Source organism: Mchenga conophoros, linkage group LG11 (genome assembly GCF_057382185.1).
Source record: "Mchenga conophoros isolate Kocher_MC1m ecotype Shallow Benthic linkage group LG11, M_conophoros_male_GT1.1, whole genome shotgun sequence".
NCBI lineage: Eukaryota > Metazoa > Chordata > Actinopteri > Cichliformes > Cichlidae > Mchenga > Mchenga conophoros.
In genome coordinates this window covers 34,085,667-34,221,874 of record NC_140536.1, presented here as the reverse complement: position 1 = coordinate 34,221,874, position 136,208 = coordinate 34,085,667, and the positions used below count along the sequence as shown (strand labels likewise).

Genomic DNA, 136,208 nt, shown 5'->3' with positions numbered 1-136,208 from the left:
CATGTCTGACCTCTGACATCCACAAGATATTTTCACCCAGAGAACTAACGCACACTGAATATTTTCTCTTTTTTGGGCCATTTTCTGTAAACCCTAGAGATGGTATGCATGGGAAAATCCCAGTAGATCAACATTTTCTGAAATCCTCAGATGAGCCGTCTGGCACCAGAAACTATGCCACTCTAAAAGTCCCTTAAATCACATTTCTACCCCCATCTGATGCCTAGGTTAAACTTGAGCAAGTCTACAGGCCTAAAGGCATTGAATTACTGCCATGTGATTGGCTGATTAGATATCTGCGTCACTAAGCTGTTGAACAGGTGCACCTACTAAAGTGACCGGTGAGTTCAAATGTAGTCTACTGAGGTCAACAGCTTGTTTTGTACACACATATTAAATTTCACACCTCCAATTTGTCACACTTGAGCTTTGAGTTTTGGTCTACACCCATCCATTCGCACCACCATCCAACCGAATTTTCTCACTTGAGCTCACTTCTTGTCACTTCCAGGCCCGTGCTTCAGTATATATTCCCATCTTCAGCCCCTTCTCTCAGCATCTTGCTCGATGACATCCTGACACTTCAACAATCTCTATCCTTAAAGTCCACATAGATGAGTCATGTGAACTCTCAGCCTGATCACGTTTGGATAGGACTCAAATTACAGTTCTTAAAACCTTATTAACAGCTTGTTCATCAAGTTCTGCCCACACACTGCAGAGGCACGGAGCGGCAGATAGAGAGAAGAGTGGTAAGGCTGTATAATACAGGGATAAATATCCAATTAAATTGGAGGCTAAAGTGGCAAAAAACCTCTTGGAGAACTTGATGATGCTCCTCAACTTGACAGCGCTGTGATAAGAGGTTGATTGCACAAAATTACAAATCATTCCCTATTGGTACAAAGTCAGTCATTTAAAGATTTCAACTTTCACTACAACATCATGGAGAAAGAGTTTGCTCACAGTATTTCTATAAAGTCTTGTCAGTCCACTGAACTGTCAGACGTTCTCAGAAGCACTGTTTCTCCAATTGTAGTAAAATTTGAAACAATGTATATTTTAAGATACTCCTGCAGGAGGTAGAACAAAGCACAGCCACATTTTTGCATATCCTCAAAGGTGTCTGAAGGAATTTTAAGCAAATTGTCATTTAAAAATATTTTACTGTACAATCAGTTGCATCAACAGATATTAAAAGAAAAGAAAAGAATAATAGATAAATACATAAGTACAAAATAGTGCCAAGCTGTTATGATGTGCTCTGTCTGAACTCATGTTAAAAATGTGGATAAACCAAATGATTCACACTACTTATGTCATTTCTAGCATACTAATTATACACTAGTTATGTATTTTACTTCATGTAGTAAATTATTTACTCAACTAATGTATAAGATAAGTAAGAGGTGGTTCATCTTTCGATTGGCTTTCAGAAGATGGGCAAGAAAGTGACTTGTCCATAGTGTTGGCAGCAGAATTGAGTCCAACAGCGTGGAAAAGTAGAACTTAAAGAATAGACTAGAATCCCAAATACAAAAAAGACATGCAGGCAGACAAGTGGAGGATGCCATCCTGTACCTCCTACATAGAGCCCACTCACACCTGGACAAGGGAAAAGGCACAGTCAGGATCCTGTTTCTTGAATTTTCAAGTGCCTTTAATACCATCCGGCCCTGTCTGCTTCGGGAAAAACTAAACAGGATGCAGGTGGACCCCTGCCTGGTCGCTTGGATCTCAAACTACCTCACCGACAGACCACAGTACGTCAGGCTGTGGTCAGCAGCACAGGAGCACCACAGGGAACTGTGCTGTCCCCTCTTCACCCTGTACACCTCTGACTTCTGCTACAACTCTGAATTATGCCATATTCAGAAGTTTGCAGACGACACAGCCATCATGGGGTGTATCTGGGATGATCAAGAAGAGGAGTACAGGAGTCTGGTGAGGAACTTTGTCACATGGAGTCACACCAACCACCTGCAACTCAACACCTCAAAGACCAAGGAACTGGTTGTGGACTTCGGGAGGTCCAGAGCAGGTCCACTGCCAGTTCAGATAGAGGAAGAGGAGGTGGAGGTGGTCAACACGTACGAGTACCACGGGCTGTGGGTGGACAACAAACTGGACTGGTCATGCAACAGGCGTATTGTCTACATCTATCAATAAATCCGTTTATGCGGTGAAATATTTTTATTCAAGAATACATTTCATAGTTGTTATAAGTTGAAAACTGCATCCGTAAAAAAACAAAATTATGTTCTTTTTTTCTGCTTCTTTTGGGCTTTCTCTTCATTTCTAGAGTCAGTGCGCGGCACTAAACCTTATTTACCTCACTGAAATGCTTCAACTCAAGTATTGATTTAGAAAAAGAAAACAAAAATGATTTTTTAATTTTGCATCCTCATCAGCCAACGGAAAGTGGTTGTCTATAAATCTATGACAACTGGAGGAACTCCGTCTGCTGATGAAGTCTGATTGTTTATTCGATCAATGTCTGTATAACTGCTATTGAAGGGACTTGGTAGTGAAATTGCAGTTTCCACTGGCACAAATTCACTTGAACAAAACTGTCGATATAGATAAATACAATTTAAGAAATTACTTTTTTTTTACAACACATATATTTTAAAGCTTCTTATATTTTAAAGCTTAACCTTCTAATAATCTTTGAGTGTTATTCTCATCATTAGAAATTATTGACGTTTTCTGTTTCTTGTCATGTTTAAAAACACCATTACCGACAAAGATGAGTGGCATTCTGCTCTTGTCGCAGTGAAGCCTCGAGCTTTGCCAGAAAATCTTCAAACAAACGTTGGGCCAGAATGTGAGTCACCATGTCACATTCTGCTTCACTGGAAAAGCTGTCGATACACTTCATCCAGAAAGTTAAAGCCGAGCCCTTTGATAAAAAGTTCAAACATAAAATGAATATTGACCACAGTTTGTGATTGCAATCTTTCCACTGGGAGATTCTCACTCCTGACCTTCCACTGTCAATCAAGCCCACCAGATGATTCTGGAAATTTTATTTATGTCCAGGGAAATAACTTGAATCATCCTATGGAAGGAAGTGTCTCCCTCTCTGACCGAATTAACACGGACTTGTTACTGGTTCTCTGAGCTCTCCCTTTGAACAGGCCTTTTTAAGTGGGCCAGAATCTCTCTGGTGGTTTTCTTAGGAGAGGAAGTTTTGAAAAACTGGTCCAGAACTAATACTGTCACTTCGCTTGGAATGGAAGTCATAGCAGAGGGCCTTCCTTAGTATTTAGTATTTAGTATTTATTTATTTATTGTCATTGTCAAGAACAATGAAATTGCGTTTGGGGCTTCCATACAACCCAAAAAAAAGAAGAAAATAATAAATACCCCTTAAAACCCAAGTGTACATATTTAACCCAGTGTGACTCCAATGCAATAAGACAATCCTTAGCAATAATGTTCGTAGAAATTCAGACAAAGACCTGAGAAACAGTGTGTTACATCTTCAGTGAACCAAAGGGTTGTTTTGGTTTCAGTTTTCAGTCTAAAAAAGCAGCAGTTTTCACTCAAAAGCTGAGCAGCAACCCCCAGGGCTGAAAAATGAAGCCAACAGAGAAAACTGCAGTACCTCAAATGGCCACGTGAGGCTCACTCTAAACAACACGATTAAAGACTTACAAAAAGAGTTTTGGCTACTTGAAGAGAAGCACACGTTCTTTCCTTTTTAGTTACCAACGGGCAGCAGGATGAACTACAAAAAGAATTCTAGTTGTATAGAAGTCTATACTCACTCTCAGTACTTACTTTCATGATGAGTACATCGTGTCAGTCGTTAGTTTCAAGCATGGCGTTCCCCTAAAGAACAGCAGGGTTTAGGGGACAGCTACTTTGTGATTGATGGTGATCATCGGATGTCTTCTGAGTTAGAGCCATGTCTCGCGCCTCACATCAGGTTTGTAAACACAGAGATGGCGACAGCCAAAATGTGGAACTCGTAGATTCTCATAGAAGTTCTTTTTTGAATCTGCATTCCTGTCTAAATACTGAAAAATCACTCCACGTCATGCCTGACTTGATTCCCTGGATCCAGTCCATATTAGCCTGTGATGTTTTCTCAAGAACTTATTTTTATTTCATGTATATTTGTGAAGATATGATAGAAAATATCAAGTTTTGTATCATGTATTGATAAAGAAGTCTTCCAAAACTTGTGCATTCAGATCCAGAACAAGCTCAAATGTCAATTGTTATCGTTACATTTTCATGCAAATCAGTCCTTCAAAAACAACTTTTTTAAACGAACCACTATCAATATTGTAGCAGATGAAACGTGAAGGTGATGTCGGGACTGGTTTTTGTATCTACAGATATAATGCTCACTTCTCTGGCTTCAGTGAGGTACATTTCTTTTTGCCTAAAGACGCCAAAGTTTTTGATTGATTGATTGATTGATTGATTGAATCTTTATTTTGAACATGTTGAAAAAGTACAACAAAATAAAATTAAAAGAGACAAATGAACAAAGCAAAACAAAAGGAAAATGAGCAACCACAACTCCAAATAACTTTCATGTTCAAAAAGGAGCAGGAAGAAGCACAAGCTTATTTAATCCCACCCCTTTCCCACTATCTAGTATCAATAGACTACAGAAATACCTCCTTGCAATTACATTATATGTCATGTGTATTTTTTTTTAATATATATATACATGTATGTTTCTGTCTATCCATACATACGTATATACACATACGCACATATACACATTTTCAATAACCCCATTAACACCTCAAGGATACACAACCTACAAATATATATATATATATACCCATACCAACATACCCGTGCACCCGCACACACATGAAAATATTAGACAAGAACACCCTATCAAATCTCTACCTTTTCCCTGTACCCTGTAAAAACCATATCCTTAAACCGCTTTTTAAACTGCGCCATGCTTGGACATTGCTTCATATCTTTACTTAGTCTGTTCCACAGCTTCACTCCACACACAGAGATGCAAAAACCTTTTAATGTTGTACGGATACGAGGATGTTTTAAATTTAATTCCCCCCTCAAATTGTATCCCCGTTCCCTTTTAGAAAACATTTTTAGAATATTGTCAGGAAGCAGGTTATTTATTGCTTTATATATAATTTGTGCAGTGAGAAAATGAACCAGATCTGTGAATTTTAGAATTTTTGATTTTAAGAATAGTGGATTTGTATGATCTCTGTAACCAGTTTTATGGATTATCCTTATGGCCCTTTTTTGTAATATAAAGATTGATGATAGCGAACATTTGTAAGTATTGCCCCAAACCTCTGCACAGTAATTCAAATACGGTGCAATCAGGGAACAATAGAGAATGTGGAGTGGATTTGTGGTCCAGAATGTGTTTCACTTTACTCAAGATTGAGACACTTCTTGAAATTTTGTTATGTATATGATTTATATGAGACTTCCAGTTTAATTTATCATCTATAATCACACCAAGAAACTTATGTTCAAGTACTCTTTCAATTTCCACACCATCTAAATGAATCTGCACTTGTGCATTTCTAAGGGAATTCCCAAATAAGATTATTTTTTGTTTTACTTAGATTTAGCGATAGTTTGTTCCTGTTAAACCATTTTTTAAATTTTGCACATTTCTGAAGTAATTGTATCCAGCAGCTCCTTTAGATTCCCCCCAAAACAAAAAATATTTGTGTCATCTGCAAATAATACAAATTTTAATATATCAGATGCCTTACAAATATCATTTATATAAATAATAAATAATTTTGGACCCAGTACAGAGCCTTGTGGAACACCACAAGCAATGTCCAAGCATGATGAGGAATGGACAACCAGCTTCACAAATTGTTTCCTGTCACTTAAATAATTTTTCACCCATTGCAGTACAACCCCCCTGATCCCGTACCGTTCCAGTTTATTAATTAATATGTCATGATTGATTGTGTCGAATGCTTTCATGAGATCCAGAAATACTCCAGCTGCATACTGTTTCTGATCAATAGCATTCGTAATCTCTCAATTGATTCGATTAATGCCAGAGTTTTTAAAACTGAATTTAGCTGTCAACCTTTCCACAGTTACCCGGCAGCAAAAATCACTTTGTGAACCATGCAGGATGTGACCATCTGCAGATTTCCAAAGCAGAAAATAAAGAAGAAGTAAAATCTTGGCCACAAACCTAAACAACATGTATTAAAGACTCTGTAACTCCACTGGCCCAACAGACGTACTAGTTTTTAGTGCTATTTGTAAGAATGTGAACTGATTGCGAATGATAGAAATCTGGCCCGTCATATTCTTTGGCGCTGCTCCCAAGGTAGAAATGGAAACTGGAAAACAGCTTCTTCTTATTTATTGAGTGATGGGTACTGGAAATCAAACTCAATTTGAGTGTAAACGTTTAATTCACAAGTGCAATAAACTATGTCAACAAAGAAAATTTGTCTTTAAAGAAAACAAAAAAATGCACATCTAATTTTACGTTGTTCACCAATTAAATTTTTAGACTTTGAAATGGAAAGCAGCAAAATGATTTTTTCTGAGAAATGCATTTAATAAAAAAAAGATCAATAATCAGTGCAAACTTTGCTCCACAATATCTTAATGTTTAACTTTCCTCAGTTAAACATCACCAGTTAAATTTAAACAGAAGTGTCACATAAAACAGGCAAAAAAGCCAAGCGATCTTGTATCAGAAGGATGGATGCGGGATTAAAAAAAATCTTGCTGGTTTAAAAACAGATCGATCCCCACACCAAACGGCTTCTATATAAGCTTTTTATTTGGTGTCTAACATTTAGAGCACAAGGCCCACCCTTAGACGTCTCTGAAGTCTGAACCTTTGCCATTTCATGAAGGGAAAAAAACACTTCAGAGAGGCCAATTTCAGGACCATATCTGGTAATCACCGCAAAGATCCAGGAAACAGAAAACTCCACAGCTCTCATAGGTATGTCCATCCCACACAAAGGATCCTGTAAATGATTGAACCTGTTATGGTCATTTTCAGCTCCATCTATTTTTATTTTTCCTCTCTAATAGAGTAGCTTTGGATGATTCTTCTTTAACCATACTGAAAAAAAAGTAAATTTTAGCTCCCTTTTAACTTCCCTGCCAGAGATGATTATATTTAGGTATAGTTGACTTGCAATCATCTCTATGCATATGCATATCTTATTATTTTAAACCATGTTTATTATTCTGACAGATACCAAGAACAACAAAATATCAGGAAGAAGAAACATGAGAAGCTCAAGAAGTACCAAGGGCTGAGAGAGGAGCTAGAGAAGATGTGGAGTGTGAGCAACAGTGGTCCCCATGGTAATCGGAGCACTCGGGGCAGACCCCCAAACTAGGTGAAAGGCTTCAAGGTCAAAGATTCCCTTCAGGGCCAATGGGGAATTATATAGGTCTGCAAAATGTATTTAGCACACAGTATTAATACATCAACTCGTTTTGTTCTCATTCAGTTAGACACACGCAATTCATCCTTTACCACTTTCATCCAGTACTGTCTTTCATGCTGGTGACCATGTGGGGGCAGCAATGCACTGTATTTATCTGCCATTATCCTCAGTCCACACATCCAAAAGGAATGTTTGACAATAAATACATTTACTGCATTGATATTCACTTCAGAGGCAATCTGTTTTAGGATACATTACGTCTGCAGTTTTTAAGTAGAGTAATTTACCGGAGCAATCGCGTTAGAAAGTCAGCAAGTACCTGCAACGAGAGAAACGTTCATTATTCACAAGACCTCTGAATTTATCAATAAGTGAAAAGACAGTATGTTCATATTGGGAAATTGCACATAAGTCCACTGGACATGAGTGCAGCATATCCTGGCTGCACTCATGGAGCAGGACGGTTTTGTCTACTATGTGTAGGTAAAGAACAAAAAACGATATGAAGTCTATTTGGTGCTGAGCCCAAGAGAAATCAGCCATTAAATTAGTCAGTGAGTTTGTTTATATAAGCCATAACATGAAACCGGTTTAGCAGCAACTTTGATTGACTTTGATTATTAACTATGTATCAAATATCACTTTGGTGCTATTGGTGTTGCCAGAAATATTAGTTTTCCCAGGGAAAATGTTTAGAAATGCAAAAGCTTCATGCTCTGACGGCAAAAATGTTTTCATTAAACCGGTCACTGCAGTGAACAGCAAAAGAGAAATATGAAAATGTTATGAAATATAATAGCAACCTTTTCCACCTTTTCCTGCCAATTAACAGAAATGTCATCAGACAGGAAACATCAACGTGTTGTTTTCTTGCCCGCATTTCATATGCTGAGGCAGAGCACAAGGTGAGACCTCCTGAAAGTCACGGCTGTTGCCTGCTGTGATCTCCATAGCCGACGGCATGCGTCACCTGTCCTGGCTGTCACCGGTAACCCCGGGATGTCGCCACGGTGACAGCCTCATTACAGTGATAACTGTGCTGACTGAAAATATTTCCGTTATGTTCCTGGTGATGTTGTGATGTGCAGTGTTCCAGTGATGGCCCGGGAGGGGCACTTCTGCAAACTTTTAACCTCGGCTACAGGCTGTGAGATATTTCATCCACGTACAACCTGCAGGCTAAAGAGGGTGCAGAGGAAACTGTTACCACAGCGACAAACCACAGCAGCCCCGGCTCATAAGCGCCTGTGGTTTATCACTATGTGGATAGCGCTTATCTAACCCACCCAGCTCTCCAGTGTCTCCCACCTTGGTTACACACGGGCCACATGGTGACATATTTCCATGCCAAAAAAAAAAAAAAAGTGTTTCATAATGAGACTGATTTGTTCTACCTGAGATAGAGTTTGCAAAATGTGTGCTGTCATAAGCTGAGATGGGTTTGGACAGAGTTAAGGGTTTGAGAGATGGAGAAAATGTATATATTATAAAGTACTTTTGAGAGATACGTTTTTTGGTTTCTGCTTTAATTTAAAAGTTGGCAACTGAGAGAGAAACTGTCATGATCCTGGGATTTTAGATGCTGTTGAAGTTTAGATTTTCCTGTTTTGGTAAGCTGAGTTATGGGTTCCTGTTTTGATGCCTTATCATTCTATTACTCTTCAACTTAAGTTAAGCTTAAGTTTGGTTTTTTCCTCTAATTTCTGCTCGTCACTTCTCCTGTTTCCAATCACCAGTTAGTCCTTGGTGTATAACTAGCCCTGCCCTCCCCTTTTGTCTTTGTCAGACCTATCATCGTGTTTCTGATCGTGGTTCTGTTTCTCATGGTTATTGTGTTTTTAGGAACTTTATGTTTCAAACTAAACAAACATGTACTAGAGTCTTCTTCACATCACTTCATAACAGAAGCAGGAATATGGTTACAAAGGTTATGTCGCTTTATGGACATGGCATGACTTATTGCACCCATGCACAATAACCTGTGATTTGGTCAAGACGGAGATCACATCAGCACCACAATAATGATAATAACACTGACTCAGTTTGCTATTATTTTGAAATTTAATGGAGTCAAGCTGCCAAAGATATCAGATTTTAACTTAGTAATTATTGGTGTCAACCATTTTTACAGTGATACAGGACATATCTACAGGACTTAGGAAAAACAAATGGCTAGCTAACCAAAGCTAACCATATTAAATACTTTAAAACATAAAACATACTTTTCTTATAAAAAAAAATCAACATACCTTGGAGCTAAGGAGAGCTGTGGTTATTCAACCAGACCAGCTACAACCTGCAGAAGCCTGAGATTACAGACACAACTCACAGTTGCTCTCTTTAACAGAGCAGCTAACCTTAGCTCGAAGAGTAGAGGCAGCAAGCTGACCACAAATGGGTTATTAAATTAGCAATTAAGTTCTCAACAGTTCACTCAACTTCAGTGCTTCTTTCAACAAGCTTAACTGCAGCTCTGTCACTCAGTCAGGTTTAGTGAGTTTGCTGTGGGAAATGAGTCTCTCCTGCTGTGTGAGAAAAGTTGCTGCAGCAACAGAAAAGTGGTAATCGCTTTACTTTAGTCAACCAGAAAGTGTGCAGAGAAGCTGAGGGTGCACTAAAGTCTCCACTGAAAGAGAAACAGACAAACTAGGAAGATGAGAATTGTTGACATGTGTTTATTAAAATTCTTTAATTATCACAGTTATCATTAATACAGATGTATTATAACAAAGCACTGTTTGTTTGTTCGTTCATCAGAATTTTTAAGTTAAGATAAGATAAGATAAGATAAGATAGAACTTTATTAATCCCTCGGGTGGGTTCCTCTGGGAAATTCGATTTCCAAAAAAGCACAGCACCGACAGAAGTTACAGAGTTATACACACACACATATATATATAAATACAGAGACAATATAAATAAAATATACGAAGGGGATAAATAGAATAAATAGGAATAAAAATAAAAATACAAGTGAATTGCACATTTCAAGTATTGAGTCTATTGCACCGTTGACTATTTACAAAAGTATTGCACAAAAGGTATTGCACAGTGAGGTGAAGAGGCACTACAGCTTAGTTGTTCCCCCCTCCTTTGTCCTCCTGTTTCCCCTCCCTCTCCCCTCCAGAGAGGAGTTAAACAGTCTGATGGCGTGTGGGACAAAGGAGTTTTTAAGTCTGTTAGTTCTTGTCTTTGGGAGAAGCAACCTGTCACTGAACAGACTCTTCTGGTTGTTTATGGCCGTGTGCAGAGGATGCCCGGCATTGTCCATAATGTCCATCAGTTTCTTTAATGTCCTTTTCTCTGCCACTGTCACCAGAGTGTCCAGCTTCATGCCGACCACAGAGCTAGCCCTCCTGATCAGTTTCTCCAGCCTGGATGAGTCCTTCTTTGCTGTGCTGCTCCCCCAGCACACCACAGCATAGAAAAGTTAAGAGACACTGAACGTTTTAGTGTAAAGTAGGTGCTAGCATCTCTGTAAAACTGTATAACTGTTACAAGTTAATGTCCACTTTCATCCAAAACTCCACAAATTTGAAAGATGAGCACTCACTGTAGTACTAGTTGGTCCAGGAGGAATAAAAGCCTGAACTCTGAGAGCTTTAGTCCATCTCTCCACCAACTGACCTGACTGAAATAAGCTCCATAAGCCTTACCAGAAGATAAAATCACTCTCTAAGCTGAGCTGTTTTCACTCTGCAGGAAGGTTGTATTAAGAGATTGTGATCTCCCCGCCACCGCCCACCACTGCCACCTTGCATAGTACCAGTAGATCTTTCATCAAGTATTCCCAGCTCCTTAACAGATACTTTCCCTCCATATGGGCCAAATTAAATCTGCTAATGTCTTCTACCTGGGTACTTATTTGGTTCCTTGAGGTGAAATGGAGCAGTGTAAGTATCTATACCCATCCTACAGGCTGATGTATGAGTCAGTCATTGTCATGAAAGCTCTCCTTTTACTAGTTCCCTGTCCTTGAAATTTATAGCACCTTGCAAATGTGTTCATACACGACTGCTCATGGTCGGACGGTCAGACACACTCGCCGTGTGTTTATAGCTCTGTGTTATTCATCAGGGTCAAAGTATTCGTCTCGCTTGACTGACATCTGTTTGAGCCAAATATTAATTGCTTGATAATTGATGTGCACATCATATAGGCAGGGATATTACTGAGGGGCTTAGGTCACTCAGTAATGCACGTTAATGGTTACCAAATAACCTCTGCAGTACTTGATACTGAATGCTCAGGCATCCCAGAAATGATGACTGCTTCATGTTGAATGGAATAAAATAGCATTTTATTGTCATTGTACATGTGCAATGGAATTGTTGATTCAATAAATCATTGAATCATGTCGAATAATAACTCTTTATGTTCAACACTGAAAGCCATGAAGGACTAAAAGTGATAGGCTTGACTTTCACTCATTTGTGATCATTTACTTTGAGTACTCACGCCATAAATGCAGTGTACCACAGATAACTCCAACTATAAACACTTCATTTACTAAATTCCTTCGTTTTAAAACAGTTTCATTTGATATTTTTCCTACTGCTTGTGATTGTGTCCGTGATCCAGAATATCCATATTTAGATGAAAGGTTGGGATGCGAAGCTGCCGCTAACAAGCTTAGTGAGCAAAGTGTTTTTTTAAACTGACGGTGCACATACACCATCTTACTGCGTCCTACTGCTGGTGCTAAGTCTAATAAAATAACCGAATTTTGAGCACTTTCTCCTCCAGTCCACATGTGTCCTCTGGCATGATACTGAAATATCCAAGCTGCATCCATTAGAGTGTGTGTGTGGATAATTAAGGTAGAATATGCTTGGGTAGAAAAGTGCTTTAGAAGTGCTTGTGTATTTACCTATAGAGAGTAAAATTGTGAACCTGTGCGTTTAACGAATGAAGCTGGGGATTGGTCTGGTGTTGTTACTCCAAAATATTACATATTCTTACTTTTTAGAAAATTTATGCATTGCATTCATTAAATAATCCCTGGAGACATCAATTCACTACATGTGACATGACTTTAGCATTAGAGTGTTACACAGCCTAAAATATATTGTTAATTTTTAGTTAGCAATATAAACCCCTCTTCTAAATGTGGGAATGGCAGATCTTCAGTCCTCACTGGATCCTTGTCTCGCAACAGTTAGTGCAACCTGGCTTGAGTTTATGTTTCCGCTTCCCTGTGAGAGAGATCCGTACCTGTTACTTGAGCTTTTGAAAACTGTGGAGAGCCACAGGCGAGTCTGGGAGTGTCACAGCTGCTCTGATCATTTGGAAACTTTTGTTATTCGCTGTAAATAAACACACTACACTATGATTCAGAGCGCTGTGTGTGAGTCCTACCTGTGTCCAATCCATGATAACAACACTGACTCCAGATCACTGTTTCCTGCTGAAGATCAGGTTCTGGCTGTTTAGCAGGGTTCAACATACAGTGAGCTTTAACATCACTCTGGGTTCTTTGCTAACTTTGTACAGTGGAACACCGGCTTATGAAGACCCCATTTAACGAAAAATTCAAGTTACAAAGGCACTTAACGGCAATATGCCTGTGTAATGAAATCCGCTGGCTCTGATTGGCTGAGCCCAGAATGCCCAGAATGCCTTCTGAATCATGTGATAACCCCTTGGCTTTCGTACTTGCATTTCACTGTTCCACGTGAAAGACGTATTGTTGTTGCAGTTAGCAATTAGCCTATCGTGCATTAACGTAAATGTTCATTTTAGTTTTAACGTTTAGAATTAAATTGCATAATGTTATGTACATGTACGCGTATGTATGTATGCATACGTATGCTTTCTTCAGCCTCCACCACCTCTGCCACCTCCTCCTCCACCAAGAACTTCGTCTTCAGCCAGCATCGCCTCACTCAAAAGGCGATGGAAAAAGGTGCTTCGACTTATGAAAATTTTGACTTACGAACGAATTAATTTTGTAAGTCGGGGTTCCACTGTGTGTATATATATATATATATATATATATATATATATATATACTGTATGTAGTTACTTTAATGTGGTGACGTCCAGTAAAAACAAAACTAATGCCTCAAGTCTTCGAAAGTTGTAGATTGCTCCTCCTCCCAGTGAGCTGATTGTATGTGCACGGATTTTTGTTTCTATCCACCCATCCTGCAGATAATTAAGTCAACTTTGCAACACAGGTAATAATCTAGCCTTGTAACCGTGATGTGATTACTGATTTTAGCACAATAATGGGTTACATTACTGTGTTGTAGCAGTGGAGCTGAAGTTGCCTGTTAGAGAAGATGATCATCTGCTTGTCCAGTCAGGGGATAACAGTTTGTTTAATGACCTCCTCTCCACCACAGCTTCATAATTGTCCTGATTGAAGCCAATCGCAAAGCCCAATCAGTAAGGGTGTTCCAATCACCAGCTTTGTTACATTGCATTGTGTGGCACTCCCTACTGAGGGACCTCATCTGGACTACTTAGGTCCACTTTTCGGGGTGACCGTGGCTCAGGGGGTTGGGAAGCGTATCTGTAACTGGAAGGTCGCCGGTTCGATCCCCGGGCTCTCTGTCCTGGTCGTTGTGTCCTTGGGCAAGACACTTTACCCTATCGCCTACTGGTGTTGGCCAGAGGGGCCGATGGCGCGATATGGCAGCCTCGCTTCTGTCAGTCTGCCCCAGGGCAGCTGTGGCTACAACCGTAGCTTGCCTCCACCAGTGTGTGAATGTGAGAGTGAATGAATAGTGGCATTGTAAAGCGCTTTGGGTGCCTTGAAAAGCGCTATATAAATCCAATCCATTATTATTATTATTACTCTCATTAGCTACAAAGTTACCATACCTGACATACATGTGAAATGAAATCCAAGGTAACATTTCATGAATAAATAAAGTTTCTTTAGATGGTCCAGTCATGTTTTTTTAATAGTCACAAAAAAAATCAAACAACCATCAGTTTTAAGTTCTTGCACTGGGTTTCTGTATGCCTTTGGTTCACCCTCAGTAATGATAAATTCTGAGGGTCTGAATTGATCAACAACCTCTGGATCCTACAATTCCCTCAATTTCAGCCCAGGTTCGAGTTTTGTTAAAGCCTCTTTCCTGGTCACTATTTTTCAGCTCCACATTATATCCTGTTCTTTCTGTTAAAATTCGATGAGTCCAAGTTGAGATTTCTCAGCGGAGTCATTCAAGTTAGGCATCAACGGGTAAAACATTTCCCTGTCATAACGTTCGATTGGGGGAATCGGTGCCCTGTCTTTAGATTTTTCTCAGTAACCAGAGCAGCTTAGAAATAAAATCTTATGGTTTTCCTCACACGGATGCATTAGCTCTGGGGGAGCTGGCTCATTCATTTTCCATTTTGTAAAGATCATATGCTTCTCAGTTTTATTTCGTTCCTTTTCCAGCTGGATGCCATTGTAAAGTCATTACTAAGAACTTCCATTCAAAGTCAGGAAGAATTCAACAGCAGCATTTGGAGCTGTTAGAGGACTTCTCATTCACTGCCCTCAGCAGGGTCTATGCAGCTCTTTTAGGCACCTTCAACATTGATTCACAGAAGAGCACAAAGCTTTCTTTACACTGCCGTGTGAAAAAGGTCTCATATGTGCTATGCGGCCATCATTGGTTGATTCTGTGCTATTATGAATGTACAGTTTGTGGGCTGCAAACACCACCAGAGTCAAAGGGAGGAACGTGGTTACACGTGTCAGTCACAGTTACGAGAGCAGGCAATGCTGTCTATATTCATGAGCACTGTGATAACATAGCTGTCAGACTAGGCCTTGAAACTTTTTTGATTGCACTCGTAGTGTTCATGTAGCTGCGTTGTCAGCAGAGATTTTTCAAGAGCCAGATGGAAGGTAATATCCAACAGGGAGACACTTCAGTACCTTTATGTTATTAAATTTAATCTGCAAGTCGGGTCTGTTTTTCAGTTTGGTTACTTTGACCAAAACACATTTAAGTTCATTTTAATTTATACTAAACAAAACAAAAACAAAACATTTACACATTCCTGAGAGCAAATTGATACAATAGTTTTACAATGGTGTTGATAGGGTTAAAAAATATATAATTTTGGGTCAAAATGTGTAATCTGTGATCATAAACATTTGTAATCTGACTGATTGTGACTGATGAAAAATACAATTGTGCACAGCTGACTTCTGCTTCTTTCTAAATTTATATTTTTCACATAAACATTTATGTTGTGCTTTGTGTTTGAGCGGTCGAAGTCACGAGAAGCCAAAAAATCGTAAATATCTCATTAGTTTTTAAGCTGATTGCTTCTGGTCATGAATTATTAAGTTTTCCTTTTACAAAGTTGAGCAAACCCTGTCAGTGGGTCATTCAAATGAACTCAAGCATCATTAACGCAGCCTATTTAAAGCAATCAGTGATACAACTTCCAGCCCTAGAAACAAATGTAAACACTTCTCTGTTTATAGAGTAAAACTGAGGCTTTGTCAGTGATGGAGAGGTTGGAAAGCCCCTGACCACACAAAAACAGCAACTACGCTGTTCATTGACAGCTTGGAGGCTCTCCTCTCCAAGGACATTTCCAGGACTTTTTTTTTAATGGCATGAAAAATGTTTTGTATTGAATATATTGGCAAAGTGGTGCAGCAAGTACAGTGTATGCAGGCCCTTTACTCATAACAGCACACAGGCTTTGGCACATCCATATACTTAAATGTACACCATTTCAAATGCAGGGATGAAAACAGTTCGAAATATTCCAAAATTACCTAAAACCGTAAACATAAAGAAGCAACAAACTCTGTCATTATGTTCAGGCTAACCACTCATGTTATTATTGTGCGACAAAGACATAAACGGAAGTTAACAGCTAATGCTGCTCTATAGTACAGTGAGTCATTTTATATTGATATTATAAAGTCAGTTTGTAGCTGTGTTTGCACTGCAGAATTTGTGCATATCACAGGTTTATTGTCCTTTTGCAGTAAATAGCAAACACCAGAAAGGCTATTGGGATAGTATTAACCCAATATCACCAAAGGTTGTGCCTGATTTGATTAAATATGTACGAGTGTAATAAACTTTTCTTATCCTATAGGCGTGGTGATCTGTACATGACACTGCTCCATTTTACAAGTTCTACGCCAAAAAAACTTTGACAGCAGTGGCCTAAATTAGCTTCTTGGTACCATGGGAATTTGTTTTCATGGAAGGTTGGTGAACCCAACTCAAAATGAATGTATATAGGATGTTCTTATTGCAAATCTACCATTGAATACTGCAGGTGCTGCTATTAAAAATCATTCCAGTGTGACTGTGTGTGGGTGGATATGGATGGGTACATGGTTAGTGTGTGTGTGTGTATGTGCATGTGTTGTGCATTTCTGTGTTTGTACAGTTTGAGTGTGCGTATATTAAGTCACCTACCGTTTGCACTGAGCCTATTTTGAGCTTTAGTGAGTCTCTTGAAAAAACTGCTCTGAGAGCAAACCTTTCAGCGACTCCTCTGCACACTTCCCCTCTTGTTAAATCTTTATCTTTTGTTACTGGAGCCTAAAAGCACTCATCAAAAACACACAGGACACTAAAACCAGGGCGCTTTTAATGCAGGTGTTATTTCAGATTCACAAGCAGGACTGTGTTTCAAGAGGATCGCTGGCCGGGAGCGAGTGTCTTTGTAAACCGTGAATGTCCAGATGAAGTAAAAATGTCAAAGCCTTAATGGACTTGAATGTTAATTGAGGCATTTATCACAATGTTGAATCAAAGCTCTTACAAGGACATGGAAATGGGCTGCCCGGACCTCCCTGGCCCTGCCTGGAGTCCTCGAGGGATTGTCAGTGTAGCTCATGTTGAGTATGTGTTACAACATCCTGAGTGCTGTGGCCTTTAGGGGTTCTCCTCTCGACCGGCTGCAAATGAAAAATGAAAAACAATTCGATACAACTAATGAAAAGTAATGAACTTCTTTCGTGTTGGAGTGACAGGAAAACACAAAGTGATGAATCTGACAGCGTAACCTGGCCAGCAAGCGCACTCCAACTGTGCCAAGCAGGTAGCCTGGCTATAAATCACTTCCCTGTAGAGAGAATTGAAATAAGAGCTGAAGACCACATGCAGCTGAAGATGAAATCATCAGTTTAACAATTCCAAAAACACTGAATGTTTAGTTTGAAATTTCACTGTGATTAGTACCACTGATGCGATTCAGTTTAACACTTTCCTTTCTCATTATTAACTTATATTTATTATTAACTTTGTGTTTTATTGCATTTCTTGCCCCTTCTGTATTCCTGCTGTTTTTGTGCCATGACATTTTCCATTTTATTTTGTGAATCCCTTTATGTGCACGTCTTTGGTTGTTTTCTTTCCTTTGTTTTCTGCTCCACCCTAATCGTTTCCTCGTGTATAAATAGTCCTCGATTTTTGTTTGCCTGCTATATGAACCTATTCTGTATATACAGGATGGACATAGCTAACATGACAACAGCCACTGGTTTGTGAAAAGACCATTTAAAGCAGGGGTGGGGAAACTCCAGGCCTTGAGGGATGGTGTCCAGCAGGTTTTAGAGGTGGCCTTGATCCAACACAGCTGATGAAAATGGCTAAATTACCTCCTCAACATGTCTTGTAGTTCTCCAGAGGCCTGGTAATGAACTAATCATTTGATTCAGGTGTGTTGACCCAGAGTGAGATCTAAAACCTGCAGGACACCGGGGCTTGAGGCCTGAAGTTCCCCACCCCTGATTTAAAGCCTCAGCTTTGTTGCTATGACCATCACCAGTTTGGACGATGATTGGCTGTTGGTACAATTAACATCAAAGTTACTGTAAAAATGTTATTCATCAGATATTTGCATTAAAATTCTCCAAAAGGGACAAACACAGTAGTGAGATCAACTTCAGTGCCTGCTGCTGGCTTATCTGTCTCCTTGTGTGCCGCATTTAGGTTGTCTTTAAAACATCTCTTTCTGCTAAGATTTGTGTGTAAAAATACTGGGCAACAGATAACTGGACAAGTTATCTGTTGCCCAGTATTTAAAAACCAGATGTCTACAAACTTCTAAAAGTTACTGCAGGCTTGTAAATTTGGCAACAGCCATAAATAACTGTGTGGTTATTATTTTTTATAGGCTGAGCAGTCAGTACTTGCTGTAATTCAGTCATAAGCAGATAACCAAGTCGATGAGCTGATTCTTTAACTCCATTGTTCTCTTTGTATGACACTGTGAATAAGGAAATGTCAAATCTATCAAGGATAGCACTCTTTTTTTAATCACAGGAGCTGAAAATGTCACATCATTATGACTCAAGAGCCATGACAACCTTGCTGGAAAAGAATCCTTTTTATATTGTTGGATCATAATGAGCTGTGTGTTTTGCCTACAGCTTCATCAGGCCTGATGATAATGACATACAGGTTTTGCCCATTAAAAACTAATGAAACAAAGCAGATTTTTCTGTGCCAGTTCAGTTTTTCCAGGTTTTTAAGCTATAAATGTTCTAACCATTCTTGTTTCTGTTACCAGCACCTTATGGCTGTTAATTTCTGCATCAACAAAAAGTGAAAAGTATACTTACCTCAACTAAATACCAGTCATATTTTTAAAAACTATTATTACAGCTGAGGTGGTTCGGGCATCTGACAAGGATGCCTCCTGGGTGCCTCCTGGGGTTGGTGTTCCTGGCATGTCCCACCGGGAGGAGGCCCCGGGGCAGACCCAGGACACGCTGGAGAGATTATATCTCTCGGCTGGTCTGGGAACGCCTTGGTGTTCCCCTGGATAAGCTGGAGGAGGTGGCAGGGGAGAGGGAGGTCTGGGGCTCTCTGCTTAGGCTGCTGCCCCCGCGACCCGGCCCCGGATAAAGCGGATGAAGATGGATGGATGGATGGATGGATGGATATTATTACAGTCAGATAATCAGAGCAAATTACCATTTTATTTCTCCCCAGTAGTGAACTGACACACAAAAATCAGCAGCAGCAGCTCAGAGGAATATAACAGTTTGTGTTTCTTTCTATTTGGTGACTTATTGCAGTGTTGCTTAAATTTAATCCCATTCACTTTGCTGTTTTTGTAGCATTTTTTGTTTCTTGACATTTTTGTGTGTAGAAGAGAAAAAAGATGTCCTCATTGTTAATGCTCCAAACAAAGCTCAGACTGTGCAGCACAAGCCCTGAGGGGCAAGTTCACAGGCAGGGTTTCCTTGTGTTAGCTGGCTTAATACAACCTAAAATCAGAAGTAATGGATATCATAGTTTGTGGTCGTTGCTAACCCAGGCTGTCTGTTCCAGGCTCTGTTTGCGGTCACACATAGCGACGCACAGTGCGCCCTGTGCTTCAGCTGAGAGGAACACGTCACACTATGAAAAATCCAAAACAATAATAACATGTCACAAATAAGGCAAGAAAGCAATATTTATTCATACTTCCCCCCTGAGTGCATGCTCAGTGCTGCTGTTCTAAAGCTGCCACGTTAAAAGCTCTGTGACTTTAAACTTGATACATTTGAATATGTTACTCCAGAAGCTCATTTAAGTCTGGCATTGTCCCAAAGTGCACCCAGAAAATAAAGTAAAATTAAAGTGAAATCAATTTTCTGCCCCCTGTTCTGTTTGCTGCAGTAAAAGCATTGTATTGTTATCAGGATGAAGCATAGAAATCGAAACAATACATGCATTTTCTGCATAGTTACTCAACACATGTGAATTCCTGCAGCAACCGTTTGTGCTGTTGTGCTGAAGTCACCAATCTGTGTGTAATATGGCAGACTGGTATCACCTGCAGTTGACTCCCATGTGTTTGCTGTGGGACATTGGCACTAATATGGCTGTGATTGGTTGGGTTGAATCAGAATCAGAAAGACTTTATTTATCCCAAAGGGGCAATTAATTGAAGGCACGTGCATTTAATTGTACTTATACTTTACTCTACTTATATTTCACACTTCAAACACTGCTGCTACATTTCCCTGTCTTTCTGCACAGGCCAGGGCCCATGCTGCCGCCTAAAGGTGGGATTGGCGGCCTACTCCGAATGGGGTCTGGGAAAACAACTGCTGTTCCCTGTTGCAGGTGTCAGCGTGTTATAGAACATAGCTGATCCTTGCCTTGGACTGTGCGTTTTGTTCTTTTTGGAAGTGGGACAGTGACGTGAACTGTTCTGCTTTCCAGTATCAAGGCAACTGTTTCCCCTTAAAGTCAGGTGTTCTCCTGAATGTTGGCCAGGACTAGAACCAGTGTGTTATCTGTGGCTCAGCTGGTTTTCTCATAAGTTAGTGCAGCTGCTAACAATCTATCCCACTCTATATAGGGGCCACTCTTAAAGCATATTAACAGGACGAGTATTAATGAAACGCTGGTGCTGATTTTAAACTCAAACAGCAGGTTAGGTGTTCAGCATGGGTTACACTGATGATTAGACTAGGTTAATAGAGAGACTTTGTGACATTCAAAACTGGCTTTAGGCTCAAAATACAAGTTGGGTCACCTGCCACTTTATTAGGTACATTTGTTCATCTGCTTATTTACTTAAATATCTGTTAATCTAGTAACGCAGTGCATGTAAACATGCAGGATGAAATTCAAACTGAGAATCAGAATGGGGAAGAAAAGTGATTTAAGTGACTTAGAACGTGGCATGACTGATGGTGCCAGATGGGCTGGTCTGAGCATTTCAGAAAGTGCTGAACTGCTGGGATTTTCCCACACAGCCATTACTGGGGTTTGCAGAGAAAGGTCCGAAATGGAGAAAATATCCAGTGAGCAGCAGTTCTCTGGGTAAAAATGCCTTATTGATGCCAGAGGTCAGAGGAGAATGGCCAGACTGTGTCGAGCTGATAGGAAGGCAATAGAAACTCAAGGAACCACTTTTTATAGTCAAGGTATGCAGAACAGCATCTCTGAATGCACAACACGGTGAATCTTGAGGCAGATGAGCTACAAAAGACCACACCAGGTGCTGCTCCTGTCAGCTAAGAACAGCAAACTGATGCTACAGTTCACACAGATTCATCAAAGTTGGACAATGTAAGACTTTGACCTTTTCCACTGAAACATTCAGAGTTTGGACAAATACCATTAAAGTATGGACCCATCCCAAGAATGGCACACTTTGGGCTCCTTATTTCTAGCTGAGCGTTGTTTAATGCCATGATGGCTTGGTAACCATGCAGATCCCTTTATGACCACAGTGCACCCATCTTCTGATGGTTGCTTTCAGCAGGATAATGCACCATGTCACAGAGCTCAGATCAAACGGGTTTCTTGAACATGGATTTAAATCTCTGAGGAATGTCTCCAGCACCTCGTTGCTGAAAAACACCATGAAGAATTGAGGCAGTTCTGAAGGCATGTACCTAAGGTGTACCCAACAAAGTGGTTATTGATCTTGTGGCTTCTTTTATTTTCAATAATTTGGTCTGTTTAAATTTGCCGACTATAAATTAAGTGCAAAAGTAAATAAAACACGTCTCCTGCAATAATTAGTGTAGAAAAGATCATTTGGGATACATTAAATGTAATGTTTGGTAAAAATGGAATTATTGGTAATGTATTGTTTTATTAAAGATAATATTTTATAGAAAGTTTAAAGGTAAGAAAACTGGAGAAACTGGTTGATTACTTAGTCCTCATTTTCTTTTCTGACATTGAACAACAAATAAAAACAATCCCGTTGCTGGGTTCACTTCCTCAGCCTGATGAGAAATGAAAATAAATAGATGCCGAGAGCTTAGATAAAAACAAATACCGAGGATGTTGTTTTACCATTTTCATGCTAATTATAGAGTGTGCAGTGAATTATTAAAAATTCATTTCATGTCACTGTTTGTTGCTCATTATTGAATTCATTGTCTTGAAACAAGCCTTAGATAAGGTTCACTTGGTTTCAATCTGGTCATCAGCTAGAGCAGATTTTCTCTTTTCTGAGTCGCACTCAGACCTAATCTACATTCCAGTGCTCGCTTGGTTGGACGGCCAGCTGTTCGCAGCATTTTCCCCGCTGACAGAGAAGGAGCCAGGCGCTGTTTTCTGCTGATAGCTCTCTTGAACAGCAGATAGAAAAGCTGAGCATCTCACTTACAGATGTTTGTGATCATCGCTCCAGTGAGATTAAATGCAAGCGAGACGGTGGCCAGAGATTCAACTCACAGAGCAGCAGCCTGGTCCTCGGGCGGCCTGCTGTATTGGTTTTGGAGGGCGAGCAGAGCTTTGGTGAAAAGAAGCTCCCTCGTCTGGGTAGAGAGCCAGTTTTCATGCGTCAGGGAGTTTGGGGCTAGATGTGCTACAAACGAGGGGTGAACGAATGAGCTTATGGTTCTATGGAAAAGTTCACACACTGAACAACTGACTTTAATACCTAGTGCAAGAGTTATGGTGTTGTCGTGAGTTGCAGTCTCTCCAAAATGTTAAAGCTCTCAGCCCTGCTTTGGCCAGTGATTTTGTTTCTTGGATGGAAGAAAGCCATCGGGGCTTTGAGATGTCAGACCTCATTGGTGTATTTATGGTGTGTGTGCATGCATGCCACGCTGTCTGTGAATTCTGCACGCTCACTTGTTAATGCTTGTCTGCCACGTATATGAGTTTTTATTAAAGGATGCATTCGTTTTTATCACGCTGTAAAATGTATTTGTCTTGTTTATTTTGACAGAACCGGATTAATGTTGGCAGAAAAATGTTAATGGCCAGTTACTGTGGCTTTTAAGAACGTCTTAGAGAATAAAGATGGAGAAGTCTTGTCCAAACGGAGAGATTTAGCTCAGTAAGCCACAGCATTGCACTGGCTGACATATTCCTTCATTACCATAAGCACGCACACTCGAGTTTATTTTGACTCATTCCCACATTTGCTGCCCTGCTGCCACTAATGGTTAGAGAGTACCAAATGTCTAATTATTCATGGCTGACAATAGTCCCTTAAGGTGTCTACACACAGTAAGACTTCAGAATTTTGTTTAGTTTACTGTGAGCTCTGTGTGGCATAGGTCTAATAAACTTGTACATGTAGGCTGTACAATGATCATTTCTACTGAATGCTAGACTACGATGACATCATACGAACATAGCTCCTGCTGCTACAACTCAACTTTTTTTTTTTTTTTTTTTTTAAACATCCAGTCTGTTTGGTGTTGTTTTGGGCTGTTTGTTCTCAAGACCATTACAAATGACATGGGCTCAAAATGGGCTCTGGCAGGTGGAGGAACCATAAGATCCTGGTAGCGGTTCAGTTTTCAGTGAGGAAAAAAATGAGTCATCTCAAAACTACCAAACTTGTGAGCTCCAATTCACCCAGACTCTGAACAGGCTGTAGTCAGCTGACCTGTGCTGATCCCATAGATTGGCTGATGGCTCTGAGGTTTAGTTCTCTTTGTGGATTTAGCCAAATACATTTCACGATATATAAGCAGATGTTGCATGAGCTATCGTGGCTACTTTCCGATTGGCAAGTACTTCTTGTGAGCATCATCAGTTTAAATTCAAACTGACGTCTGCCGCCCTTGAACTAACCCGGTATGAGCGAAACCAGGCTGTGATGGCTCTGACGGTCGAGCAGGTTGTGTGCTAATTGGACGGTTTGTGGTTTGATCCCTGAGTGTGACTTTTCACAGTGCATAGAACACATACATATGTGTCTGAACACGGCTTATTCTCACATAGCATGAAATTATTATCATTCAGTTTGCTGTGTATGTGTGAAATAACCAGATCATTTTAGCAAAACATATGCAGAGCTATGCAATATATGCTTGGCGATACTTACGGAGAGAAAAGTTGCGTGTTAAATTACTTTGTGCTTTTGCTCCTGTGCTCTACCTAGATGCTGAAGTGAGCACAACTTTATTGACAACTGAATGGACACAGATCAGGCATGAGAGGAAAAAACCAGATGTGTGTATAGCTTGCAGGTGGGACCATGAGATGAATTTACTTTCTGAGCTCTATGAGATCACTTAGAAGGACGTGTGGGTAGAAGCACATACAAAAGGAACTCAGTTTGTATCGTTATGTATTAAACTGCCTGATTTGATTTATTTGTTATTACTTCATTAATTGCTCCCTTTAACTCCAGACAGTGATCATTTTTACCCTCATTCACAGTATGATCGCAGCCAACAGCATCACCAAGATCCTTGGGCACCTCTGGACTAACCAAGAAATTGCATTGTGGATACTTTGCTTAACACGTCCTAAACTCACCAATGTTTCATTAGCATTTTATCTGGACTACAGTTTCAAAGTTTTAAAGTTTTCCATTTTAAATGACAAGAAATGACTCTGTGCCTGACTGGCTGGACTTTACATAACTACATTCAGCTAATTATCAAGATCATGAGCTTTGCTGTATTACTAGTCCAATTAATCATCTGTCAGTCACACCATAGCAGCCTGTTTGGGCAAATTTTTGCACTGAATTAATAAGTTTCATGTCACTTAAAAATAAATCAACTGTGCTCGCTAACCCTGGAAAAAAGCAACATTATATTTCTGATATTTCAGCAGAATGCAAATGTGCTGGTAGCATATTTACCCTCAGGATTATAGATATGTGTCTGCAGTAACACTCTATGCTACAAATAAGTTGAGCAAACATTCTTCAGAAACATATTTGGTTTTTGTGGGGATGGTGCTCTGCGATGAATTTCAATTCTATGTTTTCAGTTTGATTTTTGTATTCTGACTGTGTATGCATGTGCACTACTGTCGCTCTGTGTATCCAAACCTTGCAAAAACTAAACAATAATAGAGTGAATATCCTTCATTGCACCAGAGTATATATGTGGTGTTTGTTTTTTAGGTACAGTGATTTGGGATTTCCATTTACTCATTTTTGCTGTCTCTAGATCGTGTGTTCTGAACTTGACTTTTGCTCAGAATAGATTAAAATAAAGCGTAGAATTAGTTTAAAAAAGCCACAAAGTGAAGCTTAGCCCAAAATCCCAACAGATAGGTGATGACATTTATTTCCAACCCACATCAGCTCAAGGCTCAGGTAGAATATTTTTTGTTGGTAAATTTAATTCAAAGCATACTATTTAAGCTGTTTTACCGGGCCTACAGTTGCTGCGGCATCTGAAAGTCACTTTGCAATCCTGCTCATCTTCTTCATGATGTGTTTGGATCTTCTATGCTCTCCAAGCCTCGCACACTTTTCACATAGAATTCCACTGCAGCCAGACTGCTTGACACCATTTATCTCGCAAGCATCAGTCAGCTGCAAGATGGAACCAACTTAGCATCGCTGTTGAGTTTGACAACATGAAATAGTTGCATTTCCTACTTTGTTCCTTGAAAACTGTTCGCTGTTTTTCAGGTTTCTCCAACACCATCATAAATAACCTCTTTATGTCCCTGTAAATTTTAATATGTGCACTATACGGCAGTGGCTGTTCTGCCAGAGCCAGAATTACATTTTCCCCATTTTGTCACCTTGAAGTTTAGCATGATCTCCAACTCGAATATCCAATATTCTTGATCTTCAACGTGGGTGGGCGTGTTCTCGACACAGCAAGTCTCTTTCAGGACCACGCCCGCTGGCTCTAGCACCACCCATCTCACCCGCCTGCTTTTTATTAAAAATGAATTAAATGCTCGTGACACTTTCCATGTGAGAATCCCATTATGCTCGTATGCGTGTGGAAGGCCTGGAAGGTCTCAGAACAGAGCCATAGCAGCACATATAAATTATTGCACATGGAAATAATCTTCTTTTCACTTTAGTGGTGTTCTTTAGAAATGTTTGAAAACTGGATGAATATTATTGAAATTACACAGCTGTACACTGGTTGATCAAATATTGTTAAGAATTATTCAGAACTTGCTGATGTAACTCAATGTTGTAAGCTCATATGAATACTATGACTGTAACTGTGATTTTATCCAATGAATTGGTCATGGCCACCAGCATTAACAAATTAGGGCTCTTTTATTTTAAACTGTTCACCTTTTACACATTGACAGTTAACACAGACAAGCCTTTGTGGTCCCTCTGGCCCGAGACATGGTCAGTGACAATGTGTGCTGGATATCGACTGGGATGGCTTATGGTGGATGGAAAGCTTTCTCTCTCTCTCTCTCTCTCTCACACACACACGTGCGTGCGCGTGCACACACACACACACACACACACACACACACACACACACACACACACACACACACACACACACACTTATGCAAGAACGGATACAAAAAACACAGTACAACATATACTAACCATCTAACATAGTCTAACCATCTAATGTAGACATCAACGGAGGAGGGGCTTAAAGTGCATACAGGAACAGAGGAGGGCTTTGCTCACTCCTACAATTTGTAACAACCTTTTAAATTATGAGTGACAGTAATCCTCCACCAAAGCAGTGATCTAAGTGCCACGCTGCATCTTTACAGAAAGCATATCCCCACCATATTTTAGCTCAAACGGCGCCTCGCTTCATGAAATAATGACACTGCATAGTTCACGGGGTTAGTCTTATATATTATTGCGGTACAATGTAGGTTCAAGTCCGGGGTCTAGGCATGAGCCATGGGCAGCAGGATGGCACAGAAAGCATGTAAAGTCCAGTGAGATTAGAGAAATAAATCCAGCATGAGAAAGCACCCGATGCTCTGAATGGAGGTTAATCCACATGAGGAGAGGTGAGAAACAGTACAGGTCCGATAATGACACGATGATGTTCAGTATTCTGGATGCATAGAAGGAGTACGTTTGCCGAAAGCACTCCTGGTCTGGTCTGGGTGACCCGTATGGTCAGTTCCTTGAGCAGAGGCAGAGTAGCTCCAGCTAGGTCGAACGGGTCAATAAGGGGCAAATAGGACTTGTGGATGGGAGGTCCTGACAGGCCCGGGGGCTGGGCGGAGCAGTGCAGCAGGCAGGGTTTGTGTCTGAAAGAGCGCAGGGGTCGGGGTGTGATTAGTGGCGCTGTTCGTGCGGTGCGTGAAAGAGTTGCCGATGGCTGCGGCAGCTGCTGCCACTGCCGCCAGGTGAGCGGGTATGATCTGTGTGGTCAGAGGGTGACACTGGCGCTCCTTCCCCAAAATCAATTTTATCTGGTGGAGACAGGGGAAAAAACAGTTAATACAGCCTTATATGTGCACAGGATAGAGAGAGCAAGGGAACGGTACAATCAAGACATCTCTGCAAAGCTGTCACACAAAGTAAACGTATACTCTAAACCAGGCAGGATACAATTCCTAGTATGTTACGTTTTCACAGCGATACAAGAATGTAATATTCTTTCATTTTAAAAAAAACAAGATGGCTTTTGGTTATTGAATGTGATCTAAAGTTAGAGCAAATAGTTTCCAGGACAGGAGCATAAATCTAAATTAAACTGCTAAAATCAAGACAAGTTTTGCTGTTTGTAAATTAGACAAACTACCAATCCTGCTCGGTCTGCTTGGACCCACATTTTACAACGTTCAAACATTTTATTCAACTGCTGGATAATTAAAATAGGTCCTGCATACCACATCAGAAACTCTTTGTATTTGCTCACTGAACATATTAAATTTACTTTTTCCTGCTTAAGTTTCTGTTTACAGGTTGGTTGTGAGACCAGAGGCCTTTATTATGAAACAGGATTTTATCTTCTCCAGGTAACTTCAGGGTTAACGTGAGATTTCCTGTAATAGAAGGGGGTTCCAGCCCCAAGTCACATTCCAGATTAGTGATCAATAGATATGAAATCATGACCTATTGACTATCAGTTCTCCAGAAAATAGCATCAATTCTCAGAGCTCTGCATGGATAGTGGACGTTTTTTTTCCCAGATGAAAAAAAGTAAAAATTTATTCCTTGATATTTTTTCCTCTGTTGGCTGGGAACTATTTTTTGTTGGATAAGCATGAACGTGATCCTAAAGCTGGACATCTATTTGCACCTCCTGAATTTGCACATTGACTAAAGTCTAATTATATAATGAAATATTCAATATTAATTCATCAGATTCTCCCAAAGTTTAATGATAGAGTTGTGATATTGATAACTTCCACATTCTGCATTTATGCTGGATTTCTTTTGTGGCTTAGAATGGGGTAAACGTTATTAAGCTAATAGAGCTCTTCCAGTATCACTGACCAAACTGTTTAAAGGTCTCACACATTCATACAGCAATAGGCTAAATAAACTAAATGTGCAGTGCTTTTCCTCTCACACGCTCACACCGCTGTTCTCTCTACAGCCGCTGTGCTACTTCCAGTCTGTATCCTGTGTTTAAGCTCCTTATATTTTTCTAATATTCCAGTTTTATCTTCCTTTGTAAAATCCGCTGCTCTGCTGCCAGGAGGCAGAGCTGAAGTAGCTGGAGTTGAAGATGCTAAGATTCTAGTTTGAACGACAAGGAGAGACAGGATTTTCAGAAATGAGAGTATCAGAGGGGCAGCTCAGGTCGAGCGGTTTGGATTTAAAGTTAGAGAGGCAAAGCTGAGATGGTCTGAGCAGATACTGAGCAGGGAGAGCAACTATGTTGGGCAAAGGACATTAATTATGGAGCAAGGAAGGGTCATGGAGCTACAGCGATGGAGAACAAGCAGAGTGGGTGAGACAGAGGCAGATGATGTGCTGTGGTGTCTGCAACATACTCAAACTCTAAACTGGGATAAACTTAACTGTAGTAAATAAAATGCATATAAGCAGAAAACTGACAGCATTGCTAAGGCTGTGAGATGAGGCAAGAGACTTCAATGGGGCATCAAACAGGTGTCAGAAATCAGCTGCTAATTGAAACAGTTTTGGCATTTGCCACAGCTGAGATGAGAGTGTGTCCAATATTGTTGAGCCGTGTTATCTTCAACTCAACCTATTCAACTTACTAACCAGTTCTGCAGACCTAATAATGAGAATAATTCAGTGGCAGTGTTTCGTATAATCGAGATTATGTCCAAAAATGAGATAACTGCTTTAATAATATACTCTCACAGTTTTAACAGAGAAGGAAAATGACTAAAAAATGGAATTAAAGACAGAATATAAAACTCATGATGTGACAGGGACACAAACAGTGTCTGACCTCCAAGAAAAGCCTAAAAAAAGGGTTTAAAGGTCACCAAAGTTATCTGGCTTAATCTTCTGTATCAGTATTCTCATGGCACCAGTATGGCAGCACTTGTCATGGATTATCAATCACTGATTCAGGCACCGAAGCCCTGTGGGATGCATTCTTTACCCTGTGCTCATCAGAGAAGCTCCTCTCCGTTAACTCAGTCAATGATGGGTTTCAGAAAAAGTCATTTCCCCCACACTGGTAACCCCCATGCTTCGTCTCAGCAAACAGTGGGTGTGATGAATGCGCTTTTCTGGTGCCTCTTTTGTAAGATGAAAAGTTCGGCTGTCCTTTATCTTCCCCACTTTGATTCCATAGGGCTCATTATTGCATGCTGCTAATCATGTGTCATATGACACTCAAAAATCCTTTAGCAGTTGTCTCAACTCGCTGGGAGTGCGAGAGAGATCGAGTTTTCTACAAAATGCCAGAAAGTTAAACAATGACCTCAAGAAAGTACTTGAAAGTTTTCTTTTCAGTGCATTTCTCTTACTCTGCGGTTTGTCAGCTTGCCTGACTCTAATATGAACTGCTGTGATGCTGAAGACCACAGTCTGGGGCACTCCAAATAAGTTAAAACTGACATTTACAATCAAGTCTAAACAGCGTTCAACGCGAGCCTGCCTTCCACCTCCAGCACGCTGGCTCAGAAAAGCCTTCAGCCGTGCCATTTTTGTCAATAAAATATCAAGTTTTCAAATTAAATGGCATCGCACACTGTCACAGGTTTTTAATAAAAGCTGGATAAGGGGTGATCCTGTTATGAGAGCTGACATTTTACTGAAACAGGAACCGTCGAGTGGACTGAGCATGCTTAATCAAAAACAAAGTACGACAACAAGAAGCTGCAGCACCTGGAAGAGGTTAGAAAAGGAGAGAAAGACAAAGGATCTACAAAGTGCTGCTCGTGGGTTGATGAGTCGGTCTTCCAGGAGCCCATTAGCTGGGAGTCACTTTGCCTGTTGTGTTGATACCGATGGCCTTTCTAACAAAGCAGGATCAACATACCCCGAGGGGTTAGTTGGAGATTAATGGGGTAGTAAGGTGTGCTGAGCCCAAAGCCAGAGATTTCACGATAACAGCTTTATTTATTTGCCTGGCTAGGTCGCCATGGTGACCTATGTTAAGCATGTGACATGGTCAAGAGCGGGTTCTGCTCATAGTTTTGTGCAATATGTTTTTTTTTTATTTTACAGGGAGCTTGATGGGCTGCCGTTAGTAACACTGCTAAATAAAGCCATGCAGTAAAATCTGAGCAGCACAAACTGTCTGGAATTTGCATGCATTCGGTTGGTGATGCAGAAAATTCCCAATCTGCTGCCACGTCTGTTCTATGCTGCTGAAGTCGCAGCCACAAGAGCACAGATTAGAAAAATCAATTAGTCTATTATTTGTTGCAGAGAACATTCAGTCAATAACATTTATTTCACTTTAATCTTGTGAAAAACTAGATGAAGTGTTTTGACACCTTTGTCATTGGGCTAAAGGAGTGCGTCAGACCTGAACGCACTTTGTAGCTTTCACACCTTTATTTCTGATACATGATAGCTGCATATTAAACAGCAGCACTGACAGTGGCAAAATCCATATATTAACTTGTGAATTCACAGGATTAACCATTTTCTGCCAGCACGACTCGATTTCCTTCTTTTTATATATATATATATATATATATATATATATATATATATATATATATATATATATACACACACACACACACATTATATATATACACATATATATATATATATATATATACACACACACACACACACATCTATATACATATATACATCTAGCCCGAATAAAAAAGAGAGCAATTTTTTGATTGATGTTTTGTTTCCTTTACAATATTATACATTAAAGTATAATATTGTAAAGGAAACAAAACATTAATCAAAAAATTGTTGAAAAACAAATTACAACATTGTATAAAAATTACAATCATCAACTCAAATACTTGGTTCTAATTGAAAAGAAATTTCTATGAACTTGTAAGAACTGTGTAGGACTTGAATCAGTCTGTGTCAGATCCTGAATTTGAAATTTCCACTGAAGTCACGGGTAAGAGACAAGTGGAACCAAGATCGAGGCCATTTGCTTTTTGAAGTTTGCAAAGACTGCTAAATTTTGCCAGCGGTAGTTCACTCTTTGCAACATAGTACGCTGTTCTAAACAGATTTTTCAGGTTTATTTTTAGTATGTTATTTGCAATTGGTGTTTGTTCTGGGAAAGATATTGCAGACTGAGCAATAATGCATTTCTTGCATTTCTCATGGGTTCTAATGGGGGCCTTTCTTAAAATGACTGGTCCCAGTAACAAAGGCGCTTGTGGACTCAGAAATCGAGAGAAAACCAACAACACACCCGGCAGAACATTATGTTATTTACACGGGTGCACATAAGTGGTCCGCATGTGCGCATTCGCTGTCAAAATAAAAGACGCGCACCAGATAAGAAGTTGCAATGCGCGTTTGCGTCCATATAAAAGGCTGTTTTTGTCCGCTAGAGCGGGATTTTCACGGCACATTCCGCACCACATCTCTGTGCGTTCATCATTTGTTTGAAGCCAGCTCACCTCCTGCAATCACTTTTCCGAGAATACGCGCTTCTTTTGTGGTTCGGACTCCTTCTGACATTTCTTTGGAGGTGGAGGAACATCACAGTAATTGCTTAAAGGAGCTTCTTCGACATCTTTAAGAGTTCTAAACAAATGTCTGTCCTCCTCCTGAAAATCTTATGTACGCAAACACCCGTTGCAACTTCTTATCTTGTGCGCGTTTTTTATTTTGACAGCGAATGCGCACCTGCGGACCACTTATGTGCAGCCCTGGTTATTTAGCTTGTCATATTGCAGCCACAGAAATTCTTTTGTCCATGAAACCATAAAGCTGCACTTTCTTTTTGCCTTATAGTCTGATTTGTCATAACTTTTCCGTTTTGTGGTAAGCTTTTCTTTGGCTGTCACTTCTTCACCCTGACCTGTCTTATTTGGCTCAGCAGAACTAAAATATATACCCTGCTGCTTTTACACACACACACATAAGCTCAGCAATTCTCTGCGCGATCAACCTCTCGTATGTTTAAGCTTGCTGCGGGAGATTTCACTTGTCATGTTTGCATAGTAAGCTAACGATTGATGAGACGATGTCAGAGGAATTGGTGCGCAAATTATCATCACTCACAGATCAGTGCTGTAGCTCTCTATACACAGTTTGCGCGATTGCAAAGTGAAAGCAAAAAAACAAGCGCAAATTCAAACGCGATTTCAATATGTCACATATTGACAGTGGCTCACCGATGCCAACGACATAATTACCCAGCTACATTTCTGAAAGAATGCAAAAGCATTGACATATATTTTTCCTTCCTACAATAGCTCGATGGGCAGGGCAGAGATAGATTTTGGTAGCCCGACTGGAAAAATCGCTAGCCCCGGGACGTCGGGCTAGCGATTTTGTGAGCCCTGTATCTGATTGAGGAATCACTCATCTTTGGAAAAGAGAGTTTATTACAGAGAAATGGCTCTTTCCAAAATAAAAGCTATACTATACGCTTCTTCTGGGCTATATTCTCAGCAGCATATTGTAGCGGGTCAGGGCTGTTCGGGGTTCTGTTTGTACAGTTATGTTTTGTTTATGTTGCCATAGTGACGGGTGACGCCCTCTCGCTGCGACGGTGTGTCCTTCCGGGGTCAGAGGGCGCTCTGTGTGTTGTTGTTGTTGCTGTGCGGTTGCCGCGCTGAGCAGTTAGCTAGCGGCAGTGTTCTTCTGCAGATGTCGATAAACGGCTGTGCTCCCTGGCTAGCTCACGGGAAGCAAGACGAAACAACACCTCCGTCTCCTCCTTGTCTGAGCTCGCCACAATATTAAACATATCAGGTCCCCATAAGGAGAATCATGTGCTAACGGCTGTCTAAATGACTCGGGTAAAGTTTGTAGCATGCATGCTTGTTGTTTTTGTCTGCTTCCACTTGTCTTTGCACTAGGATGATGTCTGCATAAATGTGCAGTCATATTCGTTGTGTTCCCACTAGTGCTGTCAGCGTTAATCTCGTTGAAATGACGTTAACGCCACAACACGGCAATCTCCTTTAACGAGCTACCCCTGATCGTGGGGCTAGACGGCCAACACGTTAACGAGCTAACTGCGCTAACACACTAGTTCCCACCCATGTAATTGAGCATTGCGTGGCACATTCAACATACTGTTTTACTTTAGTCCATGATGCGCTTACCTTCAGAGTCATACGTCACATGAAAACCAAAATAATTCCAAACGCCAGATCTGAATGAGGGTGGGGGAGGTTCAATTTGTCATTTTGCAAGGAGAGCTTAACTTCTGTCTCGCTGGCTTGCCATGCGCTCTTCCTTCTGACGATGCTGTCTGTGTTAAGCGCTCAGTGGATCTGCGCTCGACAGTGCAGCCTAGGCGGAGTAGTCGAACGCAGATTCACTGAGCGCAGGGCAAGCTAGCGAGACAGAAGTTAAGTTAATGCTAAATCACATGCGTGGGAACTAGTGTGTTAGCGCAGTTAGCTCGTTAAGGTGTTGGCCGTCCAGCCCCGCACAGGGCGTTAACGGAGATTTGCCGTGTTGTGGCGTTGACGTCATTTCAACGAGATTAACGCTGACAGCACTAGTGGGAACAAACGAATATGACTGCTCATTTAAGCTGACATCATCCTAGTGCAAAGACAAGTGGAAGCAGACAAAAACAACAAGCACGCATGCTACTAACTTTACCCGAGTCATTTAGACAGCCGTTAGCACGTGATTCTCCTTATGGGGACCTGATATGTTTAATATGCTGCTGAGAATATACCCCAGAAGAAGCGTATAGTATAGCTTTTATTTTGGAAAGAGCCATTTCTCTGTAATAAACTCTTTTCCAAAGATGAGTGATTCCTCGATCAGCTAGATTTATTTTTTTATTACTTTGTTGTTTCAGCAACATTAAATTTAAAAACTGTACTTTTGAGTTAAAATATATATTTATAATAATATATGCAGAATAAATGACAAATTAAAAAGGCATGAACATTTTTTTTGTATCAAAAAAATATTGAACCGTGACACCAAAGTATCGAACCGAACCGTGAATTTTGTGTATCGTTGCACCCCTTATATATATATATATATATATATATATATATATATATATATATATATATATATAGAGCCGGAGATCGACAGACGGATTGGGGCTGCAGCTGCAGTAATGCGGACGCTGCACCGGTCCGTCGTGGTGAAGAGGGAGCTGAGTGTAAAAGCGAAGCTCTCAATTTACCGGTCGATCTACGTCCCTACCCTCACCTATGGCCACGAGCTGTGGGTAGTGACCGAAAGAACGAGATCGCGGATACAAGCGGCAGAAATGAGCTTCCTCCGAAGGGTGGCTGGCCTCTCCCTTAGAGATAGGGTGAGAAGTTCGGCCATCCGGGAGGGGCTCAGAGTAGAGCAGCTGCTGCTCCACATCGAAAGGAGCCAGCTGAGGTGGTTCGGGCATCTGACAAGGATGCCCCCTGGGCGCCTCCTGGGTGAGGTGTTCCAGGCATGTCCCACCGGGAGGAGGCCCCGGGGCAGACCCAGGACACGCTGGAGAGATTATATCTCTCGGCTGGCCTGGGAACGCCTTGGTATTCCCCCGGATAAGCTGGAGGAGGTGGCTGGGGAGAGGGAGGTCTGGGCCTCTTTGCTTAGGCTGCTGCCCCCGCGACCCGGCCGCGGATGAAGATGGATGGATGGATGGATATATATATATATATATATATATATATATATATATATATATATATATATATTTAAAGATCTGCATCACTTTTTCCTCTATGTCCAAAGCAAGCAACACTTCAGTCCATTTTTACAGAGACTGAAATGACACGACAAGCACAACTTTTTTTAAGGTGGATTAACAAAGCAAGCTGATAACCGCCGTTGTGGTAACCACAATCTCAAACTGGGTTGTTAACACAAAGCTCGGTTGGTCAGGGTCACATGTATCGGTCTATAAGCTGAGCTTTGATTGCTGCAACCTGCCATTGTTACGCTTGGTAGTAATGTGCCGTGTAAACACCTAAATCGATACAAAAAAAATGAATGGCACACAGATATTCCATAAAACACATGTAATACATAATAGTCTGTTAACGTCAAGGCAGAAACATTCAGTTTCTACAGCTCGACCTGCGTCTGCTTGTAGAAGACTTCCTTTATTTGTATTCCAGTAATTTCAGGTACAGTAAGTGTTATTCACCATTTATCAACTGTAACTCTTATCAGTCAATAACACCACCACAGAGTAGCATTATGAGACAAACATGTAAAGCATGTTAGATCAGGTAGTTGCAGTTACTTCTTTTCTGCTCTGACTATTAACCAGAATCAGTTTATACCGAGATTTGTTTGAGTAAAAATGATAAAAGTTCCTCTAACCTGGAGCACAAATGGAGAAAAACTGATATGTTATCACATGATTAGTGTTTTACTGTGAATATAAATTAGAAATTCCCACAAAGAAATGAAAGGTGTACGCTGTAAGTTATATTTCCTAAATTTAGGATCGGCCCAGAAAATTGAAGTTGGTGTATCTCTGCTAAAAAACCCAGGGCTAAATCTGGCTAAATCCTGCTTTGTAACGCAGCAGTCTGGACCCGTGTTGCTGATAAGATAACAGAGGTGTGCAGTGACTCACCGGCTGCTTGGTCTGGCCTTTCTGTGGTTTGCTGTAGGGGCTATATTTCGGTTTGGCTGGTTTACCTGCTGCTCGGTCTTTATGACGCCGGCTGCTGATGTGCTGGAAATGAGAGACAGATTCAAAACGAGTCACACTTTAATGTTGTCCTTTTACTGCGGTTATTCCAATATTAAAATGACTATTAAGTCATTTGTTTTTCTGACTTAATCATTAAACCACCTCCAACACACAGAGCAGGGAGTCCTCTTCATGCTCTACTGAAAAATATCCACATTCAGTTTCATAACAATCTGTCTGAGACAGCCTCTTACCCTAAAACTGCAGTACCGCAGCAATAAAATGTGCAAATGTGGTAAAGTGTTTTGAATGTGTGCACCAATCTGTTAATGTGAACATGGTTTGTACTTGTACAGAAACAGTCAAATGAAAATAGATTGGGAGGCATCACTCGGGGAACAGAAAAGGAGGTACAATAACCAAAAACATACCTCTTGACTCATGGCAAAAGATCTTACAGCTTTATGGTTTTCACACCTGTGGTGAAAATGTCTGCACTTCTATCGCTGCAAGTTACACTGCAGAGCTTTTTACTAAATGCCACAGTATATCCCATTGTTAAATACAATTCATTTTGAAACCCTTGGAGATTCGGGCCAGATCTGAATAAACCAATAAAACAGAAGACAGAATTACAGTCTGACCTAAAGCCAGCAAATTCAGAGTGGGTACATGCTGACAACAAAAGGAAAATTTCTGGCTGTGTCTAAATTTCACAAGTCCTTGCAGTGGGCTTAACAATCATACTTTTCTTCTGCTTTCAGCTCTAACTAAAATGTTTCATGCTGGATTCTTTTCACAGAGAATTGCTGCTGTTCAGAAGTACTCAGCAAAAGTCCTCGCATGAAAAATTCATACAAATCCCGTCTGTCTTCAGGGAGAGAACTCGAGGTTAGCTCAGACTAAACAGAGTGGTCTTCAGCTACTGTAGAAGACGTTCCCCACATGACAGAATGATCAGCACTACAAGAAAAGAAGATTTGCACAGCGTCCCGCAGGAGCTATAAAGATACACACGAAGCTATTTCAGTCACAGTTGCATCTTTGTCACCTCTTATCGTACCTCACTTAATCTAAAATTAAAACAGGCAACTCCTTGACCGCACACTTTAACCAGCTTTTTTTATAAAATTTTTTAAGGATTTCCGTATTCATAAAGACCTCAGACAGATATCCAACAGGAATAAAGGCAAAACTCATTACTAGTTGCTCTTAAAATCCAGTCTGACTCGTACGTGACCTTATATAAGTTCGTTTTCAAAGAGGAACAAAATACCATTTTTCAGATTCAGACATTCAAACATCACAGAATAATAATAAAATAATCCTCAACTGAAAGAAACATCCATAAGCGGCAGGTTCATATCTCGAGGCGAGGATGAATTTGTTCTCCCAGCAGCTGCAGGTAACTGCAAGTTTTATAGTAATATGTTTAAAATAATAATGTAGTGTACTGTGCTTTCCTGCCTTCATCTGCAGTCTCAGATGGCACTGAAAAACAGACACTCACACCTGCGGCCAAGTTAAAGATCACCAATTAACCAAACAAGGACTTGTTATTTAATATATTCAGGTTTAAGATTGGTAGATGACAGGACTGCATTTCACACCAAGACACCCTGAAACAGCCAAGCACATTCTGCTTGTTGAACCAACGCTGCCTGTGTTGGTTGGGGTATGTTTGTCACATGGAGGATAAGAAGCTAGCTGTGGACAGCTAGCTCAGAGCACCATAAAAAGTCAGTCATCCCAAGCTATGTTTTAAGAAGGACAAAGGAAAAGCTCTTCCGCTGCCTGGTGATCTTTGGAGAGGTCAGGTCACTGCAGAGAGGATGCGCCCTGTGGCAACCACCTAAACCAGGACCTCCCAATTGATTTGCACCAACTGTAACACAGACTTCATGCGTCAGCCTGCAGTGCAGTAGCAGATGGTGTCAAGGCCCAATGACCATCTCGGTTTCTTAAGTCTGAGATGCCAATGGTAATTATTTTATAGTCGCAGTTTTCCCAGAGTTTCTCCCTCTCATACTGTGTTTATGAGATGTGTTTGTACTGTGTTTGTTTCCCGTCCTCGTATATCTTTGTTTAGAGTTGGTATTCATGTCTGCTTTGGTTGGTGTCACTTTTGCTTCCTTTCTGTCTTCCCCTGATTCCCTGACTGTTTTATCCTGTTGTTAATTGTGATCACCTGTTTTCCTCTCCCTCCTGTTTCTCATGAGTAATTAGTCTGCTGTGTACTGTATGTAAAGCCTTGTTTCCTTTTGTCCTTGTCGAGCTGTCTGCGAATGCTTCTCCATGCTACCTTGCTTACTATTTATAATCTGAGTTCTTGTGTTTATCTTCCAGGATTTTCTGCTCTTCTGTTGTGTCTTTGACCTTTTTTCAGCTGAAAGTAGTTTGGTTTTTGTTTGCATTATCTGCATTCTGTGTTTCAGATCTTCAACAGTCCATATGACACTGTAGGCACAAGGAGAAAATGGAAGCTACGCACAACAAACTGACGAGGAGAGTCAAACCACTGACACTAACCACAATACCACTGTGGTACCCTTAGTGAAAGGCAGTCATAGAAAAATTGCACTTACAAGTTCTAATGTTTGTGTCAGTTTTCCAGTCTAGCCATCCTCCTTTCCCCTAAACTGTGAAATGACTCATTTGGATACACATTTATTCAATCAAACATATTGTTTTTACTTTAACTTATTATATATCCTCCCCCAGTCTGATCTAATAAAGTCACAATGGCATTAAAGAAAGTGGTAAACCTCCAAACAGACCTTTTTTTAATAATAGCAATGAAAATATGAAGCTAAGTTTCATTGTATGTCATGCACTGGGTTTTATTTCCATTTCCAAATGCAGGGAATGTGTTTGACAGATATGGAAATAAAATCAATCCTTTCACAAATTAGAATATTTCGAGACTGCTCCCTCAAAAGCCAAATGATTCACTGAATAATAAAAAAAAGACGTTGATGACTTTTAATTTTCTTTGATATTTATAATGCACGATGAACATGATGAGTAAAATGCCATATTATTATAAAAATTTTGATTTAATGTCAGTCTAATCCGTATCCGGCTTTGCTTGTTTAATAAGATCTTGTGATCAATTTTACACAGAAATCCATTTTCCAGTTTACTACTGAGCGAGTGTCTCGGGCTCCGTTTATATCTCTCACCTGTTTTAGCTGAGTCTCTGAGTTGACGTGCACGTCACATGTCTCACAGTAAAACGTTTTGTTCTGCAGGCCTGTGGATGATTTGGAGGATGTAGCCAGTTTGCTTTTGACTCCTGCTCGAGGAAAAGACTTGATGGAACCCACACCGCTCCTGGCCTCGAGCATCGTCTTGTGCTTCGTACCTGCAGGTTCAAACAGGAAGCAGTTTGGTCAGTACATGAATCTGACTCAACAGAGGCCACCTGAGGAAAAGGGGTCAACTTTTATATTATCCTTATGTCACAGATCAAAGTAAGTGAACAGTCCTATTAAACGCACTGAAAGTTGACCTTTTGACCAAATACTCCTCAGGGCTAGAGAGTAAGGGCCCGGTTGTACGTCACTCCCTGGAACGATACCTCCCCGAGCACTTAGCTACAAGGGCCAAGACTGGTTCACTGGTTCAACCAAAAACTCTTCTGAACTTGTTTCAGTTTCACTCAAACAGAAGCTCAAGTCATCAACACAGATGTCACTAATATGGGGCACTTATGCAGTAAATTAGCATGTTAAGCTGTTCATTATTCAGCAGGAAATCACTACATTTCAAATTGAAATGATTTTTGGGCAAACTTCTGGCAAACGATGCAACCGCTATTTGAAAGCCATTCGTTTAATCCAGATATATTTAGGTCCAGCTCTTGTAGCTCCGTGGTGTAATCCAACAGGTTGAAGAGCTAAAAGAAGGAGATCCAAGTTTATGCAAAACTGTCACTGCCAATTGAACTCAAGCACTGAACCCAAAGACGGACTTTTCCTTAATCAAAAGCAAACGGAATATTTTAGCTTTTACAACTGCTTAAAAATACTGTTGACAACAATGGGCTGCAAAGCTGGTCGAATGTTTATGAGATGACCAAATACTCTGTAATGAAGATGCTTGATTTGTGTGAATTCGTGTAGAGCTTTGTGGTCACTTGTGAAATCCAGCTGCCCGATGAGTATTTCAGTAAGTGTTCGGTGTTTTCATGGTGGAGAAACTGTTTAGAAATCTTTATTTGACTGTTTTATGTTGTTGAAACTTTAATGAAAAAGTCAATGTTTAAAACAAAGATATCGCAGGCAGAAGCAGAGGAACAACCTCAGACTGAAAGCAAAGATGACTCAGTGTACTGTCATTTCCCTGTGTTGTGTCTGTGTGTTTGTGTGTGAATGCAGTATGAGAAATTTGTTTGAAACAATGACTGCTTTGTTTTCAAAAGCAAGGATGTCTCACAATACCTGATTAAAGTTTGATAAAAGGTTCCTATGGAAACTACAGAAGGATAATTGAAGAATTGTGTTTTTTTTCAAGCCCCGGAATGATTGCTGAAGACAGCGGAGATAACTCTACAATAACGACAAACAAACGCTTGAACACTGAAGGAACCCAGCAATGAAACAATCATGCAGAGTCCGTGTTCACTGAGAAAAACACAACCAGCAGGTAAACGCCTCATTCGTACAGCAGAGCCAACCTTACTTTTGTTGTTTTGTTTCAAGTTTGGGGGAGAAAAAAAAGGTCTGTCATCCACTCAAACTCTCCACGTTTGCGGCAAATCTTGGCACACGTCTCTCACCGCTATTGTGAGCCTCCAGCTGTGACGCGGAGTTGACTGCCACTTTGCAGAGGGAGCAGTAGAGAAGACGGCGAGCTTTCTCCTCCTCCGTTTCTGCGTCTGTCTCCGCTTCGGGTTCGGCATCGGGCTCCGGGAGGTCGGGTTCTGACGGGGAATCTAGCTTCGAGTGCCCCTCGTCTCCCCCAGCAGCTGAGGTAGTCTCTGGGGCTGCGGCCGCCGTGCTGCTCGGCACTGTCAGCGAGGCCACAGGTGCTGGCGACGGCGTGGTAGGGGTCGCCAAGGATGCCAGGGGTTGTGCTGTTCTGAGCACGGGGGAAAGCGCTAGGGGCGCTGTTCCAGGGAGGCCATCTGTAGGGAGAAATAAATCACACAAAGAAATGTCTTTGGTTTGAATCATATTGCTCCAGCCATCATTCACGGACAGAAATGTTTTATTCATGTGGTGTTCACCCAACAGGTGGCTTAATGTGTTTTTATTGAGACTTCACAGGATCATTTCTATTTTTATTTGTTTGCTTTATTAAAGAACATAACATGAAATATTGATCTAAAGTAAAAGAGGTACTGCTGTACACTGCTATGCAGCCCATGCCTGCAGTGCTGCCCTACTTTTTTTGCCTCTGTCTCTCTCTCTTCTCCTTTTCTATGTTCATGAGCTTTGTTTCTTTTCTCTATCCTATTGCGTGCCGTGTCCAGCCAGAAATCAGTCTCAGTGTGCCATCCTTAAGGATAACACCCTTTGCACAATATACACAAACTAGGGATACATTGTTAGAGTATCTCCTAACTCCTAACAATATTTCATAACTCATTAAACTGGAACTAGTTCAGCACTAGTATTGACTGATACTTGAAGGCAAGGCATCTGTATCATATTGCAAATGGAAAAAGCTGCATCTAAAAACCACGGTGAGAGGGGGACTCTGCAGATATGTATTCATGAGCTGTTTCAGGTATTTAAGATGATCAGCTGTGTAATCAAACTGTCTGCCCTTCACTGTTTGTGTGTCGAGGCCATATGTGTGTTTTATAAATTAAGAACATGAATTTATCACAGCTCAATCTTCTTGTCACAATTAGCCACGCTGTGAATTTCATTCATGGCAGGCCTAATTATATTCAGACATGAACAGTGCTACTCGCAGTGGTAGATGGTGTAGATGAGCCGCACGTCATATTTAATAGATTCACCTGAATCACTTTAAAATGATGTCTCTGAAGCTAGCACAGTTCGTTTTGTTAAACGTGCTAAAGCTCGACTCCTCTCTCCTTGCATCTCTTCCACTACTGAGTCTTTGATGAGAGGGACTAACACACATGGAGATGAGGTGAGGAAAGGAATCAAGGATGCACAATCTGAGAAGGTAGGTCAGTGTTTGTGTGCAGCCCTGGGTGTGGCTTTCTTCCACCGGCACCAGGACTGCCGCACATGGCTTCAATCAAGTACTCATCAAGCTGCAGTGTTTATATTCCTTTCACTCACTTCCTGCCAAACTGTTTGCATCACCGGTGTGGTAGCAACTCCTGGCCCTTTTATAAAGATTTTCTTAGTTGTAACTTGGCTCCGTCCTTCTTCACAGCTCACTGCCCGCTCCAGTCTCACACCAAAACAACACCGTTCATGTGCCCGTCCACTCTCCACCAGTTACTCCAGCTTCTTCCCCCTACTTGCTCCTGCTTTGCCAGCTCAAGACTCCAACATGGTCTGTTTTTGGGGCATGCCAGCTTTTAGTTCTAAAACCTCAAAGTATATTCAATTCATGAAAGCCGAGATTTGGAAATGATGGCTTATGATGGCTGGATTCAGATCAAGTTATTTTTTCTATTAATTATATAAACAAAGCTGAACAGTACAAACTATATACAAGCGGATCCTTGAAAAACAAACATCCAAAAGCTTTTCCATCCAGACATGTTCGTTGTTTGGGAGCAGACAGACGTCATTTTGCAAAATCAGCACATATGGAGCGGTTGAGAAGCTACAACATGTTTTGTTGCTAAAACTTGGAGAAACAAACTGCACCGAAAGCAACAGCTCCACAGTCACAACAGCCTTAAACATATACTGCAGATAAACGTGGCAACATGACTTTGGCAACATAAACCCTGCTCGGTTTCGAGACATCTGTCATGAAACAGAATGGAAACGTGCACTTCCAAACACTTGTGCAAGCTGATGCATGTGCATCACCATCCAGTAACACACAGAACGCAAGTGCAAGAGTTTCAAATGGCAGCCATCAGACTTGCTCTTGTCACTTGTTCTAGTGTTTCTCTCAGAAAAACACCATCACACTCACTGGAGACTCTGACATGATAACACAAATAGTGCCCTGAAGGATAAAACAAAAAGAGATTTTAACTGATGAATGAAAGTGACAAGATGTGAACTTCATAGCTGAGGGAATGTGTAACAGTTTACAAGGGTGTCAACCTCAGTTTCACTAAAGGCCACAGTGGGAAATAAGAATCACATGAAGGCACAGACATTTGTTGACTTGCTTTAACTTTATCGAAAGAGTAAACGCAATTGAAGTCCTAAAGTTGTTTAGCCATTATATCATTCAGTCAAGCAAAATAATGATAATGCGTTCTCATTACAATTATACAAGTTGGCTACCATACAGCCAACTCACAACACACCAGCCTGGATATGACTCCTGGGTCATTTATTAAACCAAATGCATCCATCCATCCAGGTGTAAAGCAAACCAGAGAATCTTTTCATTTTGTTCTTGCATGTGTGTCTGAAAGTTTTACACAGTTTGTTTCACAGGCCTGAACATGACAACTCTGTGTGGTACATTTTATTTAAAAAAAAAGACCTTTGATTACATAGATTATATGTACCATGCAGCCTTCTGCCACTAAAATAGACTGCTCATAAAATTTAAACTGCCTTTTGCTCCATCGCTTTATCTGAGCTGAATCTCATATTGTGCTGTAGTCAGTTTTTTCAAAACCTCGAACATCAATATGATGGCTCAGATTGTGTTCCTGCAAAACAGAGATGTGTCATAGCAAATACATCACTCTTTCAGGACTGAATATTGTTTCTCAATCGAAGCTTATTTCCAACACTAAACATTTGTTCTTGTTTCTCTCTTTTCTTTTTTTGGTCAAAATGTGGGATTATTGCAAATTTTATTTATTTTTTTGTGGATTTTGTGTTACTTTCTTAGCATTTGGAGTGAGAAACTTTCAGACCAACCCTAACACTATTTTGAGGTAATAACCCGAATTTTTGGACAAGCGTCTAGGAACCTCTTGAAATCACCTTTCCCTTTTTCCTGCCTTTTGTGGTAAATATTGCTGATGTCTACAACAACAGACTGCATATAAAAGATGGATTTGGCAACCATGCTGTCGCACACTGTTTTGCTCTGTTACATTTTTGAAACTTTGAGCTGATGTTTTTTTGCTATTGCTATCTTAGCTTGTTAAAACAAGGCATCAGGAGTACGGAGAGGATCCGACTGAGGAGAGGTGCTGCTTTGCTAATCAGAAGATTTGCCTGTCGATGAGCAACGTCATTATCATGTTTACATGATGAAGAATCAACGAGAACAAAAGACGATCAAGTGTTTACTGAGGTTACAGATCAAAGGAGCCGTAGACTTCTTTATGATCATTCTTTTTGCAAACACAGTTATCCACTGCTGCCAAATGATTTCACTCTTTACATGTGGAACTGATATCCATTTTTCATATACAGGGTGTGCTTACAATTAGGGGGACCAAAACATTAAAAGTTATATACAGACTAGATTAAAAATTTTCAAAGGAGTGAATTGAGCTCTGAAGGACTAAGTTTGATGTCTCTGATTTACACAGTCAGCTCTTCTGGTTGTTTTTAGCTTAGTCTCTGTAAAGACGGACCCAACACACTGTTACGATTATGGGTTTTTAATAGCACTTTCACAGGTTGAGCCTCTCTGTTCGCAGCTTGTCTCGGCACACACATCTCCTGCTCCAGTCTCCGGCTTCACTATAAGAAAAGAGACGTCTTATTAAGCAGATCGTCACCACCTGTGGCCTCACCTGCCTTCCCGGCACCACCCGCTTAAGGTCTCTGTACCACCCCTCCCCTGCAGCTGAGCCAGGGACCACACCTCCACCACAGTCTCTAAGCTCAGTAACCAGGAATATAAATTTTATTGCTATATATTAGTACAGCCCAACACTGTAAATATACCACATTCTTCTGAACATGGAAAAACTTAAGTATAAAATGAAGACTAAAGCAAAAGAAAGAAAGTATTAAAGTTTAAAATAAAATGTTTACTTCATCGGCACAAAAACTGATTCAAGCCGTACAATCAGACTCAAAAGAACACACATGACTTTCTAGACCAAAGGCAAGAAGATCTGATTTCTATCTAAGGTGTTAAAATTGCTCCAAGATGAGTTGTTCAGGCGATTACTGATTACATGCCAGATCAGGCACATAAATATGAAACAAACTATGCAAGCAGTCGCACCTCTAATCTGCTATTTGTATGAGAGATCACATTAACGTGTACAAAGAGGCTGCTGAAAGACATGTCTGATATTTTTAGGAACAAACACAGCAGCAGATCAATATATTTGACTCCTAAAACAACATCACGTGTCACAGTATGGAATACAGAAGACTGCTGCCACATCTGCGAAAATGAAATTTTGCCTTGGCGGCTCCGTCTGATCGATGCCAATGCCTCACAGTTCCCCGCACTCCAGTGTCACAAAATGAAGATCAGCCAGCCAGGAGAGCAAATCAATAGTGAATTATGTCATGCTATTTTTGTGGGCCATTATATATGGTTCTTATTTATCCCAGTGGAGATGTCGCCAGTTGGCGCCACAAAACTCTCCGAACGTACATTGTGACTGAGATCGCTCAAGCCAAAGGTTACAAAATATATCAGAGTTGAAAGCAGCAGACCTCCAGCAACAGAGCTTTATATGCTTTACATCTAAAATGATTGCATCAGGTGAATACTGCGTATAATTAGTGAGTGCTGAATGGTTTCTAACTGTAAATTTTAGACAGTACACTTTTGTCCATTAAAGTATTGATTGGAAACCGCACTAATTTTCCTGGCATTGACTGTATTCATGCAGCATGTCTGTCTTCTCTGAACCACCAACAAAACCACAGACCACTCCATGAATCTACTTCTCCACAGCCACAAGGAACATCTATTTTTAAAATTGTGTTTTTTTGTTTTTTTTTAAATAAATGCTTCATCCAACCACTTTTCTCCACATTTTCACAGTTGTCCAAAGTGGCAGCCAGCAAAGCAAAGTGGCCAATATTTCCTTCCCCTGAGCCACATCTCTCAGCTCTTGCTGGGATGTGTAGTCCTTGGGGTGTTTGCTGCCTGAAGGCTTTTCTTCTTCTCCTTGAACATGCCTGGAACACTTTTGCAGGAAAGCATCTGAGAATCCGCTCAATCCTGAAGCACCTGACAGCATTACCTTACTAACAGGGTTTTTGCACACCAACTGAACACTGTGCAGAGAAAAGCCTCTAATTTTACAATGCTGTGTTGCATTTCCTCCTAATTTTACAGAAAAATGAACAAAATGAGGGGATTTAGAGCAAAATAGGGGATTTTAGAATTTATGATTGTTGTTGATCTTGCTGAAGAAAGGAAAAAAAAAAGTAGGAAAGTTAATTTTATACTTCTGGATTCAGAGCTTTAGAAATTATCTTTCCTATTTTACAAGGAAAAATGCTTAGTGTAGCATCCCAGTCAGCCATTTTCTGCTGGTGTTCAACTTCCACGCCATTTCAGTATCCTACGAAAACTATTGGCGCGTTCTTGTTTCCATGGTGCCAAATCCTGCCATTCTGTAAAAGCTGCTTGCGTCTTCTTAGCATTGTTCCTGCACAACAGTGCACCGTGGGTAAACATGTTATTTTTCCACTGAGCAGATTTAATGTCATAAAAGATCACATTTCAACCTGAACCACACACAGCCAAGCAGCTTTCAGCGCCTAAAGAGAACCAACAAATGACAGGGCAATCTTCAGTCACATGCCGGGGCGGTATTTGACGCCGTGAGATGAGAACACATTGAAGCTATTTTTTCTCGGGCGTCTGCTCTGAAGCCGTACACTGTTTGAAACTCATTACAGCTGCTCAGACCTTTGATCTCATTCTTTGGTTTTGATCAGCTCGTGACTGACAGATTGACACTGAAACTAAAAGCTTTGCCTGAGACTGGATTTATTCTTTACCCCGGCAGTCTAACCGAGCCGCTGACAACTCAGAACCAATCTGCTTATCAATCTCACACTCTTCAGACTCCTTCGCGTATAAATAACACCCCGCAAAATTCAAAGCAGTCACTCATTTTTAAAACAGTGTTTTCCAAAAAGCCACGCAGAACATCATTTAGATGCGCATCGCTAGCAGCTTTTGCTGTTAACAAATATCTATCCATTAATTTCTGTGAACCTCTAATCCAATTCAGGGTTGCAGGAGGATGGGTGACGGGTTGAGCTGCTATCATTGGTACACCCAATCCATCACAGCATTAACAATTAAATTATAAGAATTTTACTTTTTTTATTTCTATTTAATTTTGTATAATCAAATTATTTTATGAATTTCATTTTGTAGTATGTCTTTGATCAGAGCTGTTAAGAAAGAATAAGAATTACATTCGAGCCTGTTCTCACTGCATGGGCATCAAATAATACTGTTAGTCGAGTGTTTAGTCAAAGTTCTGTGTCACGGAATTCTGAGACCATTATCACGACATCATATGAGTAGTTAAAAACCAGCCAACCAGTTAGTAAACGGAAAGAAAGCAACGAGTGAAAGTTAAACTCAACATGAATCAGTTTCCAGGTGCACAATCATGTGGTTTGTATCACTGGCACATAGGGCTGGGTGTCGTCACTGATTTCTAGAATCGATTTGATTCCGATTCACAAGGTCCCGATTCGATATAATCCACGATTCGATTTGAATTGGAGAAATTTAGCCTCAGACAGCCAGAAATATTATAATTCTGATCATTTATGATTACATATCGATTTTCTATATCTACAAAAAGAAAGCTGACACTTGTGATACTTCATCAGAGATGTTAGCATCACAGCAGATGCCTTTGTATCAAAATAACAAAACATTAAAACACATGAAGATCGTCCTGTTCCAACTTTGTTATTACCCTTCAAATATTTGTTGAACAGTTATCCATCTATCCATTCTCCTCCATTTATCCAGTTCCAGTGGAGCCTATCCTAGTTACCATGGGGCACACTCAGGATAGGTTACCAGACTATCGTAGGGCCAGCACATGGAGACAGACAACCATTCACACCTACAGGTAATTTATAATCTGACCCCACTAACTGTTGGAGGAAGCCCAGAGAGAACCCACACATGCATGGGAAGAATATGCAAACTTCACAACAAGAGGCCACAGCCAAAAGGTGGATTCAAACCCACAACCTTCTTTCATCGTTAGCAGCAATGCTAACCACCGTGCTGTCCCCACATGTTTGTTAAACATGTGTACATCGTATTTTAAACATATTTAAGATCTTTAGACATCAGATAAGAGTCTTATACAACCAATACTTATAAATTAATATACAATTTTTTCATGAATAAAGTTTAAATGATAAAAGTGCCATTGATTAATTATAGCTATTATAAAGTGATACTGACTTAAGCTGCTGATTTTCAGCAGTTTAATCACTTTTGTGTTGCTGCAGTTCTTTTATCTGATCTGTCCTCTCAGATCTCAATAGATACCCTGGTTAGAGTCTATTGCTTACCGACTATACTAACTTCACATTTTTGAGCATGGCACAGTGTGCACGTGAGGATATCTAAACTCTTCTGTTATGTCAGTAGATGCTTTGGATGCCTGCAGAGTGATTTAAGGAAGAACATCTGGTATTAAAAGACTATAATTTCCAGGTTCTGCAGTTATAAACATGACTTAAACATTTACTTAAAAATTTAAACTCAACTTGATAGGGGGAAATAACTTCACCAATTAGCTGTGTGTATATCCTATTTTCAGTGAAGCAGACTTTATACAAGGGCGAGAAAATCTACCCAGTCCTGTCAATCACAGCACAGTCAAAACACCACCATACCCAAAGAAGTAATTAATTTGTCAAAGAAGAAAAAGTCGATCTTGGGAGGAGACAAAACAATCCCTTTGGAGTAGTGTGAGTAAGGGCATCTGCTGCTAAATTAAACACGAGGAACTTCAACTGGTTTAACAGCAATTTTCAGCATGAATGTGGCTTTACATCGCATCCCATCAAGCCATTACTACAAGAACAATAATTAATTAGTTAACTATTTATGATATGGCTGACCCTCCCAGTCCAGATAAGTAATGTTTATGCCACAAGCAGAGCAGAAAAGCGACCTCTTTGCCCCCTGCAATTACCCACCACTTTCTCCCAGTCCGCTTGGGTATGCCAAGCGTCAAAACAACCTGAAATCACAGCGATTAACTCGGGCAGCCTCGCTGCGTTCACCAGCTACCAAAAGTCTGCCATCACACCTGCTTCTCTGGGCAGATTTTCAGTGGCGTGGTGAGCAGTCTGAGTGCAGTTTCAAAACAAGTTCACGTAAAGGTTTTAGTATTCTTGCGAGCCAGCAATTCTATGCCTGTGAGTTATCATTTAACTGATTTTGGCAGGGGTTCTCACAATTAGAGAGCTGAACTAGATGCACCACCAGAATCTGAGATACTCGGGTCTATACTGGGGATTTTCTGTCCTTCGTGTATCAGAAGTAACATCATCGTAGGAGAATAAATGTCTGTATCAGTCAGAAAACTGACAGGCTAATGAACAGCTTTGCAGGGTGCTTTTGTTGAACAAAACTTCAACATTTTGGCAACATCCTTGTGTTTTGATACCTCAGAGAGACATCAACCAGTTCTCTTTGTGAAGTTGGCAAAGAGACAGATCTGTTTGGTATAGTTTAAAACAGCGGCTTCAAGCAGAGGGAAATAATTAGCTTCCACGAGATAAAGCGCTCCTTTATAGAGTTCCAGTATTATGAGGTAGTGAATGGTGAGTGTCAGCTTGCTAACATCAGTAAAGACCACATTAAAGAACCACTAGGGTGTTGTTCAGATGTAGGAGAAAAAGTAAAGCCAAAACTTCCTCATGTGGTGAGGATGCTGATGTTCAGCGATTTCCACAGATGTATTTTGTTTGTGTTTCTCTTCACAAGCTTCTCCTCAGCAAATATTTTACTTGCCAAGTGCTTTGTGTGAAAGGTCAGTATTGCTTGCTTCTCAAGTGAGTGTTTAATCGTGGCTCAAGAGTTGGGAGTTCGCCTTGTAATCGGAAGGTTGCCGGTTCGAGCCCCGGCTTGGACAGTCTCGGTTGTTGTGTCCTTGGGCAAGACACTTCACCCGTTGCCTACTGGTGGTGGTCAGAGGGCCCGGTGGCGCCAGTGTCCGGCAGCCTCGCCTCTGTCAGTGCGCCCCAGGGTGGCTGTGGCTACATTGTAGCTTGCCATCACCAGTGTGTGAATGTGTGTGTGAATGGGTGGATGACAGGTTGTGTAAAGCGCTTTGGGGTCCTTAGGGACTAGAAAGCGCTATACAAATACAGGCCATTTACCATTTTACCATTTAATCCTGCAGATGAACTTCACTTCCAGCATTGTGAATTGTTATAGTCCTGGTTCTGCTCTGCAGCAATGTGTAGCTCAGTCAGTGGTTTTCCACCTGGTGCAGGTTCTGGCTGGTATGGACCTCCACTTAGAGAGACTACACTTTACTACATGCAAGCTTCATTTAGGAACAGCGGCTCTGGAGTGCAGCCCCAGGTTAATGCTACCACAACAATTGGTAGAGTAACACAAGATATTATTGGCCAGCGCTATCTACTTAGCAGCAACTGAGCTTTCAAAATAAGAGCGATGTGTTTTCAAGTACATAAATCACATACAATGTTATTTTCTCCATAGAAAATGAAAACACTGCTAAAACATACACCAATATACTCGAGTGGCCATACCTGGGGAAACATAATATCTCATTTAGGATTGAAAGCTTTGGGTTGGCTCATTTCTAGTGAGCTTCAAAGATGTTGTTGGCATATTTTTTAATTTGCACAGATGATAGAAGTTTCCACCTGCTTCCAGTCTTTATGCTAAGCCTACTTAATCAAATCCATCGATACATTAAATTTTACTTAGCTGTGTGAATTATAGCTCGTGGATATATTTAACCATTAACGTTTGATAAAAATGCAAAGGAAATCTGTGAGGTTCTTCTTCATCTGCTTCCTATAGAAGCTGGTTGGTGAGCCCATCCCATGTTAAGTCATGCATGTATTTGCCCTTGTGTTGGGGTGAACTCATCTACCACGGTGTCATTAAAGAGCCATTTGCTGTTCGAGGACCAGGTGATTAAAGTGTACTTTGGCTGGCCTAGGACGCCCTGCTCTCCGGGAAGCCTCTTGTAATCCATATCCCCAGTCAGTGTGACCTAACTGGCTGTGCAAGGCCCAGTTAAGAACTCAATCCCATCTCATTAATGGAGGTAATGACTGTGATCAATCTAAAGTTGGTAAGGGCGAGCCGGGCAGGGTATGTGGGAGAGAAAGAGAGAGATAAATATTGAGGGCCAGGTAAAAGAAGGGGAGAAGAAACAAAAGGGCTGAAGACACAGAAAGATTGAGTTGGAGCGAGAGAAAAATAAGTGAAATAAAAAGTGAAATGAGAAAAGTAAGCAACCTGTGAGACCAAAACAATGGGAGACAAAGTGTGTGAAAGAAGGAGGACGAATGACAGACGGTGGTAGAAAGAGGGGCGTGTGAAGGTGAGAGGAAAGAGATAACATTAAAAGGGAGCAATCGAGTAAAGGACACAATTAAAGAGGGAGAAGCTGAGAGTGGTGAAGGCAACAATGATAAAGAGAATTGAGCGAAAGGCAGATGGGGAAAGAAGCCGTGACCCTTCGAGACAGGACACAGCCTCTTTTCTTTCCTCTGTTTGTACCCCAACCTCTCCCGACTCCCCTGACATTTCCTGTGGCGATAGAGGAGAAACGTGGCTCGGAAAACTTTCCACCCTGTTTAAGCTTTCGGGCAGTCACAAGACTCCCCAGAGATCTGATTACCTTCCTCAATGAAGCTGGATTAAGCTCTTTAATTAAAATGATTGGGCCTTATTATATGCTGTCACAATTTAAAGGACATAAATCCCTCATGGCCCTTGAGTTCTGTCAAATTTCATTTGACATCCATGATTTTTTTCCTCCCCTCTTGTCAGTATTCAAAGTGAGTAAGTGAGCAAGGCTGAATATTTCCAGCACAGAAGACTGATAAGATGACAAATTTGCATTTACAAATAAGTGTGCGTCAGTGCTTGCAGTCATCTTTTCTTGTTGTTGTTTTTGTCGAAGGGGAAAAAAGCTGGATTATCTCAGACACTTAAACACAGCAGGCGTTATTGATTTGAATTCATCTCTTTCCAGTTTCATTCTAAAGCAAATGATCCGTATCTAATTTCTATTGGAATGTTCCTGTGGTTACACGTTGGCGTGCAGAAACCTCACAAATGAGAACATTTGCAGCGCTGCGCAGGTATGGAGCCAATCTGGTCACACGCTCATCAGGTATGCTGCTGCCTCTGACGTCTGTTAGAGGCTTTTTTCGAGCTTGCGCGTGTACATGGATACACAAAGGCTAGAGCAGGGTGGGGTGGAAGGGCGGTGGAGCTAGCCTCCTGCCTCCCTGCAGCCTGCCCCATTGTACAGCTGCTGTCAGTGCTGGCATGGCTCCCCTGACAATCTGCTCTTTAATAGCTAATATCAGGGTACATTTCCTCAGGCACTGGACTGGAACTGAGAGATGGCGGGCTGTGCTATGGGCATTTCTCTCTCTCTCTCTCTCCCACGTTGCCTTTCTCGCTTTACCACTGCTCTCTCTGGTGCTGGTGTAAAGACGCGCACAAACACACTTGACAGGCAGCAGCTGAGTCATCTGGCTAATCTGCTATCTTACAGTGTCCAGTTGCACATTCTTCTCATAGAGCACGCAGGTACAGTAACATTATGATGTAAAGAATTTAGATGCTATAAATGTAAGTACACACTTTGAAGCAGACCCGTAAACGATAGGCTGATGTTCTTTGAAATGTATTTTTTTAAGTGGTGTTTGCTTGCTCTGGTTATTAGAGAGGCTTTCAAAAAGCCTGGAAAATGTTATCCCTAAACTGCAAATACATTTAGCTAAACCAATGAATTATAATCACTAAATATACAAACATGCTTTTGCAATTTCACAGTAATTCAGTGTAATATTTAGAGTTTTTAGAAAGATCTAAACATTGGTTAACCTGACCTAATTTGAAATTAGCAGTTGAATTATTGCACTGTGTTTAAAAAGAATATTTTCTTACATGCTGAAGGATGAAGGAACCCGATGCTCTCAGGGTTTAGTGCGTACAGATTGATGACAGAATTATTTTCTTTGCTGGATAACAGCCTGCAGTCGTCTCACACACGTCTCCGGAACAATCCTGTCCCATTCTTCTTTGGCAAATCTCTGAGCTCCTCCACATCGGATGGTTTCATATCATGGTTCTTTGTCCTCGGTTCAACTCAAAGACTTTCATAAGGATTAAAGTCAGGACTTTGTGCAGGTCAGTCAACAATGTTTTGGGTCGCTGTTGTGTTGGACACCAGAACAACAACCCAAAGCCAGTTTGGGTCACTGACTGCTTGAGGTTTTCTTTCAGAATATTTACTTCCGTCTTTCTTTAGGATTTTGTCCACCGTCATGAGATTACCGTGTTACAGAGGCACTGAAGCCTCCCTGCAGGGTAACATTCCCCCCACCGTGCTTCCCTGAGGCGAAAGTGTTCTCTGGGTTGTATTTCTCTCCCTTCTTTCTCCAAACATTGGCAGTGTCTCTGTGGCCAAAGAGCTCTTGTTTTGTCCACCCAAAGACCGGCTTACATTATGCATAATCATTATGCATTTTGCATAACCTTTCTCCAGGTTGTTCTTAGCAAACTTTAGTATAGCTTGAAGGTGTCTCTTCTGCAAATGTGCAGTTTTCCTTGGTCCAGGGTTCTACTTATTCTCCTTTTTTAAGATGACAATCCCTGCCTTGGCTGTGTCATTCACTAGTGTCTTGGCAGTTGTTCTGGGGTCTTTAGACACATCTCTCACTAGTTTTCTTTCCAGAATCTTTGAAATTTTTCACATCCTTCCTCTGCCAGGTTTGTTCTGTACAGCGTGGCTCTCTTTGAATTTATTGACGATACTTCTTACTTCTTAACAACTGGAAACGCTGTGATAACTTTGTGTCTCCTGCTTTGTAAGCATTAACATTTTTTTCCTATTTTTAAACTGATTTATTTCAAGTGACAGCTCAAACCCTTCCTGAAGTTTATATACAATTAAATCACAGCTGTGGTTTGCTGTGTCGATCAGTAAAAAAAAAGTTAATAATACTGATTATGTTGCGTTTTGTTTTTCTTTTCTAATTCTGTCATTGTGTGCACACAGATATAATTTATGTTTTTAAAGAAGACTAGTGTTTTTAGAAATGTTGTGTTAAAAATCACTTGCTCTGTAAAAAAACAACAAAAAAAATATTTAAATTTCATAGGGAGGCTAATTATTTTGTCCTCATCTGTATGTAGAAGGGGTTAGTTACTTTTACTTACTGCTAAAATCTTAATTCACATGACACAACTGAACTTCACGCAAAACCAGCAGGCAGGGATGAAGTCCCTTACCATGTTGGCCAATCAGAAACACTGACACTTTTGGTCCCGCCCACCTGAGAAGCAGAGGAGTTTATTGCAGTGTCGTCAGTTTAAATCAGTGTCAATTAAATGTGATGTGGACCACAGCTGCATTACCTGTTGTATTGTTAAGCCTTCTGCAGCTTATTTTTAATTAAATCCACAACATGGCAGAATGTGACGGATATCACACATTTTTGTTTTAACACCCACCCACACGCGCACCAAAGGTGAAAGGAGGAAAGTGTGATTTTTGCAGTAAATGATGTTAATGGCAAAAACAGCTTATGAATACAAATGCAGAGGTTGTTCGTGGAGTCCTCCTCCCACTATTATTTGTATATTCCAGCTGTGCGTGATGTCTTTTATGCATCCACGCTCATAGCTCCTTCAGCACGCCTCCTCTCTCCTTGAGATGCATTTTTGGATTTGAGATATCCTTTGAGATGAGCAGTGAGATCAATTTCTGGGTCAGAGGAATCCCGAGAAATAGGGGCAGAGGAGAGAAATATCAAGGAGGGAGAAAACTGAAAATGGACCTTTTTTGGAAAATTCTTGCAGGGTGAAGATTTTCAGCTCTGACTCCTCATTTTCCTGCTATTTAAAGTTTGTGGTCGACAGGCAGGAACATGAAGAACAGGTGCTGTAAAAAATAACCCGGTGTATAAGTCGACAAGTTTAACCAGCTTCAAAAGTTTCATATTGTATTCGCAAACAAAACAAAACAGTAAAAAACTCTCGGCATTAATCAAATATTCACCCAACTGCAGAGCTCTCATTACAGAACACTTGCAATCAGATGTATTTCTACCAAACACAAATGAGCAATCAGATTACATTGTTTCCACCATGGATCTGTTGTACTGAAATTATAATGGAAATCATATATTTTTCCACTTGTAGTTAACAGAGCAAAACAATCTAATTGAAAGTCCACTCTGCAAACGTGCACCGAGCTCTGCCTCCCTTTTTCCACCGACTCTCACCACGGCCATTACTCTTCTGCGATCTCGGCATTTCATTAGCGCCAGCTTTGTGACCCTGATATACCATCAAATACTTCAGCCTTACAGATAATGCAGCATTTACCCGCCTCGACAATTAATTCTTTTGACATCTGAGTACATTAATATTCATTACCCCATGCCACTTGTGACAAACCACCACCCCCACAAGCTGTAGATATGATCGTGAGATGCTGTATAGAAATATAGTTGTTGTTGTTTTTCTCCCCTCTCTTTTTTTTAAGGGCATTGAAATGATTAATAGCCATTTGTCTGTGTGGTTATGACAGCTTGTTGTTTAAGGTCCCAGAGGTCTCTGTCTGTGTATAATGTGTTTACAATTTTCCCCAGGCTTGAGTGTAAGTTTAATGTCAGAGCTGTGTAGAATCCATTACAGATGAGTATCTCAGTTCAGGTGCAGTGGGAGGAGGTCAATGTCTGAGCCCTACCTTTGTTGTTTGGCCTTTTTATTTTTTATTATCTCAAGAAAACGTGCTTTTCCCTCTGGCGTGCAGCGCTATTTCGCGCTTTAAATTGTTTCAGTGTCGGTTGGCCAGTTTTTAGAGATCCCTTTCTTCCCTTAAATATAATGCAACTGAAGGATGTTTGCCTTGTGATGTTCAAAGCACAACATATATAAGTTTGAAGAACTTTCTGATGACTACCAGCTGCACACTTCTTTTCAGCTAGCACAAAAAAAAGTGTACAGCTGGCGAACATTAGTAGGACAACTCACGTCAGCGAGCCATCATCGATGCTTTCATCGTGTCTCAGTGTCGGGAACATGAGACTGTTCATGCACACTTTCTTTTGCATAGTACTGCAGTTCTCACTCTGGGGTCGGTGGGGGAAAACGGCTCATTGCAGAGATTAAGACCTCAGAAATCTGCAAACTTTGTGGCTTAACTGTATCAGCTTTTCAAATTATTTTTTTTCTTTTTGTTTGGTTTTATTACTGTTGCAACTTTTAGCACAGCAACATAAATGATATTTAGTTTAATCTTATTCAAGAGAAGGCGACCATTACAGAGATATCTGCAAAACTGACATCAAAGCAATCCAGATGGCTTTTCAGGAGGAAGTATTCCTTTAAGGTCTGAATGTCTTCACATCTATCAGCTTTTTCCACTAAAGGCTGTATGATTTTATAGAAAAATATTCAATCACTGTCACTGCATAGCTAACTTTCATAGTTACTGTAGCTTTGGAAATATTTCAGTCAGATTGAGTTATATTGGTTTGATATGCTGTGTAGCAGGGCTCTGCACTGGGATTGAGGAGGTAAATTAGAAGTCATCTTTTCATTTTCAAGAAAGAATGAATCACAGATGTGCCACTTCTAAATGACTTTCTACAGGGTCATTTTCTACTTCACAGAAAAAAAACACACTGACTTTGATGATGTTAGACAATGATGGACACAAACGCACAGCAAGGAAACAGGCTATTGTGGCTAAGGTGGTCTTCAACAAGCATACGTGATAAATATTACAAATGATCAAACTGCTCTTACTTCAAAAAGCAACTTTACAATAAAAAAAAAGTCTTTTTTGTTTGTTTTTTGGAGCCAATTTGACCAAAAAAATGTCGGAGCCACAAAATTTATTTGGGCCTTATAATGAAGGTGATACAGCCTATTAAGTATGAATTAGCCTATCAACATCACTAATAGGTGTAAATAATTAAGATCATTAACCACATGAGACTACTCTGCAATGCGATATTTACTACTGAACTACTAATGTTGAAGGTAAAGCTCTTCTGTTTTCCTCAGCTGCACATCGCAATCGACCTTTAGGTCTGTAAAAACAATATTCTGCTTGTTCTGGAAACATCTCACCACATTACTTTTTTCTGTTGTTTGCTAATTTCTCATTGTGGTTCAAGCGTGAGAGTAAGTCAGCAGCATTAGCACACAACTCTGTCCAAACACACTGTTAAAGTCTCTGTTTTTCCTCCCTGGATTTTCTTTTTGTGGATTAGGAATCCACAGCTAGAGGGACTCAGGACCAGCCATTTATTTGTATACATCCATGTGATCCACCAGTGTTGAGGTATATCAAAACTAATAGAACGTGGGTAGCTATGGACATTTTAATTGACAAAATATGAAAACAATTGGTAAAATTTAGGTTACACGTTTTTACAGCTGGATAAACATGAGGCGTCATGTACAGAGATGATAAATAAAGTCAAGAGATTGGACTCACTGCACAGCAGTCTAGCATGTCTAAACTTTTGGATGCTAGTGTATAATACAAAAAATAAATAAATAATAACTTTTCCACAATCACACGAGCCAAAGACGGCTCCATAATCACAAGTTGTCTACTGATACAGTCTATTAAATCTTATTGTCGAATTAAAAGAACAACATAACTAATCAGTGTTTAAAGACAACCTCGTTTTATTTCAGTCCATTGTTTCATGTTGATTCCAGCTGTGTCTATTTTAAAATTCCAGATTGTTTATTTTACAGTTTAATTCTTCCTCAGTGACCATTACATTTCAGAAGACACGTTTCATTGTGACATTTCATCAACGGGGCTTTAGTGCTTCTGTCTGCTGCTTTACTCAGATAACTCGCATAACCGCCGCTGCCATGTTTGTCCTGAATGACTGACAGAAATGCTCAAGAGGAAAAATTGTGTTATGAAATAAAAGTGGAGACAAAAATGACAAGCAATTAAGTCGAAATGTTTGTCAAAATTACATGTTGACGAATTCATTATCTAATGTGGGATTCGTTCAAGATGACATTTAAAAATTCGATGGAAGCAAAAGATGACGGGAGATGCTTCACAACTTAACTTTGTAAACGTTATTTTCAAACATATATATCTGCTATTGTGTATTCTTAAGTAACTTCAGGGTAACCCCCTGACCGTGGCTCAGGGGGTTCGGAAGCGCATCAGTAACTGGATCGATCCCCGGGCTCTCTGTCCTGGTCGTTGTGTCCTTGGGCAAGACACTTCACCTACCGCCTACTGGTGTTGGCCAGAGGCGCCGATGGCGCGATATTACAGCCTCGCTTCTGTCAATCTGCCCCAGGGCAGCTGTGGCTACAACTGTAGCTGCCTCCACCAGTGTGTGAATATGAGAGCGAATGAATAGTGGCATTGTAAAGCACTTCCAATCCATTATTATTATTAATCACAAAAACTCTTCTGTAAAACCTGATTTCTTACAAATCCAGTTGCTTAATTGCTGAGTCCTGAATGCTCAAAGCTCCCACTAAATATGAACTTCCCACAGTTCACATGAAAAGAGTAAACAGTGAATAACTATTTAATTAAAATGTAATTCTCAGCAGCAGCCGGGGGGAAAAACACATTCAGTGCATTAAATATTTAGGAATATTAGATATAACATGTTTCCTATGTTGGTCAGAGTGCGTCGACTCTTTTGTGACATAAATACACGAGAAACTTAGATTTTTAGCTCAAAGTAAAGTTACTTAGCGCATAATATAAGTATTATAAATTTAGCCATAATTTCTGAAATGCATTTAAGATTTAATAACTACTGTCCCTTCAGATGTGTGACCTCCAAAGTCATAGCTTGACTTAGCATTACATCACATCACATCCCCTCTCTTACGGTAAATGTCGATAGACTGCAGTGTGGGTTGGCTTCAGGGAAGCTCGAGTGCAAATTGCTTCTGTTAATGGTTTGACATTTGTATAGTAGCTAAGTAACTCTGCGGGGTACGAGACAGACTGCAGCCAGGTGTGAAGCTCTTAATATAACTTAAAGACTAACACATGATGTGCACCATGTGAAATATATAAGATTAAACTGCCTGTTTGTTAATGCTCTTTTATGATACTGTTTTAGGGGATACAGAAGAAAATTGTTATCCGGCTTATTTGAGGACCCTGGATATTCCACTCATCCATTTTCTTAACCACCTATCCAATTCAAAAGCCACGAGGGGGTTGGAGCTTACGCAGACTATCATGGGGCCAAACCCTAAACAGATTCACAGGATATTCCTCCTGAGAATTGACACAGTTTTCAAACATTGCTATATAACGTTTCACCTCAAGTATTCTTTAAAATGCCCGTATGTGGCTTAATAACAGGTTCATTTTTTGTGAGTCTACTATAATATGTGCATGTTTCAATGTGAGGAAAAACATTGCTGCATCTCTTTTTTTTTTTTTTTTTTTTTTAATTTGTAATCTTTTCCTGAAATGCTCAGTTTTAGCTGTTGTGCCCTTTTGATCTCCCTCTGCTCTCCATGAGTGCACCAACAAAATTAGGTGTTAGTTAGCTTCTACAAGGTCTACAAATGTGGTTGTAGAGCACGTGGCTGACAAAATCCTTGAGTTTATTCCAGTTTGAACTCAAATCAGACCCAGATAAAGAAGAGAATCCTGCATTCATCCTTACATTATAGATTTTACAGAGATTTCATTCAATACTATTTCTGAAATTACTTATTGTGGCCTTCAAATCTGTATTTCTTTGTGTTTATGTTGTTTAAAAAAGTATCAACTTAAATTTCATGTGACCTGGTTGAGAAGCAAAATTTAAATCAAATGTTCTTCTTCTTGTTTTTAACATGTAACATCAACGAATAATAACAAAAAAGCTAAAAGGTTCCACAATTTGTGGTTGGCCCTAAAAATTACAACTTTAACTCACCTCTGACGTTTGGAAAGGGATTCAAATTAGTGTTGGGTTGTGGCTGAGACGTAAAGTTGAGGAAATCGCTCTGTCAAATCATCTAAGGCTCTTGGAAAAAAGCTGAACTGGACTTTTCATCTCTCATCTGAGAAGCTTCAGTTCTACAACCAAATGGTGGAGAATCCCAGGCATAAAAACCTGGTATAAATAGAAGTTCAGTCACTGTCCCTCCAAGCTCCTTAGAATACCATGAGAACCCACAGACTCTGTCAAGTAACTAAAAATGATGGGCAGTGAGGAAGCTTCTTTTTTGAGGGTATCTCAAAGTAACTGCAAGTTAGAATGCAGATGTGTGAGGCAGTGATGAGGCTAACTCTGTTTGGGAAAACCACAAAACATGTCACATGGGTGCTTTAAACTTCAGGCGTCAGGGCTGTATAAGGTTCTACATATGTATAGGTCACAATGCAAAATGCACTCCAGAAATGTGCTCCTAATTTAAATACTTTGGAACGTTGGAAGAAGACATGGTTTAAGGTTGAAATTAATCCCAGAGCAGAATAGCTCAATGTGTTTCTAATTACTCTAAAAAACTTCTAGTGTTACAGTTGAAGGGGAAGACTTTCATTGGGCCAATTTTATGACATAATAATAGGCAGCTTAAGGAATATTACGCTTCAGAAGACAGAGAGGGCAGGGCTCCTCGGCAGTGCTTTCAGGTGCCAAATACGTTATCCTCCACAGGGCCAATATGGGACACAGAAGATAAAACCATTTAATATATTGTACATCTGGTTCCTGTCAGGCGCTGAAAGTTGCAGTTAGTTTGTGTTTATCTTTAAACATGTTTTAAGCAGACGAATACCACAGAGACCCAGACTCTAAACACCTGGCCAAGATGACTGGATTTAGAAAGCCACCTGGCTGCAACATGATGAATATTAAGATACACAGAGTCAGCACACAATAATGTGAACCAGAAAATTAAAATTAAAAATGGAATAAGGGCAGATGCAAAGTAGAAAGCCAGAAGAAGAAGATGCAAAAAAAGCAACAGGGTGCTTTGTACCAGGAAGTGAGGTGTAATCCAGAAATTACAGTCTAGATTCATCCATTAGAAGTGCCCAAACATCTCACATCTGTTTGTAATGTATCAGAGAGGATATTACAGCAGTGGAAAGTTATGGTGCAAGTCATTTCAGCTTTGGTTAATATATTGCAAGGTAAACAGCAGGAATACTGGTGTGCACGTAACAAAGTGCCTGAGCTTGATGTTTTCTTTTTTTTTGCCAGATTACCATGTAATGATTTCCAGTTGCCCAGCACGTTGCACCAATGGAATCATCTCATGCAAATGAGCGGGCATTACATGTTTTGTCACAAAGTGTTGTTGCCTGTCAGCACTAGATAACACAAAAAGCACACTTAGGCCCTACCTCATCCCTCCCATTGCCAACCCAGGCAACACAGGGCTGATATAATCAACAGTGAGTCTATCCAGGTCCTAAAGTGATTACAAGTTGAGTGCAGCAAATCAAAAATGCCAAATAGGAAGGCTTGGAGGTTTAATGATGATTCCCAACAGAAGGGCTCCATCTACATAAAGAACAGCAACAAAGGTCTTGCGTTAGGAATAGGCAGGAAAATACAAACCTTTCCTCTCAGTGTTGTTGGGGACCTGTGAGGTGTTGATGCCCTTGGCCATCTCCTGGTTGGCGGTTTCCTTGGTGACCACTGAGCCTTTGAGCTTACTCTTCGGGGCGTCCAGGGCTTTTAGCTTCTTGGCATGTTTGGTGCCCTTGTAGTGGGCCAGGGCCTGGCTCTGTGAGAAGAACAAATAACAGGCTGTGGGAAAGTGGCTACAAAGTCTGGATGAATTATTAAAATATGAAAACTAAAAGAACACAGACTAAACATAATTAGCAGGCTCAATATCCCTTGCAGCCAATTTTAGAAAATAAGTATTAAAGCTAAATGTTTAATACACCGAGGTACCACTGGCGTTCAAAGTTATTTATGTGGTTTATGACTGACTGAATAGCTACTACCTTTCCTCCACATGTACTAGTAAAGGGAGCATTTTTGGATCAAATATTAATTTGTTGTTCCACAGCCAATGACTAGTTTATAAGGCCTGGATGTCAAATATTTTACCTATAAGAGGAATTTTGCTAAATCAGCTCATTATATCAACAATATAGTTGCTGTTGCACCTCCTGGATAGCTGCTAAAGTTGAATTTTTCTGGCTACTTCAGCTATAGCCATAAAAGTTTGCATGAAATGATCATTAAGTCTAAATATGAGGCTACTTTCTCCAAATGGGACCTGTTATGATTATTTCCAGCTCCAGATTTGTATTTGTGGAATCTACTAGAACAACTTTGCATGAGTCACAGATCAAAATGTTTTTATTTATCCTAAACGGAGCCTTGCTGCAGCCCTTTAATTCACCCTCTCTCTGAATTCAATTTCATTTCAGTTCAATTTGTTTATAAAGCACTAAATCCCAACAGTGGTCACCTCAAAGTGCTTTATATAGCAATGTAAAGACCTTACAACAATACAGAGAAATCCCCACCAATCAAACAAGCCCCTGTGAGCAAACACTTGGTGACAGGGGGAAAGAAAAACGTCAGATTAGCAGGAAGAAACAAGCTCAGGGAAGGGCAGCCATCTGCCATGAGCGGCTGGGGGTGAGGGGAGGAAGACAGGACTGAAACAAGATGTTTTAGTTCCTCTTCTCTCCCTTGGAGCCATCTTTCATTTGATTTGCTGGACTTACAAACAGAAGGTTTGAACAGCAGGTGGGTGGGGCTTCTGTGCTCACCCACACCTGTGTGCCTGATATGATCGTCCTCGGGACATCCATTTTCACTAGAGTCACAATGGGGAGGAAACCTGGGCGTTTAGATCAGCTATTTATATCTAAATCCATGCATCTACATATCTACACTATATATTTTACAACAATAATAACTTGATGTCAGTGATTAAGAAATTTTTGTGACCCATGAAGTTTAATTTATGCAGTGGCCATTTGTTTTAAAGTCTGAGCACGTAACGCCACCAAGATTCACCTTCACAACAGATTCATCAAGTCGCACAGAAGGCGGACATATGCAAAGACTTTGAGCTGCCCTTGTTTACCTCTGCGCACTTTGCCTGTGGCAGGAATGAAGGTTTTAGGACGGATCCAATTGGAATAAATAAATACGCCAAGCATGCATCCCCAGAAGACACCGGTAAGCAGTTTTATTTATGCACCGCGGTGGGGATATTTACCAAAGACTGCTGGGATAGAAAGCCCTTTCCAGGTAGTATCTCTGGATTAGCATATTGTTTCTTTCTGTCCTTTTCAGTAATTAGTGTGCAGCGGTTTGGATTATTTTTAAATGAAAGGAAAACAAGAACTCGGGATCACATAACAAAGTTCTTGTAACATGCCTTTTGGGCATTCAGTATATTACCTAAAATGGTCCGCAATATAGTGTGCAGACTGTGAACTTTGGCGAATAACATGAGAAAGTGCACTAGAGTATGTGACAAGTTAATAGGATGAGACAAGTAAAGAGGTGTCATTACACTAGGTGCATAAAGTTGCCAAGAACTCATAGTTCAGTAATTTTGTTGGCAAAGGAAATTGCTGGAGTGCTTCGAACATTCCCCCTTCATCCTAGGAACCACTTTTGGATGAAGCCTCACTTTTTCAAAGAGCGTGTGCATCTTGTTCTGGCAAGAAACCATTCATTTTAGCCCGCATTCATCACCCTCCAGGTATCAAAGACATAAGTTACCGTTTGTCATGAGACACAGCTGATATGGATGGGTGTTTAATGCAACAACAGAAATAATTCATCTTTCATTAAAGCAATGAAGTGGAAGAATTGCCTGAACTCCGAGTCTGGCACATGCATGATTAAAACTAGAATGGAAATCATTTGTTTCCCTTTCAGGTGCTCTGCGAGGGGTGAAAACACATCAAACAAACCAGCGTTGCAGGGTTTCTTTAGGATTTAGAGAGGCTGCTGGAAACCGAAAGGTCACAGTTTAAATTCCAGTGTATCCATCAACAGCCGTGAACAATTCAGCCCCCTTGTGCATCATAAGTAAACCTCAATAAAAGTGCTGGCAAAATAAAATGGAAACTCTAAGCTTTGTTTTGCCGTGACATTAGGCTGGCATGTTGCCTGATTGTTTTGTCTACATAGAGCCTGAATAAGGTTCAGAGTCACGATGGGAAAAGTTATGACGAGAACTTTTCTGTGAAAGGTGTGCAACCATATTCATGGAAAAACCACAGCAGTAAAGGGTCAAAACACAAAGACACATCACAGTACAACTACTTTAACCAGTGTTTACACATTACACACGTTTTTCTTTTCTAAATATGTATATTTAGAAAGTACTCTTCTTGTTGACCCTATTAAGGGCAGCTTGAATAGCTAATTCAATAGCTAACTGAAAAGCCATCGCATTGTATTTGTATAAAAGATCTTAATTTTATTTAGTTTTGGTTTATTCTCAGACCTCAAATTAGTTTCATTTCCAGTTTCATTTTTACTCCACTGTAAAATTCCCATTTAACTTTAAATGGTGCGTCTAAACTCTAAAGGCCCAATTATCTCCTTTATTTGTTAGTGCAGTCTAAAATGTCGGTCCAGGTGACCAGAAATGTGATTTAAGATAAATGTTAATGCTCTCTGCGGCTACTAGATTTGTAGCCTAAATAAGAAACCAGTTGATAATATTTTAGAAACTTTAGAACAGTTTTAAAATTCCCCTTTGTGAGGAAAACAGACAAAAACATAACCTACATCTCAAAGATACTATAAATGTTCTTTTCATTCCCTTTTTGTGTTATATTAATTCTACTTTGATTATCTGTATGTCTATGCATTTAAAGCAATTTTAAATAAATCTTGTGAAGTAACTGTTATTTCAGCTACTGCAGTTTTTCAGTCATGTATGGGACATTTAAAAAGTTCAGCTGATTCAATTAAACATTTGTACAGAAGTTGGGAAATTCAAAGGAAAATAACCAGAATCCTTATACTGGCCACTGTCTCGCTGAAGAAGATTAGTTGGTTTTGACTTCACAATTCAATTAATTTAACATCATTTAAATAAGACTGACCCATTTCTTCCATAAACAGAAAAGCTGTTTTTGGTTATTCAGAGCAGATGAAACTTTAAATTCAGGGGAAAGTTCACAATCCAACATTAATGATTAATGTAATATTCAAATAAAATTATCTCCAAAGCCCAAAACTGATGCAATGGAGAGTAAATCTATTCATTGTATTTTTTTCATATGTAGATTTCTTTTTTAATGGAGATGGAACCATCTACCACTTTTATGTGTAGTATTAAGTTTATACACCATTTTTAGCCTGCCATAAATCTTTATGATTTGCACAGTGTGTATACGAACCTTTCTAGCCAGTAGTATCATGACGGTGCACGCTATGGAACTCAGAAAGTTTGTAGTGATGTTGTTTTAGGGGATTTTAAGTTCTTATTTTGAAAAGAGCTGAGTCTCTTACACAGTGCATGCAACCAGAAACCCACCCATTCACATTCCTGTGGATGAGTTAAGACCCCAGTAAATGACTCCAAGTCACAACAAAGAAGCACCAGTCGTTGTTTTAACCCATAACAGCCAGTGTGCGGGCCTCAGTCTGATGGGGAGCAAGGGCATGTCTCACAGCAAGAAGCCGCTCCCAAGTCTGATTCATAGTGTGACTCAAATGTGTTGCGACTTACGTCAAAACCAAATGAAAATAAACACATTCTTAAAACACATTTTCATCTGGTACCAGCCTGCAGCCAACACCTGGTTGCTGTTGAGTTATTATTAGATTTCCCTCAATAAAGTTAAATCCAACTCGATGGTTCCTGTTGCTGTAGGGTAGGGTCATAAATTTTTAAAGATTAAACTGATTTGTGAATAAATGTTTAATCCAAAGTAAAATATCTGTATGACATTCTTATGTATTATTTACTGTACTACATGTACAGGTCATCAGTAACTTTAACTACTGAAGTTAAACTTTTATTTTTGTAATAAAAAATAGGTTTATGTTAATAAATTATTCTAATACATCAGTAAATTGTGTTTCACTATTGTAGCTTGTAACTATGAAGCCGTTTTTTAAGACTAAAATAATGACTTTTTCCTTAGACACCAACTCATGTCAACCTCGGCCCTCATGATGAACAAAATGTGGCTGTTATTACTGGTCTTAATCAGGCAAAGCAAGATCAATGAAAAACAATGACACCCAGGATTATTAATATATATATGAGGGAGTCTCTTTCCAGTCATTATATATGACATACGTGAAGAAACTGTCCAAAACTGTGCAGATGCTGAGCGTGCCTTAATAAAGAGTTGAGTTGTCCCAATCAAGATGTCCAACAAGCAATCCAAAACAAATCCCTTTTTTCTTCCCAACTCTTAGAACAACTCCTGAAGCTTCTTCATTTGTTTGCTAAGCGGAAGAAGCTGCTTCATGTGTTTCCTCACCAAATCCTGGGCAGCTGCAGTTCTTGATTTCACTCCCAATGGTGCTGCAGCCAACACCATGAAGAACACTAAGAGCAGGTCCAGGAAGAACAGAGCCAGCAGGCAATGATTCTCTTGAATCACTCCACACCAGCCCAGGAGCCAAAAATCAGAGTCACAGCACCAATAAATAACTCAAGGTTTATGGTGGGGGTTCTGGGGTTGTTTTTTTTGTTTTGCTTTTTTTGGTTTGAGAGATTCTTTACTCCTGATAGGGATTAACACAACCCCAGGGAGGAGACACACATCCCTTTCGTGTTGTGTCAGAAAGGACTTTGGGGGAAAAATCTCAAATGGGTTCGCTGTGGCGAACTTTGTGAATAAGGAATCGACTGAAAGTATTGATAAAGTACTGAAACGTAAAGTTGAAGTATTTTATGACGCATTGTATAAAACCACTTGAAGCCAAAGTAAGTCAGCTATTGTTTGATGAAAACAGGTGTTCACCTGTTCCACAGGTGGGTCTTGCTTTGTGTTTCTGATGTCCTTTTTCTCTGCCTGTTTCTGTCAGTGGGTGCAGTCAAGTCGAATTTGTTGTGGAAGGTTTTTAACTGAGTGATGTGACCTAAACTGAATGACAGTCTTAAAAAGAACTGCTTAAATGAGCTAAGTACTAGGAAAAGGTGCTTTAATGGTTTCTTTCTTACCTCCTTTAGCACTTTGCTTACAAAAACAATCAGCATAACTGATGAGTGGCACAAATCTAATCCTTAAATATTAATCAAAGGTGCGCTTTCTATTTAATGCCATAACTTGTTGACAGGTTTTAAATTTTCACTGGCAGACTGTTAAATCAGCAGCTGAACTGTGAACATTATGCTGCTGTAACAAAATCTCCTTCTTATCAAGGCGGTTTCTTCATTGCCTTCTCTGTCTGCTGTTGTATTACTGGCCTTTAGAATTATCATGAAATTAATTTTTTACCTTAGGCCAGATGGGATAAGAATAAAATGCTCTATTGGGATAATATCATACTCTCAGTTCTTGCAGATATGATGGGTCTGATGAGTCAGGATTTTGTATGTGAGAAGAAGGATTTTAAATTAAATTCTGGTTTCAATATTAAAGACCTCTGGTACTAACTAAGCCCCCCTAGTTCTAGTACTTTTGCTGCAGTGTTTTCAGAGATTGTTTAAAACAGCCAGATAAGAAGGAATTATAATAATCTACCAAAGAAGTAACAAATACATGAAATTGTTTTTCAACATCATTCTGAAGAAGAATGTTTCTAAATTTAGGAATGTTTTACAGATGAAAGAATGCATCTTTATTTGTTTAATGTAACCACCGAAAAGAATATGCTGGTCAAAAATAACTTTAAGATTCCTCATAGTGTTGCTGTGCAATGCCAAAGTAATGCCATCCGGAGTAAGCATGTGGTTGGACACCTTTCTGAGGGTTTTAGGACAAAATAGTATAAGCACTGAAGTACTGCTTATCCTTCTCTCTTTAATACATGCCTGATAGTAGTTTAACTAACTGATCTCTGTCATCTGGCGTCACTGATAAATAGAACTGGGTATCATGTGCAAAGCAATGGAAATGTAAAAACTGTCTTTTTTCATGCATCCCTAAGAGAAGGAAAAAAAAATATTGGTCCCAACACGGAACCGTGTGGAACTCCAAGAATAACATCTGTATTCAAGGGGGAGTCCCTTGAACTAGTCAGATGGATATGACTCAAAATAGTGCAACGTGTTTCCTTTAATACTGCGTCATTTAGTCTCTGTAGGAAAATGTTGTGAATAGCACTATCGAATGCTGCATTAAGGTCTATGAGGAAAAGCAGAGAGATGAGCCCACTGTCAGTGACCACAAGAAGATCATTATTTCATTATTAGTGTTGTTTTTGTTCTATGATGAGCTTTAAATCTAGACTGAAAGTCTTCAAATAAAGTAAGATATACTTTACTTATCACTGACTTGGGAAATTCTTTTGTTACAGCATTTAAAAAATAAACACAACAAAAATATAACACGTAGCTTTAAGAAGTAGAATGATGTATGTCAGTAAATAATACAATGTTGCAAAAATATCTGAGTCAGGTAACAACTAGTCAGAAACCAAAATAAATATGATAAAGCAAACTAATCTGGGTTTAAATGACAAATATTAAGTGTATATAATTAGCTAAAAGAATTCAAGATTCTGTGCTCCGCTTTTAGTCGCCATTCTGTTTTCCACCTCACTATTTCCAATTATATTTCATTTGTTTTTTTATCAGCCTTCTGGAGTTTGTTCTCTCTGACTTTCTATAAGTTCAGTAGGCTTTGTATTAAAGCTCACTTTTTGTTAAGTAGTCTGCATTTGGGTCTTCATTTTGGTAAATTATAATTGCTTTCCTTTTTCCTGAAGCCACGTAATAGTATTTTTTCAGGCATTATCGCTGCTTGTTATTCAAATTACAGAAAAATATGGAAGGGGGAAAAAAGAACAGGCTTGAGATTATTAAGCAAGGTCTCCGGAGAGGAAATTATTTCTCTTTTCCACAAAATAATGCCGATACAACTAATAACACAATAATGATGAAAACACTATTAAAGTGGTGACAATTCATGTTGCCAGAGCAGTGAATTAAAATGTCACTGATAGCTCAGAGGCTGCGTTACTGATAGTTTTTTAAAACTTGTTTTGCCATTAAAGTCTTAATTAATTGTCATCATGAGCACAAGGAACATTAAGCTGAGTTTTAATTCATAAGCTGTGCAAAGGGTTTTGGTGGATTTGCAATAACTTGCAAAAAAAAAAAAAGTAAAAGCAATAAGTAGGTGTTCCAGATTTCCTGTTTTTGTCTTCTTCTGCTATGATGGGAATATTATTTTTATTCACTGACGTGATATTTAAAAAAAAAAAAAATCTACCAGTTCACTCACATCTTTTCACCAATATTATTTTTGTTGTGCACGTGCATGATACAATGTCAAATAAAAAACAGTCCAAACTGTAGAGTTGTCTTTGTCTGCATTTATTAGAGCTAGCACAGCTGCAGCTTTACATCAATCTGAGAGAGGGCAATTCAATCTCATCTCCTGCCGAACTGCTTATGGAAATATTATTACTGTTGTGTTGCACCTAAAGAGACCACAGTGTTTATTCCAACATGAGACCGACATGTTAACTTGTCATAATAATAACATCAACGCCAGGGTTTGTCAGTATGAATTTTGAAGAAAACAGTAGCTACACAGGGTGGACTGAAAAGCCTTGTCCTTCATACAGAAAAAGAAGATGCCATAATTTTTTAAACCCTGGGATATCACACATTTTCAGACAGCCTCTTAATGAATGCATTTATAGTGTTGCTTCGGGTTACAAAGAAAAGCGCTAAGATCAAAACACAAATACAAAGCCTGACTCATCATCACAGCTGGACATTCATGGCATGGAGTGGGTGTGAATGTTGGAGTGTTGTTTTCTGAAAGTGACAGATGATGGGCGACACAGGCTGACCATACAACACGCAGTGCAGACAGAACAACAGAGAGAGCATCCTTCTTAACCCTCTGTTATAAAATACCAAAAGCACAAACCCAAATAGACTTATTGGGGAATTGGAACAGCCAGTGCTGAGTAAAAAATCCCAATCAGTGCCACTCACAGATTTAAAGAATGAAAATGCACTTGATTTAGGAACAGCATATTTTTGGATAGAGTCCAGTGGTGATGCTTAATTTTCTGCATCCAACTGACACATTATCAGTTAAAAATCATTTTCAGTATGCCTCATAAACCTGGGAAAAGTAGTGAAGTAATAACACAATAAAACATCAGGTTTGTTCTTTAGAATTGTGAAAGCTGTATTCTGTATACGAGATCAGGGTCGAAAAACAATCTTCTGTTTACTTAAAAGTAGGCAACACAGAATCACTGTGTTGTCTGTGAAAAACGGAGAGAAAATAGCTCCAGAAGTGGAAAATAAGAGTGACCTCCACAGCGTGACTATTTAATTATGCTTTAGGACATAAACACTAGGAAACAATGGGCTCATCAGCATTTCCTAGCCTTTTTTTTTCCATGTACTGATTTTATGGAATATGGATATACATGAACACACATCAGCACACACCTTTCTTGCAGGTTATGTCTTTGTGCTTGTTTCCTAGGTTATATATTGGCAACCTGTCCAGACAACAACCCCCCAGAACCCTGAGATAGATACACTGTTAAGAAAATAAATCAGTGGATGCGTGAATGAATGTCCAAAAATGTTTTTTCCCCTCACCAAGGCCTTCACCAGGTTAAAGAAAGGATTCCTTGTCCAGTCAAATAAATCATTCACAACCTTTACTTCAGTCAGGACCACTTTAAGAAGATTGTGGTTTCCATCATGTGGAAAGCTGGAGGTGAGGACAGCAGCACAGAACACAGCAGAGTACTGACAAAGTCACGGTTCACAGCAACAGGGTTCGGGGTTTGAATCCTGCCTGGGGCCTGTCTGTGTGGAGTTTGCATGTTCTCCCTGTGTCTCTGTGGGTACTCTGGCTTCCTCCCACAGTCCAAAGACATGCATGTGGTTAACTGGTGATTTAAAATTGCCTACAAGCAGGTGGACTGCTTGATTTCCTTGTCTCTCATTTTTTTAAGGCTTCAAGGAGGCAAGCTTGATGTATCTTTCGTATTACATACGTGAAGCTCTCATTAAAAAAAAACACCCACCCTTATTCAAATGTTGCTCAATGTTTTTATTTGACCGTTGAGACATAAAAGTTCTCAGATCATCAATTCATATGATGTTGGGGCCCAATAAGTGAATTTACTCTGGTTTCTATGTAGGTCTGTTCCTCAGTGACTCCTGCTTTTATCTGAGCTCCCAAACACAAAAAAGTCAGCCCTGGTTGCAAGGCAGGCAGGCAATGAGCGAGACAAGAACCTAATAATTATTAAAACAGGCCATCCTCAGAGCTTGACAAATAACATTTGTCGTGTGGTCAGACAGATTTGGGTAACCTAAATGGAACAAATTAATCAAAACAAGAAAGTAAATTGTACTGTGCACACAACAGCATTCGTGCACTGTGTAGTAAAACAAGGTCGTGACATACATAAAGTGTTTATTTCTCCTTAGTGCAAATAGCAGGATTTATAGATGTGAGAACAGGGGTGTGCGTGTGCGTGTAGCTGTTCTGTAACAGCCTGCACATCATCATTTGCACATCACTGAAAAAGGTAAACAACGTGGAAGATCATCATGTGTAATGTTACTGCACTTTGGCATGACACTTCTCAGGCCAGAGGCTGCAGACTTATCAACATGTGTTCTTCAGATGGCTGCAGGAATTTAATGAAGTAAAGGAGAGCGGTTTTCATTAAGCAGCAGTGGACAACAAATACTAAAATACCAGCGATTCTCTCTTCATTACCTTATTTGATTAAACCTCCCACCCCTTTGTTCCCTCCCTTTGCACTTGGCACTAAAATCCTGCACAGGTTGGCAAAGCAATTTTCAGTGGAATTTTTTTCTGCTTATGTAAACACCATCATCATGTGAATTAATAATCAGCAGCTTCTCTGTGTGTGTTTGGCTCACATTCTTTCTTGCTTGCTCTCTCTGTATCACACACACAAAACACTAACTAATGTCACTCATGATCATTTTGGTCTCAGCCTCTCCTGACACGCTTACTGTGACGTGTACATTTGTTCCTTTGTGTTTCAAGAAAGAATATTGAGAAAGAAAACCTATTAGCTTGTAAAAGGGCTAAAACGTTAACTGGATAAAATCCACAAAAACAAAAGTCAAGGTAAATAAATGAAGGACTTATTTGAAATGCAGTCGATGTAAACTGGAAATAAAGTGCTTCTTGTGATGGAGCAGATGAGACTATCTGGTGACTCACTCGCACTTAACAAATTGCAGACTTGAGGCATGTTTGTGACCCTAACTCATAAACATGACTGCAAAGTAAAGCAGAAAGATCTTAAAATCCATTAAAGCTGAGAAGGTTTTTTTCTTTTTAAGATCTCAGGCCATTAACTGGTTTTTAACTCGACTGTCTTCCGTCCTCAGAATGTTTCAGTATTGAGTATGAAGGACAGGTCGAGCTTCTCTCCCTGCATCATCTCACATTTATGATAAACGATCACTGGAGCAAATTAAAACAATTCCCTGTTGTATCCTTGAATAAAATAGAAGAAAACAGCTCCTGAGTTCATTTTCAACCCCCTCTCTCTCACAGTGCTACCTGTCCACTGACAGCTGAACACAGGCTCTATTTCTCTAATGAAGCTTTAAATTAGCAGCTGATGGATAGTAAATATATACTAAGGCAGATTTCCCCATGTAAAACATAATAATCTCATTCTGAGTAATCACCTACCCATTCAGTGTTTGAAAAGAATTGATTACTCATTTAATCATGGAGCCACCACACTGCTATTTGGGGATACAGCTGATTTAACGGCGTGCAGCAGGAGCCGTGATTTTCCTTTTAAATTTTTTGATTACTTTGAAAATGGTATGGAAATCAGGTGCAGGAAGAAATGAAACCCATCTGCCTGTCCGTCATTTAAATTTAGCGAGCTAATAGCATTGCCATGCATTTCATTACAGCATATTAGAGCGAGCACATATAATCTAATGAAGGCAAAAATACATTCGGTTTGGAACATATGATATATATTACTGAAACTCAGTGTGATGATGACAAATATAAGGACAAGAAATCCTATCATACTGAAGCTGTTATGAGCTTTGCAGAGCGAAAGAGAGCTACACGGCATTCTGAAACTCCTCAACGTGTCGAGACACTTACGTTTTGTATCCAATCTCTCCAGATGATGTGGAAACACAAATTTAATGATTACCCGTTTTAAAAAGGGTTGTTCCTATCCATGTTTCTAATTTTGTGTTGATATTTTTTGGACCACAAAAACTTTGCATGAATCACTTTAAATCATGTACATTACTTCATCCTCTGTCCATTAAAGCTCTTTTATTTCACTTTAAAACAACTTTACTGTGACTGGCCATAATAAAGATGTTATTAAGATCCAAAAACAGAAAACAGTTAGAAACCATTACCACCACTGTAGCCGTATATAGTTAGATCCATAATTAGATATTAATGCAATTTTTGTAATTTTCCCTCTGTACACCACCACACAAAATACTCAAGATATGATTAAAGTGCCGATTTTAAACTTTAATACAAGAGTTTTATCAAAAGTATTGAATTAACTGTTTCATAGGCTCAAAAGTAAAAAGCTTATTTCTATGAGTTCTAAAGATATGTTGATGTGAGTGAAGGACGCCATAACTGTGCTGAAAAACCAAAATAAACTATCAGAGAGTCAGCAAAAACTTTCAAAATAACCAAATCAACAATCTGGTACATTGTAAAAAGAAGGAATGCACCGTCCTGCTCAGCAACCCGGCCACAACAATCCAGTTCAGCAACATCAGAAGCCTGCAGAAAACAACAACTCTGAATAATCACAAAATCCTTTCTAGAACACTTTCAAGCAGGTCGAGTTATCATTGTCGATGTCTACAATTAAAAGATGTCTTCATCAGTGTAATCACAGAGAGTTTACAACAAGGTGAAAGCCAGTGGTTGCACTCAAGAGCAAGGAGATTAAACTGTCAGAAAACGCTAAAAAGAGCGGCACGCTTCTCAAACCAAGATTGACTCGTGCGAGAATGATGGGAAGAGAAATGCATGAAGAAACGCCAGCCTGGTCTCATAACCAAAATCTGTCCATAAAATGAACACAATTCTCTGTTAAATAAGGTTTCAACTTATGATAGCGATCATGAACTCATTAGGAAATGTTCTTGAGGCAATAATCAAGTGTTGCCCTTTAATGTTGCATTCACTTTTTAGATCTATGTGCAGTCTATGGGCCAGACTTACAAACATGTTACCCCAGTACAAACTGGGTTTTGGTGTAAAAAAGAAATGGTCGGTATTTACAAAAAACCCACAGTGACAAGGTTGTGTGTCTGAGGTGAGAGATCATTTTTGCAATGATCTTGTGGAAAATGTAGGGAGGAGAATATTTAAATCAAGCGTTGAGACTGATGTTTGCACCCATTTTATTGATGAGAGCACTGATATTTAAGGCATGTCTACTGCGAATATCCATGACAGTTTTATCTGTACATGTTCTGTTTCATAGGTGAGCTCTATGCTTTTTTCTTTTTTGTTTGGTACACAAATTGTTTTCTCTCCTTCTCTTCCTCACTATTTCTCACCTCTCTCACAACAAGGTAGTGAGGCTTTTAATTGTGTTTTTCAGTGGATAAATGGAGACTCTCCTGGGGTGTGAAGAGGACATTTCCTCCACCAGGTGTGCCGTGGATTCCAGCAAGTTTTCCCCACACAGGAGACAAGCCTGACAGGAATTATTATCAGGATTTAATCACAGGAAGTCAGCTGCAGTTTTAGCTGCTGAACTGTAGGTCAAACATGATCCAGAAGAGTGTCAGGTGGCTCTGACTCGAGTGTGTCGATTTTGAATATGAATATACTTTATAAAAAATTATAGGTTACATTTTCTTTTTCTTATCTAACTGTTGTTGTTGTGGGCGGTACACCCTATTTCAGCTGATATAGGGCAAAAATCACACACTATTCTATGAGATTTAGAAATATTCCATAAACCCTTTAAATTCATGCTCTCCATAGAGCCAAAGATGATGCACTGATGCAGGCTGTTTGTAAAGCAACGATGTGGTGTAGATGGAGCTTTTTTCTGGGTTTTTTTGCAGAATTAAAGCCCGGCTCAGAAAAATCAAAGGCACCCATCTGGTAACACTGGACTATGATTTACAAAATAAATGCCATGTTGTAGAAAAAAATAATACTTGCAACTCTAAACTCATCCTGGTAGGCATTAATTAAGAGTCAGTTTATCATAGACAATCTGGGCTCCATCTGCAAACCAAGATGAAACCTCCAGGGCTGAAAAATGAAGAAACATGGAAGCAGAAAAAAAAGCAGTTCCTCTTGGTGCCACTCGGGGATGACTTCAGAAGACACCATAGAGCTGTATGTTAAAATGCAACTGAAATATTTACAGCCTGGTTAGGGCAGTGATGGGCAGTTGTTGCCACCTGGTAAGTCTCATCTACACTAACTGGACTCACTGACATGGACCTTTCCACCATGTTCGTCCTATTGATGCAATTAATATTGGCTGCTGTGCAGTACCCACCATACAAAAAGCTTGTATTTTCTACTACAGAGAAAATGAGAAAGTAGAGTATGATATGAGGTGCATCTCAGTGTCAGCCATATATATTTACATTGAGCAATATACTGGGATAATCATAATTAGAGCTATTTGTATCTATTAGACATGTTTTATAAAATTTTGTATCTTTATAATATATTTTATTATTTATTATAGTTCCATTAGTTTCTGTTCTTACTGTCATGGAGCAACTGTGACCACATAATTTCCTCAGGTATTGATAAACTATTCTGATTCGGATTGGTGAGATGACCTCTTGTACTGCATTGGACCCATGCAGTTTATGCAGCTTGCTAACCCAGCGGTTCCCCACTGAAGAGCATTTAAAAGAAAGCAGGTTGTAGGCCCACCCACCCACACTGACTTCACTTTTCAGACCCTAAGATCAAGGCCATCTTTTTATATGTCTATAATGATTTAATAATAAGTACGCAGTGGCTCGTAAGGTTATTAGAATGCAGAGTTCCTGTCATTCTGTCCTGTTTCATTCATTTACATCACAAAGATATTTTTTATATCATCCTTTTGTCTTGTTCACAGCTAAAACCAAACCCTAACAGAGCACGACATGCACACACATTTAATGCACTGCTAAATCGCTCTTTGACTGTCCCCACGCAGTGAATGAAGAAAATTCCACCTTTTCTCTTTAAAACTTCTATGTTACCCTTTAATCTTACCCTTTAGCCACAGTGACAGTATGTGTTACCGTGTGCAATAGAATACCTTCAACTTCAACAGAGCATTAAGACAGTATGGCTGACAGCAGGGCAGGAAGAGTTTTAAACTTTCTCCTGTGCAGGTTGTGATGTGATGCCATTTTTCTCATGTCTTTCTTTTTCTTTTCAGTGTTCATCTCTTGCAGGAGTACTTGTGACTTTTGAACTTTCTTTCCTCTTCAGAAGAAAACTTCCTCACCTGTGAGTTGAACCTCAGTTGGCAAACGCTGCAGGAGACGTGCTTCCTCTTGGCGGTGGGAGGGAGTCCGAGGGTGTGATGGAGGACGGCTTTCTGCACCGGGTCCATCTGGAGGATGGAGAAAGACACACAGAGAGAGGATAATTAAAACGGTGCTAAAGCCGACCTGTAAATCAGCTTCATTCCGCTCGCTCGCTTGACTGTGAAAAGAAAACAGGCTGCCTGGGGCTTTCTAGAAAGCCAGACATCCATCTTTCCCTTCAACAGGTGATTTCTGGCTCAAACATTAAAACTGAATTAATGGTCTATTTGCTTACTTTAGGCATACGCCACCACTCTTTACTAATCTTACAGTAATGGCTTTTGGCAAACTCCCTCAAGGGAACAGTTACAGGACACCTGTGGCTTTTTTTATACTATTTTTAACAGCATGTTCTCACCTGAAAGCACATTAAATTTAACTTGCTAGAAGGTGAGCGAGATCTTTCCTATGCCTACCAAATCTCAGATAATATACTGTTGTTGAATGGCCACTTGAGCTTGGCTCCAAATTCAAGCCAATCTCTGTAGACGACCATAACATGCAGAACTTAACAGCAAAAATAAACACAGTGGCTGTGTAGTGGTTAACACATTTGCCTAACAATCAAAGGGTCCCAGGTTTGATTCTGGGAAGAGACACAAATACCTTTAGTGCTGCCTCAGGAAGAACATCTGTTAAAAAAAATCTGCCAAATCAAATGTGGAACTACCTGCTGAGGTGATCGCTTGAGAATAAAGGAGCTAACACCAGAAATAAACATGTTCACAGTAGATTTGCGACCTGTCCAGGGTATATCCTGCCTCGTGCCCTACAACAGCTGGGATAGGCTCCAGCTTCCAACATTGCTGCTGCTTTCTCTACTTTCCATGTACCATACACATGTGAAAGAGACCAGAAAAAAGCAAATTGCTCTTTCACTTTCAGCTCAACTCATTAAACCCCAAAAGCACTGTAAAAACAAAGCAGTGTGTGTTACTCTCTGGATATTGGAAATGCAGCTGCTTTATTGTGAACTGCAATTCTTTAGTGTGTAGGCATAAGTGATATCAAGCTGTGCACAGATAATAACTGTTAGCACGATCAATTCTTTGTTCATTTGACAGAAGACAGAATACCAGTGCCCAAACCCCACAAATATGAGCAAATGCCCTTCAGCTGCACACTGACTGCACTTTAGAACTTGCACAGCTTCGTGTTGCTTGTCTGTTTGGTGTGTGTGTGCCTCCCTCTGTGTGCTGACAGAGCTTTGGGGAATGAACAAACACATCTGCCTCTCTCATGAAAAAGTCTGAATAGGCACCACTTGGCTGGGGAAAGTGGAAAGGTGCCGGCTCCGCGTGGGAGGATTAACTAACACACCTCGACAATTGTGCTGCAGAAGGTGGGCACAGTGATGTTATACTGTCGCTTTCTGTGGAAGCTGTTCAGCTGAACTGAAGCATTACTTTAAAAGTATTTGTGTGCAGAGGTAGAAAAAGAAGCTTGATGCATTTTTTATTGTGATTAGAAAAAAAAGAAAAAGACGAACAGCGGTGCCACAAAGTGGAACCAGGCAGTTGTCTTTTTTAAAAAATTCAAATCTTTGGTCATCTTTAAAAAGTTTTACCTCTTATTGGTCTATACTGACAATGATTACTGACATTTTGATCTTCACCCACGTCAGCCATGGGCAGGCAGCAGGAGTCAGACAAACAACTTGAAAAGGACTAAAACAGGAAGGGCAGTAATTGTGTGCAGGTGACAGCAATGACTGGAACGTTACAGCAGCTTGGCAGCAACAATCTGGAAAAGACCGGCTAAAAACTGTGTCTCTGCTGGGACTCAACGAATGCCTAGTGGGTGGGCAGAGTAGCCGCAAGGTCAGCTGTTCTCAAGAGGAGGTAAACTCTCTGAGGGCAACTTGAGTATAGCTGACGTAAGACAGGCAATGGAAAATTCCAGGGAAGACACAGGAAAAGTGGGAGAAGAAAACTGCTGAACAAAAGAGCGGAGGAGGAGTTCAGACATCATCCTGACAGAAATCCTGCTCTGATGATAGAGATCCCTCCAGGAACCTAGACACATGATGAGCAGGTTCACACTGACCTAATGGTGAAGCAAATATTCTGGAGCAGAGTAAAGCACTTTGGAGCAGTGAATTACACTTCTGATTTCTAACGTAGTTCACTTGAATTATTTCCTATTGATTAAAACCCAAGACAATGTCTGGGAAGCACGATTTGTTGAAGCTTAGCCAGAGGCAACAGGCTCAGAGCAGAATCAGATGTGCTGCTTTAATGAAAGACTATTGTAATGGGAGTTTGGTGCTTTTAGTATAGTTTTATAAAGTCACCAAAACCACAACAGAGAAATGAAAAAACAAGTTTATACCCTAGAATTGTGTGTTAAAAGATATGCCCTTTAAGTAAACTGTGAGGTCATGATCTAAAGTTTTTCCTGGAAGAGAAAAGAACTGCAGTGAGTGACTGCAAATGCACAACAGCAAGCACGACTGGGCTGTCAACAGCGAAGAGAATGAATCTGTGTTTCCTTATTTGACAGAAATCTTATCAGAAATGCTGTTTTTGTTCATTTGAAATGCAAATATTTGCATTATCCTAGAGGAAAAGCAAACTCAGTCACCAAAAGTTAAGAATAAGAATATGAAAACTGCAGTGGATTTTCCTTTGGCTCTAACTTACACGTCTTACAGATTTGTCCTGTCTGTATGCAGGACAAATCTGTAAGTATTGGGGAGACCAAGACTACGGACATAGAAATGTCAGGACTATCATGAAGCCTAATGCAAGAAGTGCTTCACAATTGCCATCTTGGTGGAGATCATTGTAATACTGAAAAGTACCGCTTATTACCCACTGTATGGCAAACAGAAGCAATATTCAAAGCAGTCACATTACTGTAACTGTATCTACTTGCATAGCTTTAAAATATTTAGCCTACAGACTGTCAAATTTGTTTAGATGCTGAGCAGGCTGAGCATTCAAGGCAAAAATCTCTATTTTTCCATAAGATTTAACAACTATTCTAGTCATGACTAGATTTTAATTCTATTATGAAGTTAATAATATGTTTGACTCAAATGCCCTGATGGCGTGTTACACTGTAACGAGCGTGTATTCTAGAGAACATCAGTATTAGATGGGGTAATTACTGGTTCTCTTGTTCAGTGTGTCTTTTGCTGCGTCTCCCTCCCCCTTACCCCCAACCGCTCAGCCTGGTTCTCCCAGACGCTTCTTCCTGTTAACAGGGAGTTTTTCCTTGCCACTGTTGCCAAGTGCTTGCTCATAGGGAGTCATGTGCGGGTCATGTGCTCATTGGAGGTTTCTCTGTATTACAGCAGGGTTTTTAACTTAGTAGTATAAAGCACAGATGACCAGATGACCGCAAGATAAAAGAAAGGTTTAAACACAACCATCTAAAGTTTAGGTAGTAAATTAAAAGAAAACTGCAGACCCAGGTCTTACATCAAAATCCATTTTGATTGCAGAGTACGTGTAATAACACATGCTTGCTTTTACTTTGACAAATTCAGTATTTTTTGCCCTGGTCAGCCCTGCCTTTGTAAATATAGTTTGTGTTGTTTGTATTTTCATGAAATGTTTGTCTCAAATAGAGTTGAAATCGCTTATTATTGTCGCTTTGGCAATCAAAGTCCTGCAATAATAATACAAGAAGAATTGTACCAGTTGAGCTGTCACAGAAATGAGGGTGTCTCTGACAAATTACTCACTATTGTTCACAGACAATCAGCAGTATCACAAAATAATCCTCAATCCACTGTAGCAATCATCAGTGAGGGGTGCAACTGTGTTTCATTATTACCATGATCAGACTCTGCAGTTTACCGTTATTGTCTTTGAACATCCTGTTTTGGGTTAATGTGATTTTTTGATTAACTTACACTGCCCTTATTTACTTAATTTCAAACCAGGGGCACTCTAACTGTACACTATTAAATATCAGGGAATCAAAATTAGGGACAAGGTGGTAAACACAGGGGAACAGTTAGGATAGAGCCAAAAGGAAAGTGAATAATGGACTTTAAAAGTTCCCACACTTTCCCTGTTTCAGGCTTGTGTGTATTTACAGAGCGTCCCTAAAGGGTTTGAAACATTTACTGTTGCCTAAAGATGAATGTGACACTTTTAGTGTGTTTGGTTGTTTAAAAGTGCTTCCAGACTGGCTGGAAAACAAAATGCAAACAGTCTAAGGTGCGAGATACCTAGGCAAAGTTGCTTTTCTTGTGTGGAAAAATACTTACATTTACATTGAAGTGTGCAGCTATTCTGAGTTTCACGACTTCTGATTATTCCGTGACAGAAGCAGAGAAGAGGGCAGACTAATAAAAGCTTTTCCATCTCCACCAGTATTCTCAGCAGGTAGAACGACCTAACACGCCTACTCAACAGATGGGAAACTGGAATATGTTATCAGCTTTAATGAAGAGTGTACTGACAGAAAATAAAAAGAAAATTAAATGTTAGAAACACAAAGGCAGTTCTAACATTTCTGATATCAATAAAGAAACTCTTTAACATCCTGCAGCTACACAGCCCAGTCTACACTGGCCACTTCCATACATACATCTATTCAGCTGTATGTATTGAAGCACAATGAAGCACAGTGTGGCTGATCAGCCACATGGTTTGAACTGGAAGAAAGGGGAGTCAAGTAACTTGAACATGGATGGATGGAATGGTTGCCGACGCCAGACTGGCTGGCCTAACTATTTCCAAAAAAGCAGATCTACTGGGATTTTCCTGCGCAACAATCTGTAGAAAAACTGAAAAAGAGAAAATATCCTATGTCAGGTCTCTTGGTGAAAATGCCTTGTTGATGTCAGAGTGCCTGACAGCTTCAAGCTGACTGGAAGCTAACAGTAACTCACATAATGACTCATTACAACCAAGGTATGAAATCCAAACAACTTGAACCTCGAAACAGATGAGCTACAGCAGCAGGTGGCCGGTTAGAGGGAGGTCTGGGCTTTTATGCTTAGGCTGCTGCCCCCGTGACCTGACCCCAGATAAGCGGAGGAAGATGGATGGATGGATGGATGGATGGATGGATAGTTGCCATGACGTTATTACAACAGTTTTGTAAGGATTTCTGAGCATTTTTTCTAGACGTCGAGTCTAAAACTAGTTCCTAAATGAAAATGGGATCATTTACATAATGTCTGTCTGACGTCCACAACGGAGTTTGTAGCTAGGACAAGTCTGTGCAACTTATATTTTTCTATAAAAAGGTATTCCATCATGAGGCATCCTTGAACCTGTGATTCTGCAAACCAGTATGGGGATCAATATATCAGCATATAACAAGTATATTGTTAACATGGGACAGACAGACGAACGCTGTCATAGACTAATAAAGGAAACACACAAAAACACAGGTGCAAATGGTCACAAGTGAACATCGTATTAAAAACCAAATTTTAATGAATTTGCTTCCATTATTGCAATAATATCAATATTTATTGATTTATAAGAGAGGGTCTGACTCAACTACTGTTGTAAGTAGAATTAACATTAACATCTACAGTGCAGTGTTTGCAAACAGTCTTGACTGGGAAGAAAATGTCAACGTTTCAAGCATGTTTGCTGAAGTGCATTAGTCGTGTAGGCAATGTCAAGCAGGTAAAAGAAAATAATGGCCGCTTTTTTAACCGAAACGCACTCGGTATTACGCAGTGAAATGTGAAGCCTGGCTGTCATGGTCCTGGGCCATGTGGGCCCAGTATTCTTAGTTCCTTGTATTTTTGTATTTCGTTCCTTATTTAGACCATGTTTTCTGAGTTGCCCTGTTGTGTTGTTCCCTAAGTGTTTTCCCTTCATGGCTTTTACCCCTTGTGTGCCCCTCTGTGTATCTGTGAGCCCTCGTCTCTCCTTATGTTTTATTCCATGTTTCCCCTGCCCTTTATGTCTAAGTTCTCCCCGTGCTCTCTCTTCCCCCTGTGTGCCCTCTATGTATTTATGAGCCCCCGTCTCCCTTTGTGGTTGTTTCATGTTTCCCCAGCCTGTTATGTCTGTGTTTTCCCCGTGCTCTCTCTCCTCCTGTCTGAACCTCTGTGCCTGTACCCGTCAGTGTTATGTTCACCCCGCCCTGTCTCGTTATGGTTATCTGTGTCACCTGTGTTCCCCGTGTGTTCCCACTTTCCTCGTTAACCCTCTGTGTATTTCTGTCTGCGTCTTCCTCTGTTTGGCGTCGCGTTCTCCCTCATGCTGTGTGTGATTCCCCTGTGTTCCTTGGTGAGCTTTATGTTAGTTTTTCCCAGTTTAGTTTTGTATTGTTTCTCGTGGCCAGCAATAAAGCTGTGTTTTTGAGTTCATCCCCGTGTGTGTGAGTTTTGCGATTGGGTCCTCATCCTGCCTGCCACACAGCCGAAACATGACAGAAGAACGCGACCGCGACATGGACCCAGCAGTTCACAACCCCTCCGCGGACCTCCAGGACGACTTGATCTATACGGTGGAGTACCACTGTCAGGAGTGGGAGGCGCTGCCAGGAGACGAACACCGGGAGGTCGTAGCCATCCGTCTACAGCAGATGGTGTCCGGACTCCCGTGGCTGTTCGGCGCGCTGCGCCCCCACATCCGGGACTTCCTCGTGTCCACCATAGGCATCCGCCCGGAACTGCCTCTCCGGTGGGAAGAGTCGGAGGACGTTCAGTCCGGTCCGCTGGAGGATTCGCGGCCCGGCTCAGCTCCTTCCCCATCCCGAAGAAAACGGCGTTCACGCCGCCGTCGCACCACCCCACAGCCGGACACTCGGACTTCTAATTCACCTGCTGTGGTGAGTGAGGACTCTGTGTCTTTTCCAGACATTGTGACTGTTCGCTCAGGGGCTGTGTTTTGTGTGGCGGATGTCAACGCGAGCTGCTTATCGCCTGTGCAGCTACCAGCAGCCCAGTTAGCTCCCTCGCAGCCACCCTCAGTTCAGTTAGCTCCCTCGCAGCCACCCTCAGTTCAGTTAGCTCCCTCGCAGCCACCCTCAGTTCAGTTAGCTCCCTCGCAGCCACCCTCAGTTCAGTCTCCAGTGTCACCCCCAGTTCAGTCTCCAGTAGCTCCAGTGCCGCCTGTAGCGCAGGCCCCAGTAGCTCCAGTGCCGCCTGTAGCGCAGGCCCCAGTAGCTCCAGTGCCGCCTGTAGCCCAGTCCCCGATAGCAGTATGGTCCGCTGGTCAGCTTAACATTCAGCCAGGGGTCCCAAATCTCCCTGGCTCTGCATCAGCTCCTGCTGGGAGCTCGGATGAGCTCATCCAGGACTCCGCGGCTCCCACGCCGCCATCTACCTCATCTGCTGGAGGGTCCGAGGGGCCCGTTCAGCCTCCTGTCTCCGCTGGAGGGTCCGAGGGGCCCGTTCAGCCACCAGCTGCTCCACCGGCAGCCTCGTCCACGTTCGCTGCAGCTCTAGCGGCTTCATCTTCGCCTGGCCCGGCTTCATCTTCGCCTGGCCCGGCTTCATCTTCGCCTGGCCCGGCTTCAGCCTCGCCTGCCGCAGCCTCCGAGTCTTCAGCCTCGCCTGCCGCAGCCTCCGAGTCTTCAGCCTCGCCTGCCGCAGCCTCCGAGTCTTCAGCCTCGCCTGCCGCAGCCTCCGAGTCTCCGTCCTCGTCTGGCCCAGCCTCAGAGTCTTCGTCCTCGTCTGGCCCAGCCTCAGAGTCTTCGTCCTCGTCTGGCCCAGCTCCAACTTTGGCTTCTGCTCCTCCTGGTCCAGCCTCAGCCTCTGCAGCGACGCCTGGTCCGGCCCCCGCATCGCCATCGGCTGGTCCTGCCTCGTCTGGTCCTGCCTCGACTGGTCCTGTGCCCACCAGGCCATGGCCAGCACGCCTGAGACTGGAGAGCCGCCGCTGCCTTCCGCGCGGTCGGCCCCTTGAACTGCTCCGTCTCCCTCGCCGCCGCCGCTGCCTTCCGCGCGGCCGGCCTCCTGAACCGCTCCGTCGTCTCCCTCGCCGCCGCCGCTGCCTTCCGCGCGGCCGGCCTCCTGAACTGCTCCGTCGTCTCCTCCGCCGCCGCCGCTGCCTTCCGCGCGGCCGGCCCCCTGAACTGCTCAGTCGTCTCCTCCGCCGCCGCCGCTGCCTTCCGCGCGGCCGGCCCCCTGAACTGCTCAGTCGTCTCCTTCGCCGCCGCCGCTGCCTTCCGCACGGCCGGCCTCCGGACCAGCTCTGCCACCTGTGCCACCCGCCTGGTCGGCCCCCCGACCGTGTGACCCGTGAACTCTTGTGCCTGTGGGCTCTGGGTCGGCCCCCTGAACTTTATTTTGACTATGGTCATGTGCTCCTGTGTTTTCTGTTGTTTGTTTTGTTTCCCGTCCTGGTCCCCCGCCTCCCGCCCTGGGTGGGTTGTTTTCTGTTTTTGTTTTTGTTTCTCGGGTTTGGGCTGTCGGGAGCCAGCCCTTTAGGGGGGGGTGATGTCATGGTCCTGGGCCATGTGGGCCCAGTATTCTTAGTTCCTTGTATTTTTGTATTTCGTTCCTTATTTAGACCATGTTTTCTGAGTTGCCCTGTTGTGTTGTTCCCTAAGTGTTTTCCCTTCATGGCTTTTACCCCCTGTGTGCCCCTCTGTGTATCTGTGAGCCCTCGTCTCTCCTTATGTTTTATTCCATGTTTCCCCAGCCTGTTATGTCTGTTTTCCCCGTGCTCTCTCTCCTCCTGTCTGAACCTCTGTGCCTGTACCCGTCAGTGTTATGTTCACCCCGCCCTGTCTCGTTATGGTTATCTGTGTCACCTGTGTTCCCCGTGTGTTCCCACTTTCCTCGTTAACCCTCTGTGTATTTCTGTCTGCGTCTTCCTCTGTTCGGCGTCGCGTTCTCCCTCATGCTGTGTGTGATTCCCCTGTGTTCCTTGGTGAGCTTTATGTTAGTTTTTCCCAGTTTAGTTTTGTATTGTTTCTCGTGGCCAGCAATAAAGCTGTGTTTTTGAGTTCATCCCCGTGTGTGTGAGTTTTGCGATTGGGTCCTCATCCTGCCTGCCACACAGCCGAAACATGACACTGGCGAAGATCAGCCTGGAAACATTAAAACACTGTCTCTGCACTGCATTAACAGAGAAGGGACTCTCCTCAGCCTTTGCCCTGACACACTTTGTTGCTGAATTGGACAGAAAGACAGAGTTATGCAACTGTCTACCTTTGTACTGTAAATCTTGCCCAAGTTATTTGGAAAGAGAGAAGAGGATGACACACGGATCTGGCGAGGCTCTCTGGCTCAGGAAACTCTACAGCAGAGAACCACACTCGCTGCAGCCTGCTGGGAAAGTGGAGCCTGTGCTGTGGAAAGCTAACACCAGTTAAAAACATCTGGGCCATAAGAGAATGGGTGACCTCTTACTAGAAACACGCACTGGGCGAGAAACATGTTATTCCTCTTTCATTCTGGCGCAGATGCTGTGAAATGAATCCGCAGTGACGAGGCCACAAAAAGTAGCATAATCAGTGAAGATTTTTGTAGCTATTCGTGGAAATATCATTAATCATCGGGCATAACGTGGTGAAAAGGAGACTCAGGACTCTTTATCTGAATTTATTCTTCTGTGCTGTTCTTGGCTGGGCTGTTAATTTATCAACAATTCTCCATCGAAAACCCCCCCCGCCACTGCGCACGTATCTTTTTAAGAAATCCCCCTGTCATGTATCATTTAATTCCTCCCCACGCCGATGTGTACGGGGCTCGTCTGCAGAGAGCAGCTGCAATGCCAGAGCTATGTTATTCCTTTGCTCCCTTCAACCACCCACGGAGCCACACACTCCACATGGACCACGCCTGCCAGAGACTGAAATGTTGCCAGAGCAAATGTACCACGACCCACATATAATCCACTTGCAAAGCACAAACACCCACACACCAAAGGCATATCACAGGCAGACTCCCATTCTGAAGCCTGCAGCAGTGTGCAGTGCACCATCTCCAGCTGCAGCAAATTCAGTGTCATCTTTCAAATCACTTCCTAAAGCTCTAATATGCAGTTTTTCCTCAGCTGGTCGAGTTCCAGCACCAAAACCTGTCAATCATCCTGATGAGCTGTCTGCCTCGAAACAGCCTCTCGCCCCGGGCTGAGGTAACCGTAAAGCCACCACAGCCGATCAGTGAGCAGATGGCGAGCACAACCAATCTGCAATTAGAGAAAAAGAAATGTTTGCGGTGCTTTTTGAATAGGTCTTGCAGTCACGTAAACATCCCTAACAGGGTTGATAACGCAAATTTAGGTGACTGTTGCAGGTTTAAGATTGCAAGCCTAATGTGAGATTAAACATGTCTATATTTAAGTTTAAGAAAAGCCTTTTCTGTTTCTTTCTCCTGTTTACAAAAAAAAGTAAATGTATTTTTCTTCCCCCCGGCGTTCTGTCTGTTGGTGTCTCCTTTCATTCCTCGGACTGTGTTTGATTTCTACTGATGTCTTTGTGTCAGGGGAGACGTCGGCAGAGTGTCGACAGCGAGGGAGAATAAGCAGGTCATTTGCTGGATGCTATCTGACAGCCCACAGAAGGCCTGTCCATCTCAAAGTTCAGCACAGCATCCGACGCTGACGCTACCCCACTCAGCGCTGCCGGATAATGTGACAGGACATGACAGTGATGAGCTGAGATGGCGGTCGACACTAGCTGACGTTTACAGCGGACGGCTGGTAAAAGGGTCAGAAACACACACTGAGTGCTGTCTTTTCTGGCTTTGCAAGGATTCAAATCCCATTACTCGCCGATATGGGTTTGTGTGTGACAGCAGTTAGTGCCAGTCAAATAGGCTGGATTTGAAATACACACACAGAGCATCACATAATCAATTATTTGACATTTCGGATTAATTTGTCCCTCTGAGTTGTTTTCAGGGAGATTATAATCACTTTGAAGCAGCAGTATGTCACATTTTTACTGATCTACACCATAAAATGGCTGCAATGTAACTGCAGGAGGCTGGTAAGTCAATACCAATAACTTACTGGCCCAGCAGGGAGATTCTTATATTTAATGTAATGTTTTTGTCACTGTTCTCTGTGAGCAACAGCATTTGTATATGTACCTTTATGTTGGATTAGAATCCTCAAAATTGAGATAAATGAGTGTTTTGCATTTGTATGTTTTCATCTTTATTATGTCAAGACAGTTGAGAATTGGCATTGTTTTTACATGTGGTTCATTGCTCCCACCTGTGTCTTGATATTCAGTCAGTCCTCCATTTGCATGTAGCCCTGTCTGTCTGTGTTCACTTATATAAAAGGGATGTTTTGCAGGTCATGTGACTTGCATACAAAATGATCCCTATGAGTGCCACCGATTCAGATGTTGATGATGTTGATAAAATGATTAAAAATATTTAAAGAACATAGAAATTTAACAGTAAAATGCAACACTGTTGCAAATAAAACAGAAGTTTAATGCTGCAGAAAATCATTAATCTGGTGAGTAGCTGCACAGAGCAATAAAATTAAGATTTTAGTTTATTTTTTTATTTTTATTTTTTTAGCTCTGAATGCTCCTACTTGTTTCTGAGGTCTTTGCTGCACATTACAGCTCTGAAGTGACCAATCATTTAAAATGCACACTTTAAATTTTATATTACTCTACAGTGCTTTTCCTCTCACGTGCGCTCACTGTCCTCTGCTTTGTCTGCAGCGACTGTGTTGCTTCAGTCTCTGTTCCAATTTTGTTTTTAATCTCTTGATTTTTCTCCATAATATAGTTTCATCTTCCTCTGCACAATTACCCACTTTGTTGCCAGTACACTTCTCAATAACTGTGACTGATCAGGTGCTCCCAACAACATCGCATTAGTGTGAATGCAGAGGGGAAACCCTGGTTTAACTTAGTGAGTGGATAACTAACTCTATGTCACCGCTAATCCTGATCTCCACTGTTAGAGTAACTAAAAATTACCTGGAGTACAAGTACCAGCTGTATAAAATACAGAAATATGTGGAATAGATAGACTGCTAATAGGAAGTGCAGAGGAATGAGAGAAATACAAAACGTGTGTGTGTGTGTGTGTGTGTGTGTGTGTGTGTATGTGTGTGCACAATTGTATTCATGGGTGTGTGTGAGAGAGGAGTACTCACAACCACAGAAAACTGAAGGCTGTGAGTGGTGGTCACTTTACTTTAGTCAGCCATAAAGTGTGCAGATAAGCTGAGGCTGCAGTAAAGAAGTTACTGAAAGGGAAGAGAGCAGGACCGCGGCTCCCAGCTGCACCTGATTGTTTACCATAACATTATGTGAACATAATGTGATCATTTCTTTTATTTTAATTTGCATGATTATCATTAGTTTGGGTATAATACAATACCCCATTACAAATAACAAACACACACAGAGCACATATAAACAAAAAGTTTTTTTCTTTCCACATTTTTTCTGTGAAACTGATACTTTGTTAACACAAACGTATGTTTGTAAGCTTTATTTCAGATGTGTTGCAGTTCTGGCTGATTTACACCAGTAGAGCACGTCTCTATTTTGCTTTATCATCTTGTAAGCAAAAAACAAAATGCTGGTTTACTATGCAGTATAACTCAGACCTTTTCATTATGCATGTGGATGTATATACATAATTTATGTGAGCAAACAAATTACAGATTGCGGCTTAGAGGTTCTTATAGGTGGAAATCTGCTCTCTGTGCACAGAACTGGAAGCAGCATTCCTGGTTTTCAAATCCACCGACTCTGGACAGAAAAAGAATCGACTCTTCTGACATTACAGGCTCAATACTCCATACGTGAAGATTTTGGATTTAGTGCGTAATATTAAAATACCTGATTATGGCTTGGAAAACATCACTGTCCTAGAAACTGGAGCTCAACAGACAGGACTGGATCTGAATCTGCACTGTCCCAAGTTTTTGTGGTTAATGCTTTATTTGTTTTTTTTTTAAAAAGAACACACATCATGTATTAACACATGAGGATTGTTAAATCTTAATAGCTATAGTTTGATGTTATTGCTATTTTCACTATATTTGTAGCAGTTGTAGATGTGGATTCTTTAAAGTAATTTATATGCATATTCTTTAAGCAGCAAGATAGCACATAACTGCCCAATCCCACATACACAGTGCATACATAACAGAGGACAGGAGCTCTATGCACACAGTGTGCTGTATTTTAAATATGTTTATATGTTTAACATGGTGTTTAAACATGATACAGAGAGGGAGAGAGAATGACTGGTTAATGAGGTCTAAATGCTCTGTTCACCATCATTCAACTTGCTTACTATTCACTAAAGTGGAATGAATGACCTGTCAAACCTAATTCTTTTCTCTATGTGTCTCCCAATTACATCCAGCACCTGACCCAGTCCGTTACTTCATCATCAGACAACACTGTAAGTTACTGCGACACAGAAAGGACTCCACTCCAGGCACTCATAAAAAAAAAAAAATCAAATCAAAACAAAACAAAGGTTAAGCACCTAAAAATAATCTTGTTTGGTAAATTAATTAGAATGTGTAAATAGACAAATTAAGTGGTATAACTTTTCTTTATCTTCCAGTCATTTCTCATGCACGGGCATGCCCATTATCATTAGGTATGCATATGGTAAATAGAAATGTGGTGAAGAAAGGACATGCTTTGCACAGAAAATGAATAAGCAATTAAATGTGAGTGACTGGAGACAAAAATATATATTTTTTTATTTTATTATTTTTTATTATTAAAATGGAACACTAAAGAGACACGATAACCTTTTACTATATGTTTTGAAAACATAAAATGTATAAATATAGCAATTGCTGAGAAGGAGCAGAAAACGTTGCTCACACAGCTAATGGGTAACAGACGGCCAAACCTGCAGAAGAAACTCCACCAACCTAAGCAAGCTAACTGACAAAATAGTCCAGTAGCTTCTCACTCCAAAACAGAGCAATAGACAATGAGACTTTAGACCATTACACACCAAACATGTTTCTTTTTTGAGGAAAAAATTGTCCTCAAAAACAAACTGAAAAAGTTGAAGATTAAGCCATGATCAGCTGCTCCTCATGTTTCTAAACAAGAAAATTTAAGAAATTGAGAATCTGGGTTCATCCTATTCTCAAAGGAAAACAGCAGCAGGGAGAATTTCATGGTTTAAAATCCAGGCAGAGAAATCATTTGCTCGGAGCAGCATCTATGCGTGTTTAGTGCCATTGCGCGTTTTGAGATATGGGCCGGCTTGTTGCCAAATGCAGTAATCTGATTGGTCAGATCTCATTATTTAGGTGCAATACATCGGAAAAATTGAGCATGGTGGAAAAAAACGTATATCCCCAAAGTTTGATTCTGTTCATCTGGACGTAACGTTTTCAGTGGGAGAAACGTTTCGTCACTCATCCAAGTAACTTCGTCCACAATCTTATAAACAGTACATTTGCATAATGACCGAAATTAGCACCACTGAAGGAACAATGGGCTGGCAGGTCAGTTCCTTCATCATTAATATGCAAATTCTCATGACCATTGATAAACAACCACTGACCAATGGCCATGAGTACCATTCACAGAGTTGGGGAATGGCTGCAATCACAGCATTTTACGTGTCTGGTAAGTAAAGGACTTTGCACCAATGTACGCACAAGCCAGGCCACACTGCAGACCTGCAGTACTGTTTGTACTGACCAGAGCCGGCTTGTGTTTTCTCCCAAATAATACAGACACTTGGTTTGGACACATGGACACATGGACAAAATGGACGATATTTGACCCCACCTGATTCACAAACTCCTCCATGCGTCTAAGTATAATCAGCCATTCCAAACTAAAGTCATCCCTTACTTGCCTTTCATCAAATAACATCTGTGTTACTATAGATCTGTGCCTACTGGCTGGTGGTCATTCGTTTAATAAGCTACTGTTTGCATAAGTTTACATGGCTCCCTACAGAGACTGACTTTGGCAGTTTGACTTTGTCCAGTGTTACCGTAGTGTTTCTGTTAAAGATGTCACTTGCCCACTGCACTATGTTCCATTAACTTCCCCGACTTGTTAAATGAAGTAAAAAGAGCACTATTAAAATGATCTTATTTATAATTTAATAACAAAAAAGCAGAGAGTTTTGCATGCTTTCATTCTTTAGATTAAAGTTATCTTTGTTCCTCCCAATTATCTGGAAGGCCGGGTGGCTGTAATGTTTCTGCCCGCATGTTTCTGCTGTACACATGCTCCATTTACTTATGTGAAGTCTAATGAATATAATGACTCCAACTGTAGATAGATAAAAGGGGGGGGGAAGAACAATTTAATTGTTGAGGGCTTCACTGAGCAGGAAAATTCACACTTTGAATAATATTCATAAAAGCCACGTTCTGCCTTGATACTCTTTGTACATATTCTGATGGGATTAAACGGGTTACTAAAAATCTATTTGACCTTGTTAAAACTTTAAGCTTCCCCCTTTAAAGCCTTTGGGGAAAGTCTGTTTCCACTTGATGGTTATATTTGTTTACCTGCTTTTCATTTGAGTGGAGGCTCTTCAGACGGTAAAATCTCAACAAAGTGACTAAAATCTAATTTTCCACATTTGTTCTGCAAGTCAAATTGATTAAAATGGATTAACAGAAGTACAAGTAACTAAAAGTTCACTTCTTCCAATGAACTCATCACAGTTTTTAAAGCAAAGTTCCTTATTGATGGGATTTAAGCAGTGCAATTATGGAAAAGAAAGGCTCTTTGTGAGTGGATGAGTTTTACACTGAAGACCGAGCACTGCACTCTCTTTGGTTTCACTCTCCAAGACATATTGTTGCTTTTTCTTTGTTTTTGCTTGAACATATCTCCACCTTCCATTACTTCAGCTTTTTTCTCCATTTTTCGCTAACCCTGAACCTCGTTTTTTTCTGCACTCTTTTTCTTCCTCCCTGCATTTTCTTTGCAGTTCTCTCTGACAGACATGGTGTTATTCAGCAGGTATGCATGTTCTCTTCACATTTTCCCATTGCTCTTCCCCACTGACCCCTCTCAAACCACTGGCCACCTTCAGGATGAAATATTGAACTGGGCAAGCTCTCAGCAGGCATTTGGCAGCCTCACACTCCCTCGTGAGTCCAGGTGAGGTGAAATATAAAAATGTAACACCATAACCACTTCTGCGCCAAGTCCTCCCACAGCCTTCAGCCATTACATCTCATTCAGTATTATCACAGTGTTCTAGATTTCGTCTCTTGTGGCTATTTAAAGTAATTATGTTTGAATTTGTTTTTATTAGAGCTTTATTTGTATTTCTCAACAAGCCGACGAGCTTCCCTGTCTTTTAAATCAAAGCTTTTAAAAACGATTTCCATGTAAACAATATAAGTGCGATTTATTTTTTTTCTAATTTTTGGGCAACATTATGAGAAAACAAAAACCTTATTTTCTGTGCAGGTTCTGCAGGATCAATACTTAATCTTGGTCCTTGAATCAATGCAGGTCCTACTTTCATCTGCACATGACTTTTTAAACCTATAATCTTTCTGCACTGAGCTTTACGGGTCAAACAATTAGATGGGCTAACATGTTGGCATTTTGATTGTTCACAGGTTTGAGTTTTTGTAGAAAAATATTAAATGCTCCAACGTACTTTCAAGAAATACTCATGGCATGGCTCCACCTCTTCTTTAAGCTTTGTTGTACTGCCTTTAACTACGTGTCTACAAATATCATAATTTCTTTGCACAGAAGCCTCCACTGTAGCCAGATTTAATTTAATTGCATGTTTAGTATACTACAAAAAATATATTGTGATTGTGTTTATCATTGATTGTCAGCTGATGGATTTTAGCTCAAATCACTGAAACGTCATATAGGGCTACTAGATTGACTGCAGACCTTTTTTTAAGAAGACCAGACAAATTCCAAAATTGTCTTCTTTTAAATCTTTTTCACCAGTTTTTGTTTTTTTACCATTAGACACAAACACACCTGTATCATGATTAAAATTCTGGATTTAATAGCAATGGCATCTCAGACAGCCAATGTGAAGAAAACTACAAACATATAATGTTCAATATTTATCACTGAGATATATTTATTCAGTACCACCACAGTACCGATATGTAAATATGAAACATCTGTTAAAATATGTGGGCAGGGCTAGCTGCCATTTCAGTTTTGGAGCCTGACTAACACTGCACTGTATTTTGGGGCTGAAAGCGAGACCAAAAATCTTTAAATACACATTCATCACATATAATACTGAACGGACACATATATGTATATAAGGAAAGGTTTCATTCTCAAAGAACAGTGAACTGTCTACAAGCTAGTAAGCAGCTTACATGAAGATACCACTGACTCTGCACTGTCCTCAGCTGTGGTGCTTCTTTAGCACATTTGCTTCAGAGCTGACAGTATCATAAACAGTTAGAGACACTCTTCAACAAACTATGTTACTATTCAGTTCAAGTCAATTTTATTTATGTAGACCAGATTCACAACAACGATCACCTCAAAACACTTCCTACTACTACTAAGTGACCCTAATAAAAAAGCAAAAGCACAGACTTTATAGTCGCCGTGACATGACTCTCGGTTTATGTACGCACATTTTAAAGTCTTGAGTTTCGCATTTTCTCTGTCGACGTCGTTTTATAAACCCTACATGTAAATGTGTCTTTTTTTGAGTAAAGCTGTAAATTTTAGGGGAATACAATTTCAGTCCAGATGCAATTTTTAAATAAAAAAATGAAAACCTTATTGCTCCATATCAGCTAACATATATGCTAATACTGAAAAGCCAACGATGGAAAATTATTGTCCAGAATCATCAGCTATGGATATACCAGATATGCTTTATTGAAAAAGTGTTGCATTAAGACTGTCACTGAAAAAACTGTATGAAGACGAAGTAGAATAAGTGTGTACTCAAAAACTGCATGTATTTACCTTGTAATATGCATCTTATTAAGCTAAAGAAAAGTGCAGCGTCAGGACAATGAAAGTCTTTTTTGCATATAAATGACCAAACTGGAACTGCTGTTCGATTGTGTTTTTGCTAAATTCCCTCGCAGGCTAATTTCTAATCCGTCATTCTGTCAAACTGCTTCAGCTACTCCCACAGAATGAAGGGGAGTGTCTCACTCGACAGCGTTCAATAAAATCTAAGATTAAACGATTTATCTTCTCATAATATTCCACCATGAATATCAAACAAGGTGGATTCTGTGGTAATGAGAGAGGAGCCCGAGGAGCGTGGCCATCTATTGGATTTCCAAAATCGATGCCCTCCAATATAAAAATACATGAGCCACCTGCAGACACTGAATCTTAACAACGCAACAAATGCGCCGTATTCCCTGTAACTCCTCAAAGGGCCTGTAGGGATTTAACTTTCTAATCCTACGCTCATCGATGTTGGTATTCTTTAGCGTTGCTTAATGCTGGGAACATTTGCTGAGCAAGCATGCTCTTTATCAAAGCCTCCCTGCTTCTCATTCTCTGCAATAGTCGGCCTCATCACTGATGGGGACGACAAGGAGTACAGAGGACTGACTCAAGACTTTGTGGACTGGTGCCAGCTGAACTACCTCCAGATCAACGCCAGTAAAACCAAGGAGCTGGTGGTAGACTTCCGCAGGCACAAGCATTCTCCACTGCAACCACTGAACATCCAGGGTATGGACATTGAGGCTGTGGACAGCTACAGGTACCTTGGTGTTCATCTGAACAACAGACTGGACTGGACTCATAACTCAGACGCCCTCTACAGGAAAGGGCAGAGCAGGCTGTACCTGCTGCGGAGACTCAGGTCGTTTGGAGTGGAGGGCCCACTCCTGAAGACCTTCTATGACTCTGTGGTGGCTTCTGCTATCTTTTATGGTGTGGTCTGCTGGGGCGGCAGCATCTCTGCTGGGGACAGGAAGAGACTGAACAGGGTGATCCGAAGGGCCAGCTCTGTTCTAGGATGCCCTCTGGACCCAGTGGAGGTGGTGAGTGACAGGAGAACGGCAGCTAAGCTGTCATCCCTGTTGGACAACGTCTCCCACCCCATGCAGCAGACTGTGACAGCACTGAGCAGCTCCTTCAGTGGGAGACTGCGGCACCCACGGTGTGGGACGGAGAGATTTCGCAGGTCTTTCCTCCCCACTGCTGTCAGACTCCATAATAAAGACTTTAACTGATCAAGCACACACATCCATACATATGCAATAATACTAAGTGCAATAATCCTTTCTGTCATCGTTGTATTCTTACTCAGTTGTATATAGCATTCGTATTCTATTTTTATCTTATTGTATATTTTTATTCTATTTTATTCTACTGTATATAGTATATTATTTTATTCTATTCTGTACCGCTGTGTACTGTATTTATTCTTATTGTATTCTAATTTTTGCGTCATAACTTTTGCACTGTCCACTTCCTGCTGTGACAAAACAAATTTCCCACGTGTGGGACTAATAAAGGTTATCTTATCTTATCTTATCCAGGTCTACATGTTATCTGTTACACTAAAGCCTGGTGCTATTAAATATGAACTGTGTTCGCTCAGAAGTTGAAATTTGGGGGCCTCCCCTGTGGTTGTGTGTTCTTCTCAAACTGCACACAATGTCAGCTGAGTATTGTATTTTCCCAGGCAAAGCAGGAATTTAAACCACTGAGTGTCTCAGCCCAGTTTCTTTAACTCCACAGCGACTGCCACCCTCTGATAGGAGCTTTGCAGTATGAATGATTTATTGTTGGCCCTTGTTTGAGTTCTCTGGGTCCGCAAGGGACACATTTTTGTGAGCTCACGGAGAGAAAAACAGTACTCAAAATTTATGTATGAGAACGGAGGGGAACTATCGCTACATACGAACAGGGTGTGTTCGAAGACCTCGTGTTGTTGGCACGAGGCTGTGCGAGCCGCAGGCTCCCTCATCAAAATTATGATTTAGTCCTGGGAGTCCGTCACACTCGTAAATCCCCAGTCAACCTTGTCTGCGTGCAAAAAAAGACACCGCTGAACTCTCCCTCTGGAACTCGTGTGCTTTTCATTAAAGGAACGATGGTGTTGCAGGTGCAAACTGTTCCCACTAGCGCTCCAGCTGGTTCTACTTTGACGATGAAACACGGTAAAGCACGAAGCTAACGCTAACACACACTGTGGAGGAGATTACTAAGGGACGGATGTTTGAATGACTGAATCTGAGAGGATGTTCAGTTCTTGGAAACTGAAAAACAGCTGTCTTTAAGAGCAGCAGCACTTGATTTACCAACGCTGTGTTTGCAGTGTTTGAATTAATAACGTTTCAATGATGCAAACACTTCTGTGAGGCAGAATCTCTGGTTAAGTTTGAGCTCAGAGAGCAAAGAAAAAAACTCAAGTTTTCTGGCTAATTAACATCAGATTTAGGTCTGCAGGGAGAATCACTGTTAACGTGAGAGAGAATAATACTGTGACACAAATGCTCTTCCTTATAAGCTGATAAAATTCAATCGTTTGGTATTTTCCACATTTAATACAGCTGTGCTGAATCAGTCATCCACTGCATGTCAGTGGTGTCAAATCTTTTTAGATCGAAAGGAGCAGGTTGCACTGAGAGCTGTGAGAAGTTAAACCAATTATGTATCTATTTGAATATTTTGAATAAGAGTAAATTTAAAAAATATCATATTCGATAAGCAAACGATAAAACACAGAACTACCTACATAAAGAGTTGAAATATTTTAAAAAAGTCTTCAAATCAAATAAGTTATTGATATAAATTATTTAGCCAGCTTACTGTGATGAAAAAAAAAAGTTTTACTTTTTGTTATCTACAAAAATCCAGTTGTTGTTCCTCAGTAGTATTTTCCCCAGTGACACCATTAGTTCCTGTCAGTTTTCATTTTATAATGTCACCGCTAAAAATAGCTCACGCTGTGAAGAGGAACCCCAGCAGATGAGTGGGCCATAGTCACTATGGCAACTTGATCTGATAATGTGAAAAGCGTGGCTGCAGGTATCGATAGTAAGACATCGCCAGTCGATTCATAAAGTTCATGTACTTTTTTTTCACTTTGCCACAGATTTCAGTTGCTGTTACTGCCAAATTATTCTGAAAACTTTAAAGGAGGAAAAAAAGATGATCAGTGCCAAATTTGACGAAGCTCTGGCTGTGTTTAAAGTATTTATGGTTTCAGACTAAGTGCAACAGAGTGGCCATATAAATCTTGTCCATATGAGAGGCTGTCAGGCCCAATCTGGATTTCCTAAGATAACAGTAGACAAAAAAAACAAATTAAAAAAAAAAAAGGGGGGGGTTCTGTAGTGCCTCCCAGTGGACAACTGTTCTAGATCTAGACTGAACTAGATAGATGTAGACATTATGACATCCCCCACTGGTTAGTTAACTGTAAAGACTTAAACTGCGTGTTTTGGCTTTCTTGACATAAGGGGTAAATCTGACACTGCATGCTCATACAGCGGTGACTTTATAATCATAACAAAGGAATGCCTTAAATCTTCATTATTCTTTTTGACTCTAATCAGGATCAAAAAAGGACCAAAATAATTTTAAAAAATGAAATTTATCTTGCAGAGTCCATAAAGTGACAGAGAAAGGGAGCCAAAGAGTCTTTTTATTTTGGGGGAAGATCAAAAATGTCAGTTATAGACTTCATTCAGTACCACCTGAATTCCCCACCAGTTTCACCAAGCCACTCATACAGTGAAGTGCATGAAACCTGGTGAAAAGTATCAGGACTTTCACCGATCAGTGACACAAAACTCAAAGTGGTGGTGTAGTGGTTAGGATTGCTGCCTTATAGCAAGAGGGTCTGGGATTGAGCCCTTAGTGGGGCCTGCATATTATCCCTGTAGCCCCTCTGGGTGCTCCAGCTTCCTCCCACAATCATAATGTTAGGTTAATCGGTGGTTTTAAATTGTCAGTGGATGTCAGATTGCTTATATGATCATTTATTTTATATATGAATCAGTTAAGCACTGGGTAAACATTCTTTCTGCTGATTATAACAGTCTAATTCTGTAAAATTAAATTCTTTGACTTCAGCTGCTTTTTGTCTTTGGTGTAGTTGGGTGGTTGTGTGCCTATAGTTTAGCCATTAACTGAACCATAGCATGGTCACATAGTTAAGACAGTAAATTTTAATGCAGCTTAGTTAGTTGAATGATTAAATTTTATCTACATCCCCCGAGTCAAGAAGAGGGTTGTGTAACACATTGCTGCAATAATGATCCAAAACTGTAAGCATTCCCGCCTCCCAAAACAGCTGTGTCAGCATCGTGATAATCTGGTCTAGATTTGTGGTCATGCGTGCAATAACTAGAAATACAGACTTTGGAAAGGACTGCGGCATTTTCAGGTGCTTTTGTTGCACAAACATGAGCTCTTTTAAAACTAGTCAGGCAGTTTCAATGAACCTCAAATCCTTACATGTCTATTGCTTTTACTGTTGTTTACGGAAAGCCAGATACTCTCTGTGACTAACTTCCTCTAAAATCCAAATAAGAAACACATTCTGCCTTTCTTAACTGTTACATACGGTCTTGAATTCTCAAATTGAGTAGTATTCCTGCTTTTTAAGATGACCAGATGGGCAGTTAAAGTTGACATATTTTTGTTATCACCTCAAAGAGCCCAGGCACATGGCACCACCATCAAATCAGAAACAGATTGTACCCGTCTTCCATTTCCATTTATATCCTGAACTCTAAAACACAGGAGGAGAAACTGTCCTTCTTCTCAAACCCTGGCATTCAGTTGTTAAACAGTTGATACTTCCCAGAATTTAAACACTCGGAATTTAAACACTCGGATGAGCGTTGAGAGCTGTTAGGCCGACTGTAGTGTACAGTATGAGCAGGTCACTCAGACAACGAGGAGACGCTGCACTATAGCATCAGCTCTCCTGGGAAGCTGGCACTAAACACCTCCATAAAAAATCATCTTGAGCTCTTTGCATTCCACCAGAGAGAGCTGTGAGCTGGCAGCTACCCAAAAAGAGTGAAATATTATCGTGGGAGAACACATCGAGACAAGCTCTGCCAACATAAAGCTTCCACTCAGTTCAGGGGGTTAAAAAGCCCCAGAGCACGAGCTAAATGATAAGGACCGCTGTGCCACGCATTAAACAGATATGCACTCCACTCTGCTCCAGGTGTGACTGGCTGGAAGGCAGCGCCTGGCACTGTGGTGGTCCGCTCACTCTTTCTACCTTTGATCATTCGCTGTTGTTTTGCGGCCTTGCATGCTTCCCCCAGGAATACAATTTATAGAGTCCATTAGATGTTTATAGGACATGTATAAATCAAATGAGAGTCTGCAAAGCAGGCTTAACTCACCCTTTGTTCTTTTTATTTTTTATCACCATACAAAGCCTGCTTTGAACAATCGTTTGTCATTTATGAGGCAACAATTTTAATGAAAGTTGCAGAGTTGGAGTGGATGCTGGATCTTTAAGTGCGTTTTATCCCTACAATTCCTTTTTTTTTTTTGTTTTAGAGTCCTGTATAGAACAATACCACATTTAGATTAGGGTAGATTATAACCTAACCCTTATAATCTAACCTAAGAAATAACATAGTTGTTATTTTTTAAATTATTTGTATCTCAAAGCAGAACATTGTTGTTAAATTGCTCAGGGAGAGCATAAGTAGCTGTAAACACCACAATATTATGACCTTTGAAGTTGTTCTAGCTAAGGCTTCTTTGCAGATGTGCACATGGACATCACCTGTACTTGTTCTTATACCACTGAAGGAGTTTCTGTTCCAACAAATCAAGAGTAAAATTCTCATTCTGTGTAAGTTCGGGGTCCTTGGTGAAATTGCAGGCAGACGCTTTTTCAATGTCAGATGCTTTGTGCACATCACAAGGTTTCTTTTGCCAGTATTAGTAGAGAGAAAGCTTTAAACTGTCTTAAACATTCTTCCCTAATATGTATCTGCACAGGATTGTTTTTTAATGACATTGTCTGTGCAGCTGCTCCACAATCATCAGTTAAAAAGAGTAAATTAACACCAGGCTGAAATACAGTTTTGCTGCTGGTTGTCATTACATGTGTTCAGAAGTGGGTTTTTTTTTTTTTACAGTCTACAGATGCACCCAGCAGTGATGTCAAAGGTTTCTGGAGTGCACCTGTACAACACTGCAGCAAGGTGAAAAGGTCAGCAAAGATGGAGATTATGAATAAGCTGATAAAATGCAATTTGGAAATCTAAAATATGTGCAGAGATTTGGAGCTCGGGCCGGTTTGGAAGTCTTCCACTTGTCAGTCACCAAAAAACTATACAGAAAATAAAGAGGACTTTTGCCCAAATAAACAAAAGAACTCCTCCAGCTTTACTGCTACTGTGTTATGTGCTTTGTCAAAGAGCACATTTCCATTACAGTCACTGATGCTAACATTGACTTAGCGAGGGTAGGTACACATTGAAATGGACTGTGATGTTGTCTTGAATGCAGACGGAGGCCGGTGTGTCACTGCAGCTGCAGGACTACAAAGCAATTTCCCAGCGTGCAGATCTGTGCCCAGAATCGATAAATCACATTCCTGATTACTCTGCAGGGGGAAATAGAGTTTGTATTGTTTCTCCAAGACAAATGTACGCTCCAGGCAAGATAGATCTTATTTCCAGAGCCAAAGAAAGACAACCTAAATCCACACACACTGGCACACACACACCACCTCTTCGGCAGGGCCTTCCACTCTGTTAAACCGAAAACTGCTTCTCCCCCTTTCACTTTTCTCTTTCATTACGCTCCAAAACTCTCCCGTTTCTGTCACGCGCTCCCTCCTTTTCCCCCCTTTTCTTCTCTGGTTTGCTCCATTTCTTTCAAGGTAGCAATTTCAGTAACTTCTCCGTGATTGAATCAATTGAAAGTTGCAGAGCAATTCCAAAAACTTCTTCAAAGCTGTTTGCAAACTGGCCTTTTTGCTGAAAAGGAACTGTGTGTTATCTTCAACACATTTCTGTGTGTGTGTGTGTGTCAAGTTTTGTGAGGTGTCAGCTGAAACAAACAAACATAACAAGTGTACATTTGTGGAGCAAAAAAATGTGTTTGTTTTTTCAATTTGGGTGACATTTCTAAAGTTTCATATCAGTAAGAATGGTTGATATATTTCAGTGACAATTGGATGCAATGAAATTCTAAAGTGTAGCTTTATTCTATTAAAAAAACACAGAGGTGCCAAGAATCCTCCCAAAGTCGTTTTCCTCCTTTTAATCTGGGCCACGGTGAGCATGGTGGTAGAGTACTTAGGACTGTGGCCTCACAGCGAGATGATTCTGACTTTCTGTGTGGAGTTTGCATGTTCTGTTATTTCCTCCTACTGTACACAGACATGCACCAATGACTTTGGGTTCCCAAGCATGGATGGACTGATGGATTTTGGACCAAGTCTTACCATTGGTAAGGATCAGACAAAAGACAAACTGGATCATTCACATAACATCCTGAGTAGTAACTACACTCAACAAAAATATAAACGCAACACCTTTGTTTTTGCTCCCATTCCCCATGGGATGGACGTAGAGACCTAAAATTCATCCCAGATACACAATATAACCATCCCTCCCAAACAGTGGTCACAAATCAGTCCAAATGTGTGGTAGTGGGCACATCTGCTATATTGAGATAATCCATCCCACCTCACAGGTGTGCCACATCAGGATGCTGATCTGACATCATGAGTAGTGCACAGGTGTACCTCAGACTGCCCACAACAAAAGGCCACCCTGGAATGTGCAGTTTTTTTGCGCTATTGGGGGTCTGGGGACCCAGAACCGGTCAGTATCTGGTGTGACCACCATTTGCCTCATGCAGTGCAACACATCGTCGCATGGAGTCTATCAGATTGTCAATTGTGGCCTGTGGAATGTTGGTCCACTCCACTTCAATGGCTGTGCGAGGTTGTTGGATATTCGTGGGAACTGGTACACGCTGTCGTATACGCCGGTCAAGCACATCCCGAACATGCTCAATGGGTGACATGTCCGGTGAGTATGCTGGCCATGCAAGAACTGGGACATTCTCAGCTGCCATCTGCCCTGAACAATGTGAACCATGATTCATCCGTGAAGCGCACACCTCTCCAACGTGCCAGACGCCATCGAATGTGAGCATTTGCCCACACAAGTCTGTTACGGCGACGAGCTGGAGTCAGGTCAAGACCCCGATGAGGACGACGGGCATGCAGTTGAGCGTCCCTGAGACGGTTTCTGACAGTTTGTGCAGAAATTGTTTGGTTGTGCAAACCAATTGTTCCAGCAGCTGTCTGGGTGGCTGGTCTCAGACGATCTTGGAGGTGAACCTGCTGGATGTGGAGGTCCTGGGCTGGTGTGGTTACACGAGGTCTGCGGTTGTGAGGCCGGTTGGATGTGCTGCCATATTCTCTGAAACGCCTGTGGAGACGGCTTATGGTTGAGAAATGAACATTCAATGCACATTCCTGCTGTCAGCATGCCAATTGCACGCTCCCTCATTGCTTGTGGCATCTGTGGCATTTTGCTGTGAGACAAAACTGCACATTCCAGGGTGGCCTTTTGTTGTGGGCAGTCTGAGGTACACCTGTGCACTACTCATGATGTCAGATCAGCATCCTGATGTGGCACACCTGTGAGGTGGGACGGATTATCTCAATATAGCAGATGTGCCCACTACCACACATTTGGACTGATTTGTGACCACTGTTTGGGAGGGATGGTTATATTGTGTATCTGGAATGAATTTTAGGTCTCTACGTCCATCCCATGGGGAATGGGAGCAGTAACAAAGGTGTTGCGTTTATATTTTTGTTGAGTGTACAAACTACACTGCTCAAAAAAGACAATGGGATGAAATCCTTGGAGCCTACACTGGTGCAGTGGATCCTAGGATCCTCCTAATGCATGACAATGTGTGGCCTCATGTGGCGAGAGTATGCAGGCAGTTCCTGGAGGATGAAAGAATTGATATCACTGACTGTCGCCCACGTCTTCCCTGACCTAAATCCGATAGAACACCTCTGGGACGTTGTGTTTCAGTCCATCTGACGCCACCAGGTTGCACCTCAGAGTGTCCAGGAGCTCAAGGATGCTCTGGTCCCGATCTGGGAGGAGATTCCCCAGGACACCATCTGTCATCTCATTATGAGAATATCAGACACACACAAGTATGTAGGGACCATATGAACTGCTGAATACCATTTTGAGTAGGATGGACTAGTCTGCTGCATATTCTTTTCACTTTCTTTTAAATTCAGCCCTTTGATTGTTAATAATTTTCATTTCCATCAACCAGTGTGGCGTCCTTTCATTCCTTACACATTATCCAAACCATATCAGTATAGATATCAAGCATGATATGTTCCCCATTAATATCTGATGTTTTCAAAGTGTTCCTTTATTTTTTTGGAGCGTGTAATGACAATGCACCAGCTAAAACCTCAAAGAGTGACTGCATCTTTCACAATTTTGTCTGCAGACAGGCAGACAGAAACACCTCTCAGACTATTCAAAACCATCTCTTTGTTAGGTACCGGTATAGTAGGGGGTCTGCAGAACCACATTTTTTAAAACACACACATGTACATACAGGCACAGACATCGACAGCCCCATGAAGGTAAAACAATTTTGTTATATAGCAAGAAAACTCTCATGATAGAAAGAAAAGCGAATCTTCACTGTGAAATGCATCAATATACTGAACAATTAAATAATCTCACACGCGATTGTATTCAGAATAATCTTGGATATATTTGAATTATCATGCTGTATTAATAATTGCAGCAAAACTTGTATATTTCAAGAGCAAAATCAATAAAGAACTCTACTACTTGTGCGCATCTTTTGCAGTTTTTGGATAATCAAGTAAATCACATCTGTATAGAATAAATGAAAAAATCCATATGCAAAATCAGTAATATGTATTAATTGTTGTTGCAACTTTGCTCACAATGGTACAAATATTCAAAAAAATAGCAGCTTTACCCAAGTGGGAATAGTATAGTAAAATATTATGTAAGGTGCCGTATATTACACCATAACAACATTCTCATTTTCACCCTTTTCTGAACTACTAACATCACTGTGTGTGTCTTAAAGCTCCTTATGAACCGGAAAACTTGCCCTAATAGAATTTCTCCCCCGTGCGTTTCTGAGCACATGTAGTTGCATGCATGAAGTCTTCTTCTATGGCTTGAAGCCACATATTTCCTGTTACATTTTATTGTATCAAGGCGCCCCACTGGGGGAAAAGAAAGTAGACGAGAGAGAGAAAACAAACGCTGTTTCTTCCCCTCTGGCTAAGGACTTCCTGAATGTGTCACTCATCCCAGAACAAGAATATACAAAGCCCCAACTAGAGACTTTGGTATTATTCCCTCTGCATGCAGGTGTGGACATGCAAACACTTACACAATTTCTTTTTTTTACTCTATCGCAATCCATCCAATAATACAAATCCTACCAAGAATGAGTGTGCTCCTACTGCTGCAGTGCGTTAATGGAAGAACTGTCATCATCACCTATAGGATCATGTCGCTTTTTTTTTTTTTTTTTTTTTTTGAAAAGGGGAGCTTAAATGTTTATTGAGCCCCGGTGGCACATAAGAAGATCTGACCTCATCTGGGCAGATATAAAGCGTCTGCTTTCAGTGGGAGTAGAGATGGAAACTAGCTTCAGCTTGATCCGTAACTCACTAAATCTGCTCCACCGAATCAAACAGCTGTTTGGTTTCTGTGCACAATTAAAATCAGAGCTCCTCTAATAATCTGCTTGAGTGAAGACATATCGTACATGTGCAGAAGGGGGAAAGCAACTTCTTAGTTAATCCTAACAAAGTTGCTTATGTAATTTACTTCTTTTTAAATTTCCACTTGTGCAGCTTAGTACTTAAAGTCTACAACTTTAGGCGGAAATGTTGTATTTGTACTCCTAATTTCACAGTAAACACAAGAAAATTAAAGGCAAGCATCATACAAAAGTGTTTGTGCTTTTAGAAACTACTTGAATTCAGAATTTTCCTTCTTCTTCTTCTTCGATATTTTCAGCACTGTTTGTATAAGTTGAAAAATATCTCTTCCCACTCAGCACACCACCTGCTGTGTGACACATAAAGAAATCTGATCAGACCTGTGAGCTGGCAAACAGGCTCCTTTGTTGCACCTTTGAATCCAAACTTACACCGGTGCTGAAAGCGCTACAAAGGGATTGTATAGGCAGAACAACAGCATGCAGAACAGTATATGCATGAACTTTCTACTTGTTCTCGAACTTTTAAAAGCGCACCACATTCTTCTGGTGATTAAGAAATCAGGAGCTCAGAGCAAAGTCTGAAAGAACATGAGACATGGAGGGAAACAAAAGCTCGCAAAAGAAAAGAAGAAGGTTGAAAGACTGAGATGGTGTGTGTTAGTGTGTCTGTGCGACAGAGTGCAAGAGGTGATTACTTTGTGTTAATCTAGTATCAGCTTTCCACCATTTGGAGGCTTCCCAGTGTATTACTCATTATCTGCAGACAAGTCTGTTAAATACAGATTAGACAGCGCGAGTAAAGGGACACAGTATTCCTGAACTTTCTCATGAAACTCTCCTTGCAGAAACAATCTGTCTTCCCATGGGTTATCTGGGCTTTTCTCTGTAATGTCCCACTTTTTTCACCCTTCATGTTTTTTTTCCTCACTCTTATCCAGCTGTGCTCCATATTTCAGCCCTTTTCGTTTGAGCACATTTTGAATTGAGCTATCCCGGTGTTTCAAAAGGGCAGCAAGGAGAAAAAAGAAAAGAAAGAAATTAGGATAGGTTATCTATTTGAGTTTTTTTTTTCTTCCAGAAGTCAATGTATTTTTGTGATGACCTTGTTGATTTGAGCTGGTGAGGCCACATTTTTTTTTTCATAATTACTTTCTACTTTCAAAAAGAAAAATCAATAGATCCATACGGGTGTACACATCCTGCTACAGTAAGTGCACATCGGGTGAGTGCTCCATTTAGAAGGTGGCTCCTCACAGGTCACAAATCTAATAAGGTCTGTGCAGCCACATGCTATCACTGCATTCCAGAAAGCTGTTTACTACTGTTACTGTTTAAAAGGATGAGCTGTAAAGGAAAAGTATTAACAGATAAATATAGAGAATAGGTATACAGCAAAACAATCACTGAAGAAATTAGAAAGTGCTTTGAGTACCTGGGCATAAATTATATATTGTGTTTAGGTTTTGATGTGCTTCAGTTTGTCAAAACTAAACCTACAATCGCAAAAAAAAAACATTACTGATGAATAACGATCCTAAACCCAGAGATAATCAGTTTAACATCATAATAGAATTTCAAATTATGACTTGTTTTCAGGATTTCTGCTTGAAAATTGACTTCAGAACCAATATATTGTTGAAATGGTTGTTCTTGCATTTTCTTATGTTGATGTAATAATAATTCAGATAAGAATTATTCCTAGCAGATAGTAGGAAGTCTGTACACAAGCTTCTAGATTCATTGTCATAAAACAAGAGGCTACATAATTCCTTTCACATCAGGAGCCTGTGTTTTACTTTCAAACTAAGTGAAAGACAGGCTGGTTTAAAGGCACAGTACGTAATTTCTGCCTCTGGGGCTCTTTCAATCAGAAGTATGGGCGACAACATAAGCTATTTTTGTGACAAAGGAGAGACATTACCAAAGGATTATATTCCTTTTTGAATTTAACTGAAATGAATGTATTCACTGTGTAATTTAAAAAATGTATATACTGTATATTCTGTGTATTTATTATTTCACTCTTATTGCCTGTTCTTATTGTCCTTATCTTCAATGTTATGCTGCTCTGTTGTTTGTTAATTGCCCCTTGGGGATAAATAAAGTCTTCTGATTCTGATTCATTTTCACTGTACACAGTACAATGAGATTCAATGTGCAACTTCTCCAAAGAGCCACGTGTGGATACAGACCCTTACTCCAGGTCTGGGACAGATTTGTTTCTGAGGTGTACATGCAGGCAGCAGAAATAGTGACCACCTGTCACTATCTGTGGTTGAGGTAGGCAGTGCTTTGTAGGGATCTGTAATATTTTTGTATTTGTTAAACGTGTTTGATCCCCTGGTGAGGTTTTGCAACTGGTGGGAAAAAACGTACGACCAAGGCTCAACAACTGATATAGTGGAAGTCCATGTAAGTCTGTGCTAGCTTAGCATTAGCTTGAGTGAGAATGTAGATAAGAACAGAAAACTCCCTCAGGAAGTAAAATCGCCTGTATCTGGGAATTACGTATACCAAATCTGGGGAGCAGTAAGTTCCTATAGTGACTTGGTTTGTGTAGTACTCAGTATTTAAATAAACGTAGAGCCCCCTTCCATTGCTCTTGCCAGAGTTCGCTGTTGTATCAGCTAGTTTGCGTCACAACTCCATGGAGCTACTGAGACAAAATAACATGTTTTTGTAACAGTCGGCATTGCTTTGCCATCCATTCATCCATTTTCCTCCACTTTTTTCAATTTAGAGTCATGAGGTACATTTTGTGTCTGCAGTATATAGTTTGTAGGGATGTGTCACCCTGGCAACTGGGAAACCACAGCTTTACAAGGAAGTGGAAACTACTGTGTTTTAACTTTGTGAAAAATGGACAATGTGAAAAACAATTGGAAACACTTTGAGTGTAAAGTCTTAATATTTTCTCTGAAGTTTTCTGCGAGTGATTCTGTAAGAAGTTACAAATTAGAGAGAAATTTCATGTTTGTCTGCTTCTAAACAAATTTAACAGTTTTTGATGTTCAGCTGACCAGCTGCGCATTGACTCTCGATCTGACAGCAATTACTCACAAATACAAGTCTGAAAAAGTAACCTCTCAACACTGCGTCTGTTTTCCTATAATTAATAGCGAACTACACAGTTCTTTCCAGGAAACATCTTGGTGATTATCAGCAAACTATTTGGACAAAGACACATAAAATGAAGCCAAATTATTTGCAACATTTCTGCAGCCGGACCTTTGCTACCATTATGAGTGCATCTTGAAGCATGCTTGTGCAGGCTCACTGTGCTCTAAGAAATACTTAAGAAGCCATATTTTTAAAAGAAACAATGGCTGGTTTTGAAGACACATTTTGGATTGTGCCATTTTACACTGCTTGGATGCACACTAGTTTTCAGCATTTTCTACAGTAAGCTACATCGTCGTCTGCATCTGGATTAAAAATAAAAACAGATGTGAATGTTAACAAGGAGATGAGCTGTCCTCTGCAGACAAATTCTTCCAAGAGAAGTAACCTCCTCTGTTTTTATGAGTTTTGAACTTGGAGCTTAAAGGCAGAGCTGTCTATAAATCACATAAAGATAAAACAGATTAGGTTAACTCTTAGCAGAGTAAGTGCACAATAATCACAATAATCACACATACAGAAATGCAGAAACACATTAGTGGAGCACTGAGAAAAGACAAAATGTGTGGTTCTATAATAGATATACAACGAAATGGTTGGAGATCAACGTAAATGGCTTCTATCTAAATGTTTGCATAATAAAGCATTTATTAATCCATAGACAGACATAGGCCTTTTCAGAGAAGTGTCAGCCACATTATACATACTCCTTCCCTTTCAAACTCACATTTAAGCTTTGAAAGAATCATCCTAATTAAATGGTTTATGTGCAACTGTGTGAAAGAGTGTTTGATAAAAAGACGTGGAAAAAAAGGTTGAAGCTTATTGCCTCAAAGCTAAAAGCTCCTCATTGTATCTTTTTGAAGCAGTAATAACAGCTTAAACAAACATGCTGACAAATATGGCAAAAACACAACTGAAATACAAAATCTGTCTCTGCTGCTGAGATCACAGAGGGTGTCCTTCACTGTGACCTTAGCAGGAGTCAAAGAGAATCTGAAAACCAGCAAGCCGATCACATGACACAAGGAGATAAGGATGACACTCACTGTGTTGAATCCTGGAAAGAGGCTGACCGCTGAGGCTGTATCCAAAGGAATAGGTAGAAACTGCTTCATGGCCAGCGAGGTCTGGACAGCAGGCAGGGTGGGACGCACCAATGCAGGCATGAGGCCATTTTGACATGTGTTACCTGCAGGAGGGAGAGCAAAGGCAACATGATGAACTACAGACAGCAACAGGGCAAGATGCACAAGCCGAAATCTGGAAGCGTACATTTAAATTAATCTTCAGTGCTTGTTTTATTCAGGTCTACGACATCATGATGCCCCTGCTTTCGGTTTGTACAAATCATTTAATCTACCACTTAAGCACCTCAGCCACCACAACTGCCAAGGCAAGACATTCCTGACATTGGCTCCAGAGCGTACAGTGAAAATTGATTGAACTTAAATTAATGCCAGAAGTAAAAAAGTATTTTTGGCAGCTTGTGAAATACATTGTAATTCATCTTTTTTTTTTTTTTTTTTTTTTTTTTCGCCTGTCCCATTTGGTTCTTTAGCCATCAGAATTGTTGTCTGAAGACCAACAAGGATACCCAATGGATTTACTTTGCCAAATGGATCATCGTGGCATTGCCGTATTGGTCCATTTGGTCGATCTTTGTTTTTATTATTTATTATATTTTATTTTCAGATGTTACAGACGGGACAGACATGAGTGAGAGATAGGAAAGGGAGAAAGAAAGAGGAAGGAAAGGAAAAACAGAAGGGGAGAGGGACAGTGAGAAAGGGGGGGAGAAAAAAAATAAAAATCTCCTGGATCACCTGTTGAGAGAAGAATAGAAAACAAGCAAAAAAAGACAAAAAAAACAAAAAACAAAGCAACATACTAAACACAACACCATCGCATTAATCTAGCTAAGTGTAAACAGCAGTAAATACTAAATATTCAATGTTGTTGTGCAGCACGCAGGACAGATGTGCTTCGAAGTAGCAGCCAAGAAAGGTGTAATTTGGGTCTACGAGCAGTGAACACCCATGTGCATACCTGTGTGGATCAGCGCGCTTGTATTCCAAAGGTTTCTCCATGTAACGATCTGCTAGGGAGTGTGGGGGGGCCACAGCCCCGTCCTCCAGGGTGTGAAGCAGGTATGGAGGAGATCAAAACTCCAGACATCCAGAGGCCCCCAGAACACAAGAAACCATGGAAGACCAACAGAGGGGCAGCCGCGCCACTGTTCCAGTAAGAGCTGAGGAGAGTCCCAGATGAGGGTTCACTCAGCAGCCGCGGAGCAGAAGCCAGGGGGAGTTGCAGTGACGCGCCCGTGAGCTCCGCCGGCAGCCAGCTGTGCCAGAGTGACCGAGCCCCAGGCCGAGAGGCCGGGGGCACCCCACCCCCGAAGGGGCCCGAGCGAGCCCCAGGCTCCAGGCCCCGATAAGCGGCCGCCAAGGAGTGAGCCGGTGTGTACCTGGACGCCCACCCCCAGACACAAAGAACCACCAATGCACCGACACCTGAGGGAGTCCGCCACCGGCAGGGGAAGTGGTGGTAGGTGGAGATAGGCCTCCAAACCTTGGAGGGCCTGAGGTGTCCCCAGAGAGGTGGCGTCTGATACCCAACCTGACATATAGACACAGACATACAGGCACACACAGACACAAACATCCATTCCCACCCTCATGCTCTCATATGCACTCACTCCACACTCAACCAACGTGGAGACAGACATAAAGAGACGCTGTACACACGATCACACTCCCCAAGCGTACTCTACAAACCGGGTCTAGGTACCCTTGCTCCTGGAGGGGGGAACTGCACCCAGACCCAGGTGGTGTTACCCTTTTCCCTGCGGTGGGGAGAGGCAGACCACCCCGACTCCGTAGCAGCAGGGAGGCCCCACACTCCAGACTGCAGTCGGACAGCCAACTCCACCTAGCCCTCCCGCTCCAGCAGGCCGCAGAGAATGGGGGTGGGAGAAGACTCCAAACCTCCCTCCACCCGCTCATTGTAGTGTTGATGCATGTGTGTTCTAAGGTGCAATTAAAACCCAGGAGGGCATGGAGCTACCTGCCAAGGAGCAGCAGGTAAGCGCATAGTCCCTCCTGATAGCCCTCAATGTCTAAGTGCATTTAAAATTGAGAGGTGGGCAACGACGCCAGGGGTGAGGTGTACACCCTGATGGTAATTTGGACTCCGTGATTGTGCCCACTCCCAAGATCCTATATGTATGTGTAATGAGAGTGTGAATAATGTGAATGTCTAAGTTGTGGGATAAAATTGAGGCAGAGGCAGCCAGAAGGGGACAGAGGGGGGGTAGCCTCCTCTGCACCCTGGTGACATACCCCTACTCCAAGGCCCTGCATGTGTGGGTGGTTGTGGTGGAGCGGGAAGAGAGAGGCAGCTGGAGATGGGGAGGGAAGGAAGGGAGGGGCAGGTAATTCATCTGATGGCATGGAAATCCCCCCAAATCTCCACTTGGGTTGGTTTTAATATTTTAAAGCTGGAAAAACCTTGATGCCCTTTGGGGGATTTCCATTATTTCAAAGTAATTTTTTTCATCATTATCTAGCAATGGTTTTATTATTTTAGTGAAAACTCATCGTAATCTAATTTCCTCTCTCCAGTTTTGAGGATTTTTACATTTTAACACTGAACTGTGATTACATTGTTTCAACTTCAGGTCCAATTGCAACCTTCTTTTGGAACTTTTAATCACATCTCAACTGAAGAAGACTATGAAAGTCTTCTGCTGTTCTGTGCTGCTGTTCTGTGCTTTAACCTCCGGGGGAAAAATGAAGACAGTCCAAAAGTTCTAAACAGTGCGGTTCTTCTGATGGCTATTGAGGCAAAAGATGTTTTGAGCCTGATACTCTATAACCTATTTTCCACTAGCATGTAATGGACTCGACTTGACTCAACTTACCCTTGGTTTATAGGGTTTTCCATTAGGTTGTACTACCTGGTACCAGGTACTTTTTAGTACCCTTTTGGCAGTGTTTCCAAGTGAGCTGATTTGAGCCAAAAATCAACAGACTGCCACTAATTCTCCAGGGAGTGACAACACTGGATGGGGTCATGAGAGGAACTCCTTCACAAGAATCATTTTTGAAAACTGTCACTAACTGAAAAGGCTACACACAAATAAAAACTGTGGTCCAGCGATGAGGTGTAGAAACTTTTGTGTTTGGTGGCTAACGACAGAATCCAGAGAGAGCTAGACAGAACGACCGAAACGAGAAAGTGTACCAGGAGTTCGTAGGAAAGTTTGTTTTTAGAACTTATCCATCTAAATGCTGATAAACTTTAAAGTTAGGGCTGTGGCTTTTTCTGTTGGTTGGTTGCTCAACACAGAGATCTGTAACCAACGCCTGGGAATGATGATGACTTACAGTAGAACTCCACCTTCTCATCTAAATATGGTATCGTCTAGGTAAAGAAATCCAACATCACTGTTGGATTTCATATATTGTCAATAGTGAAGACTGAACAATTTTTTAAAGAAAAACAAACTAATAAGATTTACAATTTCATTCTTTGGCAGGGCGTGGTTTGTTGCACGGCTGCCGGGGAGGCTGACACACCGGAGCTCCATCAGCTCACCACGCCTCCCTTGTATAAAACGTGCAGGGACCTGAGGTTGGGGTTGTTGTTGTTGTTGTTGTGTGTGGACGCAGCTGAAAAGCTGTGGCCATGTGTTAGAGGAACAGCAACCAGAATAAAAAAAGAACGAACTATGTGAGGTCTGTCATTCTTGCCACACATTCAGTTTTAAATATATACATCATCCTTCTCTGTATCACTTTGTTTTAAATCTTAAGTCAGCATTTTTCTTTTTCTTCAGCCAAAGCTAATGAAACTGTTACTACATGTCCCAGCCGTTTTTGCACAAGAGGGGTCATGCTCCCTGGATGCTTGCTCAATGAGCCACTAAATAGTTTAACGTCATATAACTGACAAGTACTCGCCATGCCCTACAGCCTCTTCTACAATTGCACCTGACAGGATGAATACATCTGATAGACTTTCTGCTCCTGAAATTCAAACTTAAACAAACACCATGGCTGTTTCACAGATTTTCTTTGTCACTGCAAAGAAAGTGTTCTTGAAAACCTTCAACATGAGAAATAATCCATGCTGATCATGAAGTTATGTAGTTCTCAGAGGCAAGTCAAGAAGTTTAAACCTCAACATTATGCAACTCGTTGCTCTATTGTTCAGAAATAAAATGCAGCTGCACCACAATTGCTCAGCTAGTTGCACAGATAATAAACTCAACGTGGAAATGATGGATCCTGTGGAAACTCACCATTAGGTATATGGCTGTTGATTTCAGAGTCAAGAACTCACCTCCATGATCAATATCATATCGACAATTCGCCAATAACCATTACAAGTTATATCATTATGGAAGGGTTCATTCTAACTGTTTTACTTACTCTAATCTTGCAAGTGCAGTCATTAATGTGCGTTACTACACGGTTAAGAGAACACTCTGTGAGTTGTTTCAGTGTTTCACTTTACTCATTCAGGTTGCAGTCTTGTGAATTCCCTGAATTCATTTCCTTCTTGTAATCACAATAAGACCAAAACTGTCTACCGAGAGCAAGCTTTATATGCAGATAACCGCCGTGTGATTCTGCAGTGATATTTATCTCTTCAAAACAGATGTTCTCGTTCTGAAATCGTCACCACAAATAGCTGACGTGGAATGACTGCAGCGAGCGCAATGTTTCAATCAGTCAATGGCAAGTGAGGTCTGGCCCACACATCTCTAGGAAAAACAAAAGTAAATATTTCATTTTTATTGTCATGTGAGCGCGCCACGCCAGCAGAGTGCTTTTAAAACCACCAATTAGAAAGAGCACAGGACTTATTTCAGTACAGCCAGGACCGAACGAAAAAGAGCAGAAAAAACGGTCACAAGCTTCCAAAACATTAGGAATTAAAGAAGCTATTCCGTAAAGCTATAATGAAAACCAGAGGGATGATTTTTTTTAAATCACTGCACATTTAACAACAGTGGAACTCCGGGCCAGCGTGGCTCTAAAGCGCTGGCAGATACGATATCAAACCACTGTCTTGAGACAAATAAAAACAAGTTTTGCCACGTTTCAGTCCCCAGGCAGTGGTTAGGGGTAAATAAAAAGCAAAAGTCATAAAGATGAGAGGAGACGAGGGGGAAAAAAAACCCACAATTTGTCCCCCCTTCTCCCATTCTGTCTTCTGTCTTTTCCCTCCAGTTGCCGGAGCGCTGCCATCTGTTGGAAAAAAGAGCACATGCTGTCTCTCATGTGGAGGCACGTCCTAGTCCCAACTTTAACAAAGCATGTCCTTCTGTAGGGATCATTCAACCGTGCCATCTCTCAACATGCCGGCCTGACGTCAGCCTGCAGGCTCGCTTCACCTCTCTCTCAGCCAAAATCCGCCATTCATCAGCTCGACGCGCACAGTCAAAACAGCCCGCTCAAAGACACCGGGAATGATGTGTCAGATTAGTCTGCAGTGAGATGAGGAGTGACAAACTGCATTTTTTTGACAGGGTCACATTTGGTTTGCTGAGTGATAGGATATGAAATCTGACTTCCCACCATTGTTGAAGTCTGACATTTTTTATATACAAGTAACTGATTTGTTCCATCACTGGACAGGAAATCGCAATAAAGTTGTGTTATTTTATTGACACAGTTACTAGTGGGAAAAAAATAGCAATTTTATTTCGAGACACATAAAACATCTCCATTACAAGCCTTTCGTAAGTGGTCACTTTTAGAGTGTTTTATAGCTCAAGATTTTTGAATTATTAGTACTTAATTAAGAGTAACAGCTTTAATATTTTGAACTGTAGCTTTATGCACTATTGTGAAATTAAATCAGTGGCACTGCCTTCTATTACTCGACCTTAAATGTTGAAGGGGAAAAAAATGACTGAAATGGATAAAAGCGAAATACTTTCAAAGGTGAGTAACTGTACTTAGCTTTCTTTCCACCATTCGAGATAGAATCTGTTGCTTATAAATAAAGCATCTTTAATCCACACTATTCACATGCCTCACAATAAAAACAATATTTATTTTTCATGCAGTATTTTTCAGTCTCTTTAGTTTTCTTAAATTCTGTTTTATTTTTTGCCAACAACCTCTAGTATTCTACTGGTTTTTATTATCATTATTACCCCTCTCCTCAGCCTCAACTGGTTGACCAGATTCAGTTCAATTCAATTCAGTTTTATTTTTATAAATCACAACAGTCTCCTCAATACTTTTTAAATTGTAAAGAGTAAAAAAAAAAGTAAAAGAGAGAAACCCCGACAATTAAACAACTCTCTGTGAACAAGCACCAGAGGTGTGGACTCGAGTCACATGACTTGGACTCGAGTCAGACTCGAGTCATTAATTTTATGACTTTAGACTTGACTTGAAAAAATGTTGTAAGACTTGTGACTTGACTTGGACTTTTACACCAATGACTTGGGACTTGAATTGGACTTGAACCGGTTTACTTGAAAAGACTTGATATTTTACCCCAAATATAAAATTTAACATGCATATTATATAGAGATTGAAAATGTGACGTCATTCACGGGTAGAACCGCAAAGGATTCTGGGAACTCGTGGCAAGCGGTACTAGCGCATGCAGGCTTTCAATTAAAATCAGTTACACAGCGATAAAAAGAAACACAAAAATGTCAAGAAGCTGTTGTATTATTAACTGCAATAGCCGGTCGCATGACAGCCACGGGAAGCCGACGGGTAAAGAGATCGGTTGTTATCGGATTACGTCGTTGAAGAGAAATTGTTCAAGCCATGTTTCCGAAGTAACAAAGAGGCGACGGATGGCCTGGATTGCAGTCATTCAAAGACCAAATATCCGGTTGTTCAGTGATGACGCGACGAATCCTACTTCCGGGTCTAAAGTAGTCTGCGTTTAATATGGCTTTTGTGTTGTTAACATGTTTAATTTTATGTATTTTCTTCTATTTGATCTCAAAAAGCTCCTAAAACAGTCAGTGATCCCTGTTGACCTCCCTCGGCTTTTATTACCGCTAATCATTTATTTAAGCTCAGTTTTTAAAACCTTAGGATGTAACTACAGCCCAGCCCATGCAGCAGTATATGAATGACTAATCTCGTATTGTGGATGGATTATCTCAGTTGTTCTCCTGGCTGAAGTTTGGTCCTTTTACAGCATCCTGCCATGCGATTACATTTGTTTCTGACCACCGAGAACACTCACGTTAACTTTTATCGAGTGGGAAAAAAGTTAGCTTGTTTATATTATGCTAACATAGCTGTGTCGCTAGCGGTCACGTAGCACATCATTATATACCAGCTAGCCCAACTTCAGTAACCCTACAAACGTCGCTGCTGTTTAGTTTTCTGTCTTCATTTATGCTGGAAGTGATAGCAGAGCTGTACGTTTTAATTTGTTTCCAAAACCCCGCAGTCAGGACATGCTATATTGTATTTAGATAGAAGCTAGCGAGCTAACTCCCTGCTAACTTCTAACTCCGTTAAATGTCATAAATTCCGTTTTCATGGATGCCTGGATGTTAAACTCAATTGTTACACCTGGTAGAGCAGAACGCTGATCATTTTATTAAAGATGAAAGACTTTAGACAGTTTTTCAACTCTCAGTAATGCCATAGTGATCGTTTGATATATGGACCTGCAGCGGAGTTTAGACCCAGACACGGCTAGTGACGTCAGACTGAACAACCGGACAACGTCCCAGAACCCTCCAGCTCACAGGTTAGTCTGCTCCAAGCATTTACACAAAGGTCAGTGTTTTGTAGTAGTTAATACGTCATTTTCATAACATAATTAGTGATATAGGTTACAAGCAAGTCTGGCGCTGAACAGAAATGGTCGCGCTATGCGCCTTTGTTTATTGTGCATAAATAGTGAATTGTCCTGACACAATATTGCGTTTCGCTTGTGTTATTATGGTACATTGACAAAAACATATACTTTTATTCACAGGATAAAACAGTTGTTTTGTATCACTAATTGCCCAGTGCGATTACAGCATACAGTATTATTGTCACTGCTACATTTCTGTGATGCTACCAGAAATTATTTCCACTGCTAATTAATTACCATTGAGCTCAAAGGTCCTATTAATAAACGGTTAAGGAATGTGTATTTATGAAGACGATTTGTGAGACTGGTAAACTTATGATACGTACGATGGTCTTTACTTTCTACACGGTGCATTTCAAAGTCCTGCACCCATCCGTCGGTAAACTGTACCTGGGCTTGTTGCAGTGACCGGAAGTTACTAAACTTCATGAGTGTATGCGCTCACTCCAAGAAGCATATAATTATAAATATGCATATAAATATGCTACGATGAGATAGCTGACTTCATCTAACTAGCAAATGTTTTCCAGGCTACGTTGGTGATGCAGTTTTTTTTTTAAATGATATTTTAAAAAAAATATCATTTATTTATGTATGATATTTTTGTCATGCGATTTTAAAGCCGGTCCTACAACCGCATCCAAGAATAACATGCAGCTTATCTCAGAACTGTCGGTGAAAATTATTCTTGGAGCTAGGTTTAATTGAGCTGCAATTTCACAATTTGTGTATATTTTCTAAGTTCACTATTTTGTCATGTGTTGAGAAAAACACAGATTTAAAATTACATGGTCTAATATTTACATTTAGCATATAACTGCAACATGCTTTTTTTCGTTTTTTTTTTAAAGACTCGAAAGGACTTGAAATTCAAAATTTCAGACTTGTGACTTTACTTGGACTTTTACACCAGTGACTTGAGACTCGACTCTGACTTGCCTGACATTACTTGAGACTTGACTTGAGACTTGAAGATAAAGACTTGAGACTTACTTGAGACTTGCAAAACAATGACTTGGTCCCACCTCTGACAAGCACTTGGCGACAGTGGGAAGGAAAAACTCCCTTTTAACAGGAAGAAACCTCCAGTAGAACCAGGCTCACGGAGGGGCGGCCATCTCATCATCCCCAATGGGTCGTGACAAATGGCTGCCCCTTTTCTTCCTGTTAAAAGGGAGTTTTTCCTTCCCACTGTTGCCAAGTGCTCGGATATAGGGGGTAGCTGGAATTTTCTCTGTATTACTGTGGGGTGTTTACCTTACAGATAAAAAGTCTTGAGGTAATGGGTATTCTGGGCCAAGCTAACCGCGCTAACATGTTGACGCTGTGCAGCCTCACGCACGGAGCGAGCCGCGGTAACTCGCTAACTGAGATTTGCCGCGTTAATGCAGTTATGGCGTTAATGTCATTTTAACGAGGTTAACGCTGACAGCACTAGTTTTGGAACTATATTAATAAAACTGAATTATTATTGTTAGTAGAAGTAGTAAAGACATCTAAAGGCATTTAAAGGCACTTTTTGGGTGTCAGCTTGTTGTTATTTGAAAACACGAGTGAGGGGTTTGACTATAAAATCAAGGGCATTTGATATTCAGTCACCTAAAAGAATATACTGATTCTTACATCATAGACCCTCTTCATAACTGCTGGGGTCACTGCCTGCTGGAAATGAGGAACAATACGGGTCCATCCATGGCTAGTCTATAACTTAACATTGCAGTGCTTTCAGCTAAATACTGACATCAGGGTCCAAACCATTTAATTTAATTTGTGTAAGATTCACAATTTCCCTTTAGCATGCTAACATATAGGCAAGTATTCATTTTTCTGGACTTTCACTTATTGTGTAGGATTCCGTTTCCAAATCTGGGATTCAGATATTTTGGAAATATAAACTCTCTCAGCTTCTTCACCTGACATCCATCTGGTTCACATCAGTAATAATCACACTTCACTTCACCCGTTTGTTGTTGTTTTAGCAACTTTGTCACAAGATTTCGTCACTTTTTCATACACCTTTGGCAGATCACGTCTTTTCAAACAAGGCCTAGCAACAGCTTTAAAGCTGCACATCATCATGCTCTACGGGCACAGTAACGATGCGCTCTCGCTCTCTCCCCGTCTGATGTGCTCATGGGGTGGAGCGAGTGACAGAGAGCAGCAGTGCACAGAGGGAGACATAAAAAATAGAGACCTCCTGCTGCTCTCAGAGAGCTCACTTTACATGTAAATGTAAAACGTCTTTAGCGTGTGTGTATGGTGATTTTAGAGAATCAGACATGAGTACTTGTCCCGCTGTCGAATATCTGTAAATTTTACAGGAACTGATGCAATTATTCTGAGATATTTCTCACTCTGGTGCAATATGAACAGTAACAGGATCACCAAGGTCACTGGACAAATTCCCTGGGTTTTTTTGTGCAAAAATTCATGCCAATAAATTAAATAAACTTTTTATCTGGTCCACAGCATTGGATTGGTTTCCAGCCTTAATTCCACACATATTGTATGGCTAATAATCTAAAGAGCTCTGAGAGTAAAGAATTAAGGTCTTCCATAATTTCCTAAGCCTGAGGTGTAAAAAGGTAAAAGGTAATGCAACAACCACCAGCAAAAGGTCACCATAAAAGGCAACAAGGAAAGTAAACTTTGACCCCAGCTACTGAGCACCATACTCCTTTCATGATACTTTAACACAGTGACAGAAAAGGTCAGGTACAGGAGGCTGTAAAAGCACAAATGGGATACATGTTTCATACATGTCAGAGAACTTCTGTGTGCCTGACTTAGTGACTGAGTAAATCCAGGTGACGGTGTCATCTACTTTGCATCAAGTCTCTCTCCGGAGCCACTCTGAAAGGTCATCGGGTCACATTATATTGAATACTGAAAAACCTGCAAGTCAGAAATGACGAACTTTGCCGGGCCTAGTCGTCTATTTTCCTTTCAGGAGTATCTGCTGAAATCATCACAACTAAAGTAAACAAGCAAAAGCCAAACAAATAGAACAGTAAAGATCACTGGAACAAGAAGCCTGGTTATGTGTCAGGACAGTGGCCTCCAAACAATCTCTCTGGTACTGATCTGTTTACATAGTGCGGAAAGTGCTGGAGCTGAATGAAGACCTCTCTGTGAGCTTCTCGTGCAGGCAATGGCACCAAGTATGCGAGAGCTAAATGTAAGATTTATGAGTTGTTGAGGTTGCAAAATGTTTGTTTATGAAATGTAACCGCAAATTTGTACTTGATGCCACACAGAAAACTGCAAAGAGAGCTTACTGTCTCCCTCTGCAAAATGTGAAACCAATGAAATCAATCAAATAAAATATGAAATAAGATGCAATCGTTGCTTAAATGAAGTCTCAGCAAAGATCTGATAATAGGCTTCATTTACAGTGTTTCTGTGCAATTTTGCTTTAATTAGACCAATACTACTTTCTTTATTTGTACCCAACTATTGGTGCGCTGGATTTTTGATTTTGCGATATTAAAATGGAAACGTTTAGCTTTCTCAGCTTGTCCACCTGACATCGCTCTCGCTCTCAGCAGTGACCGTCACGCTTCAGTTCACTTGATTGTTGTTAATTTAGTATCTCTATCACTAGATTTAGCTGCTGTTCATCGTTTGCCACTTCTTGCTCTCTCAGTGTTGCTTCAACATCTGGCGCCGGGGGAGTGGCAGCCTGTTACAGCAGCTCCTGCTTATTACTGAGATTTTTTTTATTCCTATGCTTTATTATTTATTTATTCTGGTCTATGGGACAAATAACGCCTATCTTATCTTATGCATGAGAGATCATTTTACATGTGAATGCAGCTGAAATCACAGTACAGCCATTGGACTTGGATTTTTTTCCAGAAAAACTGAATCCAAGAACTACGCTCTTTTCTAATTTGTATTTTAAATTAACTGTATGTAAATGGATAAGTATCACTTACTGTAGAGTGATAATCTCATAGAGATTTGGCACTTGACCCTGCTTCCTCGAGCTCAACAAAGTGTTCATTGTTTTTGCCCAATGCTTTACTGTTTGGATTCACTGGGTCTCATCAAATCATTTCCAGCCACAACAGACAGTTCTGTTCACCACAGAAGGCCGTGATAAACACACTCAATGCTGCCCAGTGCCAAAATCCAAGCAGACAAAGTCAGCAATTTGTACGGGAACATAACAATTAAAAAACCCAAAGATTTCACTGAAGAGTAGGCGGTGCCCAAAGCTGAGCTAAAAGAAAAATATTAGCACAGCTGTCATTTTTTCCCCACATCATGAGAGCAATCCAATGCTAATGATGCTCTGTGTCTGCAGGACATGCAAACACATCAGCATAATGCAACTTGATAACATTTTAATGTCAGCTGAAGGCATGCTTTAGGGCTTATTTTATTAAAACATAATTCCAATGAATCAAATTAGGCACAATTGAGCTGATACGCATTCAACCTCGGGCTTTTGAAGAAGCTTTTTTGCCCGCTTGGTCCACAAGCGTAAGGATGTAGAGCTGAGATGAGATCTGACTTCTGGAAACAAGATCGGAATAGATTCAAGTTTTCACCCACCGGCCTTTGCTTATCCATTCCTTTTGAGACCGTGTTGCTGCACACACAGTATGAGATGTTAAGAGCAGCTCATTGAACGAGATGTGTGTGTTTGTGTGGTTACTGTATCGTACTGTGCTTCAGACTCTGACTGTCCTCTGCATTGCCCTTCCTGAAGGATTTGCGTATCTGGGGCTCAAGCTTTTTTTACTCCTGCGGCACTATGTCGAGAGAGGGAGAGAGTAAAAATGATGTCTGGAGGACGCCGACTGGCATTAATAATGAATCATCTCGTGCTCGCTCTCCTCCACCTTCTGCCTCCTCTTACTGTCCTGAACCTGGCAGTTCCTCCGATAAGATCTGCCCAGAGAGACCAAGAGCCAGCGCTGCCAGAGAGTCTCAAAATAACAAGCTTGCTCTCGCGCGGCCATCTAGTTCTCTCAGCAAATATAAATCCAATTATTAGATAAATCTGAATTCCCCTAAAAACTCATTCATATGCTGATGACGTTCCAGATATGATTAACACTTTTGTGTTTTTGCGGAGTTTCCTGATTGTATTCTGCGACCCTTAACATGCTGTGAGATCAGCAATACCCTTCAAGCACGCAGCATAAACTCATTTCACCCCCATTAAAATGAACAAAGTGAGTACAAAGGGTAGATTTAGAACATTCTTACTTTTTGAAAGCTACACGTTCACCCATTTTCCAATTAACCTTTACAGGATAAACTCTCTACTCTTGAAATTTCATAAATCTCAGCGGCGTGTGGCATAAATCTGGCTTCCAGCTACATAACACATGCTACCTCTAGTCCCTTCAGATTAGCATACTGTAGTTGTCATGAGTTTAGCCCACTGATAAACACAGCTGTCTATGAATTGGCTCCAACAATCACTTCCCATGCACTCTGTAATCTGAGGTTAACCAAAAAGATGTTTATGTGAGGCTAAACGCCGACCACAGTGGCAAACACACCGGCTAGATATCTTCTGGGCCTCTGACTCAACAGTGCTAATAGCTTGTATGATTGCAGCCCACACTCAGCACCTATTACCCCACTCAGAGTTCATTTACTGATTGTGATGTATGAGAGATTAGCATTTGTTTCTGCTCTGTTTATTTTTATTCCTACACTACTGGAATCTTGTTTCGAAGAGGTCAGCATAAGTCACTTGATATTAATCACCTCAATGGAAAACAAGCTCCAGTTAAAACTGCAGCAATGCAGAGCGAGAGTACAAACAGCATTATTAATCTTTTAAGAGATACCATCCATTTTCTCCATACAGTGCACTCAGGATTGCGTTCATAAATGCTAAACCGATGCACACCCAGTATGCAGTGACCTTTACCCTTTCATTTGTTTTACACTGAGCAGTGGCGATGAGGTGCCTCTTAGTATTCCACCTGATGAGAATGAAAAGAAAACAAGCGTGACCTTCTGACGAAACCTCTGAGTTCTTCTTGGCGTTTTCACTTTCACTTCTTATGATTTTGGGTTAAACGGGCCCAAACTTGAAACCCACTCATCCAGCCCGACCAGCACTACCTTTATTTTTTCTTCGCTATCCAGCAGTTTCACACCTGACCGACATCGACTGTGGATCTCAAAGAGCTCAAGCTGTCTCTACACCTGACAGCTTATTCATTTATAAGCTTCCAGCTCTCCTTTCCTCCCTCCCTCCCTCCTCCTCCTCCTCTGTGTATGGCATAACAAGAGAAAATCCTTCTGATGCTTACAAGCCACGGTCTGTAACTTCAGATCGCTTTAATCCCTTGAATAGAGAAAAGTATTTCATTTAACAAATCGCCCCCTTAGAACTCCGGATCCCTGTGTAATTATTCCTCCGATGTGACTGTAAGCCAGCCGTGAGAAGAGCACTTGACTTGAAGTCGCTCGCGCATTAAGTCTTCTAAAGCCTCCTTCAGTCTTCTCCATAAAAACTAATGGAAGGGGCCTTTCGTCAATTTCTTTAACTAACCTACACTGAATATCAAGTTGCGCCCAAGCCAGGAGACTCCAGTCTTATTTAGATTCCTCCAGAGTGTCAGCTGGTTAAACATCCACAATGAAATCCAAAGCTTGGATTCTCAGCCACCCAGGATTGAGTCCAATAAACTCATACATGAGCTTTAGGAAGGCGTTTACCTGATGAGCAGGTTCATTCAACATTTTTAGGAGCTCTCCGTGAGCAACTTCACGCTTCCAGCGAGCAGCTCCCCTAGCCGCCTTTTTTTAGTTTCCAGAACAAGTAACAGGCAGGTTGTAACATATTTACATTTTGGAGAGGAGAAAATGTGCACTTTCACTCTGCATTTGACTGTGATAAAGCAGCGAAAACACACACGCAGACAAAAAGAGGTCTCTTAGGTTTGTAACTTCACGCTCTTTTCCTGCAAAGGAAACCTGTGCTTTTACTCCCATGCTTTTAAAGGAAGGACTTTGCACTGATTCTCACACACGATGAGGAGGTGCTCTGTGTAAACACTCCACAACCACACATAAATATAGACACTCACCAAAGAACATGCTGCTCTCCATAGCTCCTCAGGCTCGGGGGTTTGCTGTATTTCCTCTCTGGTGCCCTGCCAGTGTGTGTGTGTCCATGGACAGCAGCCTGGGCATGTCTCATACACTCCTCAGGGGTGTGTGTGTGTCCGCATGTGTGTTCAATCCAACAGCAGCGTCAGTGGCCAGTCTGCATGCTGCACTCTGCACGCCGCTGCTGTCTGTGGACCTCCGTATCTGCCTCTCTCTCCCTCTCTCCTCGTACTGGTCCTCCCTTGCCTCTTTCGTCCCCTCCCCTCCTCTTTAGCGCTTCCCTTCCCTCCTCCTCCTCCTCTTATCTTCCTCCTCCTTCTCCTCTCTGGCCCCTCCACGAGCTAAATCCCTGCTCTTCTTTCTTTTCTCTCTCCAAGGTGTGTATCTGCATTTTCCAGCAACAGCTTCTTCTCCACAAATGCCTCTTTCGCTCTCTGTAGTTGTCTCATCTTTGTTTTATGTGTCAACCAAGCCTCTCCCTCTCCTGCGCTTTCTCACTTCTGGTTTCCCCCGCTGTCACTGCTTTATTTGATCGTATTCTCCTTTCCATGCTTCCATCTCCAGCTCGCTCCATTTACTTTTACTTTACTCTGACTTTTCCCATCTTTCTCTTTTGTCTTTCTCTTCATATCTCTCTCAATGTTTCCACCTCTTTTAATGTCTTTGCCCCTTGTTTTTTGTTTTCTTTCCCTTTCTTGTTGCTTTTCTTCACATTTTGTCTTTTATCAACATCTTTTTCTTACACCGCACATTTGCATGCATACGAAAAACTTGGGAGAAATCAGGTTATGAAGGAGATTTAGCAACACGGAAGCAGACAAAAATGTCAGGCATCAAACTTCTCGATAAGCATTTCATGGAAGCGTTTCAGGCACTCAAGCATTAAGAACAAACTTTGCGATATGAACTAAATTGTGGCAGTCAAATTTCATTAGACCAACAGTATTTTTTTGTCATGTAAACAACAGTAAAATGCATGGGAAATATTTCAGTCAAGGCAGAATTAAAGCTCTGCAGAACATTTTAGTATCGTTTAGCTCATGTTTTGGCTTTTTTCCCATCTTTTTCTTATTATCTTTGGTTTCTTTGCCCTGCTGGTGAACAAATGAACTCCACAGCAGAGCAAGATGACCCAAGTGCAAACTCTTTTCTGTATTTTGAAAGATACCAACATATACATGAATACAAATTGTGTAAAAACAACCACAAAACATTCAGTATATAAACCATTTTAAGATACCAATATCACAGCCAGTGGGATTTTCCATAGTGTCCTGGACGGAGCGCCCACTTACATTTTTTTTCTAGAATAAAGATAAAGTAATTTTATAATTCTTGATGTGTAAGTACAATCATGTAAGTTAAAAAAACACTTTCTCTAAATGAGAGTGCAGGTGTGCATGAAACGTCATACACACTGCACCTGCTGCACGATGGCATGTGCATGGACTCACACCAGTCACTACAACAATGTCAATACTTTATATAGAGCGATGCAAGAAGTAGTTACTTGTGCATTATGATATCGAACATAACATGAAGACATATAAAGCTTATGTTCAACAGACAACTGAAAAAAATACTAATTAATATCCAAGTTTTAGGACTCATTTCTGCAACTCTATAAAGATGTGGTAGTTTCCTACTTTGTTTTTTAATCTATTAATCATGAAACCATGGTGACCTATTGAAGTGCTGATTTGATTTTAACACTATTTCATTGTTTTTGGAGTCATAAGTCATTACATTTAATGGGAAGATGGAGTGCTAAGTTATCAGATAACATTAATAGCCTTCATTAGCAAGCTGCATCCATAAACTGTGTGGGTGCATGCCACAAAGACAGACATCTGCTAATTAGTAATAAGCAACATGCAAATGAAATGCTTTTATGTGACTCACCAAGACTGACGCACAGCCATCTTGGGCAAGCTGTTAAGAGCACAGCAGGACATAATATTAATTATTAAAATTGCTTCAAAAGGCACCAACACACACAACAAACAAAAAAAACTCCTGGATCGAGAGTCCAGTTCGCAGATCCAGGTTAGCTGTGCTTAACCCCGGAGAACCAATGGGGTCAGAGCCGACCCCATTGGTTTTCTAGGGAAACCATGGGGTCAAATTTGACCCCATGGGTTCTCCAGGGTTAAGTTTAGCAGGCAGCTAACTGCTACAGCCAGTATTAGGGTTAGCTTCCACTCAAAGCAGCCAAACACCTAACAATGCAAACTTTAATTCTTTATGCAGTTTAAAGAGGTGAGGTATAAAATAAACATACCCAGAACAGTTCAATAGCAAGATAAAATCTTGCTATTGAAATAAAACAGCTTTTGTACCAGTAACAACATTTTGTTTTTCTGCTGTAAAGTCGATAATTATAATATTGACATCTATCAAGAAGGATTCATTTTTGGAGCCAAACTCAATGGCAAGAGTTGTTTTAAACTTTATTGCCCAGTCATTGAGGTTGACACATGATCTAAAAGCACACACATATCAGCACTCAAGAGTTAAAATGTACCAGACTTTTTGGAAATTTTGTAAAATACCAACAACAACAAAATTTGCTGGTGGGGGCAATTGTGGCTCAAGAGTTGGGAGTTCGCCTTGTAATCGGAAGGTTGCCGGTTTGAGCCCCGGCTTGGACAGTCTCGGTCGTTGTGTCCTTGGGCAAGACGCTTCACCCGTTGCCTACTGGTGGTGGTCAGAGGGCCCGGTGGCGCCAGTGTCCGGCAGCCTCGCCTCTGTCAGTGCGCCCCAGGGTGGCTGTGGCTACAATGTAGCTTGCCATCACCAGTGTGTGAATGGGTGGATGACAGGTTGTGTAAAGTGCTTTGGGGTCCTCAGGGACTAGAAAAGCACTATACAAATACAGGCCATTTACCATTTTAAATATCCAGAGATTTTTCTCTGGGTTTTAGTTGCCTCATATCTGTCTAATGTTAAATAGGCCATTGTGTGCTAACATGTTTACCATGGCAACTTAATAAGGTGATAACATGTTGATGCTATGTTTACAGCTTGTTTGTTTTGACCCGCGAGTGAAAGAATGAATTAATGCAGGATTACCAGGATAAAAATGTTTGGCTGATGTAAAGCAGCAAAAAACATTATTTATTCTGACTTCCATTAACGTCAGACCTTATCAAATCAAAGACAGTGGGAAGGGATTTCTTTCTCTCACACTGACTGGCTCAGCAGTGCTCATTGCTGCCATGGGTGGCTAATTTATTTTAATCACAAGCTGAGTGCACTGCGCTTTTTTTCACTTCTTGTTTTTTCTCTCCAAGTTCCAAGGAAGATTAGCTACCACCTGGAGAGTTTGTATTTTTGTAACTGTTAGGATTCTCAGCACCTCCCATGTGCTGTGTTTATTTTAAGTTTGAATTTTCATTTAAAAAGGATATGAGGCGTTGCAGTAACGTAGGTAGACAGGCCATTAGTTAAAAACACACATGCATGCAGCAGGTCAGTAATTAGATTTTTTCCATATCCTTAGATCTATTGTTTTCTTTTTTTGGATGATTTGGACTAATGGTACAGAAAGCTCAAAAGTAGTGCTTTCAGTTTTCAATTTTACAAACAGCTAAGATTCAAAGACTTCACTTTGTATCTATTTCAGCATTATTATTCACATGGAGCATATATGATTTTGAAACATTTTGCCTTGCTTCTAATGATGTCTCCACTCTGAAGTCCCAAAAGTCTGATTTCCTGACTTCCTAGTATTCTGCATATATGTCACACTTAGGTGTTTATGATCGTCAAACAAATATTAGACAAAGATAATCTGAGTAAATGTACAATGGAATTTTTAAATGATGATTTCGGTGTTTAAGGGATAAAGGTTATCCAAACATACCTGGTAATCGCCCCTCTTGCTAAATCATGAATTAACTGTTATTTACCACATTTTTTTGTGATTACTGGCAGACCTGTTGAATCAAGAAATCACTTAACTACAACCAACATCATGCCATGAGCCAAAGAAACACTGGAGAAACAAACATCTATGACATTAACTACAGGGAGTGCAGAATTATTAGGCAAATTAGTATTTTGTCCACATCATCCTCTTCATGCATGTTGTCTTACTCCAAGCTGTATAGGCTCGAAAGTCTACTACCAATTAAGCATATTAGGTGATGTGCATCTCTGTAATGAGAAGGGGTGTAGTCTAATGACATCAACACCCTATATCAGGTGTGCATAATTATTAGGCAACTTCCTTTCCTTTGGCAAAATGGGTCAAAAGAAGGACTTGACAGGCTCAGAAAAGTCAAAAATAGTGAGATATCTTGCAGAGGAATGCAGCAGTCTCAAAATTGCAAAGCTTCTGAAGCGTGATCATCGAACAATCAAGCGTTTCATTCAAAATAGTCAACAGGGTCGCAAGAAGCATGTGGAAAAACCAAGGCGCAAAATAACTGCCCATGAACTGAGAAAAGTCAAGCGTGCAGCTGCCAAGATGCCACTTGCCACCAGTTTGGCCATATTTCAGAGCTGCAACATCACTGGAGTGCCCAAAAGCACAAGGTGTGCAATACTCAGAGACATGGCCAAGGTAAGAAAGGCTGAAAGACGACCACCACTGAACAAGACACACAAGCTGAAACGTCAAGACTGGGCCAAGAAATATCTCAAGACTGGTTTTTCTAAGGTTTTATGGACTGATGAAATGAGAGTGGACCAGATGGATGGGCCCGTGGCTGGATTGGTAAAGGGCAGAGAGCTCCAGTCCGACTCAGACGCCAGCAAGGTGGAGGTGGAGTACTGGTTTGGGCTGGTATCATCAAAGATGAGCTTGTGGGGCCTTTTCGGGTTGAGGATGGAGTCAAGCTCAACTCCCAGTCCTACTGCCAGTTTCTGGAAGACACCTTCTTCAAGCAGTGGTACAGGAAGAAGTCTGCATCCTTCAAGAAAAACATGATTTTCATGCAGGACAATGCTCCATCACACGCGTCCAAGTACTCCACAGCGTGGCTGGCAAGAAAGGGTATAAAAGAAGAAAAACTAATGACATGGCCTCCTTGTTCACCTGATCTGAACCCCATTGAGAGCCTGTGGTCCATCATCAAATGTGAGATTTACAAGGAGGGAAAACAGTACACCTCTCTGAACAGTGTCTGGGAGGCTGTGGTTGCTGCTGCATGCAATGTTGATGGTGAACAGATCAAAACACTGACAGAATCCATGGATGGCAGGCTTTTGAGTGTCCTTGCAAAGAAAGGTGGCTATATTGGTCGCTGATTTGTTTTTGTTTTGTTTTTGAATGTCAGAAATGTATATTTGTGAATGTGGAGATGTTATATTGGTTTCACTGGTAAAAATAAATAATTGAAATGGGTATATATTTGTTTTTTGTTAAGTTGCCTAATAATTATGCACAGTAATAGTCACCTGCACACACAGATATCCCCCTAAAATAGCTAAAACTAAAAACAAACTAAAAACTACTTCCAAAAACATTCATCTTTGATATTAATGAGTTTTTTGGGTTCATTGAGAACATGGTTGTTGTTCAATAATAAAATTATTCCTCAAAAATACAACTTGCCTAATAATTCTGCACTCCCTGTAACATCTAACAGTATTGAAGCTTCCCAGGAGTGACCGACCTACCAAAAGTACCCAAAGAGCACATCAGTGGCTTACCAGGAGGTCACAAAAGAACCTAGAGCAACATTAAAGAACCGCAGACTTCACATGGTTCACGTAAGGTCAGAGTTCATGATTCAACAAAAAGAAAGAGACTGGGCCAAAATTGCATCAAAATGACATCAATGGGAGAGTTTAAGGAGAAAACCACTACTGACCAAAAGCAACCTAAAGGGTCGTCTCACATTTGCCAAAAAAACATGTGGAAAATATCCTGTTGACAAGACAAAAGTTTAACTTTCCAGAAGGTTTGATTCCTGTTATATCTGGCGTAAAAGTAACACAACATTTTGGAACATCATACTACCAGTATAATATGATGGTGTGATGGTCTGGGGCTGTTTTGCTGCCTCATCACTTGAAAGACTTGCCGTGGTCAATGGAACCACAAATTCTGCTGTCTACCAAAACATCTTGAAAGAGAATGTCTGGCCATCCATTTGTGACCTCAAGCTGAAGCACACTTGGGTTCTGCAGCAGGACAATGATCCAAAACACACCAGCAAGTCCACCTTTGAATGACTTAGGAAAAACAAAATGAAGACTTTGGAGTGACCTAGTCAAAGTCCTAACCAGAATCCAATTGAGATGCTGTGGCATGACCTTAAACAGGTGGATCACACTCAAAAACCCTAAATTACAACTATTCTGCCAAGATAATGAGGGCCAGAATTGCTCCACAGTGGTGTTAAAGACGCATTGCCAGTTATCGCAAATGCTTGATTGCAGTCATTGCTGCAATCAAGGGTTACCCAACCAAACGTGGGTTTAGGAGACAATCACTTTTTCAAACAGAGACATGAAGGTTTGGATTTTCCTAATCATTTAGAAACTGCATTTGGTGTTTACTTGTGTTATCTTTGTTTAATATTTAAATTTGTTTGATGATTTGAAACATTTAAGCGTGCCAAACATATGAATCTATCCATCCATTCTGTTCCATGTATTCTTTTCAGGGTTGTGAGGAGGCACTGGAGCCCATCCCAGCTGTCGTAGACCATTCTCATTCTCATTCACAGATATTTAATTTCCAAGTGGGAGAAAGCCAAAGTACCCAGAGAGAACCCACATAAACACTGGGGGAACATGCAAACTCACACAGAAAGACCCTAGCCTGATGGTGGGATTGAACTCAGGACAATGTTGCTGTAAGGCAACAGTGATAACCACTGTGCTGCTCCTCAAACATATAAGAACACAGGAAAGCAGGAAGAGACAAAGACTTTTTCCCACCACTGTATTTCCTGTTATTCAGGTTTCTCTAATCACCTGCTTTAATTGCAGGCTGTTTATTTTTGTTATGTTAAAGAAATCACTGCCGTGAGGCAACAGTATCACAGTTACTTATGTGCATTGAGTAGCCAGACTGATTATTGTTTGTCTTTCTCGCTCTCCTCTTTTTCCTCTTTTGTTTTCTCTCAAATACCTACACACTCATTCCTAGAAAGTCATTCTGTTGCATTTCTCTCACTTCTCTCTTGTTTTCCTTTCACTTAGTCACTCTCTCGATTACTTTTTTCATGATTTGTCTTCTTCTTCTTCTCCCCTTCTCTCTCTCTCTCTGGCTGGTTGTAATCAGACTCAACAGGAGATAATATGAGGCTGCTGCTCTGCTGCTTTCCTCTTTACTCTCCACACACAAAAAAAAACCCCACACAGGGTCTCTAGAAATGAAACACAGGAACAAAATAATCTATAGATTACTCTACCCACAGTCAAATATAAAAAAAGACTCACTGTGACATATAGAAGGTGCAATCAGAAAGTTCCAGGTCTCCACCTATACAATAGAAAACCTGCCGGATTTAAGTTTGTTCCCTTCAAGGTCGTCTCCTTGTGTATTGTTGGACCACTTCCAGCACTGCTGGTATTTTTAGATCTCTCACCGGACTTTGCATTGCAGCGGTACCTCTGCAGAGCACCTTAGAACTGAAATTCATTTTAGAGAAATGGCTGTAGTTGCAGGGAACCAAAAATCTACAGTTGGTCCTGAGGGGTCCTTCCAAGGCCAGATGAGATATATATATATAAAAAAAAAACCACCCAGCATGCTCCTGCGGGCGGTTTATCCTTCAAGCTCGGGTCCTCTACCAGAGGCCTGGGAGCTTGAGGGTCCTGCGCAGTATCTTAGCTGTTCCCAGGACTGCGCTCTTCTGGACAGAGCTCTCCGATGTTGTTCCCGGGATCTGCTGGAGCCACTCGCCTAGCTTGGGAGTCACCGCACCTAGTGCTCCGATTACCACGCGGACCACCGTCACCTTCACCCTCCACATCCTCTCGAGCTCTTCTCTGAGCCCTTGGTATTTCTCCAGCTTCTCGTGTTCCTTCTTTCAGATGTTGCTGTCATTCGGAACCGCTACATCGATCACTACGGCCGTCTTCTTCTGTTTGTCTACCACCACTATGTCCGGTTGGTTAGCCACCACCATTTTGTCCGTCTGTATCTGGAAGTCCCACAGGATCTTAGCTCGGTCATTCTCCACCACCCTTGGGGGCATCTCCCATTTTGACCTCGGGACTTCCAGATTATACTCGGCACAGATGTTCCTGTACACTATGCCGGCCACTTGGTTATGGCGTTCCATGTATGCCTTGCCTGCTAGCATCTTGCACCCTGCTGTTATGTGCTGGATTGTCTCTGGGGCATCTTTACATAGCCTGCACCTGGGGTCTTGCCTGGTGTGATAGACCCCAGCCTCTATGGATCTTGTACTAAGCTGCAGAGCGGAAAACTAAAAGTGGAAAACTAAGGCTCCTTTTGGAGGCAGACCATGACAATATTTCAAGTAAAAGTCCCTTTGAGGTCAGGGGTTGAAATTGGACTTTTTAACCCTATATTTCCACTGTTTTTGAACCCTGTTAACTTATTACATACACAAAGGACTGAAAAAGTGCATTAAAGGCCTGCTGAAAACCACAACCAAATAGTTTTACTGCTACTGCTACTCCTGCTACTTTGAATATCAGTATCAGTTTCAAACCTCCACCAATTTAAAGTCTGTGATGTAGAACAACAGAAACAAGCATCAATAATTTGACTGTTGTATCTATTTTATGATGATTCAGTTGAGAAAACTTCAAAAATTGCCTTTTGGGTAAGCTTTCAAGAGTCATATCATCATGGTGGTAGGTGGACAGTCAAAACAAGTTATATGAAATGCCTCCCTTTTATCTGCACTTTGATATCAGATTCATCATCTAGTTTTGATTTCTTAAGTGACAAAATAACCATGGTAATGTTGATGTTAATGCTGATAATTTAAATTTTGAGGGGGTTAGTTAAGAACTTTTTCAGATTTGGTTGATTTTATACTTCGGATGATCCACTTGTGAGCATCAGTTGTGTTGATGTAAGGTTTAATAGAAGCTTGTGGTTTAGGTTAAAATGTGCCCATTAAGTATGTAAAGATTATTTATTAAGCGCTTTTCACAGACAGTCACAAAAAGAGTATTAACCCCGAGCACTGAAAGGAATGCTCAATTAATATATCTATATTAACTTAAAGTTAATGAAATCCTGTTTTAACTGAGCCCATAAACTCATACGGAAAGCATTTACTGAGGTCACACATCAAGGGAGCTGAGGGTCATTTTCTCAAAGACTTCTCTACAACTGAAAGTGTTTGTACAACCCGAGGAGTCACCTCTTGGTGCCATTAGAAAGAAAAGAACTTTAAGGTTCTTCTTGGCTCCACTTTTCACACCCAGAGGCTACACCCATCTTTCACATACAGTCTGGCTTAAATGTGCCACAGAGGGGATCCGACCGAGTGTCCATACGACAAGCTGTGAGAAAGCTTGATCTTACGATTGCACAGCACCGACACCAGACACCCTGTGCTTATTTCTGAGATGCCAGCAGCTTAAATAAAACTGGAGTATCTGACCCTGTGGACCTGAGAACAGGCTCTGCTCCGTTTACTACAGCCTAACCTACAAACACTCATATGTATCATTTTTACAGCCTTTTTTCTGCAGTCCAGGTGTGCTACTGTAAGGCACACACATGCATACACACATACACAGGTGTCCAAAAGAACTGTCATCACACACAGACCAAAATATACATAAACAACATGTAGTCAAACTCCGTGTAACATTCAGTTTGGTTGAAGTTCTACTTTAGCAGCAGCATAAAAGGCCCTGTTAGGTGATGAGAAATCTCTTCTAAACAACAGTAAGTCCTGTCAAACAAAGTGTCTAGCTTTTCAAACTTTGCCTTGCATTTCTGGTGTGGTTCAAACGAAATCATCAGTGCACCCTACAGGCTGAGGGCTGGGGTAAAATTTAACATGTGATTGCTGCTTTCCATGTTTTTTGGTGTTTTCTGTTTTTTTTTTTTGTTACTGTCATAAAATGTTGTAGATTTGTCTGTTGTAGGGTTTTTGTCAGCAGCCCCTCATAGGGGAAGTGGCAACAGACTGTTACACCAAAAATGAAAAACGGTTCTGAGACATCTGTTCTCAACCCAAGATTAATTTTACACCACAATGTCAACAACTTACTTTACACTGCCTCAGGCAAATTAACCTTCCACTTGTTTGTGTTAGACTACACAGATGAGCCAAGCTCATTTGGAAGCTGGGAAAAGAGAAAAAGGTTGGCGCATCTGACATCTGACTCATGGGTCCTGCTTTTACACCTGATGTCAATGTGTAAAAGAGTTAGGCAGGGCTTTCCAACACTAACAAACACGACTGTTCCCAGGCTGAGGCGAGCTTTGTGAATGAACATTGTTTGCTTTTAATTCGCTTTCTGCTGCTACTTATAGCTTTGCTGCCTGTGTTAGTGGAATAAGGTGGGACTCATCTTCCTTTTTTCTTGCTAGTGTGTAAAAATGTACATGATGCAGTTACACCTTAGTGATATCACAATGGAAGCCAGAGCTTAGTCTCACCTAATTGGAGATGTGATCTGCAAAACAACTTAATTTGCACCTCTGTTATTAGTTTCACAAGTTGCCTTAATTCTGATCTGTGAAGCATGTCAGCATTAAGAAAGAGAACTGCTGATTGCAGTTTGAGCAAACAAAATGACTCATTCATGCATGTCATAGGGCTCTGAGTAATATTTCATCATTCTTCAGATACTGTTAGCTCTTTGAGTGGCCTTTATTGTTGTTGTTGTTATCGCTCTCAAAGATATTTTGTTTTAAACTGCTTTTATTTGTTTTTAAATGTTTGTACCTCTGTACCTCTCTGAGCTTCTTCATCCATACATACCTTCCCGGTCCCTCAGGTTGGCAGACCAGCTCCTCCTGAGTGTGCCCAGGACTAATCGTAAGCTCAGAGGGGATCGGGCGTTTGCTGTGGCAGCACCAAAATTGTGGAATGAGTTGCCTTTACATGCTAGACAGGCACCTTCCTTATCTGTTTTTAAATCACGTCTTAAAACATATTTATTTACCTTGGCTTTTAGCACAGCAGGACTTGTTGACGTCTCTTAATATATTTTCTTATTAATTATATTATTTTTAATTTTAAGATATTTTATATGTAATTTAAACTGTTTCCTCTCTGTTTTATATTTGTAGCACTTTGGTCAACATTGTTGGATGTAAAGTGCGTTATAAATAAAGATGCTATGCTATGCTATATTACCAATGAGTATCCTTCTATACCTGTGTACCTGCACACATACACAAATGTTCCCTCCAGCAGAAGTCACTAGAGTTTTAAGACTATTACTGATATCTGGTGATATCAGCCAATATTTTCTTTTCTTTTAGATGCAGATTTCCCCAAAATTTGTAAACAAATTTTACACATTTTTTACTTGTTTATGATGTGGCCAAATTATTTTCCTTCCACACAGGT

At 40.8% G+C, this 136,208-nt stretch overlaps 1 protein-coding gene across 1 annotated transcript; it reads right to left on the bottom strand.

Annotated features, from left to right (window-relative positions):
• Positions 1 to 26,281: 26,281 nt before the first annotated feature.
• Positions 26,282 to 124,953, bottom strand: znf385d (zinc finger protein 385D). Its single transcript, XM_085292591.1, has 8 exons — positions 124,710 to 124,953; positions 109,833 to 109,975; positions 77,019 to 77,126; positions 61,992 to 62,160; positions 40,958 to 41,305; positions 39,360 to 39,541; positions 36,118 to 36,219; positions 26,282 to 27,427 (listed from the first exon to the last, which is right to left on the bottom strand). The coding sequence occupies exons 1-8, from the start codon at positions 124,729 to 124,731 to the stop codon at positions 27,176 to 27,178; spliced, it is 1,326 nt and encodes a 441-aa protein (XP_085148717.1). The 5' UTR covers positions 124,732 to 124,953; the 3' UTR covers positions 26,282 to 27,175.
• Between the last annotated feature and the right edge of the window lie 11,255 nt (positions 124,954 to 136,208).

Excerpts from the sequence above, each read along its gene's own strand:
- znf385d (XM_085292591.1), bottom strand. The coding sequence starts at position 124,731 with ATGGAGAGCAGCATGTTCTTTG. Across the intron at positions 62,161-77,018 it reads AACTGAGGTTCAACTCACAG|AGCCAGGCCCTGGCCCACTA; the intron begins GTGAGGAAGTTT and ends TTCTTCTCACAG. Across the intron at positions 36,220-39,359 it reads CAGAGACTCAGCTAAAACAG|CACATCAGCAGCCGGCGTCA; the intron begins GTGAGAGATATA and ends TCTCATTTCCAG.